Raw genomic sequence first — 144,179 nt, 5'->3', positions numbered from 1 at the left:
GTGTAGAGGCAACCTGCTTTACTCAGTCTGCTAAGTCAAATGCTCATCTCCTCTGTAAACCCCCTTACAGACATGCCCAGGAACAATGTTTTGATGGCTATCTATGCATCCCTTAGCCCAGTGAGGTTGACACACAAAATTAACCATCATAAAGGGAAGAACAAGCCAGCTAACGATATGGTTCTAAAACATCAAATAGGAATGGAGGTAGAAAAGACAAGGCACCCATCATAAGAATGTACTTCAACTCATAAGCACTAATTTGACAATGACAGAGCATAACATTTGGAATAAGTTAGTAGGAGACTGCCTATATTTATTCCTAAATAAAACAGGAAATAAGAAGGAGTATAATTAAAATGCCTAACGGAGGGAAAAGGAGGCTGTACTGCTTTTGCTGGAATCTAGTAGCATGAGTATTGAAACAGTAACACCGAGGACAGTGGACTGTTTGGGGACAATGGCAACATTCCCACAGCAGGCTGGTGATGTGCCTCTCCTGTATGATGGTGACAGTGTCTCTGTGGTCTTCTGCTTCCACTTTTTTTCTTCAACCAGGGATTGAACCCAGAAGTGCTTAACCACTGAGACACCACTGAGCCACATCCCCAGCCCTTTTCATGTTTTTTATTTTGAGACACAGTCTCACTAAGTTGCTTAGGGCCTTGCTAAGTTGCTGAGACCGGCTTTGAACTTGTGATCCTCCTGCCTCAGCCTCCAGAGCCACTGGGATCACAGGTGTGCAACCATCATGTCTGGTTCCTGCTTCTACTTTTGCCCCTAGAGAAACCATTACTCTACCTAGCAACCCAAAAATTTTTTTGAAAATATAAATCTTTTGATTAGATTACTGCTCTGTTTCCAAATCTTCCCCGAGGGCTTCTAAGTAGATTTAAAACAAAATCAAACTCTTTGCCATGACCTAAAAGGTCATGATCTGGCCTCTGATGGCTCCTCTGGCCTCATCTTGCACATCGCCTGGCTCCCAGTTCTGGAACAGGCCAGCTCAATGCCGTGCACGGCAGGGCGACTCCCTGCAGCTGCCTTCCCAGCATCCTAGTGTCAGCTCAAATAGCAAAGCCTAGAAGAGGCCTTCCTCAGCTGCCCACCCATGCCAACTCTCCACCCCATGCTCTATCTAGTCCTTTCTTCATCTCTTTTAAAGCACTTTAACACTGGACAAAAACACCTTACAAGTTTGTGTATCTACTTCTCATCTGACTCCCCCACCAGCAGGTGGGCCTTCGGAGGGAAGGAACTTGTTCGCTAATGAAGCTCAGGGACAACGGTGGAGCTGACATGGAGAAGAGTCTTTTGAATAAATAAGTAAATAAATATTTCACTCTCTTTACTACCCCCATTGCCACCCTGCCTTTGGGGAGTTTGAGATTCAGAGCTCAAAGCAGAAGTTTTCTGAAGCCAACCTGATCTTCTGTCTTTCTTGAAGACCTTACCAAGTCAAGGGACAGATACTGTGGACCCAGAGGACCCACAGGGTGAGGGCCTGGCTTTTGGGAGGATTGGGGCAGGATTTCTTCCAGCAGTGGGAGATCTGTAGGTTGGTGAGTGACAGGCACTTGGAGATCTCTGAGGACATGAAGGGGAGAGAGTCTCATGGTGGGTTCAGGGAGGCAGAGAGTGCCTGAGAGTCCTGTGGAGGCACAGAAGTGCAGAGTTCAAGCTGCCAGCACTCACCAGTCCCTCAGGTCAGATGTATGCAATGGGAAACCCAGAGGTAGGGGAGCTGGAATAATAACTGAGATGGAGTTTCCTGGAAGCCTGATAGAATAGGGTTTACGGTTGGACTTCATTTGATTTTCTTTTTTAAGTAATGAAATGATGGGACATTTCAGACACATCTGAGTTTAGAAAGCAGCATGAAATCAGCTGCTCCAATACCCACCATAGAAGCCACTACACAATGAGCCGCTTTCTTTTAGGTCTTAGGATGCCAGACTTGGCGTGAGTGCTTTTTATACTTTATGTCCCTGGAATCTGGATGAGGGAAGTGCTACTTATTTCCTCCTTCCTTCCTTCCTTCCCTCCCTCCCTCCCTCCCTCCCTCCCTCCCTTCCTTCCTTCCTTCCTTCCTTCCTTCCTTCCTTCCTTCCTTCCTATCAGATTTAGAAGGTGAGGCCCAAAGATACTTGGAAACTAGCTCCAGGTCCATCCAGGGTGGGTGGCAAAGCATGGGCTTTGCCAGCTCTGCACCACCCAAAAGAGGCTCCACTTTGTAAGTTGATCCCCTTGAGACCTGCATATCTACCCTTACCCACTCTGCATGTGAGGTTTATGATAAGCCCCTGATTAAAGGTCATTCCCCAGACCAGTTCTTTTGGCACCAATCTTGTCCTGCAACTGGACACATGCCAGGGCTGCTTGCTGATGGATGAGAACAAGTAGAGAGGTCTGCTGTCTGGGAGGAGCCAGGTGGGTATGCTCTCCTCTACAGTTGCGGGCTGGGGTAGTTTTCACCTGAAGAAGTTACAACTCATTCTCCCCTCTCAACTCAGCCTCCAACACCCACTGAAGGCTGCTAAAGGGACAGAGACACTTTTTTCTTGATCCCCCTACTGCATGACAGTAAGGGTCATTCTCTTGCCTCAAACACCAAAATATGTTCCTAGAATACCTACAGACAGGTAAAGTGACCAAATACCACACAGAAAAAGAAATCCTAATCAATTGCTCCCTCCTCGGGGGAACAGTAGCCTATTTGCAGTAGCTCATTTGCCTTCGGGGTCTTTCCATCTGCCCACCTCCTCCTATGTGTCCTTCCTGCGTTCCTGTTACCAGAGTTATTTCCCTGGCTGAGGAAGGGATGGGAAAATGAGTTCATCTGGGAGTATTTGTGATTTGATCTTTTTATCCTTGGCAAAGAGAGTGAGGGACAGTTTACAAAGAAGAGTCTGGAGAAGATTGTGTTCTAGGCAAAGCAATGACTCCAGAGTGAAGGTTGAGGCCGCCAAGGCAGGAACACAGCTGAGAGCCCCTCAGTTCACCACGAACTCTCTGGCTGGGGACTTAACCCTGAGGAAGCCCTGGCTGTTAATGGACTTTCAGTGTCCCAGGTTTCCTGAGCCTGACCAGCAGATCCTAGATGAAACTCCAAGGATGCTGTCTACACCCCACCCTCTCTCTGCCCACATATCCATGGTTCCTGCCCTCCATGTTTTCACTCCTGAGACCAGGCCTGCACCCAGGGCTGGTGTGGGGAGTGGGAGGTATGGCCTAGGACAGAGGAGGCAAACTCAGACATTTGGGATTTGCATGTTCTCCCCAGGTTGCTCAGATCTCCTCCTTTGAGAGATTGAGGAGGGGTGGGGGTATAATTGACTGAAAGCCCCTCTAGACCCTCTGTGGTGTTTGTGCCCTGGTCTTGCTTTCCAGAGCTAATAACTGAGCATGTGGTGCCCTCATGCAAGACTTCTCTAGCTATGGCTTGAGGACTCTCTCTTGGCCTGGTGAAAACCTTCTCAGAACTGCATTGCAGGCTGAGTCATTTCCCAACCAATCCTCTTCTCAGTGTTCTTAAACAGGTGTTGGTTCTGCAGAACAGTCTGAAGACTCCCTGAGCAATCCTGCTCCCTCCCTTATCTGCAGGAGAGTCTCTGGCCACCATCACGCCTGCTTCTCAGAGCACCCAAACTGGCAGTGCATGGAGATGACTGAAGAAAACAGAAGGATGGGGTTGGGGGACTACCTCACTCTCCACCAGGGAAGCAAAGGGGACACCTTGGTAGACTGTGGGTCACAGAGTCCCTGGCAGAAGGTGCCAGCCTAATTGCTGAAGCATCACTGGCGCTGGCCCACAGAGACATTCTGGTAGAAGGGAACAACAGCCTTGCAGGTGGGACAGTTCAAGCATTAGAAAGATACTGCAGGGAGGCTGTGTCTACAAGGCCAGCAGAGTCTGCTGGTTGTTGCTATATTGTCTTGAAGCCTTCTGGAGGGAGGAGAAACTGAGGGTCTTTCACAAACAGCTTTAAAAAAACAAAACAACAACAACAACAACAACAAAAGGCTAAGGCCAAGTGTAAGAGCCAGAGGGCTTATTTGGTAGTTTACCAAGAGGCCCTACCTCCTGTGGTGAAGAGCTTGCTTGGCGAGGAACAAATGAGAATTTGACTGCTAGTGCCACAGAGTCTCAGAGATTCAACTGCTCAGCCAAGACCAGTCTGACACACTTAGACCAAGACCTGGTTGGAAAACCCAGGCTCTGAAGTTTGGGTTGGGGACTTCTGGGTGGATAATCAGGACTCCTTAATATCTAAGAGGATGATACCTCCCCCCTCCCCACCCCATGAAGCGGCTCTGCACATCAGAGGCAGCCTCCCTCTTTCTGCATAAGAGCACTTCCCTATGCTGAATGACGCTGCAGGGGCCTCTCCCAACCACAGTGACATTTCGCTCGCCTCTCAGGAGCTACCATCATCTTTTAGCATCTAGGACTAAAGTCCTAGATATCCTAGACCTGATAAGGAAGAAAAGAGATGTGTAAGAACTAGCTGGCAGGTATTAATAGGGGCCAGAGAAGGCCCTTGGGGATTAGATTTGCCTATAACCTGAAGGAATGTTCTAGTATACACTTGCCACTATGTCGCTAGGTGCTCTCTATCAAGGACCCATCCACCTCTTTAGACAACAAGTTTAGGATATGAAATTGACTCTGGTCCAGAATCTGAGTGAAGAACTATGGCTTCTTTTGGGGGGTGATTGCCTTCACAATCACCTGCTTGTTCAAGGGACAAGCATGGAAGACTGAATAAGCAAGAATTCATGGCCTCAGAGCACTTTCTTGGGACATGGGATTTAACACTCTGGCAAAGGTCCCAGGAGTTGAGGCAGACCTGCTCCTTGGGTAGCTGTGGTAGGCAGCTTCCAAGATGGCCCCAGTGACCCTTGCAGTCTGATAACATGGCCCAGGGTAACCCCTTCCCAGTGAGTGTGGGCCCAACTTCTGTACTCACTTCTAATAACTAGGATACTGCAGAGGTAATATGATGCTATTTCTATGATTAGATTGGTTTAAAGTTTAGTGTTGCCACCAGCCACCAAGAAGTCCAGGCTGTCTGGCTAAAGAAACCAAGTGGACAAGGAAATCCTGGAGGCTGGGAGGCCACCGAAGAGCGGAGACATCCCAGCCAACATAGCTGCCAGCCATGGAAGTGACCCTTCTTGCAGTGGGCCTTCCAGCCCCAGTCCCTGAGCCAGAAATATCCAGATGAAAAGCTCCTGACCCGACCCACAGAAAATGTGGGATAAACTGTTTGTCATTTTAAGCTACCAGGTTTTAGGGAATTTGTTCCATAGCCATTGTCAGCAAACTCCGTAGCTTCTAATAGCCCCAAGAAATGGATGGTCCAAGCTGAGAAAAGGAAAAATGCCTTCTTTTTCCCTGAAAGATCATAGAGGAAGGAATAAAGAAGCTGGAGGAAGTGAGAATGTTGGGATGGATATATTATGTGAGGCCAGAGGGTCATGGTCCGTGTGTGAGCCCAGACACAGCACTGACCAAGCCATCAGGGACTAGGGGTCCAAGAGGTTCAGCAGTGGCTCTCCTCTGCAGGTCAGAGGGAGTCCCAGAGCTAGTCTCATTAATTCCCATGGGGATGACCCTCCATTCTGAAGTAACAAAGACCAGGTGCATTAATCATCAGAAGCCAGCTAGGATGACTTTTACTTATTGACTAAGGAGGCGGATGGGTCCTTAATAGAGAGGACCTAGCAACATAGTGGCAAGTATATACTAGAACATTCTCTCAGGTTTATCGTACTATAAGAAAGGGGGAATACCCAGATATGTAAAACACACCTGGATAGATTGATAGTAACATTGATGCAAGTTTGGAGGGACAGCTAAGAAAGCTTCACCTTTAGGGCATTGTGATGATTTTTTTTTTCCTTACTGGGGATTGAACCAGGGGTGCTTTACCACTGAGCTATATCCTAAGTCCTTTTTATTTATTTATTTTTATTTTTACATAGGGCCTTGCTAAGTTGTTTAGGGCCTTACTAAGTTGATGAGGCTTGCAATCCTCCTGCCTGAGTCAGGAGGCATGTACCACTGTCCCTGGCTAGGATGATTGTTGTAGCAAAGTCTTTTAGGATCAAGCAGATAGGCAGCCCAAAGGAGATGCTTAATATTCAAAACTTCCCTCTTTCCCTGCACAAAAAGCAAGAGTGAACAAGCAGGATACTGAAGACAATCACCCCCAAAAGAAGTCACAGTTCTTCACTCAGATTCTGGACCAGAGTTAATTTCAAATCCTGAACTTGTTGACTAAAGAGGTGGATGGGTCCTTGATAGAGAGCACCTAGCAACATAGTGGCAAGTGTATACTAGAACATTCCTTCAGGTTATACTCTAAGAAAGGGGAATACTCAGACATGTAAAACACACCTGGGTAGCTCGGTAGTAACATTGATGCTCAGACACCCAAAGCATCATCACATCCTCCTATTAAAGTGGGGGCTTATAGAGGTCAGGTTGTGAATGGAATCATGGCTAATGTCTTGTCCATGGTAAATTTACTGGATCTGGACAACTATCCAGTAACCATTTTCCCAGTCCATGAGTGGACTATTTGGATTGACAAATTGAGCAGCTGGCGTAGTTCCCACATTGGATCCTTGGCCTGTGGGTAGGAGCTTTGGTCAGGTAGAAACCTTTAAAGCTACCCCCTCCTCCTGGCCAGATGTAAATAAAAATATTACATCCTAGAGGGACAGAGACAATATTACCATTAAAAGCCTGAGGGACACAAGTCTGATGGTCTCTCTCGTATCTCCTTTGGACTTGCCAGACAGGTCCCTACAGAGACCAGATAGATTCTGAAGAGTGACTGGATAGATTCTGGAGAGGACCCTCATGAGGTTGCTTTCTGCCTACCAGAAAACATCCACCTTGAATAACCAAGAAGACAAAGTGACTCAGCTGTCTGGTGTAATGTGCATGATGGGCACATGCAACAAGTCACCTCGGCAGCAGAAAAAGAAGCCCCTAGATCTGTGGGCCAAACAACATAGATCACCACTTAGCATGGCTGGTCTAGCTACTGCTACCTTTGAATGTTCAACTGGGAAGCAACAAAGATCAAACCTGAGCCCATATAATGGGCTGTCTTGGGTTCCCATCACCACCTCAACCTTCCCCTCCATAAGCTCAATCCAGGAGGAGACCTGATGGCAGCCCTGGTGCTGGATGTGGATGGAGTAGATTGACAATGCCTCATGTATAACTAAAGTGTGTGGCCACTGGTTTGGTGAATGTGCTCTTTTATTTTAATTAGAAAAGAGAATCTGAAAGCTCCCTTTATTATAATACTGAATATTTATTTTCAGATTTGCCTCTATACTATTTTAACTCTTTTTCTGTGTCATAACAATTCAAAGAGCTCTGCACTCCCTGAAAGTCCCAGAGGACATCACACTGATGCATTCTATTGATGGCATCACGCTGGGCAGACAGAAAGAGCAAGAGGTGGCTAAACAGGGAAACTGGTGATGAGACAAGTGCACCCTTCAGGGAGGGAGAAGAAGGTTACAATGTTTCAGGGATTGCTACTGGTCAGGGGCAGGGGTGTCAAAATATCCTTCTATGGTAAAAGACACTTTGCTGAAAGCTCCAATGGAAATGCCTTATGATTTTAAGGCAGCCCAGATTCTAAAGCAAGATCATACCACCCACAGCAGATGAGTATGTGCTGTAGAAAAACAAGTCCTGATGGGTAACTGCCTTGGAAGAGAGACAGTTCATTTGATTATGGGTTGCAAACTGGTCATATGTCTGAAACTGCCTTGCATGAGCTGGGTTCTATTGAATCCAAGTTACAAAATTGGATGTACCCAATTGCACTACATCCTAAATTGGAAATGATACATTTGGGATTAGGCTGCATGAACAGGTAGCCTAGACTTCCAGAATACCTGTTACAGTGGTACTAGTGGCCCTCCCTGAATTTGTACCTGTGCCATGGTGGAGCTCCTTAAGACTAGCCAAACAAAGGAGGAGGAAGGAGCCCCAGCTTGGTTCATGGCTGGGCTAACCTGGTAGCAGGTACAAGACAATGGAGCATAATAGCTGCTTTGCAGCTGCATTCAGGAGAGCTTTAAATAGTGGATAGAGATGGAAAATCTACCCAATGAATGGAGCTGAAAGTGATGCATGGTGGTCATCTATTTTGTGTGAAAGGAAAAGTTGTTTAAGGTAAGAACATATAGACATTTATGGGCAGAGATCCAAGGACTATTCATCTGATTAGGGGCCTGGGAGATCAGAGACAAGGAGATCTGAGGCAAGAGGTGTGAATGGACAGATGGGAGTAGAAACAAAGTGAAAATATTTGTATCACATTTTAATTCCCACCAGAAAGTATCCACCATGGAAGAGGCACTGAATAACTAAGAAGACAAAGTAACTCAGCTGGCTCATATCATGTGGGTGATGGGCACATGCAACAAGTCACCTTGGTAGCAAAGAAAGAGGCCCCTAGATCTGTGGGCCAAACAACACAGATCACCACTTAGCTTGGCTGCTACTGCTACCTTTGAATGTTCAATGGAAGCAACAAAGATCAGCTCTGAGCCCATATAATGGGCTGTCCTGTGTCCCCATCACCATCAAATTTATATGTTGAAATCCATTACCACAGAGCCTTAGACTGTACCACGTTTGTAGATAGGGTCTTTAAAGAGGCAATTAGGTTTAAAAGACTCTATGAGGATGACCTGTGATCCATTGTGACTGGCACCCTTATGAGGATATTTGGACACAGACATGTACAGAGGAAAGACAATGTGAAGACACAGAGAGAAAACGGCTAACGACAAGCCAAGGAGGGAGGCCTTCCACAGATTCCTTCACGGCTCTCAGCAGGAACCAACCCTGTTGACAACTTTGCTCTTGGACTTTTAACTATAAAAACCATGAGACAATAAATTTCTATTGTTAAGTCAGCCAGTCTGTGGTATTTTCCAAATACTGCAGCCCTAAGAAGCTAATTTAACCCCTGACATGGCATTGTTCCTGAAGGAGAATAACTTGACTACTTGGTGGCAAGTTAACTACATTGCGCTCTTTCTTTCTGGGAAGGGCCATTGGTTCATCCTTATATAGAGAGATCGTTTAATTTAGAGTATGGATTCGTCTTTGCTGCTGACAGAGTCTTAGCCAACACCACTATCCAGGGTCTTTTTAGAACAACTAGTCCATTGTTGTTATTCTATTCAACATTTCTGACTTGGGAAACCTTCATAGCAATGGAAGTGCAGGTGTAGATTTTTTAACATGGGATCAGCTGTTCACATTCATACAAAAGTATCCCCTCCCAATGCAGTGAGACTTACAGAGTGTTGGAATGGTCTTCTGTAAACATAGCTGAAGGGTGGGCGCCATGCATCAGGATCCATTATAGGAGTTAAATCCAAGATCTCAATATGAAACTGTCCTCAGTCAAATAAATACATCGGTCAGAAAACCAAGGTGTGGAAGTAAGAGTGACCCCCATTTACCATTACCCATGACCCACTGGTGAATTCTGTATTTCTTGTCCCCACAATTCTGGGCTCTGTGAGGTTGGAGGTCAATGGTTCTCACAAAGGGATACTTTTGCCAAGTCCAAATGGCATTGCAAAGTTTCCACTGACATACAGCTGTGGATGCTGCCGGGAACTTTGGATTTTTTATGTCTAAGAGCCAGTAAGCAAGAAGTGACCATCTTCGCAGAGTTAGTGAATTCCAATTAGCAAGAGAAGGTACGTCTGTGTTTTGGTTTGTATATGAAGTGTCCCCCCAAAGCTCCTGTGTTGATGTAGAAATGTTCAGAGGTGAAATGACTGGGTTAGGAGAGCTATAACCTCTTCGGTCCAACCTGTTTGGATGGACTGACTGGTAACTGTAGGCAGGTAGAATGTGGCCAGAGGAGGTGGACACTGGGGGTGTGCATATGCCCTGAAGCCCCTCCTTTCTCTCTCTGCTTTCTGTCTGCCATAAAAGGAGCAATGGTCTTCTCCCATGTCCTTCTGCCCTGATGTTTTGCCTCACCTTGGGCCCAGAGCGATGGACTCCAATGACCACGGACTAAACCTCTGGAACAGTGAGCCAAAACAAACTTTCCCTCTTCTAAGTTGTTCTTGTCAGGCATTTTGATCACAGTGATAAAAAGCGACCAACATTGGCTGCTGGTACATAATAAAGATGTGAAGTCATGCGAGTGGAACCCAGGTGACGTGTATACAGGTAGAGTGATCCCCGCTGAGACGGCTGAGGCTCAGCCTCTCAGGAATGAGGGTTTGAGTCACATCACCAGGTAAGCCACTGAGACCTACAGAGGTGAGAAGGGAAGGTGAGGAGAATTTCAAATGCATAGTGAGGAGGGAAAGGAAGAGAAACTCATGGAAACCACGGAGGAGCTGCTGTCTGAGCATTATGGAGAAGGAGAAGTAGACCTGTGGGCGTGAGGGATGGATTGTTTAAGCCATGTGGATACACCACTCAGAAGTCTCTTCAAGAAAGAACCTGCTGGGCTGGGGATGTGGCTCAAGCAGTAGCACACTCACCTGGCATGCGTGCGGCCCAGGTTTGATCCTCAGCACCACATACAAACAAAGATGTTGTGTCCACTGAGAACTAAAAAAAATAAATATTAAAAATTCTCTCTCTCTCTTTCTCTCTGCAGCATTTTTTATTTTATTTATTTATTTTTGCAGCACTGGGAATTGAAACCAGGACCTTGCACATGCTAGGCAAGTGCTCTACCATTGGGTTTACACACACACATACACACACACACACACACACACACATGCACACACGCACACACACACAGTTTCACTAAATTGGCCTCACACTTGCAATCCTCCTGCCTTGGTCTCCTGATTAGCTGGAATTACAGGTGTGTGCCACCACACCTGGCCAGTTGCTGCATCTTCACAATCCACTCAATGTTCATGCTAAGGCCACACTTTCCCCAAACTGCTCCCAAAGACTGGGCATGGCAGATGTAACAGAAACAGGCTATTCCAGGTCAGCATGGACCTCCTATGGGCAAGCTTAATGCTGGAGCTCGCTGTCGGTCTAGCCAATAGGTTCCTGGAACTGTGCTGCAGTCTGGAGCTCTTGCTACCCAACTCTCTCATTCTTTCTCTCTCTCCCTTCACAGATGTCATAACTTCCCTGCATTCTGAAGGCCCTCCCTGCCTTCTCCTGCTTCCTTTCTCCTCTATTTTTCATGGAGGTTATACCCAATAAGTCCCTGGTGCTTCTAATGCCATCTTGACATTACTTCCTGGAGGATATGAATTGACATGGAGCTGTCCTCATTAAAATGGACAAGGCCCCTGAACTTTGCACAACCTTGAAGGAAAGTATTGAGACATTGGGTCAGAGATTTCACTGCCTGAAAACCAAATGAGAACATTGAATTTTCTGCTGCTACTCTGGAAGGGACAGAGCACTCCAACACCAAAGAGCAGAGGTGTATACAGACCTTCTCAACTTCCGTTTTATTGTCATCCCACATTCTGGACCTCTAAATGAGGAGCATCCATGGGTTCAGTGCTTGGACACTTCCATTCCTTCTTTAACTTCTTGGTGGCTCATATGGAGTCTTGTAGCTTCAAATAGCATCAATATGCTGATGACTCTCAAATTTATATGCTAGATCATCAAGATGAAAAACTCTCCTGCTTCAAAGAACTCAATCAAAAGAGGGAAAAGAATCCATGGAATAGGAGAAAAATCTTTGTGACTCATATATCAGATATGAACTCTACAATTCAACAATACAAACACAAATAATCCAAATAAAAGGTGGCCAGAAAAAATCACAAAGCTATTTTTCCAGAGACACAAATAATCAATAAACACATGAAAAATGTTCAACATCATTAGTCATCAGAGAAATGCAAATCAAAACCACAGTGAGACACCACCACACACTCACTGGGAAGGCTGGAATAAAAAAGACAACAGCAAGGTTTGTTGACTATCTGGAGAAATTGGAACTCTCATGAATTGCTGGTGAGAATATAAAATGATGCAGCTGTTTTAGAAAACAATTTGGCAGTTCCTGAAAATGTTAAACATAGAGTTACCCTTATGACCCAGCATTCCACTCCTAAGTGGACCCAAGAGAATGGAAAACACACATTCATATAAAAACTTATGCATGAATATTCATAGCAGCATTATTCGTAACAGCCCAGAGTGAAAATGACCCAAAAGTCCATTGACTAATGAGTAGAACAAAATATGATGCAACCATACTTAGGAATATTATTCAGCCATAGAAAAGAAGGAAGCACTGATATTTGTGGGTGAACCTTGAGAATATTATACTCAGTGAAAGAAGTCAGAAACAAAAGGCCACATATAACAGATTCCATTTTTATGAAATGTCCATAAAGGGGCAATCAACAGAGAGAAAATAGGTTATTGGTTTCCAGGGCTTAAGAATGAGAGGACTTTGCAAGGACTGCTAATGGGTATGGGATTCCTTTTTAGGGTGATGAAAGTGTCCTTAAATTAGACAGTGGTGACATGGTACAATCCTATGAACATACAAAAATCTCCCGAGTTGTATATTTTAAAAGGGTAAAAATCTATGGTATGTGAATTTTGTCTCAATAAAACTTTTATTAAAAAGAAAGAAATCATAGGAATGAGAAAAAGCATTTCTATGTCAGTAAACCCTGCCCTCTCTCCCAAACTCCAGATGGGCATATCCAACTGGCTACTTGAAATTTTCACTCGGATGCTTAATAGGCATTTAAAACTAAACATGTCCCAAACTGAACTCCTTGATCTCAGCATCCCCCGCCCAAATTTGTTCCTCCTGTAGTTTTCCCATTTCAATAAATGTCAACTTTATGCTTCCAGTTGTTCAGGCCAAAAAAAAAAAAAAATTGGAACCATCCTTGACTCTTCTCTCTTAACACCCTACATCCAAACCCAGTGAGACCTGCTTTTCCTATGAGATATTTGCAGAATCTTTCTACTTCTCAGCCTTTCACTCTAACACTCTAGTCTAATCCACCATCATCTCCTGCCTGGATCCTGGAATTAGCCTCCTAACTGTTCTCCCTGCATCTACCATTGTCTTGCTATGGATTGAATTGTGTTCCCTAATGCATGTGTTGGAGCTCTAATCCACAGTCCCTCACAGTATGACTATATTTGGAGAGAGGATCTTTAAAGAGGTGATTAAGCTAAAATGAGCCCTTTAGGGTGAACCCTAGAGCCATCTGATTGGTTTCCTTACAAGAAGAGTAACTTGTACACAAAGAGAGAAACAGAGGAAAGACCGTACCAGGACACAGTGAGAAGGTGGTCATCAAAAAATAAGGAGAGGTGTCGGGAGCTGCCACCTAGGAGCTGAGCACCCCCTAGCTTTGAGTGATGGAAATGTGGAGATTGGCTTCCCCTAAATGGACCCCCATTTCTGCAGGAGGCAGAGGAGCACAGGTTTGGGAGTGGGCGTTACCCAATGGGAGTGGGCTGCTCCGTGTAACATTACCCCTCTGCCTTATATGGATAGAATGTTCTTTTGAGCAGCCTCCCCCAATAAAACCTGGGTATCTTGGCCTGTTCCCTCTCTTTCTTGCCTGCCTTGTCCCCTGTGTGGGAGCTGGGTAAGAGGAGCCATCACAGAACCCAAGAAAAAGGTATTTTCTCTGTCTGTGTGTGATTATTTCAAGCCAGCCCAGTTCACCTAGAGTAACCCTGACGAATTAGTCCTGTGTCGCAATAGAGAGGGGCTGGGGTGTAGCTCAGGGCTGGAGCTCTTGCCTAGCATGCCCAAGGCCCCAGGTTTGATCCCCAGCACTGCAGAAACAAAACCCCCCAAACAAACAACAGAAATCAAGGAGAGAGGCTTTAGAAGAAACCAGACCAGTCAACACCTTGATCTTGGAATTCCAGCCTCCAGAACTGTGAAACTATAAATTTCTGTTTAAGCCACCCAGTCTGTGGTATTTGATTGTGGAAACTTGGTAAACTAACACCCGCCGCCCCCCACCCCCACCACCACCCCACCCCCCACCCCCACCCCCCGGCCTGTTTTAAACAAAGCAGCCTGAGTGGTCTTTTGAAATCATGTGTCTGTGCTTAGCCACCCTGGCTCCTGTTCTCCTGGCCCGATCTCCTCCCATGTTGCACCTGCACAACTCTGAGGACATCAGGAGCTGCTCACCCCCTCCTCTACCTCCTTCCCTGTGCTCCATCCACCTGGATCTTTTGGAAGTTCTAGAGATGCCAGTTTCCCCATGCTTCCTGGCTTTGGCACGCACTGTCCTCCATACCGAAAGGACGAGTCTCCCAAATATTGGAAGGCTCACTCCTCACTCTACAGCTTACTTCTGAGTGTCACTCCCTAAGGGGACTTCCCTAATGGCCCTACCTCTCCCCTGGTCACTTTCCATGCCAGGGGATACTGTTCCATTTTTCTTTTGACATTAATCCTCACTTGACATATCATCATAGATTTCATTATTTCTTGCATGTTGTTTATCTTCTCCAACTGGAAAGTCAGCTCCAGGAGGACAGAGACTGAACTTTGTTCACAAAGCTGGATCCTTTTGCCTAGGGCAATGCCTGGCCTATGACAGAAGCTCAATACCTGGCGATTTTTAAAAAATAAAGTAAAAGATAAAGCAATTGCAGGTATTTGGGGCCACCTTTAAGACTGAGTACTTATTTTCTTGCTAAAAAGCTCAGGACCAAATTTATGTACTGTCTTGGTACACCAGGGAATTAATGCATCACCCTCTACCTGGTTCCATTGTTTTCTCTTTATTTTTCCTTTGTTTCTATACCTTTTATTCAGGTATAGCATATGCATTTTTGTTAGCTACCTTAATGTTTGAAATGTTATCAAAACAAATATTAAAGCCAGGTGTGATGGTGCATACCTGGAATCCCAGTGACTCGGGAGGCTGAGGTGGGAGGATGGAAAGTTCAAGGCCAGCCTGGAAAATTTAGCAAGACTGTCTCAAAATAAAAAGGATTAGAGATGTAGCTCAGTGGTAGTGCATACCTGGGTTTAATCCCCAGTACTGCAAATTAATTAATTAATTAACTAATTAATTAATAATGATTAATTAATTTAAAATAAATAAACAAATACAATTTTTTAAAGTGTGTCCAGTTTCTGGCCTTTTGGATGGCAGTTGGATCCCTTGCCATGGGGGTGGGAGAAAGAAACTGTGCATGTTCCCAGCCCGTCTTACTGAGTGGACATAGGTTTTTCTTGTCTCAGGAGTTTCTGGGAGAATTCTTCTGAAGGTCTACAAATTCTCCCAGGGATCATCAGCTGCAGAGGAAGAAAAGATTCTCTCTAGAAGACTTCATTGTCCAAGGGTATGGAAAAACAGAGCTCTGGGGACGGCCAATGCATCTTCTCAGCTATAATATATTGGGCCAAAGTTGAAGGGAGAGCTTTAAAATTTGCCTGCCCTGAAGGGCACAAGGGCAGTTTCTGGGTTAACTGCCTGGATGCCAGCAACAACTGGAACAGAGTGGCCATTGTGTGGCTGGTTGGGTCCCTAGAGAATGTCTCTGCCCCTGCTCTCCACGGGGGAGGAAGGCTCTGTGGGGCTGGCAGCAAAGCCTGCCTTGAACCACTTCACAGACAAGCAGGCGGTGCCTCTCTGCTCCCTCAGAGGTCACACCCTGCAGGCTGAGGCTGGGGCCCAGCACCCGACCTTTGGGATCCAAGTTTCTGGTCTCTTTGCTCACACGTTTACTGCCCCAGGACTTCTAGGGAGAAGGCAAAAGCCACACAAGTCCAGAAGCAGCTGCAGAAGCATCTTCTCCAGGAGGAGGTTGCTAACTATTACCAGTCCCTTTGCCAAAGAATTGTGTCATGTTTGCTCACACACTCCACTTCAACCCCAAGGCTGGGTCAGAGTCAAGGTGAGGAGCCCTGTGTTTTTCCATCACAATTTCTTGGCCTCAGACTCCACGTGGATTCAGATTACATCACTCTTCTACTTTCTTTGTTACTTTGTTTTTTGTTGAATGACACTTCTCTCCTTTGCTGAGAGAAGTCTAGTTAAATCAGGAATAAAAGATCAAGGGTCCACAAGTCCGAAATTCAGGCTCGATTGTTCCCGTGTCATGGCTTTCCAAGGCTCATGATGCATCGGAGTCATAAATGCAGCAGTTCTGAAGCTGGACCTGTGGTGAAGGTCACCTGTTGAAAGGTAGTCATCCACACTCTAGAGCTGTCAGTTTTGTGGGCCTGGAGTGGGGCCAAGGAACCTACATCTTAAGAACTGCCGAAGGTGATTCGATGCAGCCTGTCTGCAGATCACAATGTGCACAGTAAGTCCTTTGGTGCTGGTTAACAATAGAGACAGTCCCCAACTTACTATGATTTTACAATTTTTTTGACTTTCTAGGATGGCACAAAAGCAAGGTGCATTCAGTAGAAACTACTTCAAATTCTGATCTTTTTCAAGGCCATGGATAAGTGCTACAATATTCTCTTGGCCCTGAGCAGCAGCAGTGAGCCACAGTTCTTAGTCAGCCATGCAGTCGCAAAGGTAAACAACTGGCTCTACAGTGGCCTGTTTCTCAGTCATTGGTAGACTAGGTGCATTCAATGCGTTTTTTTTTTTTTTAAGTTGTATTCAGTGCATTTTGATGTAGGATATTTTCTACTTGTGCTGGGTTTATCAGGATGTAGCCCCCTCATAGGTGAAGGAAACATCTGGACAGGTGTTTAGGTCTGGCCATACACTCAGTAATTCAGAATTTGCAGCCCCGTGTGAGCTACAGTCCACAGAGGAACCTGGCACACAGCTAAATTTGGGAATCACTGCTGCAGAAATTATTTCATCCAGAAAAAATAAACCAAAATGTCTGCCTCTGAGTTCTGCATGGGCTCTCATCACTGCCTGAAAATCAAAGACACACGGGGCTGGCATTGAGACCTTGGGAAACACTTGCATGTGCCCTAGCAGCCAAGATCCTTAAACGGGTCTACAGAGATGGAAAGCATGATCATTGTGATTTTACACAGCTTTCATCTTGTTCCCTGGGTCTGATAGGAATCCCCAAGGTGAAAGTGGCTGTCTGGAGCATCCCACGTGGTTGGATGACAGTCCTGCTCTGAATTATTTGGATGTTAGTGGGGCAGTGGCAACAGCTGTATTTGCCACTCACCCAGGAGCCAGTGTGGCTGGCGTGCATCCTGAATGACTGCACACTGCCACCAGATGGACTGGTCTGTGCCAGGTACTGGGTTGCTGCAGCTGCCCGGGAGAGAGTGCTCTGTTGGCGGAGCTGTCTGCACCTGGACGCAATGGTGTAACCCACAGGAATCCTCGACTCGCTGGAGTGCTGTCAAGTCCTCTGTGGAAATCAGCAGCTTTGGTACTGAGAGATGGCTGATTCCACTGTGGGATCTGTGGTCAGACTTGCTTGTTGGAACCGGCTGCTTCTCAGGGGGGCCAGATGGCTTCGTTCTGAGTTTATGTTACAACTGAAGTTTCATTCAAACTAATGTAACCCATATTTCCCAGTCCTCAAAAAAACAAGTGGAAATCATGGGCCAGGCTCCAGCTGAAACTACTGATCTGATCTTCCAACTCCGCTGGGCACACTGGGTGCACACACCCTGGCTCCCTTTGACTCTTTCGACAAAAATTAACCAAATGCCAGACATGACCATAATAACTACCGTCATTAGTTCATAATATAGATCATAGTAACTAATGTTATTGATTGGTTGTGGCAGGTCAGGCGCCATACTAGACTTGGCACTGGCAACTTTTTCTTTGATAGTCACCAAACAGTACAGGTTAGAAAGTCCATTTTACAGACACAGAAAAGGATCCCTGAGGCAAAATAGCCTGTCTGAGGTCCCATAGCCAGGAGGTAGAGCAGCCTGCTGGCTGACCACCCATTTTAGGGGTGGGCTGAGCTGAAATACCCTTTCCTGCCACTCAGTGCATCTGCCTCATGCACCATTCTGTGAACACTGAACCTTATTCTGGCTATAAGGTCTTCCCCTACTGTCACCCTGCTCCTACACTACCCGACTCTCCCTCTGTCATCATGGATGCCTTGGAAGCCCATGAACATGACACCTCACTTCATGCTCCTTTATCTTACTCAGGAGCCCTGGCCCAGGGCTGAGCCCAGAGACTGCACAGGTTCCTGCAGAATGCCTTACCTCAGTGTTCTTGGGTGTTCTCAGGTAAAGGACCCGAAGAAGACAATGGGCATCCAAATGAGAGCTCTTCCATTTCACCTCCTGGCATAAGTGTGAGGAGATCAGATACCAACGTGGGTTTGCAGCCAGCCAATCATCAGGAAGGCGCTCCAGGCTAGAGAGCAGCGGTTCTGGAGCATAAGCCTGCAGCTCACTCAGCTTGGGTAGGGGTGGGAGGTCATTAAAACGAGATTACAGGGCCCACCTGGAGCTCCAACTCCATGCATAGTGTAGTAGGTGAGAATTCACTTTTCTAACAACTTCCCCAGGTGATGCTGATGCTACTGATGGGTGTCTTCATTTTAATAAACCTGGCTCTAGAGTTCTAACCCTAAAGTCATATCACTTTCCTCCTCTGCAAAAGAAAAGCGGCAGCCACTCCCCCCCACTTCACTCCGGCAAGTCTCTCAACTGTACCCCTCAGAGCTTTTGTAAGGGTCCATGGCTGAGTGTAGGGTGCCCCCTCGTGGCCTAAATGAAAAATTACCGGAACTGTAATGCCTTGACCCTTAACAAGCTTTGCCAAATATTCGATTTTACCTACCTGTCAAAACATCCAGGAAAACTTGAGACCTTCATCACTCGTCATATCTGGTACATGTGTAGAGGAGGAACCAAAAGACCATTCAATATGTGATGGGTCAAATTCTTGGCCCACAGATGTTCAAATACAGCAGAAATGATTCATTCTCATTCATGGCTTGGGAGTTTACCAGGTAAGAAGGTGTCTAGGAGAATAGTCCAAGCCAGATGCTCACTGAATTCTGCTAGAGAATATGCACTTGTAATATGTTAGAAGTAAATAATTTCAAAGCCCTTGAAGCACTATGTGACTAAGCAGGGACTTCAGAATGACTGAACTATGTCTGCTCCTCTGCAGCCCCCCACCACTCCCACACGGCCCCAACTGTCCTGTAATTAGAAAGCTGCATTATTAATTGGATATTGTGGCAAAATCACTCTAGAGCAAGTGTCACTGATTGATATGGTGCAAACAACCAGGCTCTCAGCTTTCAGCAGTTTTTATAATATTGTAGGATTTGCTGCCACCCACCACTCAGGCCAGGAGTTGGTAACTAGGAAACAGGATCAGCTAAGCAGCTTTCTCAGATTGCAGAGAGCACTAGAATCACCTGGAAGCTTTGTTAAAACAGATTTCTGAGCTCTACCCACAGAGATTCTGACTCAACAGGACTGGGTGGGGTTGGAGGATTTGCTCTTCTATTAACTTCCTGGCTGCTGCTGGATAGGGATGTCTCTTGTACCATCCATGTACAGGGCTTGATTACTCATCAGCCAAAATCTGTAAGCTATGCCTTTAATTCAGGCTGTCTCAACTTTATCACTATCGATATTTAGACCTGGTAATCTTTTTGTGCGTGGGTGTGGGGGGGTGAGCTTGTTTAGCAGCATTCCTGGCCTGGACCTACTAGAAGCCAGTAGCAGCCTCCTCTCCCCAGGTTTTGATAATCAAACATGTCTCAGCATAAGATGTCCTGGGAGGCAAACTGCCCCCAGTTGACAAGCACTGCTCTAAAAGGTAGGAATGTTTCCCTTTCCCATTTGGTAGACCGTGAATGCATCTACAAGTCTTGTCTTACCTAATCATACAGACTATCTTAGTCTATGTTGTGTTGCTATAACAAGATACCCAATGTTGGATATGTTACAAAGAAAAGAGATTTCTTTAGCTCACAGTTTCAGAGGTTGAAAGTCCAAGATTAGGTGGTCTCATCCGGTCTGCTGCTGGTGAGGGCTTTCTGACTGCCTCACTACATGGGGATGGTCTCACAGTGGGAGTACATGCAAAAGAGATCATCCAGCAAAAGAAGGAGTCAAGAGTGAGCTGCGAAAGCTGAACTTACCTTGTAACAACCCAATCTTGTGGTAACCAACCCGGTCCTGCAATACAAGCATGAAAATCTTCTGAGAGTGGCACTCCTATGATCTAATCACCTTTGAATAGGCCCCACTTCTTAAAAGCCTACCTCCCAACCCCCCACCACTTTGGAGATCAAGCCTTACATGAATTTTGATAGACACAGACCATATTCAAGCCATAGCACTGACATATAATAAATTGTCAGCTCTTTTGAGTTTTAATAGCAACAGAAAAAGTAGTTTACGTTTCTTGAGTACCTACCATGTGCAGATTACTCTGATTTTTTTTTTTTTTTGAGACAGGGACTTATTATGTTGTCCTAGTTGTCCTTGAACCTCTGGGTTTAAGTGAACCTCCTGCCTCAGCCTTCTGAATAGCTAGAACTACAGACATGCACCACCAATGTTTGCTAACATTTTAAAATATGTGATTGATTTTAAGAAATTTTTTATATTGGTGTTTGGATCTACTGAGCTACATCCCCAGCCCTTTTTATTTTTATTTTGAAGTAGAATGTTGCTAAATGCTGAGGCTGGCCTCAACTTTGCAATCCTCTTGCATTAGCCTCCTGAATTGCTGAGATAACAGGTGTGCACTGCCACGCCCCACTACATAATTGATATTTTAAAAAATATTGATTTTTCATTCTTGTTTTTGTGCTTGATGTGGGTTTTACCTTTGCAGCAGTACTTGATTCTCAGTAGACGCATTTCAAGTGCTGTAGAGTCATGGGTGCTCCTGGCTTCCACGTTGAGTAGGTCTAGACCCTAACTGGAGGCTCCGCTGTGCCCCAGATGCCTTCTGGCCTTCATGTGTCAAACAACATGGGGCAGTTTTACTTCAGCCTCCTTCGGTTTCTGGCTCCACTTCAGCTACTGTATCGGACATACACACCTATTCCTGTACCCTGCAGTCTGTCCTTGGAACAGTTCAACTTATTTTAAAATGAGGTCTACAGTTTTATAGAATCTGTCAAACAGCAGAACACCTCATCTGGGGGCCAGACTGTGTTGACTATTATCATCGTTTAGTTCCGAGAGCTTTTCCAGAGGCTGTTTTCCAACACAGCCTGTGTTTGTACATGCACAACAGAGATCTCTCATCCTATCAGATGCTAATTGCTGATGCGTGCATCAGTCCCACTCTCGGGCTCTGTGATCTGCCTCACAACATCCAGCAGTGTTCACTCGTGCTCGGGATTCTGCCTTTTCATCAACCTCTGTTGACATTTCTCTGTGTAGTTCCTCATGCTGTCCCTTATGAATGTCTCTGGTCACATAGGAACCATGTTTCTTCATTCAAATTTTACAAGCATAAAAACCAAGGTACACTTAAATACTAAGGTCAACTTATACTAGGAAAAAGTCATAATGAGAACTAATGCTTACGAAAGGGTTCCTATGAGCCATATGCATACATGCTTAGCACTGGACATGAATTATCTTGTTGTTTTCTTCTAATTAGGCAGGTGTTGTGACAACGGCCACGTTAGAGTGGGGCTAAGGAGGCACAGAGTTTGTGTAACTTGCCCAGGCCACCCCACCAACCAGCAACTGGTAGAGCTGGGAGCCCTGTGGAGATCTGTTTGGTGACTGAGTTGGTTCCCTAACTTCTACCCTTGATTTTTAGGAAGCATGATTTGGAAGGGTTGTTCTTGTTTCTGGGCTTGTCAGGACATGTTTCCATAGCCAGGACACCACAGACCTGATCTTGATTGGAAAGAAAAGAAAATAGGCCTTTGTACCCTTCGTGTCCTAGGAACTGCCTCTGACGCCAAGTGCTGGGGCTCTTGCCTTGGACAGGAGGCTGAACTCCCATCGGAGGCTCAGACCAAGGGGTCACCTCAGAACCCAGCAGAGCCCCGTGCCGAGAGCAAGGAGCAGAAGCGGATGGAGGAGTAGAAGGGGACATGCAAGCTGAATGTGAAGGTGATTCCTTCAGGAAGTCAGGCCTCAGAGCAGGAGAGAGGGTGGGAGGCAGGGCTCCAAGGAGGGTTGTTCTTTCTATTATTTTAATTTTAGTTGTAGATGGACACAATCCTTTTATTTTATTTGCTTATTTACTTTTATGAGGTGCTGAGGATCAAACGCAGTGCCTCTCACATGCGAGGCATGGGCGCTCTACCACTGCACCCACGGGGGTGGTTCTTTACCTGGTAATTTTGTTTTGTTAGAGACTTGAGCATGTGGTAATGCGGATGTGCAGAAAATTAGGAGCTGAAGATAGAGAAGAGTATGGGGAGAGGGTTGATGCTGATGAACCAGCCGGGGCCTGAAGAGTCAGGGCAGAGGAATATTTGAAGCCATGTTGGATTATAAAATCCCTAGAGTCAAGTGGCTAGGGAAATTATTTACGGTCAGCAACGTTTCTCCACCACTGGGCATAACTTTCTGTGCTTTTTAGTGAAGAAATATAAAATCCATGACATCAGAACATATATCCTACGGCAGCACCATATGTAAGTGACATGGTTTGAGACAAGGGACACTAAGTCTACCTCCATCGACAGCTGCCTGCCTCCGACCATTCCACCCCTTGGTAGACCTTCCTAAAGAGCCCTGACAAAAAGGTCAGAAGAGTCTTGAAATGAACACTTGTGTCCAGTGCAACATTATTCACCATGGCTGCATGGTGGAAGGGGCCCAAGTCCACCAGATGAGTGGACAAACACAGGTGGTACAGCCACACAGCGGACAAGTTATTTGGGGGCTTAAAAAGGAGGGACATTCTGGCCCATGCTACAACATGGATGACTCTTGAATCTTGAAGACACTAAGCTAAGCAAAATAATCCAGATACAGAAGGACAGATACTGCCTGATCCCCTTATCAGAAGCCCCTAGAGGAATCAAATTTATAACTGGTGGTTGCCAGGGACAGAGGGAACTCTGGACTGAGGAGTGAACTTCAGTTTGGGCTAATGAAAAAGAGTCCCAGAGATGGAGGATAGGGGTGGTTGCACAATCACGTGAATGCACTTCATGCCATTGAGTTGTACATTTTTAGCTCAATTCACCATAGCTAAACTATGAAAACAACCTAGATGCCCTTCAATAGATGAATGGATAAAGAAACGGTGGTATATATACACAATGAATTAAAAGAGAATGAAATGATGGCATTTGCAGGTAAATGGATGGAATTGGAGAATATCATGGTGAGCAAATTTAAGCTAATCCCCAAAAATGAAAGGCCAAATGTTCTCTCTGATAAGTAGATGCTGATCCATAATGGCAAGCCAGGAGGCATGGGGAAAATGGAGGAACTTTAACCAGGCAAAGGGGAAGGAGGGTAGAGAGGGGACGTGGGGGCAGGAAAGATGATGGAATGAGATGGACATCATTACCCTAGGGACATGTATGGCTGCACAAATGGTGTGACGCGACATGGTGTACAACCATAGAAATGTAAAGTTGTGCTGCAATTGTGTACAATGAATCAAAAGGCATTCTGCTGTCACATATACAGAGTTAAAATTAATTTAAAAAACTGTAGCTTTTGTTATGGATATGTCCCCCCTAACCAACCACCAAAAAAAATCGAGTCATTTAAAGGGGCCCCTTGATCACTCCTTCTCCCCCTTTTCTAGTCTGCCCAGTTTTGCTTTTCAGGCAAGGATGCTCCACCCAGAGCAGGACTTTAAAGAGCTGGGACCTATGGGGCTGGAGACCAGAGGGTCCTCAGGCTAGTACCCACCTCGTAGAGCTCTGAGTGCACCCCTTGGGAAAGGCAGGTGCCTTGCTACAGAGGAGACCACGGACACTGAGACACCTGGGCGAGCAGGCCCCTATCATCAGCCCCTGGGCCTGCTGGACGCCTCCTCCAGGACCTCCCCGCTCACCTGCTGGTGAGGGAGGTCCGGACACTGTGCTTCTGTTGTGGAGGGCAGGTGTGAGGGCCGCCCTGGGCTGGCCAAAGTGGCCTGTGCTTTCCTTAATTCTGCTGGCACCTCCGCTTCCTCCAGCCCTGAGGGAAGGAAGCCATTTTGGTGGCAGCAAACAGCGTTTTTAAACATGTCTCATTAATGGAAAAGACAGAATTGTTATACTAGTATGGGAAAACTCAGGAAGGCATAAATTACATTTTCATGCTCTCCAGCTTGAGTCCCAAGCTGAACAGATGCTATTTTTATCAAATACTTTCTATTCTCTGACATGCTTTGCCAACTTTCTATTATTAGACAAATCAGGGAAAGTCTGAGTTTGATGGCTCTCCCTCCCAGTTTGGCAGGAAGGGTGGTGGTTTGGGAGGAGACACGGTCCTATCCATAGAAGGAGAGAATGATAGGGAAATGACAGCCACCTGACAACTCACCTTGTTGCCAAAACCTCCGGAAAGGAGCTCTGTCTCCTTTGAAATGACATCCAGTCTGGCTTCACCCACCCAGATGGCATAGCTGTGGGACAGGAAAGAATATGTATTTTGGAGTGTTTACAGCATTGTCTCCCCGCCCCCATTTCCTGTGAAGGAGGATTTAGTCTTGGCCAGCTACATTTTGGAGTATTTCTTGTGCAGAATATGGGAACACGTGGGAAGGGATTCTGAATCCTGCAGTTTGCGGGTGGGAGGGCTTGAGGGCCCACCTAAGAAAAGGCAGGGAGTTACCTCCTAAAGCCAGCAGAATAGATCAGAAGGTGAGAGGGTGGGTGAGAGAGGCCAGAGCCAGGTTGTACTGAATTGGGGGAATTCAAGAACTAAATTAAGGGAAGTTGGAGTAGCTACTGGGCTGTCACGGGAAGGAGTTGGAAAAGAGACAAAAGAGGACTTTTCAGAAATGTGTCAGTGTTGTGAATGGAATCCACCCCCTTCCCTTTGGCATTTTTGAGAGATTTCAGTAAAGACATGAATTGGCTTTAAAACTATATTTTATGTGCAGAGCTGCTGTTTATTCAAGGCAGTGCAGGCTGCCAGGAGGCTAGAGTCTAATAGAAGGGAGTTCTGCCTTCACCCCACTTCTATCAGCAGACTATGGTCCAGAATTTTAAACTGGTATCCTGTGCTAAGTGTGGACCCCTGGGTGTGGGTGCATTTTGTTTGGCTAGTTGAGAGTTAATTTGATTTAACACTTACTGAAAATTGGGATTTCACATTTCAAAAGTCCATGTCTACATTTCCTTGGAAAACCTGGCAATGTGAGACCCTCATTTCCACAAAACAAATGCTGGCTCATGCTCTCTAGTTTAACCCCATCACCTTCCACTCCCATGAGGTGTGCATATGCATGTACACTTGGCCCATGTCCTGCATTTATATTTTCCACCATCTGATAATGGCAGACTAGATCATCCAGTTCTGTTCTCCTGGTGAGGACAATTATAAAAGCAGGGAAAAAAAATCTGTTGGAAAGCATCAAAGTTAAAAAGATAATGAAGAATCACAAATCCGGGTTTTGGAGAAAGATAGGTGTTTACTCAGGCAAGCCCAATAACTGGGCCTCTTTTCCCTTGTTGAAGAAGCAGAGAGGCTAAGCAACATGAGGGCAGTATAGCATGCCTATGGGGAAAAAATTCCAATGCCCACCAAAGGAGGGGGTACCTGTAACCCCCAATTTTAGGCAAAGGCTGATGAAGGACTATGCCTCAGGACTGGATAAATTGGAAGTAGTTGGAATTTTGCAGAGCTTCAGCCAAGATGCAATGAATTGAGTTTTCTTCAAATTAGATTAAGGTGATCCCGTATTGTTAGTATCCCTGGGTACCTCACAGAAGCAAATTTAAACACTCTCTGGAGGAACATAACAAAATCCTATTACATCCTTCACAATACGTCTACCAACAATTTTTCACATACAATTTTAGCACACATGAAAATAACCAGGCATATATGGAAATAAGACATGCAAGAGATTTAGTTGAAGCAACTACAATAGAAACAATCCCAGAGAACTCCAGTTCTGGAGTACACAGATACGACTTTAAAATAATTATGTTGGCTCTGGGTAATGAGATAAAAGGCAATATTTAAGCAACTGGCACTGACATAGACTTGTAGACCAATGGTATAGAATAGAGGACACAGAGACATATCCATATGAATATGGTTATGTCATACTAGACAAAGGTGACAAAAAATTCACTGGAGAAAAGATGGCTTATTGAACAAATGGTGCTGGCAAAACTGGAAATCCAAATGTAGCAAAATTAAACCTCTATCTCTCAGGCTGCACAAAAATCAAAGTGGATCAAAGACTTAGGCACTAGAACAGAGACCTTGAGCCTAATAGAAGAAAAAAACAAGTCCAAATCTTTACTATGTCTGCCTAGGATCTGCCTTCCTTAACAAGACCCCTAAAAAGCAACAAGTAAATCAAGAATCAATAAATGGGATGGATTCAAATTAAAAGGCTTCTTCTCAGCAAAGAAAACAATCAATTACGTGAGGAGAGAGCCTACAGATTGGGAAAAGATCTTTACCACATGCACCTCTGATAAAGCATTAATCTCTAGGATATATAAAGAACTAAAAAAACTTAGCACCAAAAAAACCCCACAAATAATACAATAAATGGGCTAAGGAACTGAACAGAAGAAGAAATACAACTGATCAACAAATATATGAAAAGGTGTTCAACATCTCTAGCAATTAGAGAAATGTAAATCAAAACTACTCTTAAGATTTCCTCTCACTCCTGTCAGAATGGCAATCATCAAGAATACAGGCAATAATAAATGTTGACAAGGATGTGGGGTAGAAGGTACACTCTTACATTGCTGGTGGGACTGCAAATTGGTGCAACCACTATGGAAAGCAGTATGGAAATTCCTCAGAAAACTGGGAATGGAACCACCATTTGACCCAGCTATCCCACTCCTTGGTTTATACCCAAAGTACTTAAAATCAGCATACTACAATAATGCAGCCACATCAGTGTTTATACCAGCTCAATTCACAATAGCTAAACTATGGAAGCAGCCTAGTTGTCCCTCAAAAGATGAATGGATAAAGAAAATGTGGTATATATACTCAATGGAATATTACTCAGCTTTAAAGAAGAGTGAAATTATGGCATTTGCTGGAAAATGGATGGAGTAGGAGAATATCCTGCTAAGCAAAATAAACCAATCCCCAAAAAAACAAAGTCTGAATGTTTCCTCTAATATGCGAATGCTAATTCACAATAAGGCAGGGGTGGGGGGCACTAGAGAAGAATAGCGTTACCTTAGATTAGGTAGAGGCTAGTGAAAGGAGGGGAGGGGAGGGAATGTGGGGATAGGAAAGATAGTAGAATGAAACAGACATTAATACTTTATGTATGTGTATGTGTGTGTGTGTGTGTGTGTGTGTGTGTAATATGACCAATATAATTCTACAACATGTACACTCAGAAAAATGAGAAATTATATCCCATCTATGTATCGTATATCAAAGTGCATAAATGCAGTCTATTGTCTTGTGTAACTAATTAAAACAAATTAAAAAATTTCAAAAAGAATGCATGAAGATTAAAAAGTTTAATTCACAAGGAAAATAACAACAACTATAAAACTTGTACTCATTTTATAAAGTAGTTCCAAAAATATAAAACTAACATTGACAAAATCTTAAGAAGAAATGAGTAAGGATATTGATTATTTGAACAAGATTGGCAAACTTGACTTAGTGGACATACCATTACACCTAACAATTACGTAAGTCATGTTCCCCAAATATTTATGATACACTACTTAAAATTCCCCACTTCATTTTATGTTAGGTATAGCCACGTGATTTGCTTTGATCAAAGAAATGTGAGCAGGGCAACTTCCAGTGTATTGGTAAATAGTTCTCCCATTTTCCTTCTTGAAAGCAGAGATCTGGAATTCCTTGGATCCAGGTCCTTGAGTGAGGATGATTTGGACCCAAGTTTCCCAGCCAATTTGCAAATGGACATGTCGATGTTGGCTTCAGAGAAATAAATCTTTGCTATTTTAAGTCACTCAGATTTGGGGATTATTTATAACCACTGTATGACCGAGTTTATCTTGACTAATACAGGTAGACAAAGAGAAGGACTGCTTCCCAAAGCAGAGAAGTGAGCTTGTTGTGAAAGAGTATGACATGCTGAAATTCTGGTGAAGTGAGAATGGGAAGAGGGGTGAAATGTAGAAAGCTATCCTGGAAGAGCTCATGAAGACTGGCTACGGGTATGTTTTGAAGATCCTTGGGTTTAATAATAAGCAATAGATGTTACTGTAGAAGTTGAAAACTCAAGAAATTGGTGACTATTTGGGGGCAGTAATGGAGAGGATGAATTGGGGTAGAATCTAATCAGTGTGGGGGAAGAAATTAGGTAAAGAGCTATTACCAATGGCTTGCCATTGTACCATAAATATATAACTATTCATCTGTTGATATTTAAGTTGTTTACACAATTACAAACATGCTTTGGCACCTTCCTTGTGAGTAATATCTATATATTTTACTATCTTCCTTCCTCAGGCAGCCAGACAACTTTTGCCATCATTCCAGTGGTGAGAATTCCAGGCAAGGTAATAGAGAAACACAACTAGAAATGCTATTTGAGGTCACAATTTTGTTTAGAGGCTGCTTGGTATGTCTCAATTATGCTCAGAATGGTGCCTCGAACATAGAAGGCACCGGGTAAGTATTTGTTCAATGAATGAGTGAATGAACCAACAAATGAGTGAATTCTCACCACTGTAGGTACTAATCAGGCTTGTCCTGCCCTCATCTGTAACAGGATTTCTTACCCTTGGCATTATTGACTTCTAGAGCCAAATAATTCTTTGAGGGGGGGACAGGGGAGGCTGTCCTGTGCATTGTAGAATGTTAAGTAGCCTCTCTGGCCTCACTTACTAAATGCTACTGGCACAATTCTAGTTACATAACTAAAAATGTCTCCGGAAACTGTCAAAGATCTCCTGGGAGAAAATCACTACTGGTTGAGAACTGTTTTAGTCAACTTTTGGTAACTGTTACCAAAATACCCAACAAGAACAATTTTGAGGAGGGAAAGTGTATTTGGGGATCAACGTTTCAGAGGTCTCAGTCCACAGATGGCTGACTCCATTTCTCGGGACCCACGGGAGACAGCACATCATGGGGGAAGGGCCCAGCAGAGGGACACTGCTCAGCTCATGGCAGGGTCAGGAAGCAGGATGTGGGGGTGATGGACCACAGGGAAGAACAATCCTTCTAGGGCATGCTCCAGTGACCCACCTTCTCCAACCATGCCTCACCTGCCTACAGTGACCATCCGGTTAATCCACTCAAACTAGGATGGGCTGATTAGGTTACAGTTATCATAATCTGATCATTTCACCTCTGACTATTCTTGCATTGACAGGAGATTTGGGGGTCACCTCATATCTAACATAACAAGGACCACTGATTTATAATATGGATTGACTTTGTGTAAGGTCAAAGTACCTTTTTGAAAGCAACTAATTCTAGAAACATTGATCCTTCTTCCCCTGAATCTCCCTATGTTAAAATGGCATTTCTTCCTAGGTTTTCTGTCTATTTATAAAGATTCTTGGATACCTTACTTTTGGTCTAGATTTCATTTCTCTAGGGCCACCTTACCTGACTTTACCTTGCATCTGGTAGATCACCATTACACATCGTTAATGCCCATTATGCATTTCCCAATCAACAAATATGCTTCTTTGGTGGTGCTTATCAAAGACCAATTTTTGGCCAGTTGTAATGGTACACACAGATGCATGAGAAGCGGAGGCAGAAAGATCACAAATTTGAGGCTGGTCTGGTCATCTTAGAGAGATCCTGTCTCAAAACAGAAAAAAAAAAAGGTGGGGGAAGGGAACTGGAGATGTAGCTAAGTGGTACAACACTTTTGGGTTCAATTCCTGGTACTGAAAAAAAAAAAAAGGTGCATTCTTATATTTATTTGAGTAATTATTGAATGAATCTATTTCTAACTATCAAAGAATTTGGCATGTAGCTTGTTAGGTTTTGCTCATATTTATTATCTCTAGTGTCCCAAACAAGGCTTAACACATAGTAGGTCCTCAATGTGTATTGAGTGCATGGATGGATGACAACCATTATCAGTCAGCAATACTCAACCCTAGGGCACAACAACCTTCAGGATTTTTTTTTTCTTTTGATGCTAGGGATTGAACCCAGGGGTGCTTAACCACTGAGCCACAACCCCAGCCCTGTTTTTTATTTTTTATTTTGGAAGGATTTCTCTAACTTGCTTAGGGCTTCACTAAATTGCCAAGGCTGGCTCTGAACTTGCAATCCTCCTGCCTCAACCTCCAGAGCTGCTGGTATTATAGGTATTTGCCACCACCCTGGCTAACCTTCATGAAAATTTGCTCTTGTGCCTTCTAAAACAATTGTGAAAAACAATGTTACTGGTATACACCTTTCAAACTTGATATGTTAATTTTCAGATTAAGTTTATGTGCTTTGAAGGTTATTACTTCCACCATATTTTAAATATCAGAATTTTAAAATTAAATTATGACATCATTCTTTAAGTACACCTATTATTCTGTTATTTTTATTCCAAGATTCTCTTTGATTTGCTCCACAATTATATCCTTTGACATTAAAGGTATGGAAGAAAAAGTTGTCAAATGAAAAAAATGCCTAATGAGTCATTAAAGAAAGTTGAATTAAACCATCAAAGGAAGCTTTCAGTTTGGGAACCTGGAGAATTTTACACCTGAGAAAAAGGTACCTTATGAAGATTTGCAGAACAACCAGGATGTATTTACTTTTATATACTAGGAGAAGAATTATTATTATTAACACAACCATGTTCTAAGGTAAACCAGTTTTAGGAAGGAGTATTCACAGAAACAGAGAACCTAAAAATTGATCCTCTAAAAAATCATTCTTGGTAAGGCTGAAGACCATTATCCTGGGGTAATGCAGCCCAACAGCCTGCAGAGGGCAGTGTTGGACAAGCTGTTGGGCTCATGGCTGGCTATCCCTCGGGCTGCAGAAAAGGCAATTTGGCTTGTATTCAGTGGGGGCCTTGCCTGGCCTCTCTAGTGTGTGTGTTTGCACAGTGAATTATTCATAGGAAATGCCTCCAATAAGAACGGAGGCTAGAGATCCTCCATTCACCTAAAATCAGGGCCGGGGGCTGTAAAAACCTTAATCTCTCTTTCCCTGTAAGAACTGAATTTAGAAAAGAAATCAAGGATTATAGTTATGGGTCTGAGTCAACCATAAAGTTTTTGGTTTTGAGTTTATTAAATGAAAGCAACAGAGAAATTTCAACACTTATAGGAAGCAGCAGAGCAAAGTGATCAAGAGCCCTAACTCTGTAGTCAGAGGGTCCAGAGCTCTGATCTCACTATAGGCTTTCCAAAGGTTAAATTCAGGGCCATTCCTAACCTCAGCTTTCCTGGTTGTCAGATAGCAACAATGCCACCTTCCTGGTAGGCTGCTGTGAGAATTAGAGACCAGACATGAAAAGTGCTCAGCATGTGAATGGCATTTAGCATGAGCTCAGTAATTACAGTGATGGTGGTAAAGATGATAATATGGAATTGGCATTTGGTCGGGCATGCCTGTTTCAGTTCTCCATTCGTGTCCAAAGAGGAAGAATCAAGAGGTGAAAAATCAAGCAATTTCAATGTTGTAAGTTTTATAAGCCTGGAGTTAGAAGCAGGAACACCAGGGGAGGAAAGCAGAAACTTAGAGTCCACCATCTTCCTCAACATAGCTTACACATGCCTTCCAGGGTTGCCCCAATGTTGATGAGAGGGTCTCTGAGACTAAAATAGGGTATATGATTACTTGACATGGTCACTAGCTCAGAAACACCCGCCTGCCTCTGGTAATGATTTTTTCCAATACATTTATCCCCTGTGAAACCTCAAAGGGTAGCAGTCAACTAGTTGGAGAAAAAATTGGTTAAGTTGCACAGATTGCTTATAGCAAGACCCTCACTCCTTCCTCTGCTTCGCATGGGGAAAAGGATCAGGGACTAGATCATGCCCAGAGAGGGGTATGGAGACGATTTGGATGAGATACTTGTCCTTTCACCTGGCAGCTGTCCAGCCCCCAAATAGCTCGTGTGCCCAGTCCAAAAATAAGATCACATGAGCGGGAGAGAGAGAAGTTCACGAGTGCTTGTCCTTGGGCTTCCTATGGGCACACCAGCTCAGCTGCGTGATAGTGCTCGGGACGCACTCCCTCCCCAAGCCCCCAAAGCCAGGAGGCCATCCTGCTATCAGGGAGGGTGCGTGGTGTGTGTCACTGAGCCCTTCTCTCAGGGCTTCTTGGAGCTCTACTCACACCAAAAAGGGAGCAAGGAGAGTGAGGACCAGCGAATCCAATAACTTCCAAGGGGATAAGGGCATCGCCTCCTTTCTTGAAGGACACTCCCTTCTGATGGTGATGGGAACTCCCTTCCTCCTACAGCGGCCTGCCTGCAGTACAGTGTGAATGCTGCAGCAGCGACCAGGCCCCCAGAAAGACAGCGCCCCAGAGCCCAGGCAAAGAGGTGAGTGCATCTGTTTCTGTAGGGCTGGGATTGCTACAGACTGTCACCTGGCTTCAGGCTTGTGCTCAGCACGAATGCTCTTCCCCATCCCCCACGCCTTCCTCCTCCCTTCCTGGGTCTGGGCCTGTGGCAGGCTTGAGGCTCTGTGATGATGCTGGTATAAAAGATTCTCTCCTGCAGAGGCCAATTGAGTCCCAGAAAGAACTAGGCAGGTCTAGTTCTTAGCGGGAAAGCAGGAAGTGATTCCTACCAAGAGAATTATCTTTGCTGAGATCCAAGAAGATGTGTACCAGGAAATCGTTAGACAAATCCCATGACAGTAGAGTTAATGCTTCATTTTAAAAAGCACTGCATGAAATAGGAAATAAAAGGATGCCAGCCTATTCTTTGTTATTAGGCAAAAAGGAAAAACAAAATGGGATCTGCAGAGCTCCCTCTCCCCATCTCTTCCTGACTCCTTGGAGCCCTGCAAAACATGCCTAACAGATCCGAGAACTCATTACCCTGGTTGAGAACAACGGGAATAAAATCAGGGGTCTGGGGAGAACTGCTCTGTAAGCAGAATCAAGGCACAAGGAGGTGGAACCAGTTTTGCAGCTCGGTCTCCCCTTCTGATGTTTCTGTACACCCAAGCACGTCACATGGATGTGTGCCTATTTAGGGATGTGTACTGAGGCCACTATTCTTTGTACCTGCGTACTGTTATCCTGGACACAGACTGTGTCTGGGCTGTGGACTACAAATATCCATGCTGAGAAGTCTGAGGGCAGCCTGGATTCTTTTAGTGACCATAGATTGAAATTCATTTGGAAGGGTCTTGGGCAAAAAGAGAAAAATTTTGTTTTCTCTTATGTAACTGAAAAGCCAAGGTTTTGGTATAGTAGGTCAGGTATGCAGGCAGTGGCCTCCTGAATCTGCCTTTCTCATCTCTTGGCCTTGTGACCACTATGTCATTCTGTTTCCAGGAGGACTTGCTTTGTGGTGGTAACATGACTGCCTGTAGCTCAGGCTCACACCCTCCTTGGAGGGCCATCCTGCAAGAACAGGTGCTTCTCATTCCCAAGGTTCCTACCCAGAGTTTCAGGATTGCTTCTCATAGATCCGGTGTGAGGACTGCACCATTGGGGGTGTTGTCACCCCCATCCAAAACCACATGCAGTCCCAGGAGGAGGGCTGGGGGTAGATGTAGGGTGGTCAAGGTCAGTGGTGGTCACTGTGTTGCTCTTTTTGCAATGGTCTAGACTGAGAGTCAAAGCTCCTCCAATGTAACTCCTCCTCCCTCTTTCACTCCACAAAAATGCATTTGTAACAGAAGGTTTCATAGGAAGGATAATTATGACTAGGACAGGTGATGAAAAGACCCCATGCCTGTCATTCCTAAAGGCCCTAAATACCAGGGAAGCCACAGATGCCAGGTTTGCCTAGCTCAGTCTCTAGCCACGCACCATACCCCAACCTGCCTGGGCCCCACACTGCCCATGCTCTCCTGGGTCTCCTTTACCCTTACCCATCCCTGCTCAGGTCTGTTTCCCCTGTACCGATGTGAAATCATCTTGCCTCGCAAGGACCAGCCTCCGTGCTGCTTCCCTTTGGGCCTTTGTCTGGCTCTTCCAGAATTTTCTGCTGTCTCTCCTCTTTGAACCTGAACCAGGTGTCAGGATTATTGTTTACTGTTTGCATGGTCTTTAAGAACTTCATGTTCTCCGTTTCTCTCCCAACTTGAATTTCACATTCATGGGAGAAAATTAAGTTTTGTCTCTAGTCTTGTCTGTGCTAGTTAACAAAGAGTAGGTGCCCAAGTAAGCGAGTCTAATTCAATTGGCCAATAGAGAATGAACCTCCCTAAATAGGAAGGATGGCTAGATTGCTTAGGCCCTAAATTCTGGCTTTAAAAGTAGTTTCATGACTGTGGCAGACATTGATTGAGTTCAGAATGCCCCTAGAGGTATCATCTCAGCACTCCTTCTGGCAACCCTACCAGGCAGGTACTCTTATTGTCCCATTTAGCAAACAGGGAAACTGAGTCTCAAATAAGGAAGTCACTGTCCTAGAACATATAGCTAGGAAGTGGGGACGCCGGGGTTAGAACACAGACAAGCCTATCATCTCATTTCCTATTCCAGTCATCATTTACTTGCTAATTAGTCAGATTTCCTGCTGCAGAGGGGTGGGCTGCAGTGATTGTTCAGATGGCCTGAGGAAGCTCAGCTGTTTCTCTGACCCTTCTGCCACCTGGCCTTTCAGTGCCTCTATGGGGGGGAGGTTTTTATTAGATTCTACCCAGGGGTGAGAGTACAGGCCCCTGCCCCAGAGCCATCAAAGGGTCAAGGGTCAGGGATTTCACAAAAGGAGGTGCCTCTGGAGCTCTGTAGAGAGCCAGGTGCTTTTTAATTAGTGGGAAAACGTTGGTTGGAGCAGGCTTTAGAATGTGAACTTGCTCCTCTGGCCACCAGTCACAAGGCATGAACCTGCACTTTCCCCTGCCCCTGACTAGGGTGACCAAGCTGGGGACTTTGCCTCAAAGGCAGCTGACAGGATTTGGATGGCAACAAAATTCTGATCTCAAAGGAAACCAAAATATTGAGGAAACATGTTTATTATACCCACTATGCCCTTACATTACAAGCCACAGGCCTCTGGCTATGTTGGCAAAACCTTGGTCTGAGCGCAGGCTGTGAATTGGACATGCACAAGCCTGTTCATATGAGTTAGTGTCTTCAAAAGAGCAGATCCTATTTGATTTACGTCATTTTATTTATCTTCACAACATCCTGTGAGAGGGCTAAAGAACTGGTGTTCTCACCTGCCTTGCCTCTATTGATGGCACATCCGAGGCAGTGAGACTGAGCACGTCTTGAGACTGTACCCCAGGTCCCAGACTGGGAATGGAAGTTTTCCGAGGTCTTTAGGATCCAGGTCTGCTGGCTTCTCCATGAGGTTAAGATAGGTGATAAGTAAATAAATAAACACACATATATGTGTATATGTATTACATAACATCATATGTCATGTGTTACATATATCATATATGCAATATACACACTTATATATTATATATCATACATTATGTGTATATGTATATATACGTTATACCTACATATATGTATATAAATTATATCTATATAAAATATATACATATAATCCTTAAGATAAAAATCACAAGAGAAATGAAAACTTGTTTATACAAAGTCTATGTTCATACAAAGACTTGCCATGAACATTCACAACAGATTTGTGTGTGTGTGCATGTGTGTGTGTTACTAGGGATTGAACTCAGGGGCACTCTACCAGCCCTTTTTCTCATCTTTTATTTTGAGACAGAATCTCCCCATGTTGCCAGGTTGACCTTGAATTTGGATTCTCCTGCCTCAGCTTTCAGAATAGTTGGAATTACAGTTGTGGATTATTGTACCCGAGAATAGCAGCATTATTGAAATAACCAGACGGAGGGAACAGTGCAAATATACACTAGCTGATGAATGGATCAATAAAATGTGTTGCATTCATACAATGAAATATTTAGCAATAAAAAGAAAACAAATTTTGATATGCTACAACATAGGTAAAACTTGAAGACATTATGCTAAGGGGAAAAGTTCATATTGTATGGTTCTGTTTATAGGAAACGGTCAGAACAGGAAAATCTATAAAAAGTAGCTTAGTGGTTGCCTGAATCTGAAAGGAAGCAGGAATGGGGAATGACTATTCACGGGTTTAGGGGTTCTTTGGGGGTGACAAAAATATTCTGAAATGATAGTGATGAGGGTTACCCAGCTTTGTGAAAATACCCAGTTTGTCCACTTTAAATGGATGAGAAATATGATATGTGATTTATAACTCAATATAGTTGTTTAAAAAACATCTCAATCCAAGCTGGGCTGGGTGGGCTTGGTGGTGCATGCCTGTAATCTCAGTGATTTGGGAGGCTCAGTCAAGGGGATTGTAAGTCCGAGGCCAGCCTCAGCAATGTAGGAAGGGCTACAGATGTAGCTCAGTGGTAAGTACCCCTGGGTTCAATCCCCAGTACCAAAAAAAAAAAAAAAAAAAATCCCAAACCACTGCTAGTGGAATCATGAACTTAGTAACAATTTTGCTGAAGGATGTAGTCCTACCCTGTCTGCTCTGATAAGCTCACGTCTTGCTCCATAGAGCCTGGCCACAGACCACTCACATAATTCCAGTGGAAAGACAATAGATGGAACAGATGGCGCCATAGGTTTCTCCCTGGAGGCTCAACCAAGAAGACCCCACTCCCTTTTGTAAAGGTCATTATAAATTTTATGGAATCAATCTCATTCTATTTTCACTTCTGGGTTTCAAATCATGCTGCAAAAAGTATTCCCCATTCTAAGGTGATAAATCTCATTAATGTTTTCCTCTAAGATCATTCTTCTTATAGTTAATCCTCCGATTAAATCAGGGATTTAAATAACCAATGGGATCCAGACTGGTTTTGTTTGTTTTGCCAATAGCAAGCCAGTTATTAAATCAGGAGTTGGGGCATCTTCTAACTTCCTGAAATTAAACGTAAAAACGTGTGTGAGAGTGTGTGGATGTGTGGACGTGTGTGCGCGGCATGTGTACCCACATTTATTTTCCTGGGGAATAGGGTTGTAGATCTTGTCAGATGTTCGAGGGATTTTGTGACTTGGAAAGACCACTGGGTTTTATCCATTTCACAACCTGGTGGGGTCCAGGTACTGTATGTGGTTAGAATGTTCCAGTGCACTGAGGCTGAATCTGAAACCAGATTTATAATGCTGAGCCGTGGCAGGGGTGGCCTGTCTGACTCCTCCTGGGGAGGTCCTCTGTCACATTCCACAGGAGCAGCACCATCTTTTGGCTTCACCACCTGCTGAGGCAGGGGACAAAGAGTGACTGTCACTGGCTCCTCTTGGGCCTATAAAGCTTTAGAGTTTTAATATCCAGCTGACAAATCCAAGGAGCAGATTAACCATATTATCTGACAAGACTCAGGACTTTCCTGTCACAGAAAATGTTGCTATAAAGAAGTGGCACAGCCTCATGTGCAGGCCTTGCACAAAGAGGTACAGGCGATGCCCACAGTGTGCCGGGCATTGTCCAGACTGGTGGCTCTCCAAGCACTGTCACCGCACCAGCAACTGGAGAACTTGTTAGAAAGGCAAATTCTAACGTGATGGGTCCATCCCAGACCTACCGAATTAGAAACCCAGCAATCTCTATTTTTTTATAATTAGTTAATTAATTTTAATTAGGTATATGTGACAGCAGAATGCCTTTTGATTCATTGAACACAATTGGAGCACAACTTTTCATTTCTCTGATTGTACACGATGTAGCATGGCATCATATGTACAGTCATACATGTACTTGGGTAATGATGTCCATCTCATTCCACCATCTTTCCTGCCCGCATGCCCCCTCCCCACCCCTTCCACCCCTTTGCCCAATCAAAGTTTCTCCATTTTCCCCATGACCCCCCTACCCCCATTATGGATCAGCATCCACTTATCAGAGAGAATATTCGGCCTTTGGTTTTTGGGGATTGGCTTACTCCATGCTAAACAATCTCTATTTTAACAACCCTCAAGGTGAGTCTAGTGCACATCCAGGTTTGTGAAACACTTGGTGTACAACAGCAAAGAGATAAAGTCCCCGCTCTCATGGAGTTTCAGTATGCATGGCAGGGGTGATTAAAAAAAAAACATTTTATGAATGTTACAATTTTCAGATATTTATAAGTTCTGTGAAAAAAAAAAAAAAGAAAGCAGGTGGATGTGGAGGACAGTGAGGAGGGGTGAGTTTAGAATAGGTGGTCAGGCAGGAGATGGTCTGAGCTGAGACCAGAAGGACAAGAAAAAGCCAGCCATGCAAGGAATCTAGCAGCAGAAAATAAATGTGTACATTCCAGGTAGAGGAAACAGATAGCAAATGCAAAGGCCCTGGGGTATGACCAAGCTTGGCTCATAGAAGGAGCAATGTCACTAGAGCACAGTGAGCAAAGGATAATGCATAGGGAGTAAACTTGGAGAGGCTTGAACTTAGTGTTCAAGCTTAGTTCTTGCTGTCAGTGCAAGGGAAAGGCATTGGACAGTTTTGAACAAAGAAGGATGTAATGTAATTTACCTTTTCCCAATGAACTTCTAGAATGAACTATAAAAGCTAAGGGCAGAAGCGGGAGGCAAGTTAGGGGGCTGTTGAAGTAATTCAGGCAAGAAATACTGACGCTTGAATGGACTGATTTGCAAAGATCTATTATTAAGTGAAAAAAAATGATGCAGTGCATTGTACACAGTAAACTATTTTTAAACACAGACACACACACACACACACACACACACACACACACACACCACACACACACACCCATTTCCCCTGAAAAGACCCCCCCACCCTCACACAAAATTAATAGTGGTTATTTTGGGGGAAGAAGAGGGTTACTGAGGATCATGTTGTACTTCTCTGTACATTAAGCATTTTTATCATGTACGTGAAGTTTTCCTTTTATTTAAGAATAAAATAGAATACGCAATGAGTGTTCAACATCAGGGAGAAGCAGCCCACGTCCCATGGGTAGGCCCCTTTCCGAGCATCTTGCCTGGACGTTGGTGGAGATCTGGCTGACAAACTGGGGCAAAGTCCCATTCTTGGGTTACTGTAGGACTGGGACAAGGCGTCTCTGTTCTTGAGAGCCACTGGACCCAGTTTCTGTCCTGCGGCTCTGGTGCTGGGTCAGGTCTCCTTGGACAATGACTGCCATTTCCCGTCCACGTCTGCAGCATTTCCCAGGGCCCTCCATCCTCTTGGCAGCTGGCGCACCAGGATGCCAGGATGCCTTTCATTTAACTGCCTGATTGGACATAAACAGAAGGAAATGCTCTGTTGGGGAAAGAGAGTGGCGTGCAGCATCTGATTTCTCCTGTCAGCTGATTAGGATTTGTTGTGCCTGAACAAGGTTGAATGAGATTAGGAAGAAAACACACTGGGCCTGGTGTGCGTTTCACAGAATGGCATCATTTCTGTAAACAGGAGGAATGAAGGGGGAAATTGTAAAGCAAATATCCAATGTCAGTCTGAAGATTCAAGGACAACTCTGTTGTCATGCATGACTGAAAAGCACAACAACAACAAAAAGACTCAAGGACAAGTTGCCCGGCTATGTTATGCCAGGAGAGGAAGAAAACATCGGGGCCATTCTGAACCCTGCTCTGTCTACCCATCACGCTCTGCTCCTGCTTTCATGTCGGTGAAGTTAAAAAGCAAGGGTTTTAGGTCTGATTTTTCAGAGGCTCTGCAATGTCCCTTTCTTCCTTTGTCACCCTTCTAAAGCTCTCACGAAAGGTTTGGAGCTACTTTGTGTAATAGTTACTGCCTAGGTGCTCCATGTCCAGTCTTTTTCTTGGGATGTGGAAGCAGACCTCTCCTCCAGTACCAGTCCCCCTGGTTCAGATGGCGTGACCCTGGCAAGCCCACATCTCGACGTAGAAACATCCCGGGATGGTGCAGCCAATTTGGAAAGCAGTATGGAGATTTCTCGGAAAGCTGGGAATGGAACCACCATTTGACCCAGCTATTCCCCTTCTCGGTCTATTCCCTAAAGCCCTAACAAGAGCATGCTACAGGGACACTGCCACATCGATGTTCATAGCAGCTCAATTCACGATAGCAAGACTGTGGAACCAGCCTAGATGCCCTTCAATAGATGAATGGATAAAAAAAATGTGGCATTTATACACAATGGAGTATTACTCTGCATTAAAAAATGACAAAATCATAGAATTTGGAGGGAAATGGATGGCATTAGAGCAGATTATGCTAAGTGAAGCCAGTCAATCTTTAAAAAACAAATACCAAATGACTCCTTTGATATAAGGGGTGTAAACAAGGACAGGGTAGGGACGAAGAGCTTGAGAAGAAGATTTACATTAAACAGGGATGAGAGGTGGGAGGGAAAGGGAGTGAGAAGGGAAATTGCATGGAAATGGAAGGCGATCCTCAGGGTTATACAAAATGTCATATAAGAGGAAAGGAGGGGTAAGACAAGAGAATACAAATGGAAGAAATGATTTACAGTAGAAGGGGTAGAGAGAGAAAAGGGGAGGGGAGGGGAGGGGAGGGGAGGGGGGATAGTAGACAATAGGACAGACAGCAGAATACATCAGACACTAGAAAGGCAATATGTCAATCAATGGAAGGGTAACTGATGTGATACAGCAATTTGTATACGGGGTAAAAGCGGGAGTTCATAATCCACTTGAATCAAACCGTGTAATATGATGTATTAAGAACTATGTAATGTTATGAACGACCAATAAAAAAATGTATTTAAATAATCAAATAATAAAGTAACATAAAATAGATTAAAAAAAAAAAAAGAAAAGAAACATCCCGGGATTTTTGTTTGTTCCTGAATCCATTATTTTCTTTGTCTCTCTGCAGTGGTAGTTTGGTTCTTATATTTGGTTTTATCATAGCAGAAATAGCCTTTAAAGTAGTATAAGAGCTTTGAGGGAAGATATGCCCTCTGTAACTTATGCTGTATAGGATCTAGTATACTGTGGCTACTTAATTAGTGGCTTTCACAGCTATTATTTCCACAAACTATTTCCTGGCTCAGAGATGAAGGGTTATTCCGACACCAGACTTTTCTACTAGGTAATCTCAGAGTCCCTCCCTACTCTAAATAACAGTGGGGCTAAAAGCATCCACATTATCATGTCTTAGGACTTAAGGAAAAAAAAAACTTCAATGTATATTACTTAAGAGATAAATCTAGATCCTTGACACAGAAGTTGAAATAAATATTGAAATTGAGGGATGTTAAAATGAAATTTTAAGAAATTTCAACATTGAGAGAAATTATATTACAGTAAATATGTTAAGAAACTGAGGAATCCTTATTTACCACTATTTGGATCATGACATTGCTGAATACCCAACAAATAGTAGAGACTGATATGTGTGTTAGTAGCCAGGATTACATTTGCCTAAAAACTGTGTGTGTGTATGTGTGTGTGTGTGTGTGCACGCGCATGCACACGCGCTAAATAGTGTTTCACAACTGCATATAATAGAGAAATAAACTAAAATAATGATTTTGCTTTGTATCCTCAAACACCTGGACACATGCAATTGTCAAAATGATCCTGTGAGTTGGCAGAAATGATACAAGTCTTACTGATATCCCCTAGGAAAGGGTGAATTTGGAGCCCTGGGCTAAGTTGCCTAGGAAAGACCAATGACATCTGAAGTAGGGAGACCTGGTTTTGGTCACAGTGGGGACTTTAATTGGGATTGCAACCCAATCTTTTGGGTCTGCATCTTTTTTTTAAATAGAAGTCTCTTTTTTCCCTTTGTGGTATTGGGGGTTGGACCCAGGGCCTTGCACATGGTAGGCAAGCCCTCTACCACTGAGCTGTATCTCCATCTCTTTTTAAAATTTGAGAGAGGGTCTCTCTTGAGGCTGGCCTCCAGCTTGGAGTCCTCTTGAGCCTTCTGAGTAGCTGGGAGCAGAGGTGTGGCCCCAAGCTCAACAGAGAGGTCTTTCGTCGCCTCATCAAAATTCCACAAATTGGTGTTATAATCTGGGCTCTTGTTTCCAAAGCTGGACAACTCTTGTATCTTACTCATCAGGCTGCTGAACTGTTCCTTTCTCAGAGACATAGATGCCACCCAAACATCTTCTGATATCCTTGTCTTATTTTGTGGCTTGTTGAATCAGGACAGCCGAATTTGATACAAGTTCACTGTCATTTCCTTCAAGGATTCTCAATCTTCTGGGCTTTAGAGACGAAAGAAGCAGCACCTGGGCTTCACTTGAACTCTGTGGAGGTATTTTTAACCCAAGACATTTTGGATTTCAACAAAAGACCCATGGTCCTGAGTGAGGACGTTGATGGGGCAGTGCACACACACATAGACCTCATCTTGTAGAAAGTGGTGTGAACTCCTGGTCAGGTCCTGTAGATGACTGCGGAGGGTGGGAATGGGAGCCAGGGCCTTCTCCTATTTCCCCACCACCCCTGAGCACAGGGCCTCTTCTTGGAGGGAGACTAGTTTCTATGCTGATGTGATGAAGTAGGGTTCCTGAAGTTCCATTCAGAGTGATGTGGACATTTTTGGGAATATCCACAGTCTGATTGCTAGAATGGTCTTCATTCTCCCAGCAGATGTGGCAAAGAAAGAATGCCTCTCTGAACTCCAGATTGTTAGGGCATTCTCTCACTTCCAACACTGCTATTTCATGTAGCTAAAAGGAGTTAACATACTCGATGTAGCATAATCATTCTCCAAAATTTAGAAGACAACTGTCCAAAGCATTTTTATCTATACTTGAGAAGGTTCTTTGGAATCTTGCAAATTCTCAGGAAGATTATTATGTTTTAAAGCAAATTATCAGTTTCCTTTGAGTATGTGGAAATGATAGTTCGCAAAGGTTCCAGCTAATAGGGTTTGGAAAAATCAATTTTTTTTCAGTCCAGTTTTGGAGATCCATGATCAGAGTCGTGTAATATCTGAGCCTCTGACCCCTGAGCTCCCTGAGGCCCCTCTCTTCTGAAGGCCCCTGAGTGGGCCCCCAGATACTCTGTGCAGAAAATACTCTCCACCTCCACCTTCCCTGCACCCAAGCAGCTGTCCTAGGATGGAGATTAGAGAGCTCATTTTCAGCTGCAGCAGGTCAATCTGTCTCTATCTGAATTATCCATGGTCACGCACACACACACACACACACACACACACACTCACACCCCACTCAAGTCTCCCAGGCTCAACCATCTGTGTGATGAAAAGGGATTCTTCACCAATTATAGGGAACTATTAATCATGTTTCCATTTGGTTTCTTCAAAGACACCCCTTCATCCATATCCTTTCTGTTCACCTTCATTCCCACCTTCTGGCCAAATAGTATTTGTATAGACTCCTTCCTTCCTTCCTTCCTTCCTTCCTTCCTTCCTTCCTTCCTTCCTTCCTTCCTTCCTCCCTTCCTATCCTGGCATCAAGAGGTATAGAGACGATGTTCAAGGCCCATAGAAGGAATCCTCACCTGACACTGGGCTCACCTGGGGCTTCACCTAGTCCAATAGGGATAGCCTTGCACGATGGTGAGGAATGATAGAAATATCCCCTCTGCAGCCCCTCCCCAGTCCTAATCTGGACAGCCATCGCCTTGATAGGCTTTACAGGGTACTTTTTCTAGGGCTTAGCTCTGGGAAGGGCATAGACAGACACTGCCACACAGAGACACACCTACACCCTGTTCGAGGATGCCAGATGACAGAACAGAAAAGGGCTCCCTTTCATCCCGCAGGCCTCTGGTTCCAGAGGAGTGTCTCTGAGCCACGACCTGCTGTTTCCGTGGTGACTGAGGCTTCAAAATAAACAGGAATCTGGTCAGACGGGCCAGTAGTCCATTCAGCTCAGGCATTTGCCCCAAGACAAACCATGTTAAAATAACAGCCGGTGTAGTTGCTGCCACTGTCTGCCATCTCTGCCTCTCTCTGTGGGCCAGAGCCTGTGTGTTCCTGGGCCTGTTGCCAGCTGCCCGGAGTTGGGGGTGCTGAGAGCTATGTGTGCATTGCTGTAGGCGGACTGGGTCTGGGTGGTGGTCGACAGGCAGGTCCCCTCTGCTGATAAACAAGGGCCAGAGACAGACTTAGAGACTGATATTCCCAGCCCCCTGCCCCTTGCCCTCCCCCCACCCTCCGCTTCCCACACAGCCCTCTGGGACTGGTGGCCCGCTCTGCGGCATGGCGTCTGGAGGCAGGCCAGCAACCTGATGTGCATGCCATGGCCCGTCCCTCTCCCCACACAGAGCTACAGTAGCCCAGAGGTTCAGAGAGCCGGCTTGGGACTGCTGGAGAAGCAGCTGCCGCAAGGTGACAGTGACAGACATAGAGCAGAGGACACCAAGTGGATTCTGTTTCCCCGCCAGGAGCGAGGACAGCCTTCAGCCTACGAGCTCTTTGGGTAAGAATCAGGGAGTTTCCTCTGGGGAGACTAGTTTCTATCCAGAGCTGAGGTTGTATGTGTGGAGGTTGTATATGGGGTGTGTATGTGTGTGTGTATATGTGTGTGTGTGTGTGTGTGTGTGTGTATGTGTGTCCCTTGGTGTAAGTCTAAGGACACTTGGAGAAGAAGATAAAAAGAGAAAAGTTAGGCAGAAAAGTGTTCAGAGCAGATAGTGCTGGAGCCAGCACTCCTGCAAGTGAACCTCAAGAAGCTCCGCTCCGGCTGGGCAGGAATCATGGTGCAGACTGCTCAGGGGGAAGGTCTTGCTGATGCCACAGATATGTAAAAATAGCACTGACAATTTAGAGACTGCAAAAGTAATCATGCACCATGCTGCCCCATTATCTTCACGCCGCCCCCCAGTGCCAGCCCCAGCACCAGAGGGGCCAGGAATGTTCTCATTTACTAAGTGCTATTTGCAGTCCTGCGGTTCAGCGGAAGCTGAGAGTGGTACTGCAGGGCGTCTGACTGACATTATATTGCTGTGTCACACTCTCCTGGAGAGCCTGGAAATTCAGCCGCAAGGGGCGACCTGTCAACACGGTGAGCAGCTTAGATTTTATCATCCTCCTGCTATAAAAATCAGGCTGAAATGTAGGATTCTCTGAGGGTGTGAGCTTGATACTTTGAAGGGCAGTATTCTGGGTTATTTCTTACTCTACCTTCTGGTCATCTTCGGCTATCACCATCCTTATCTCAGAACCCCTCCCATAGGCACCAGTAGCAAAGAGGCCAGAATGGCTGATCCCTGGGCACATTCTCTGTCACCCGGGCAATCTCCACCCACCTGGCATTTATATGGCCAAAAGTATGCAGCGCTTCTAGACAGGAGCTCTTGAGGAATTCAGACTCCAGTGCTAGGATGGGAATTTCAGGTATTTTATCAAGTACCATTTTTCAGAGACCTCACCCCCCATCTCAGGTCCGAGAGCTCACTGTGTCTCAGCAGAACTCAGGCACTCTGTGCTTTCTCTTCATCCACCTCCCCATCTCCTCCTTCCAGCACTTTCCCTTTAATTCTCCCCGGGCTCTAGAGGGAGGACATGAGCATCCAGCAGAAAGCAAGCCAGGCTGCCTCCTGGTGACTCTACCTGAGGAAGAGCCAGCCCAACAGTGGCAAAGGCTTTAAAAGAATGGATCTTGCTTTGGGAGGTGGTATCCGGGGAAGGGTTGACCAGCTGCTTTGTCTGTGTGAATAAGTGTGGATTTTGGTGGAGCCTCTGATTCACAGCCACAAATCTCTTTTCCCTTTGTTTTCTTTGTATTGGTCACTGAGGACTTCCTAGGAAAGTCCCCTCTTAAGAATGTGTCTCTGAGGTCAAGATCACCAGTTCACTGCTAAGGGCAGCTGGCTGAAGATGCAGGGAGACTTTCTTTTGTCGCCCTTGTCTTTTTTTTTTTTTTTTTAGTGTGACTAAATGAGTTTGCAAATGAAGTACTTAATCAAAAGCAAAGGTATTATCAAAAAGTGAAGCAGGAAAACAATAAGTAAACCTTCTCCTAAATCTGGTGTTTATATATTCCTGACCTGGTTTCAAAAATAAGAAAGCAGGATCTGATCCAGTGATGTGTCTTAGGGGTGTGTAGCACTTTCAGGGAGATGGTGAGTGGACATCCACAAACTGCATCTATACTTGTGTAGGGATGTCCAGTCCTGGGAGAGACAGTGTGGCAGTCTCTCTGCAGGAATGCAATGTGTGGACCCTGAATAAGCTATACATGGATCATGAACTGTCACTGTGCCAGCTGCCAGGAGCTAGGTATTGTGCAGAGTGGAGGCACACCCGCTTCCACCTCATTAAACAGGCTTTGCTTGGCTGATGCAGTACCCATTGGTTTGGGCTGCAGGGAAAATATTCTGTAGCCACTCATGCCATAGACATGACATACCCTGCTTTATGTAAAGCTAATGTCTACACATTATATAAACAGATAAACAGTGGGTATTTTTCCTTATGGAAGGATTCCCTAAGCAACAATTGTTCATTAAGTACCCACAGGGTGTTTCATTTCAGATGTGATTGGATTCAGCCCCAATCAACCACAGAATAGGGAGGGAACCTACAGGCTGGGCAGGTACAGAGGTGAGTTGGGCTGTTAGTTGTTCAACTCAGTTGGAAGGTAAGTAAAGGAACCCAAGGTACACAGCAAGAGCAGGCTTCTGGGCCAATGGCCTAGAGAGAGAGAAAGGAGAAGGAGGGAATAGCCATTGTTTTAACACCTGAATCATACTATGGTAGAGAAGCTGTATAACAATGGTGGCTGAGTACCTGGATTCTGCAGCCAGGCTGCCTCGGGTCCAAATTCTTACTCTGCCTCTTATGAGTTCTGTGCCTTGTGAAGAGGAATGATGAAGTTCCAATCTTAATATTTTTAATTTTAATTTTTTTTTTTTTTTTTGGTGCTGGGAATGGAACCCAGGGCCCTGTAGTGCTAGACAAGCATACACCACTGAGCTACCTTCCCAGCCCCAACCTTGAAAAGATGAAAGGAGTAACAACCTTAGTACTGTGCCTGGATTACAGGGAGTGCCATGTGAGTGTTTACTGTTAACATTATTAAAAGATGAGCTCTGAAGAGGCTGCCCACAAGTCCATTTGTTCCAGAGGCCCAAGCGATACCCTACAATTGACCGTGAGTGCCGCCTTTTGGCAGCACTGAGGCACTTTGGCCTTGGCATGGGGTTTTGTTTGCCTCTATGAGCATCAGAAACAGAAGAGCTTCTGTCCTGGTTCCGGCATTGCTTGTCCTCCCTATGTCCGGGAACTGGGCTAGACTTTAGTGTACCCACTCACTGGATTCTTGAAACAACCCTGTGGAATAGGGGCTGTTACAGACACAGGAATTGAAGTTCAGTGGGTGGGTCATTTGCTTGTGGTCCCACAGCTACCAGGTAGCAGAGCCGAGCGAGCTTCACACCAGGTTTTTCCAGATTGCTGTACTCCTTACAGGGTGGAGGGGTGGGGGTGCTTCATTTGTTTTGGGGGGTATGGGAAGTGTCTTGAGAGGCAGGTGGAATTTGGTAACAGGAATTCAGCAAGAGGTGATATTGAAAGACCCTAGAAAATAGGCCAGGAATTGTTAACTGCCTAGAGGTGGCAGGACCCTTTCTTGGGCCACGGGCAGAATCTCATTATTGAAGACCTACACTCTTTGGGAACAAGATATGAATGCTGGCATGGAGGGACGAGGTGGGTCTCTGGTTTTGCTGAAGCAGGCAGAGGATGGTGCCCAAGAACAAAAGAAATGCAGTCTGATGACAGAGACACAGGCACAGCCAGCAAAACTGGGCCAGGTCTCCCTCCCCGACTCAAGCTTAAGGTCAGAGGTCATCTTGAGTTAAGTCTGAGGTTAGCATTGGGTGACCCTAGTTGTGGGAAGAGGAGAAATGGATAATCAAAAACTAAATGTCTGACCACAGTAACGTTTAATTATATAAAAGATGTGATCCCTCTAAAAGGTACATTTAAAGTGTAACTTACAGAGATTTGGTTTATGCCTAATTGCTCAAGGTTAGCTCTCTGGCTTTGTCCGAGGAATGCTGGTGATGCAAACAGGTGTGAGGGGCGTGCACCTGGCACCAGGGTGGTGTGGATGTGCAGGATTACTCATGGGCATGACTCATCCCTGCTCCTCCAGGAACCATAGTCTGGTCCAGGGGTTTTCAAACTTTAACGTGCATAAGAATCACAGAGGAACTTGTTAAAAATTCAGGTTGCTGAGTCGTTGGGGCAGTAGTGATTCAGTGGGTCCATGAGGGGACCCAGATTCTAAATTTCCTGGATGGGGCCCAGGTGATTCTGTGCCACAGGGAATATGGTGGCATTATCTTGCTGTCTCCTTGGTCCATAGATCGCAATAGAAGAAGCTCACAATTAGAGAAGGTCTGGCTGTTGCTCTGACTCCCTTCTGTATTACTAGTAAGGTAACGCAGGGTTTTGGGGCCAGAATTAGTGGCACTTAGCTTCTTCTTTGTCATTACTTCTTGAATTACCTGACTGGACCTCTACCTATTCTAGAAATGACAAGCACACACTTTCTGTATATTGAGTTATTCTGTCCTAGGCACACTGCTAGGCCCTCCACTATGCTAATCTCTCATTAATTCTCCACAGCAATCCCATATATTAGACACAATTATTAGTCACATTTTGCAAGTAGGGGGGAAGCCCTCATTGCCCGAAAGTGGCTCAGCCGGGATTTGAATTCAGGACTAGCAGTTACCAGAGCCCAAACTCACATATAATCTCTTCAGAAGAGTCTATGTTCCTTTGCTTCCCTATTTTTATTTTATTCAATGAGTCAAAGTGGTTTGGGGAAATGGGAAGGTGGAGGTAGACTTTATGGGTTAAATTCATATGCTCAAATATACCCTTAGCCCTCAGTACCCAAGACTGGGACCTTATTTAGAGATAGGTTCTTTTCACAGATAATCAAATTAAAAGTGAGATCATTAGATGGTGCCCCTAATCTACAATGGCTGGTGTCCTTATGAAAAGGGAAACTTTGGACACATGTATAGAGGGAAGATGACGAGAACTAGGAAGAAGACGGCTACCTATAAGCCAAGGAGAGTCCTGGAACATTCCCCCACAGCCTTTGGAAGGAACCAAACCAGCAGAAACCTTAACCTTGGACTTCCAGCAATCTAATTGAAGGTCAAAATATTATGTCAAGTTATAGCAATTGAAAAAAAAACTCAAGAGTAGCTTTCAGATGACTTTCATGGTATTTTCGGGAGCTACAGTTGGCTCAAGGATCAGGAAAGAAAGACTGAATTAGAAAGAAGAGGGAGGAAGCAACGGGAAGTAAAGAAAAAGGGAGGCAGGAGGAGAAAGAGATGGAGTGGGGACAGGATGGGCACATGAAGGCCAATGATGACCACTGCAGATTCATCCAGCTCACTCAAGGGAACCTCCTGAGTGTCAGGGAGAGTGCCCGGGCTGCAACACAGTCCCCACCACCATGAATATTAAAGAATAGATGGAGGTACAGACATCAATCAAGCAGTGACTCCAAGGTGGTCTGCAAAGCATATGGCAGAGGTCCTGACCCAATCGAGGAAGCAAGGGATCTGAGAAGGTTATGAGGAGGAAGGATGCTGAGGTTGAGATCTGAGGGACTGGGAGGTGTCAGTTAGGGAAAGCAGAATGTTTCTGGTTGGGGAAGAGCATGTGGGAAGTCCACATGGTATGAGGAAGCATGGCATTGCCCAGTGCCTGGAGGAGAGGTCAATGTGGGTAGATGGGAGCCCGGGGGCCAGGCAGGGTCAGACCACATGACCCTGTGGAGGATTTAGGCCCTTTAATTGTAAGCTATAGAAAGTCTGAGGAGGAAGTGATCTTACACAGGGCAAAAATTTCATTAAATAAAAACATCTTGGGCTAGAGATGCTGATGACCACGGTTGGCGGTGGGCCAGCCCTGAAGCAAGACATCAGGCTCCTTGGTTTCACAGACCCGGGGTTGGCTGCATGGGCATTAGAGAGCGGAGTTCTAGGCCACTTCCTACATAGTGTCCAGCCATGGTTGTCACCTAACAGTGTGTGTTCTAGGTGTATACATGGCCCTATTGAGAAGGCTCTAAAAAGGGACAGTTTTTTTTCCTATTGGGGAGGCTAATTATTGAGTGTGGCAGCTGGACCAGACTCATACTACTGTGCACGCGGCTGGGCACCCTTCTTCAGCATCATTTGCAGGATACAGAGGTCTGATGAACGCAGGCTCGGCTCTGCCTGCCTGTGCTTTGCCTGCAGGAAGCCAGGTATGCAGCAAACTATGGGGGACGGCGGTGGTGAGGCCAGGAAGCCCAGGCAGAGCCCCCAAGGACATTGGGAGAGAAGTGGTTCTAGAAAGGATCTGAAAGGGGCTGAGGGTGCTGACAAGAGAAGTTCCAAAGCCAAATTCTGCCTCATTTATAATTTCACACAAAATGTAGCCATCGAGGCCTGTGCTGGGAACAGGGAGATCCCAGCCCAGCCAGGTGCCTGAGCTCCTTGCCCACCTTGCCCACCGTTCCCATCCTTGGGAAATCTCTCAAGTGCCCCATATGTAAGTCCCTATGTAACAAAAGTCCTGCTGTGGAAAACTCACACCAGCCTTTACCACAGGCCTTGCCTGGATCAAAAATATTCCCTTCATTTGGATTTGAGCAGAGGGACTGGATTTGGCTAAGCAAGAAGAATCCCTGGAGCACACTTTGGTATACACTCAAGAGTGCCCACTCCATCCCCCTAGCTTCCCTTTGTTCTCTGCTGTTCCATGCCCTTTCCTGCCTCTGAGACTTCGCCATGGCCGTTCCACCTGCCTGGAAGACGCCCCCAGGTCTCGTCACAGCAGACCTCTTTTCCATTCTCAGTGCTCACGGTGCTTGTCCACTCCTCCAAGACACTTCCTCGGTACTCCCCATTCTGTCTCTTTCCTTCATGGTGCTTATCCCAGTTGATAGTTACTCTTCAGTTCTTCTTCTTTTTCCTATTTTGTTGATTTCTTTTATAAACACATATTAATTACCCAGGCTAACGGGTTTCACTGTGACGTTTCCATACACACATACATCATGCCCCATCAGGCCCACCCTTCCCTGTTTCCTTTCTTATCCTCCCCCCATCTCCCCCTTGCCCCAGGTCCCTTCAAGTCATCTTTTTTCTTTCTATTTCCCACATATGAGAGAGAACATGCTATACTTGCTTTCTGTGTCTAGCTTATTTCTCTTGACATGATGCTCTTCAGTTTCATCTGTTTTCCTGCAAATGGCAAGCATGATTTTGTTCTGCTTTATGGCTAAATCATAATCCAATATATGCATGTCACATTTTCGTTTCCATACCTAGGTATGGGGAAAGTGTCATGATAAACGAGGTATGCAGTTATCTCTATTGCATGCTGTCTTTGATTCCTTCAGGCATGTACCTAGGGGTGCTATAGCTGGATCATATGGTTTTTATTTATTTATTTATCTATTTTTGAAGACCCTTCATACTGTCCTCCATAGCCACTATGCTAATTTACATTCCCACCCATAGTGTATAAGCGTTTTTTTTCTCCACATCCTCTCCAGCATTTGTTGTTATTATTTTTTTTATGATAGCCATTCTGACTGGGGTGAGATGGAATCTTATTGTAGTTTGGATTGGCACTTGATAGCTAAAGATATTGAGTATTTTTTCATATATTTATGAGCCATTGTATTTGTTCTTTTGAGAAGTGTCTGTTCAGATCATTCACCTATTTTGATTGGATTAGTTTCTTTTGTTGTTGAGTTTTTTCCACGTTCTTTTTATATTCTGGATATCAATTCTCCGTCAGATGAATACTGGTGAAGTCTTTCTCCATTCTGTAGTCTGTCTGTCTCTTCCCTCTATTGATTGTTTTCTTTGCTGTGCAGAAGCCTTTTAATGTAATCTAATCCCATCTGTCAATTCTTGCTTTTATTTCCTGAGCTACTGAAGTTCTTTTCAGGAAATTGTTCTCACCAGTTTTTTAAAAGAGTTGCTATTGCCTTTTCTCCCTTATGTAAGCCTCAGAAGGACTGGAACTAGACCTTGCCTGTCTTGTTCCTTGCTATAGATATTACTATGAGCCAAGCCACATAGTAAAGGCTCAGTAAATATCAGTCCAGTGAATGAGAGAATCGTTACATCTTGGGATGAGAAAGCCAAGACCTGGGGCAGCAATGGGACCTCCTGGCCTCTGTTGGTCCTTCTGAGGACCCTGGCCCTTCTGGGAGTGAAGTCGGGAAGTTTGCACCAGGGGCCCCTCACAGTTCTCCAAGCCCCATGCTCTGTGTTCCTGCCCTGGCTTAGCTGACTTGGTGTTATCTCTGGAAATAATCTACCCTCATGGTATTATTCACACTCAGAAATGAATAACTTCTTTGGCTGATGTGCATCAGAGGCAAGCAAGGGATGCCAGGCCCCCAGAAGGAAGGCATTGATCCAGCACATCCTGGCCTTTGTGCCCTGGAGGCAGCGGGAGGGAGCAGCTCACCTCTGCCTCCCCCTGGTTAACCAGGGTCTGCCAAGTCCTGCCCAGGACCTTTAGGGGTAGAAAGGACGTCTAGCAAGTGCACTTCTTTCTGTCCTTCCTCAGAATCTATGTCAGCTTCTGACACCGCTGTGGAGAGAGGGAGGGCTGCAGAAATGTGACCTGCGGTCACACAGCAAGCCCAGGACCCAGAGGAGGGCGCATCCCCTGCTCAGGAGTGCAGGTGGGTGGCCCAGGCTTCTTGGAGTTGGCTGCATCACCTTAGTGACAGGTGGTGTTATAGAAGCCAAATAGTCTTCCTTAAGTGTGATCTTTTTTCAGTGTTTGAAGTAATAATGGGGACATTTCTAAATGACAGAGATGCAGGTCAGCTTCAGAATGGCATCTTTCAAAGGAAGTTTTCTTCCCAAGGGTGACACTTCCATGCAGTTGGTCACACAAAACTCATGGCCATTCTCCCAGGCTGGTCCCGGGATCTTTGCTGAGGGCTGGCTGGGCAGACCCTAAGTTCCTGGCTTGAGAGAACAAGAATTCTTCTGACAGTTTCACTTCTGACCCATCTCTCTCCTTGCCTTTCCATTATTTCAGAAACAGCCTGTGGAGTTTTGGTAGCGTAGTATAGTGGTCAAGAGTAGAGACTCTTGGGTAGGACTTGTTTGGGTTCAAATTCTGGATCTGACATTGAAGAACAGTGTGACCATGGAAAAGTTACCCAGCTTCTCGGTTTCTATAAAATAGACATAATAATAGTACCTACATCCTAGCACTTGTTGATAGGAATATGTGAATTAACTCAGGTAAAGTCCAGAGTACCTTTCAGTGCTATGTCAATGTTAGCTGTTCCTATATCATAGGGTTGGTATAGGAATATAGAGAATTGGGCTGGGGCTGTAGCTCAGTGGTAGAGTGCTTGCCTAGCAGGTGTGAGCCCTGGGTTTGATCCTCAGCACCACAAAAAAATAAATAAATAAGTAAAGATATTATGTCCATCTACAACTAAAAACATATTTTTAAAAAAAGAATGTAGAGAATTAACACATTAAGCACCCAAATGTTTTAGTACACAGTGCGGAGTGTTTAGTATTTACTCAGTAAAATTTGAATTGTTATTGTTATTGACAAACTTTACCATCTGGCTAAGGTTTTTGGAAGTCTTCCTATAAATGTATGGTCCTGGTAGAGGGTGTGAAGGTCACCTACTACCCTGCTGTTCCCCAGGAGCCTTTATTTTGTCTCAGGGGAGGATTATCATCTTGTGATTTTCAGCACTTAAAACCCTTATGATGGGAACCTAGAACCCACCAAGAGAGCAACAGTCCCTTAAAAGGTTGAAGTCCCCCACACATGGCAGGCTGCTTTTCTGGCAGTTTCAAACCAGAGATGCTTCCAACAAACCATTAAAGAGGAGTCAGCTTTTACCCCTTTTGCTTAGCACACATGTAGACTTTGGGATTCCTACCCTCAGTACATGGACTGCTTGAAAATTTGGCTCAGGAGCCCCTGATGCTGGACTTTGAGTTGAAATCATCTGAAAGCTGACTGCAGGGATTGGGAAGATGGCCTGTTACACGTGGCCAATTACACAGCCACTCTGCGTCCAGCTGCGCCTGATGCACTGACCTCCCTTGCCAAGTGACCTGGGCTAGGGAACTGGTCCTCTTTCAGTTTCAGATTCCTTCTCCACAGAGCTCCTCTGGGGATGGTCCTGGAGGTTGAGTTAGGGGTGATGTGTAAAGCCCACGGCATGGCTGTCTCTCTTGCTAATTCCCTTCTCGCCCTTTGTGGGCCCCCTGACTGTCTCAGATCTTCGAAGGGAAAAACCCAGTGGTGATCAATGTTGTAGAGGGTTGTGAATATTCCCTCGCACCAGGTGACCATGAGCACATCAGTTGGCTTGTGGAAGCAGCACAGACAGATGGATTCTGGGATGGGGTCCAGGTTGCGGTCTGGAGGAGGGGGTGCTGGCAGCCCCCACACCCCGCTTAGCCCATCTTTTTGCTCCAGCGAGCCAAGCCTGGAATATGAATTTGTAACCTACTGCTCTTCTGGGATGTGAGACACCTCCCCAAGGCCTAAAGATTGATATTCTCCTCTAAAGGAAGTGGACCCTGCCTCTCCCACTCTGACCCTTCCTAATGCTTCCCCACCTCCCACCAAGGCTTGAAGGGTTTAATACGCAGCTGGTTCAGGGTGGATCCAGATGCTTGCTGTGCAAGGGGGAGAAGCGTTTCCAAGGCAACGTCGAGTTGTTTCTGGAGACCCATTGACCCTTCCCTCCCTGCCTCGCGCTGCCCCCAGGACTGAGCCAAGCCTTTGGAGGGTGGCTTCACCTTGGGATAGCTGGCTGGAACCCTACTATGGTGGGAGGTTCGGATCCCACGCTGGATGGGCCCTGGGGGAGGTCAGCTGGAGGATGAGTCAAGAAAGGCCTCCTCGCCTCTGGGTTACCTCCAGGCCTCTCCCTCTTCTCCCTGCACAGAGTCCAGTGGGGACTGGGGAGGCCCCCCGTTCTAGGAGTTGTCTCTGAAAAACTCTAACCGCATCTTGCTCAAGGATGGAAGTATGACCTGAGTTGGCTACTTTAACATCTTCTCATGCATGGCAGCTCAAGAGAGAGACTTCTGATGACTAACTGGGAGCTGTACATTCATCAGACTCTACGGCAGCCCAAAGTCAGTATTTTCCTGGAGTCAAGATCCTTTTCTTCCTGGCCAGTCCCACATCCTGCTGGACCTGCGTTGGTCAGCTCATGTTTCTCATTATCTCTCCCCGATCCTCTTTAAAGGCTTCTCATTCCATCTGGGGGTTTTATTTTTAACTTGCACCATAATGCTAGGGCTGAGCAGGACAGACTGCCTACGTCCACAGGAAACAGGGCCACTTGGAATGCTGGCCCCATTTGGGGGGCTCCTCCCTCTCTCCCTCTACCTCTTTTACTTTCACATTTATTGAGCAACTCCATGAGAGTCCTGCACTGGGGATACAAAAAAAAGGACAGATTTGGTCCCTGCTTTTGAGGAGGTCACCTTCTGACAGGGCAGGGTTAGGACACAGAGCATCCTTACATAAATGGAGCAGGGCAACCCAGAAATAAATGGAAATAGAAATTGTGGAAGTCAAAAAGGTCAACTGGATGAAGAGACCAAGCAAGGCCTGGTACAGCAGAGGCTCTAGCCAGGGGGTGGAGAGGGGAAGCCTCTCTGAGGAGGTGCCAGAAAAGCAGAGACCAGAAGAATGGGGGGCACCAAGCATGTGGGGAGCAGGGTGGAGACTTCCTCAGGGAGGGAAGAACGTGTGGTAAGGCCCTGACATGGGCAAGAGCATGGCATGTTCTAGAATGCAACAGAATGCCGGAACTGGAAGCCCAGGGGCCAAAGGGACAGTGGTGAAGATAAGCTGGGGAGGGCTCAGCGGCCAGGTGATGCCGGACCCTGAAGTCTCGAGAAGAGTTTGGGGCTTCGTTCTGAGTGCAGTGGAAAGCCACAGAGCGAGGTGGGGACAGGTGGTGGTGGACATTTTAAGATCCTCACTAGGTTCCTGAAAGGAGAACTGACTCAGAGGCGGGTGGGAGGGGAGGCAGGGATGTGAGTTAGGTGGCTACTGAGGCAGGCAGGAAAGAAGTGATGGCAGCCTGGGCAGGGCCACTGCATGCAGGCTGGCTCTCTGGGAATTAGCTCCTTCCAGAGAGCTCAGAGAACTCTGTTCCACAGTCGTCACCCAGCCTGAGACCCCCAGGTCCCCTGTTGCAGGGCTGGCCAGGATGAGCTGTCGGGGTTACACAGCCCATTGCCGATAACGGGCCGTGTTTAGTAGATTCCAAACACAGTGAAGAAGCTCTTTGTCCAACACCTGCCCCTCTGATTGTCCTGAAAGGTGGGTAATTACTCTTCTCTCTTTACACCATGGTAACTCTCTCTCTGTCCTTGACATCTTTGGCTCAGATTTGAGACCAAATGGGTCAAACCAATTATTTTTGAGCAATCGTTGCTTTGATGGAGTGATCTCACTGTCTACAACTCAGGGGTGATATGGATGCCCAAATGCCATGAGCAGTGGTCCCTGCTCTCCAGGGAAAACACACTGTGTTATTGCTCTTCAGAAGGAAGCGTACGGAATATAAAGGAGAAATACAACATAAAAAATTGGCAGAAAATAATAGTAGTTGTTATTTGCTGTGCTTTGCAGGCCTCTGCTTATATTAACTCATTTAATCTTCAAAAAGATCAAGGACATAGGTACCACTCTTAATTGTTTCAAGGATGATGGAGCTGATTGACGGAAGGGAGGCAGGGGAGAGTCAGGGTCTGGAAGCTGATGGACTCCTAACTATAAAACAGGCTCTATGCTGCCTGGTTTGGTCACTACTATGTTTTTAAAATTGCATGGAAAAAGACCTGGAGGAGGGTGTCCAAATGCTGGCAGAGCAGGGATATGAGCAACTTTGTTGTCTTTTTCATTTTCTTTTTTTATTGTTTTGAATACACAGTGCCTGGTACAGAGTAGATGCTCGGGATCCTCTTGTTTAATGAAATTGCTGAGCTAATGAATACAAGTTATTTAAAATTATTTTGGGGTTGTTAAAGTAAGTGGAAAGTAAATTTTAAAAAAGGAAAAGTTTATCCATTATCCAGAGATAATCACTATTAAAATACTGAGAATAATGATTCAGACATTTCCAGGTTTTTCCTTTTATTTCTGTCTGTGTCTGCCTGTCTCTCATTATCCATCTACCTACCTACCTATCTTCCTAGTGATTTGTATGTATATATGTGTGTATATTCTAAAATATTGTACACCATATTGTACTTCAACATACTTTTTTCACTTAACAATATATCACAATCATTTCCCATTCTATTTAATATTCTTTGTTTTCTGCTTGTTTTTTGTTCATTCTAATTAGTTATACTTGACAATATAATGCACTTTGACACATCATACATAAATGGAGTACAACCTGGTTGTACATAATGTAGAATCACACCAGTCATGTAGTCATATATGCACATAAGGTAATAATATCCAATTCATTCCACTATCTTTCCTATCTTCATTTAATATTCTTTTAAAATATAATTTTTAATGGCAGCAGTGAATTTCTCTATAATTTATTTAATGAGCCCATATTATTAGATATTCAATTTGTGGTCATAATTATTAATAACACGATATTAAACCTCCTTCCAAAACACTTTTGCATAGCAACCATCTTAGTATGTTTGGGCTGCTATAACAAAATACTATAAACTTACAGTGTTATAAATAACAAATATATATATATTTTTTTTCAAAATATATATATTTTTAATTAGCCCATTATATTTATACATAGTAGTTGGGCTCATTTTGACAAAATTATACATGCAAGGAAAATTATAAATTATACATCCCCCCCTTTCCTCCTCTCTTCCTTCCTGCTCTTCTCCTTTCTCTACTCTATTGAGCTTCTTTTTGCTTACTTATTTATTCATTTTTGGTTGGAGATACACACACACACACACACACACACGATAGCTGAAATTCCCTTTGGTACATTTATATTAAAAAACCATATCACATGATTTTATTGAATTCATTCCATATTTCCTCCCTTTTCCCATCCTCCCTCCCTCCCTCCCTCTAACAAATGTACTTCTCAAGGTTCTGGGTTGGGAAGTCCTGATGGAGGACCCAGTAGACTCAGCGTCTGGTGTGGGCGTTTCCTGGAAGCCATTTTTTCCTTGTGACCCTACATAGCGGGGAAGTGGGGAGGAATCTCTCTCTCTGAGGCCTCTTTTATAAGGTTACTAACCCCACTCAAGTGACCTAATCACTCCTCAAAGCCCCCCCCCCACCCATTAATACCATCGTCTTGGGGGTTAGAGTTTCAACATATGAATTTTCTAAGCCCCAAACAATCAGATCATAGCAGTTACAGTGCTATTAAAAAGGGGGTAAAAAAAACCACTTTACACATTCAAATAAAAAAGGGAGAAGATGCTTCTTTTTAGGGCCCTTTGGGGTAGACCAACTGGCATGTTTCTTGCTTCTGACCTTCAGAATCACTTCAAGTTGAGATGTCATTTAAAACTCTCCCCATTTTCTCAGTGCTGGTCATTACTCACCCCTCAAGTATGACTTTGTTGTAATTTCACCACAGTAGGAATAATTCAGGAAAAATCCCAGTTGTGACTAAAATGTGGGTCCTGAAGTTAGACAACCAGGTCTAAATGCCAATCCCAGCCCTCATCAGCGTGTGCCCACAGGCATGTTCATTTTCCTGAGCCTCAGTGTCCCCATGTATACATGTATACCTCAGAGGATTCAATGAGGTAAAATGGTCAAGGTTCTCCTGAGCACTGTGCCCAGCAGGAGACAGAGGCTCAGAAAATGTTTATTGTGAAGATGGAGGAAACATTTTCTCACCAGTTTAACACTTTGGAAAACTTCTTCCCATCCTACTCTGCAAGAGCCCAGGAAAATGAATTGTTAAATCACTCAAAATACTCTCTGACTCTATTATTCTTTTTCCTTCATTTTTTGCGGGGAGGATGGGGGTAGGGGATGGGGTGCATGTCAAAGTCTAAAACATTAAAGACAATTAACTTTCTTTTTTTCTTCCCTACCAAGAACCATGTTGATCGGGTTAGAGATAGATTGAAATAATTCTGTTGTTCACAGCTGCAAAAGGAATGTAGCCTTTCTTTTCATTGGGCCAGCTGCATTTTATAACTGTCTATCCTCAAGTAAAAACAAAGCAGCAAAGCAACAACTCAAAAAAGGACTCTCCAGATCAACCCAAAATTGCTCTCCGTTTTATAAAACAATTCAGAAAATGTCTAACCTCTAAAAGGCAGACCACAGAAAGAACTGATCCAATTCATATGCTGTATATCATTTGTTAATGCAGGCACACTAGAGACACATAGTAGGTGCTCCTCGGACTATGTTGGGTGTATATCTTGACTATATGTTTCCTTATGAGCAATAGATTGTTGAGGGTTGACACAAATACTGCCAGAGCCTCTTGGGAGGATCAGAAGATGATGAATGATTAAATGAACAGATGCTTTTTGAGTTTAGAAACTGAGTGTTGAGAAACTTTTCCCTCCTAATTCATGACTCTTGGAATATGATTGTGATCCTGATGGAACTGTGTAGGATTTCTCTAAACCACCATCCTAGGCAGCAGCACATTGATAAAGCATTTCAGATGGCCAGGCCAAGTTTTTTTCACTTCTCTCTAAACATGAGAAATGTTCAGAAGTCTCTCTCTCTCTCTCTCTCTCTCTCTCTCTCTCTCTCTCTCTCTCTCTCTATCTCTCTCTGTGTGTGTGTGTGTGTGTGTGTGTGTGTGTGTGTGTTATGGTATGGTGTGTTCTCAATACCAAAGAGGCCCCAGTGATCACAGTTAACATATTTGTAGGCAACCTAGCATTGGGCACATGCCCTGTTGGCGCTGGTCAGGTGCCTTCTGTGCATGAGAACTATGCTGTGGGAGAGTCAGGGATAGATGTGTTCTCTGCTCTCATATTGCAGTATGCAGAGGAAGAGAGGAGACAACTTGATTGGATGGGGGATGAGGTAATTGCTAGGCAAGCACCACACTGTGGGTGCTTCCGGGAAGGAGGGAGGCCTCTTACTGGCAAGACCAGGGAAAGCTTTGCAAGGGAGTTTTTGCTTTCAACAGAGCCTTGAAGGATGAGAAGGGTTTTAATTAGCAGAAAATGGAGAAGGGCCTTTCAGGTGGGGGAACAGCAAGAGCCAACACATGAAGGTGTGGAAGTTCTTGGTGTGTGGCAGGGAGGAGCCCAGAGAGCTGGGAGGTAGATGGATACAGTGGGAAGTGAGGCCTTTCAGACTGGGTTTGGGTCCACTTAAATGTTTAGGCAAGGATCTGGAGTCTTAAAATGTGGGAAGTGGGAAGCAAGGGAAGGTCTCTGAACCAAGAAAGACCTCAGTAACAGTGTACAAAACACACTGGGATAGCACCTCTAGGAGACAGGAGACCAATCTGAGGCTTCATTCTCTATTTTTAACCTCTTTGCAGTTTTGAACAGTGTGGCCCAGCCCCAGTACCCCCTCGGATGCTGGAATCCTGTGCTCTATGACTCCCCTCCTGGCTCTGCCTCTACTTGACAGGCTTCTGTGGCTTCTCTGAGATAACTGGCTGCGCTGGGAGTATCTGGGAATGTGGGGTTGTCACAGGCAAATGGGGAACCCAAGGTCCGAACCTCAGTTCTTGTGTCCTAATGAAAGAAAACCTGGATTGTTTTATAAAGGCTCAGAAAGGTGAACTGACTTTCTGAATTTTAATCCAGGAGTCAGACACAAAAAGTCAAGCAAGAGAATTTTACTAGACGTGAAAGTAAGGCTCAAGCAAAGAAAGAACAGTCCAGGGGGAGGGGGAGTCATCCCCAACTACAGAATGGCAAAGGAAACAAGGCTACTTCCAGATTTATTACTGCTTGATATTTACCAGGAGACCTGGGGTCCGCCTTCTGCCATCCTCACCAATCAGTTGTCTAGCTCCTCCTTCATGACAGGCAGAAAGTTTTTGACTCTACTTGGTTTTCTCTGGAACTGTCATGGCCACCACCCCATTCAGGGGGTGTCTTCATCCACAAGTCAATTTTGTGTTAAAGTAGGTGCTGGGGTCAACAACCAGGAAAACTTCATCTTGGTGTACCTGTGCTCCTAATGACATTTCCCTTCTGAAATATGTTGAGAAACCTATGACCATAAATCCTAACTTGACAGTAATCTTAGTGGACCCTGTCAGGAGCTAGCCAATGATCTTTTCTTCTTGATGTATTTCCTAATTGGTTCCTTTTGTTTCCACGTGTTTATTCATGGGGTTAGTACACCTGTTATTCTACAAGTTACTTGATTATTCTTTAAAGGCAATCAAAGAAACTCAGTGACCCTGCTAGAAACTTGGTGACCCTGCTAAGTTATGGGTTCACATTCCACTGTTCATCACTACTACCTAACTGAGTGACTCCGGGGTGGCCGCCTCTGTCCACCTCTATCCAGGCTTCAGGCTGTTCTCCCTAAAAAACTCCTCTTTCTTCTCTGCTCCGGCTTTCCTGCATCTGCCACACATGTGGCTTCTCTCCAGACCCCCATTCACTGCCTGCCAGGCAGCCATCTGCAGATGCTGGCTCTTACTCACTTGCCACATGCCCCACAGCCTGGTGTGTTTGGTCTGCTGAAGGGGCTTCTCCCTCTGCTCAGCCAACAGATCTCCATTCACTCCTCCAGCCCACCCCACCAAGCATGTCTGACTATCCAAATCCTCTCCATCCTCCTCTTCAGGTGACTATAGAGCCATTCTCTCCCTCAACTCTTGGGGTTCAAGTTTTGGCTCTTTTCTCTATTTTAGTTCAACCACTGTTGAGCATCAGGGGCTGTACTGGGGAACGAGGGTGAGGAAGCACTTGGCCCTGTCCTAGCTCGCAGCCTTGTAAAGAAGACAGACACTAAGTAAGGACTTGAAGACAGATTCACTTTTCAGAGATGGAAGTTCTGTGCTCCTTGTCCTCTGCTCTGCCCACCCCCACCAGTAACCAAAATTTCCCTATAAAATGTTTCCAGAAGCATTTTACCAAATTCCCATCTCAAAAAAATGCTCCTCTGGTTCCACGTTTATTTGCTTGCAGATAAGTCTGAACTCTTTGGAATGGCATCCTTTGGGGTCCTCCATGGGTTGATTCCAAACTAGCTTGCACTAACCCTGCACATTCCACAACCCCAGCTCCTGCTCAGTGGCATCAGCTACTCACTGGGGTTTGAACTGGCCTTTGTTCAAGCAGTTCCTGATTCTGTGCTGTTAGCTGAGATGTCCCATCTTCTATAGAATCCCTGTACTCTTTTTTCTCTCCTTAGTGCTCCTTTTTCTCTCCTTAGTCTCCTGAGCACTTAGCAAAGCCTATATGGTGTTTATGATTTAGCCTCTCACCCTCTGTCAAGGACAGAGAGCTTATCTTATTCCTCTTGAATCATCATAACAACAAAAATAATAGCTCAAATTATGAGATGCATTAGAATGAACTTTTTATTTATCTGTCAGGCAGCAGAGTGCTTCATTTGTATTATCTGCATAACAACCATGCAGGGTAGGTGCTGTCACTAGCCTGCTTTTATAGAAGAAGTAGCCGAGGCTTAGAAAGGTGAACTGACTCTGAATTTTAATGTGGAAGCCTCACTTTAAAGCCCACGACCTTACCATGACTTGCCCTTCATTCCTATTGTGGGGTCAGTTTCTTTGTTCATAGTGTCCTTAATGGGTTGGCTCCATGAAGGGAAGAGGGACAGGGAAGCCTAGGACAGTCTCTCGGAGGTCATGTAAAAGTCATGCTCACTGAGACATGACTAAAACAGACTCTTCAGAGGTCACACCTTCCTTTACACATCAACTAGGAAATGGAGGTGACAGTTTCCAAAGGAAAACTAAACATGTTTAACGGGTTTTGTGACAAAAGGATCAGATGGCAGTTTGTTGAGTCCAAATTGATTGAACCTGATCTGATTTGGGTGGTGACATACCCCATCACATGGCCCTGGTGGATGCAGGTGCCCAAAGCAAAAGACTTGCCCTTCACACAGCCATGGCTGCCTCTGCCCAAGCTGAGAGGGATATTTAACAAGGGACATCCTCTCCCTCCCTCCCGTGGACTGGACCTGTCTGCTTCCTTAGGGCAGAAGGGTTGTGTTCTCCAGGCGTCCATGCGGGCCCTGCTCATCTCAGAGAGGCCTGCCTTTGAGAGCAGGGGCAGGCGGGGAAGCTGGGTGGGGGGCTCTCAATGAGCACAGGAACCCTGTGGCCTCGCCAGTCAGCAGGAGCAGGGCCAGAGGGTTCGGTTGGGATGGGAAGGTCAGGAAAGGGAAAGGGTTGGTTGCTGAGAGACCTGTGCACAGGAACCAACAGGCCGGGATGCTTCCTCCTCTCCTCTCTGGGGCATGAACAGGAGAGCCTGTGGATGGGGGGGGGGGGCACAGCCCCAGAAAGCCTGGAGGACCTCAGTGCTCCCCAGAGCCCGTGACATCTGACATGCAGGACGTTGGTAGAAGGAGGACCATCTTCTCCTCTCTTCTCTTTTCCTTTCCCCATCAACCAGGAGGGACTAAGAGGTTGGTGGATGCTATGGTTTGAGTGTCTCATGTTGAAATTTAATCCTCATTTTAAGGTCTTCAGAGGTGGGACCAGATGGGACACTTAGGAGATGCCTGAGTCATGAGGGCCCCGTGGATTGTCATGGAATAATGGATTAATATGTTATTTCCAGAGTGGATCAGTTACAAATGCTACTCTGGCTCTGTCTCTGGCACACACCTCTCCTCTCTTGCCATGTGATGCCCTGCAGTGCCTCCAGACTCTGCAGAAAGTCCCCACCAGAAGGTGTTCACTAGATGTGGCCCCTGACCTTGGATCTCCCAACCTGTAGAACCATGAGCTGAATAAACCTTGATTCTTTTTAAACTACCAATTAGAGGTGCTCAGTTATAGCAACTCAATGTGGACTAAGACAGTGGCCTTTCCTTCCTTTATTTCTTGACTTGCCTCGAGTTTGGCTTGGCTTGTCTACAGCACAGACATCTTTACGTGCCACTTTGTCCTCCATATCCTGGCTCACATGCTGCATTTGGGGGGAGATGTTAGAAGATATACAGACAGGCGGAGGGACAGACCCATGAGGGATTAATGTTCGGAGTCTCGTCTAACACACTGTGCTTGCTACTCTCTGATTCAACAATGCCTCGCTGCTGCTGGATCTCAAGACATCTTACACCCCACCCTGGCCACTGCATTGCACTATGGACATAGCTATTTTTTTTTTAAAGAGAGAGTGAGTGGGGGGGGACAGAGAGAGAGAGAGAATTTTTTAACATTTATTTATTTTTTCTTTAGTTCTCGGCGGACACAACATCTTTGTTTGTATGTGGTGCTGAGGATCAAACCCGGGCCGCACGCACGCTAGGCGAGCGCGCTACCGCTTGAGCCACATCCCCAGCCCGACATAACTATTTTTAAAGGAGCAGAAACAAATTTTGAGGAGCTGGGACTTATTTGACTTGTTCTTTAGACCATTAGTCTTATTTTTATTCTTCTGCTCCCGCAGGATCATCCACAGACCTATGATGCTGCTACAGATCAATCTCATGCTATCAGGACTCTAGGTTGAATCTCCAGCTAAATTTAATTCAACAAACTCTGAGATTTTTTATCAGATGTCATAAATAGAGTAGCTCAAATGACAGCAGAACTCCACAGGGTCATCTAAGTTGCAGGTACAAGTCTGGGTTCCTGAGCCTCCTGGCACAGTGAGCCAGGCCAGGCACGAAGGGCACATTGAGTGTGCCGTGCTCCCCGGTCCCTGGAGGACTGAGAGTGGGAAACCTGTGGGCATCTGAGGGTTCTGGAGGCTCTGGGAGTGAGAGTTACCATTGTTATAAACACACAGCTTTACTAACAGTGAGGTAAAGCAGTTCCCCAACTAACGTGCCAAGAATGGTTCAAAGTCCTAAGGAGGGGGGGCACTGGCATATGGGAAGCCTGGCTCACAAAAGAGGAGGGCAGGCAGGTGGGCAGGTGGGCAGTGGGCTGAGGGGTGCAATGGGCGTCTGTGTCCTGGCTACCAGGGCAGACCATGAGACTGATTGCGGTTTCCAGTCCCCTTCCTGTTGAGAGCCTGAGATGGGTGCTTTGTGGTGGGGCCACCAGGTTCTTATAATAACTTTTATAATGTGTAGGATTATTTAATAATTTGTGTCCTCTGCCTCATTACTTAACAGTGCAATGGTGCACTGAGCACTTTATATAACCTTATCTCGTTTTATTCTCACAATCACCCTACGATGGGTTCAGATGATATTGTTATCCCTTGTTGTAAAGAAGAGGAAACTGAGGTTCAGAGAAGTGACAGTCTCTAGCTCAGTTCTCACAGAAAAGAAGTAGTGAAGTAGAGACTTGTCCTCAGCTGGGTTCCTCCAGGGCCCCAGCTTCTGCCCAGCCTGGAGAAAGAAGGAAACCTCCAGAAGTCAATAAGCCAAGACTCAAATACAGGTAGAATGACCACAGCACACCCCAACTACCACTGACTATCTGACCACTTCCATATTTTGTCCAAAGAACTCTCCACTGTAAGACATGCCATCATTTTGGGTAGCACTAAGAGAAAACTGGGCTAGATTTTAGAGATGTTAAAATACCAGCTATATGTGCATCCAAGTTTGATGGAATATTGCAGTGGCCACACTGGGCTAGGGGCTCTGCCTCCATGTGTCATTTCATCACAGTGGCCCTTCCCATTGCCCCTGCTTCTGCAAGGCAGGACACAGGACTCGGTGCCCATGGGAGGTCACAGAGCTTTGGAGCCCCAGAGCCTGTATCTGTCTTCAGCAACTTCCAAAGCCCAAATTCCTGTTCCTTGACGAGGAGGCCACGCTGCCTCTGAACAAGATGGGCCGTCTTTTGCCATTTGTTCCTTCTGATGGCAAACAAAAAACACATGGGGGATACCATGCTGCAGGGAGAAGGAGCACTTGCCTCACTGACCGGCACAGGCTCCTCTGTGCCTGGGCTTCGTGGCCTCTCAGGCTCCTGCTGGACGTTGGGCTGCAAGCCATCTACAGCGAAGTCAGGCGAGCCCTGCAGGACACCCAAGAGCTCTGTCCAGTCCTCCCCTGCTTCATCAGCCTCCTGTGTCCACGGTCTGTCTCCCACCCATCTCGCACTTTCCCCAAATTCCACTTGTGATCTGTGCCAGATTTTGTGGCCTCTTGTCTGACCTTGAACTTATTCCTCCCCCATCTTCCTTGCCTCCTCCCTTCTCTCCGAGCATCTTCACTGTCAACCGCGCCCTGCTTTCCTCAGGAGCAGGTTCATGCCTTAACCACTTCCCAGCCCTGTTCACACCTCCTTCTCGTGAAAGGCCTTCTAGAATCCCTGCATGTTCACATGGAAATAAAGGGCAAGAGAGAGGCGCCGTGAAGAGGCTGTGTGTGGGGAGAAAAGTCCACTGGACAAGTTCCCTTGCTCTCCTTGTGACCCCCGGGCCTCCACCATCTCTGTGGGCTGAGCAGGGCCAGGCGGGCCTCTGGGTTTCCAACCTGTGACGTCATCGTAGTCTTCTCGCCTCTGTCTCGCCCTCTTAGCATCCCCCGCCCCCCTCCCCAGTTTTCCACAGTGAAGAGGACAATTATATTCATTAAGTCTTCCCCGGCTCTTTAAGACTCCCTCCTTCTCTCCCCTCCCAGCCGCTGAGTCACCCTTTCCCCTCACACCTCTTCTCAAAGCCTTCCCCGACTGGAGATGAAGGATGGGACTTGGCACTTAACCTTCTTCTGCTTTTACTCTCCATGTCAACGAGAAATTAAAATCACAGTTTAGCCTCCTAACCAACGAGATCATTCTATGGGGTGATTTTCTTTTTTCTGAATGACCTTCCTCTTACCCATCCTTGGCCCCTTAGAAACTTCCTTCTTTGTCTTCACATGACTGTCTCAATGCAGCCTAACTTTCCAACAAAACCCTACCAAGAGGAACTTTATTTTTTATTTTTATTTATTTTTTAAAGAGGGACGTTAAAACAACTTGCAAGCTGGGTGGCACAGGCCTATAACCCCAGCTCCTCTGGAGGCTGAGGCGGGAGGATCATGAGTTTGAAGCTAGTCTGGGTAACACAGAGACCCAACCTCAAAAATAAAAATAAAACAATGAAACCATCCAATTCCAATATATGCAAACCTTTATTAAATATTAAATATTATTTGCTTTCAGTGTTTGATTGAATTGTGAAACCTGCTCGTGTGGGTTTCCTTGTTCCAGGTTCTCCCAGGGCTCAGTTATGTCTGCCTCTTTCCCGCACTCCACACACCAAGGAGGCTACAGAAAATATGTGCTGAATGAATGAATGACGTGCAGTTGTCACTGGGACTGTGTCCACTTAAGATGTGAGCTCTGTGAAGCCATCCACTCCACAGAGACTAATGGAGACCCTGCTACGTCAGGTCCTGGGTTAAGCGTGATGGACATGACAGAATCAAACAGACACATGCTCTTGGAGTCCACCTTATAACAGAAAATGACCACTTAAAATTATTATATTGGGGTACTGGGGTTGTGGCTCAGCAGTAGAGTGCTCGCCTAGTATGTGTGAGGTGCTGGGTTCAATTCTCAGCACCACATAAAAATAAATAATAAAATAAAGGTGTTCAACTACAACCAAAAATTTTTTTAAAAAATGTTTAAAAATTATTATGTTAGTGCCTACATAATAATGGGACTCTAATAAATGTGCTAGAATAAGTCTCAAAATGACAGAAAGTTGAATTCATGTTTGTTCTAGGAAAGCTAAGAAACTGGGACAGAGAGAATGAGAGAATTGATGAGGGCTTTATTGAGATATAATTCATATATATCAACTCATATAATTCATATATCAACTCACCCAATTAAAGTATACAATCCAATAGCTTTTGGATGTCCACAGGGTTCTACAACTATTGCGCTATTTAATTTCAGGATGTTTTCAGTGTTTTACTAAAAAACTACTTGTTTTTTTTACAAGGTCAGGAAGTAGCTCAGTGGTGAGTGCTTGTCTACTGTGCGTGAGGCCCTGGGCTCCATCCCCAGAGCCACAAAAAGTAACGCAAAACAACCTTTTAAAAAGTTATATTCTATTTCTCTTCTTTCCCGTCTCTATGGATTTGCCTATTCTGGACATTTCATATACGTGGAATGTATATGAAAACATGGAGTCATATAAAATATGGTCTTTTGTGACTGGCTTCTTTCACATGAAATTTTCAGGATTCATCATGTTATGTTCATTCTTTTTATGGCTAATATTCCACTGTATGAATGTACCACATTTCTTTATCCATTCATCATTCAATGGGCATTTGGGTTTTTTCTACTTTTGAGCTACTATGAGTAATTGAATGAACATGAGTAGACTACTTTTTATATGCTTTCATTTCTCCTGGGTATATACTTAGGTATGAGATTGTTGGGTCATTTGGTTAACTCTGCTTCACCATTTGAAGTGTTTTCCAAAAGTGATCACCATTTTGCCAGCCACATGTGAACAATTTCTTCATATTCTTGACAATATTTATTATTGTCTACCTTTTCCATTAAACCCATCATGATGAGTACAACATGACTTTGTGCTTTGGCCTTGCATTTTCTTGGTGGCTAAAGACGTTGAGCATCTTCCCATGTGGAGATGAGAACGTCTGTACCCTTTGTGAGGCAGCTACTGGGTCCACAGCACAGCGCCTGCCTGCTGCTGTAGGTGCTCAGCGGAAAGGAACACAACTAAGAATGAGCGAAGGAATATGCCTTGGAGGACGTCAGCTCTGACAGCCTCAACCTGTAAGGGGACAGTCGTAGGAGGGAAATGTTTTGCAAACATGAAACAATGCATTTTCACTCCTCTCCTCCCATCCCACTGCTTATACACCATGTTCCATTTGGGCTTTCCCGCTCAGAGGCTGTAGCCAGAGAAGGAAAAGGGGAGCACAGAATAAAGAAGAGTTGGACTCAACTGCCAAGATCTGTGGAGAGACTTGCAAAATGGCTTGTGCTCCCAACTCACATAGCGAGGGCGCGGCTCGGCAGAGAGTCAGCGGAGCTCCCACTACTGTGGGGGTGGGGTGTGAGGTTCAGTCTTAAAGATCGGGTTAGAAAAGAAGGTATGATAAGTGTGTGTTGGGGGGGTGGTGGGGGGTGAGGGGCCTTTGGCTTTAGAAACATCCTGATGCACTGAGGGGAGAACGTGGAGACGAGGCGGCTCTCAACGCAGGGCTGCAACGCCAGGGTTGGGAGGGTGACGGGCGCGATGGATGGCGAGTGGGTGTGCTTTGATGCCGTTCCCACATGATGAGATGCTGAGATATGAGCCAGAGGCTGCTGTGGGGTGACCCTACAGTGGGGTCCGGGCAAACCTTCTGGGTGGGGAAGCCAAGGCTCATGGCCAGCAAGAGCTGGTCAGCCTGGGAGCGGCCCTGGGCCAGGACAGACCAGCAGTCCCAAGTTGAGTCATAAAGGACAAAGGGGTGGGCAGAACACAGCAGGCAAAGCACTCATGCCAGAGAGCGTGGGCCCCTAGAGGACCCTGTGCAGGAGCATCTTGGTTCTTCTCTTCCAGGAAGAGGTTGGGTGCCTCCCCACAACTCCTCCTGCAGCCAAGGTCAGGGGGCCACTGAGGCTGGAGCATTTCCTAACAGGACCATTTAAATCTTCCATGGGATAAGAACAAAGATGTTTCCAGCTACCTAGCAGATGAGGTCTTGTGGGGAAGCCCCCACTACAGAAAAACTAGGGGAAACCATGGCCATGTCGTGTGAGGAAGATTTTTGTGGCACTTCCCAGGGTCCGGTCCTATGGCGGCCCCATACAGGGCTGGTGACACAGGGACGAGGTCCCATCAGCATTGCTGTCTATAGCTATTTTCAGGGACTTCTCTGGAATCAAGAAGTATGTAGGCAGAGAGTCAATAAAAAATAGTCGTCCAAAGAGCAAGTCCTTTGTCATCTTTGGCTGCAATCCTTTCAGAAACATTTGGAAGCATTCGGATGGGCCAAGCTAAAGAAATGGCACTCCTCTAACAGTGGCACCCCCCGGCTTTTGAACCTTTACTTTGTTGCAGGTGTTGTGCTGACTCTTGACATGTGTCCTTGAATCCTCCAGCAGCTCTCTGAAAATAGAAACTGTTGTCATTCATGTTTCATGAAGAAACTGGGGGCTTGTGGAGGTCTCCCAGGATCTTGTGCACACATGGAAGGGCCTGCATGTCTGCACCCAGGGGTGCTACCTAGAAGACCGCACTACAGTGTGGTCCCACGAGGGCAGGGACCATGACTATCATTCACAAAGACATTTATGAGGCATGACCCATCATATAAGCTGTTTGTTGCCTCTCTAGTGAATAAAGTTCGTAATCAGATCATACAGAGCTCGATGCCAAGCTAAGAAATTGAGCTTGGTATGTGGGCTATGAGAAATAATGGAGGAAATTCGATCAAGGGCAAGACGTGGTCAGATCTGAGGTTTGGGAGGATACGGCGGAAGATGCTGTGGAGAGAGTAAGAAGAATAAACTGCAGAGAGAAAAAGTAGAATCAATTTCCCCATGGATAAAGATTGAGAATTTTTTTATTAGAGTTAATGATTGATGAAAGGGAAGGAAAATTTGATATTTGACATTGATGAAAGGGAAGGAAAATTTGATATTTAGGTCCAATCATGAGAAGATGCATGTAAGTAGTGAGGGAAACAGAATACGACCAAGTCTTTCAGCTTGGTTTACTTGAAAACATTACACTGTCTTCTCAGGGGCAATGGAAGTAGGAATGCATGGATTCTACCTTGGGACGCATCTGCAGAATGTTCCGGAAGGTTTCTTTCAGATGGTGGGAGCTACAAATCAGCAGATCAGAGCAGAGGTATAGGACAGGATTTGGGAGATGTGGTGGACTCTCAAGCAGACCAGGACACCTAGAGAGAACACCATTAAAAGAGACCACCTAGGACAGGCCCCTGAAGGATGCCATACTTCAAAGGGTGACTACTATTGTTTAGATCTGGATGTCCTCCAAAGATTCATGTGTGGTAGTCTTGGTCCCCACTGCAGCAAGGTTCAGAGGTGTGGCTTTGGGGAAGTAATTGGGTCCTGAGGGCTCTGACCTCCTGAGTGTATTAACCCATTGATAGCTATATGGACCCTGGGGAGATGGTAGAAACTGGAGGTTACTGGGCACAGTTGAGGAAGTAGGTCCTGGGAGTATGCCCTGAAAGGTATTTCTTGTCCGGAGTCCCTTTCCTTCTCTCTCCCTTCTTCCTGGCCACCATGAACTGAACAGTCTTCCTCTGCCACACCCTTCTGCCCTGTCTCATCTCAGGCCAAAAGCAATGGAGAGAGACAGCCAACTCTGGGCTGAAACCTATGAAAATGTGAACCAAAATAAATCTTTCTTTCTCTAAGTTGTTTTTTCCCAGGTACTTGTTACAATTTGAAAAGCTGACTAAAACAGTGGCTAAAGGAAGAGAAATCAGTACTGGGCACTAAGCAAGTTCAGATACAGAGAAAGAAGACCCAGAAACTAGAGAGGGGAGCATTATCTAGAGTAGGATGAAAAGTCCTAGTGCCCTTTGGGGTTGGAGAGTCTATAAGAGAGTGGTAGAGATCCAGTCTCAGGTTGACCCTCGATCCAGCTGGGAAGGATAATGGGTGAAAGGGGCCAGGGATTGTGAGGGTTAAAGAGAAACCAGAGAACAGGAGTTTTAGATGATATCTTCCAATTGGTAAAATCAAGTCAATTAAGGACAATATTCAAGGGCTAGAGATGTAATAGTGTAGTGTTGATGCTTTCTAGTGTGCGGCCCGGTGTTCAATCCCCAGCACTGCAGAAAGACGAAAACAACAACATCCACAATGGACCACATATTCTCAGGACATTGCAACCCAGGTACAGGAGGAGATCATTCATCTGCTTTTCTAAAGTGGGTTTCGAGGGAGGAATAGGCTGGAAGAGAGCCCCAGAGGGCTGGGGGTGCCATCTTCCTTTAGTAAGCTCAGCTGTGCAAAGAAGCTGAGGGGCGACAGGGCCACCGGGTAGATAGGAAGGTGCATTCATCTGCTCTTCATGGCTCTGACCAAAATACCTGACAGGAACAACTTCGAGTTGCAAAAGTTTATTTGGAGCTCACAGTTTCAGAGATGTAGTCCACAGCTGCCTCCACTGCTCTGGGCCCAGGGCCATGGCGGAACATCATGGTGGCAGAGAACACCTGGAAGAGAGCAAAGCTGTTCAGCTCCTGGCAGCCAGAAACAGAAAGAGAGAGAGATCCGGGAGAGTTGGGAACAAAATATAAGCCCAGAGGCACCCGCAGTGACCTCCTTCCTCCAACCGTGCCCTGCCTACACTTTCTACCCAGCATGGTAGTTCTTTCAAATTATTAATACATCAGATGAACTCGTCCATGGATTAGGTTTCAGCTTGTGTAATCCAATTGTTTCACCTCTGAACATTACTGAGTTTACTAACATGGGCTTTTGTGGGACATCTCCTATCCACACCAAACAGAAGGACTTTCAGGTGGAAGGAAGTGATTCAATTTGGGGGGCAAAGGGAAAGGTTCAGTGAACAGCATTCTTTCCCTCTTTTTAGGGAGTTTTAAAGTTTTTTTTTTTTAATTAGAAAAATTCCTACAGTAACAGAATAGAATGTGATTTCTCATCCACCCCAGTCCTTTCCCAGAAGTGATCAATTCCTCAGGTTCCTATCTATGTGTACCCATACATATGTGATTTTAAAAAATTATGGGGTACTCAGGGCTGGGGTTGAAGCTCAGTGGTAAAGCCGTCACCTAGCACATGTGGGGCACTGAGTTTGATTCTCAGCACTGCATATAAGTAAATTTAAAAAAAATAAAGGTCCATCAACAACTAAAAATATATTTTTAAAAAAGTTGTGAAATGATTCTATGTCTATTGTTCTATGGCTTTCTTTTTCTCCACTCAAAAATGCACATAAATGTCTATCTCTCCTTTTTTATAGTTGCTTGATATGACTTGGCTGTCTGATTTATTTTATTGCTCTATTATTGATATGACAATATTTCCAAATTTTTGCTATTGCAAACAGCACTGCAGTGAATCTCACACATAGATCTTTGGGCATTTGTGTGAGTTCTTTTGTAGGACAAATTCTTAGTACTGGACTGCCAGTTGCAGGGTTGGCACATAAGTGTGCTGGTTCCTGGAAGGGCCTCTTGATTTATTTGTTCTCTCAGGGCTAGGAATTACAAGCACAAGGAAGAAGACATTTCCAACGGAGCTTGTAAATTGAAAACAAGACTTTAACATATTCCAACTTGATGAATATACAGCTTTCTTTTTAATCAAGATGCTACAGGTAATTGTATTGATGCATAAGTAACTCTTATTCACCTGATGAATATAGACCAAATATAAATCACTTTCAAAGAGATAACATTACACTCTGCCCTTCTTGGTTTGATTTTTATGACCTTCTATACCTAGAGTCAATATTTGAAGAAGATTCTCATTCCTGAGGGCACATTTACACTGTTAAGATTTAACCCGAGGGAAATTTGTCCACAGATTTCAAGGAGATCAAAGGTTGATGTCCATTAACATTTTTAAAGACATGATTATATTCCTGGGACTCGGTATTTAGTATGTGAAATTATCAGATAGTTTTTTGGTGCAGAGTAGGTAAAACCCTATCTTCTTCCGGTAGAAACCACAAAAACATTCAGGAAAAACCAAGATGAAGCATAAACCACTTCTTGGTGGGGTCCCTCTGATTTGGGGGCAGCACGCTTGGCTCAGAGTGCCCTCTACTGGCCTCAGGCACCACTGCACCAGCCTGTATCTGGCGTAATTTCCAAAGTTTGGAAAGCAACGCTAGCTCTCTAACGCTGACATAAATGAAATCTTTGACTATCTTTTGCTGTAGCCACTGTAACCCCAAGATGTCCTCTTTCAATAGTCGTGCTATATTTTCATGTTATTCATGGCTCTGCTTTCCCTTTAGGAATAATTCCTTGGTGACCACAGTGGTTTTTTTCTTAATGCCCTTTCTTAGATATGAGTTAAGCTACTGGGGTATCACCTACATTCATTAACTATTGGAAATAAGATTCATAATTTTGGATAAGCAGGAACTAGATCTAGAAGCAAACAATTCAGTGTCATCACCCACTGTGTCTGAGCTAAGCATGGCCAAGATTGAGGTCTTCTGTCCACTCTGGAAAGCTGTCAGAACCTCCTTAGGGCAGCCACGTCTTTCCTGTATTCATTTAGCAATATTTGCCAAGTACTACTATGTGCCAGGGAGTGTACCAGGAGCAGGTCTTAGTGGTGGACAAGATGAGAACAGTTACGCTTTCGTCATTACGTGTGATAACTAGGTAGTATTTTTATTGCAAAATGCTTGGAAACTTAGGAGCATCATAATGGTTTTACTGGAGCCTCAATGATGTTCTTTCAAATTACCTGTTAATCTCTTCTGTGCAGCAGGACTACTAAATTTAACTAGGCTCATCCTCTCGCTCAGAAATGGCTTCTAACATCTTAAAAGGAACCATTCAATCCTCCAAGGAACATGCTCATGATCTGTTATGATAGGGAGGAGGAGGCAGCATGAAAGAAAACCATTTTTCCAAATAACTGTTTTCCTTGGAGCTTGGGTGGGCAGAGCTGAGGCCAGGCCCTGTTTGGATATGGGAACCTGTGGTTACCTGGCGCTATCTTCATAAACCCTGCTGGGTGAGCAGCAGGCCCGTGACCCCCTGCTCGTCCCTCACCCTGCTGCTCCTCTGGGCAGAAGAGAAGCCCCCCTTTTGCTTTCTCTCTCTATTCAGGGCTCATCTGCCAGACAGAGGGATCAAACCCTGGAAAGGCCAGCCCCAAAGAGCGGGTGCTTCCTTTCAACCAGGCCACAATATTTATGGAGTAGAAGACAGCAGACGAAAGCACTGGCAGATGAGCCAGGCAATGTCATCCAAGAGATAAGGAAATGACGCAAGGCCAAAGGCTGGAAGGAACCAAATTCCATGCAGCATCCAGTGAGATTGCAATGGTTATTTATGCCCTAACTTTTACTAAACTTCAGATGAACTTGGGGGGACAGACATTATTTCTTCTTCATTTCTCCTGGATTTACAAGCACATATTATACTTCTTTGGGAAAGTCATGCATCCTTCTAATTTATTGTCCAAAGTCCAGTGAACGACCGCTAGTTCATTGTAAGTGAAGTTGGATTTTTAAAAGGCTGTTCTCTTTAAAATCATTCCTGATTTCCAAGATCCTGGTATTAATGGGTTTGTTTTTGTTGTTGTAGTTGCACTGGGGATTGAGCCCAGGGGTGCTCTATCACTGAACTACATCCTGAGTCCTTTTTATGGTTTATTTGGAGACAGGGTCTCAATAAGTTGCCCAGGCTGGACTTGAACTTGTGCTCCTCCTGCCTCAGTCTCCCCAGTCACTGGGATTACTTGTGTGGGCCCCTGTGCCCAGTGGGTTGTATTTTATGGGTTTGCTCCATGAAAAGTTCCAAAATTTCCAATCCTTTTCCCAAGTTACACTATTCAATTAAATCCAGTTCATTTAGTCCAACTCACCAAATATTTGTTGAGCTGAGCACTCTGTTTGAAGAAGACCTGGACACCACCCTTGGGAAATTCACAGGATGAGACAGATGATAAACAGCTCACTTCAGTCCAGAGTGGTGATCGCAAACGAGAAGGTTACACACACCACAGCACTTCCAAGCCTCTGCCCTCCTGGAGTTATGGTTTGGAGGGAGAGCCAGATGCTGATCAGAAAATTGCACAAATCAAAATAGAATTTAAACTCCAACCAGTGCTCTGGAGACAAGGAAGGTGGTGCCGTGGGTTAATGTGGCATCTGGCCTGGGTATGTGGGGAGAGAGGGGTCAGAAGAGCATCTTCAAAGAAGATCTGAAAGATGGTTTAGGGTGAACTCACTGTAGACTGGTGGAACCAAGGTCCAGGCACTGGAAGGTAGATGCAGAGGAACTGGAGCAGGAGGGCCATAGTGTATCCAAGGGACCAAAGCAACACTGGTATGGCTAGATCACAAGGCTGGCAAAGGAGAGCAAGTGGCCAGGCCATGAGGTCAGCAGGGTCAGACCCCCCCGTGGGAGTCTGGTTGACCTTGGCCTGCACTCCTGTGTGCTCATTTCCTCCTCTGTATAATGGGGGTCTGAACAACACCTGCCTGGTAGTCCCTGTCTGCAAAGCACACGGGACTATGCTGCTGGTGTCGGCTGCTGCTGTTGTCATTAAGATCCTTGTCATTCTCACCTGGGGACAAGGACCTGCCCAGCCAGGTTGAATGTTACTTTTTAACCATTCACACTGGCTCTGTGGGCACAGTCCTATGGAGGTCTCAGAAACCACAGAAATTAGCATAAACTCCTGTCAAGGCAACCACTGGCTTTCTGGAGACATTCTGAATGAATGACCGGTGGGGCTGCTGACCACAGGACTCAAAAACAACCACCAAGAGTTTATCCCAAAGACCCAGAAAAAAAAAAAAAAAAAAAAAAAAAAACAAGACGGAGGAAGGAGGCCTGAGCCTCCGGAGAGAAGGCCATCTATAAATGGAAAATTACACTGAAGCAAAACAAATCTTATTTGATGTGAACCCATTTTTGACTCTGTCTGGAAATGCAGGGCTGAAGGAAGTGGAGGGGACAGGGAGTGAGCCGAGGTGCCCAGGATGAGGCTGCCTGACCAGGCTGGCGCAGACACGTGTGTGTGTGTGCTGTGACGGGGCCATGACCAAGGGCCACAGCCGGCTGCCAAGGTGGCCACTCCTCTGGCCAGATGCGGGTGGACCCGGGCACTCCTGGGGTGTCTGTGCTGTGACACATGCCTGGGCAGCATGTGCTGACCGGCTGGCTGAGGGCAAGCAGGGCCCTAAAGAGGTATAGGAAACGTGGGAAGATGCATGAGGAACCCTGGGGCACTTCTATTCCCTCCAATGGGGCCATCGGTGTCATGGTCTCACAGGGCCATCGTAGCATAGACTGGGACAACCCAGCCAGGAAGTGCCATAAGTAACCCATCAGCACTCTTCAATTTTAATATTTTGAATTACAGATAGACAAAATACCTTTATTTTGTTTATTTATTTTTATGTGGTGCTGAGGATCAGACCTAGTGCCTCACACATGCTAGGCCAGTGCTCAACCACTGAGCCACAACCCCAGCCTCCAATCAGCACTCTCCAGAGCAGCTCAGAACGGCCAGACCCAAGGCTAGTGTTTCTATTTCTACAGCCCTTCCACGCTGGAGGTTATTTCTGAACATCTTCGTGTCTCATATTTCTCATGATAAGAGAACTGTGACCTTTCCATTTAAATGGCCTTCACACTCCCACCCAGCAGAGAGAGGGGCAGGGACTGAAGCCAGGAGGCAGGTAAGAAATGACAGTGACTGGGAACATGGCTGTAGTGATGCAGAGGGAAGAACAGGCCAGGTTGGGGATCTATTTTGAAGCTAGAACTAATGAACTCGCTGAGAAATGGATTAAGCTAGGTGAAGGAGAGGGAGAGAGAAAACTGATTTTATTTGGGGGGCTGAGGCACTGGGAATATTTATAAGATTTGAAATATTTAGGAAGGAACATCTGGGGAGTTGGAAAGAGGGAATCAACAGGTCTGTTTGGACCATAATAATTTTAAGATGAGCAGTGGACATCCAATGGAGATGTTCAGCAGGGGTGGGATGTAAGACCTGACCACATATGATTTTCCCAGGTTTACCCCTCTCGCCCATGGATTGAGATATGCTGGATTCCCAGTGGAATCTTCCAATTCTGGCTCTAAGTTTCCCCAACTCTGTACGTTGCCTAGGTGTGTCCTCTGCCCAGGGCACTTGCCAGTCTTGGCCTTTTGAGACCCTAATCATGACCCCTTCTTCCCAAATCTCCATCCTAAGTGATTTGTTCCTTGTGTCGGGGGGCTTATCTTGTTTGTGATGCTTGTCATATTTTCTTCACCCCAGGAGAGCTATTTCCATGCATTAACTCCTGTGCTGGCTGCTAAATTCCTGGAGTGCAGGGCTCACAACCACCTACCTATTTATGTATTTTATTTTTACAATATCTTGCATGGTATGCAGAAGTGTGCTCAGCACAGAGAAGACTACACATTAAATGTTGGATAAGGGAAGGATTGGGATATGATCTGAGATGACTGAAAGGCTAATCTAGTCCCAGGTAGTCAAAGGTGGAAGGTTTTCTAAACCCTAGAGGAACTGGTAGTGGCTGTGTGTGGTTCTTTGGTGTGGAACCACCGAGCACAGTGCTCAGTCTCAACTCACCTACTTCTCCCTGCATAATTCATGTGCTGACTACAGAAGCCTGTCTTTAGAAAGTCGGTAGTGTATGTTCTTTCCTAAGGGGGGGGAAAAAAAACTTCATATGCAGTGTTTTCATTGTCACTCTGTCACCCCACCATCAGGTTTTATAAGCCTGGACTTTGGGCCCTTTGCTTTCTGTGGATTCAGGCATTTGTGCTAGAGCACTGGATCCTGGTGTTGAGCCCCATTTGTTTTAGATCGATGCCCAACCTATAAGGCTGCATTAAGATTGGGTTGATTTATTCTAACACACATTTTGCTTCATGGGGTATCAGATCACGGATGCGGAAGTGCGGAAGAAATAATGACAGGGTCAGGGCTGGGGTGGTGGCTCAGTGGTGGAGCGCTTGCCTAGCACATGTGAGGCACTGGGTTTGATCCTCAGCACCACATAGAAATAAATAAAGGTATTGTGTCCACCTACATCTAAAAAAAATAAATTAAAAAATAAAAACGACGACAGGGTCAGATATCAGGTGGGGGAGTCTTGGTAAGCAAGCTGACAGACAAAGTGAATGGAGACAATTAGAAATGAATAGTGACCATCCAGGGGGCTGGGGTGTGACCTGAGCTCAGGAGAGCGGGAGAGGCAAAAGAAGATTCCTGGACCAAGTAAGGGTTGGAGGCTAAGTGAAACGAACAAAGAAAGGAAAACATAAAGGGTGGGTTATAATGGGGGTTACTGAAGGCAGAGAGAAAAGAGCAGAGTCCATAACTGCAGTGTTGCTTATTGAGTGTTGGAAATGTGCCAGGCACTGGGATAAGGGCTTTGTGCAAATTGTCTTGTTTACTTGTCCTGATGACCATGCAGTAGGTATTATTATTTTACTCATTTTACAACGAGGAACTTGGGGATCAGAGAGATTAAGCAAATTTCTCAGCGTCACAGAACTGGTAACTCTAAGAATTTGGGATTTTTGACCCAGTTCTGTTGAATGCCAGAGACCAGGTTCTGCATCTTCGGATATCGATGGATTCAGGGTCAGTCCTTCCACCAGGCCTGCTGCAGGCCGAAGAATGAAATGTCTCAGGACACCTCAAAGATCAAGGGTGATGAGCTAAGTTGGAAGTGCAGCTCAGAAGCCCAGCTCTGAGTGAGCTGCTTGCCAGGGCGTGAGTGCTCAGGGCAGAGGCACTCTTCCATCACCAGGGAATACTCACCCCATTGTGTCGGGCCCCACCTAAATGTTTTTATATTGTCTGCCCTTTGCCATGAGTAATGCCACTTTCCATTTTAAGCGGGAGCTCCAGGAGATGACTGCATGAGAAGCCAGGATTTAACACTAACCTCTGCCTGGGGGATCACTCACCCACTTGTGGCCAACAGCACGGAATGCTGCTAAAAGAGCTTCTTCCCTGCCCGATCTTAAAGGAAATCTGGTTTCCTCCCCGGGATCCCAGTAGGAGCTGAGCCAGGATATCAGAAAGCTGGCTAGTTCGCTGGTTTTCCACAGGAAACTACTGTCTTGCTCTGGTCCCCTGGTGTGTGCTAAGGTCTTGACTTGTTTGTTCATTTGGCACTTGTTGAGGGCTTGCTGTGTGCCAGGCAGTCTGCTCTGCGGTGGAGATCCTGCCCAGGACGACACAGCCTTAGTTCTTGTCCTCACGAAGCTAACAGTCTAGGGGAACAAGCAGACACTAATAATAACATGTCACAAACAATAAATAAACGATATGAAATGGAAACCCAGGGAGTGTTGGGAACCACCAGCCAGAGGACTTAGGCCACACAGGTAGGAAGGCCAAGGAGGAGCTGGCTGGGTTTCTTCTTCACTGTAAGCAACTGAAACGGACTCCTGAAAATTAGAGAATGCCATGTGGCTCGCAGAGTCACTGGGAAGGTCTGGTGGCCACAAATCACTCAGCATGAATGATGTGTGTGTGTGTGTGTGTGTGTGTGTGTGCGCGCGCGCGCGCGTGTGTCTGTCTGTGTGGGGAGTGAGGGGGAGATAGGTGGAGTGGGTAACTCTCAAACATGTGGGGTGTGGCTTCAGATGCTGTGCAAAGAGGATGACAAATGTCCAGAACAGCAGGTAGAAATTGGGAAGGTGGGGAGGAGAATGCTGTCTCAGGATGACGTAAGACCTTCTGAGTCAGAGTAGCCAAGAGGAACAGCTTATAGAGAGCTCGGGATTACTGAGGCCAGCCAGCCCTGGTGCAGCAGGCTCCTGGGGCTTCTTGGGAGTGAAATTCACTACTCCACCAAAGGCTTTGCCACCTCTGCAGGAGACCAGCCAGGTAAGCAGGAACTTCTTCCTTTTTTTTCTCCTGGGGCCAAAGGAGAGTCTCACTACACATCTGGAGATGACAGGGCCCAGGTAAATCAGAGAAATGTCCTTCACGTGCTGATTAGAAACGATGACTGCTGGGGACATGTCAGCCGGATGGTGATAAGAGCTAGCCTTTCAGGCTTTGCTACTACCATGAGCTCATGTGGGGCATTTCATCTCTTCCTCATCATAAGCCTGTCAGTTTACAGATGAGCAGACTGAGGCACAAAGATGTTAAGTGACTTGGCTGCAGTCCTGTGGTCAGCAAACCGTGGTTAGCAATGTAAATCTGCTTTACTGTAATGAGGAGCCTATCGACAGACAGGACAGGGCGAGGGTCAGATGAAGAAAAATGGTCACTGAGAGGGCGAAAACACTCTTTTCTACACTGAGTTCATAAAAGGGGATCGAAGCCTTATCCTTAGCTGTCCCCTCTCTCATGGGTACCATTGGAATCTTAAGGACAGTTGTTGTTGTCTACTGAGAAATTCCAAATCTTATCTGAGGGGAAAAGCCTTGTTTTCCTTAAGAAAGCCTTGTAAAAGCAGTGAATTAAAGTATTAACTCCTAGACTACAGCAAGGAGTATATGTAGCATTTTAAAATTTATTATTTAAATAAAACTTCTCTGATTATATAAAAATACATGCTCTTCATAAAATATTAGAAAATAAAAAGAAGAAAACAAAAAACAAATTTAAGCTTACCATCCAACGATGGTAATTGTCATATCTTGGAGGGTGTATGGTAGTCCTTATGGTGTGTGTGTGCGTGTGCGTGTGTGTGTGTGTAATTTTTAGTCTCTTTTCCTGATGCATATATGTTGATATTGCCTTTCAAAATCACAGTTCTTAGTATCTTAAATTGTTATTGTAACTGTTGAGTTCTTTTCTTTAAGGGAGAATTGTACTACAATATTTTAGTTTGCAAATCTACTAAATGCATCTCAATTAGTAGAATACATCGTGATATGGAAACAAACTGATCCATTTGAATGAGTGGACAGAAGCCATGGGGGCTTTCTGGGTGCCCTGGATACTGTGCGTGGGAAGGTGCATGTCGTTTAATTAGGATTTGGGAGTTTGTTTTTGTTTTGTTTTATTTTGGTACCAGGGATTGAACTCAGGAATGCTCAACCACTGAGCCACATCCCCAGCCCTTTTATTTATTATTTTGAGATAGGGTCTTGCTAAGTTGCCTAGGCCTTGCAAAATTGCTGAGGCTGGCTTTGAACTCATGATTCTCCTGCTTCAACCTCTTAAGTTGCTGGGATTACAGAAACTGCACTTGGCAGGATTTGGTTTTTCATTATTTATGAATACTTCTAGCTGGTAAGCATTGCCTGAAAGATGTGTAGCATGATTAACCTAATCAAGCAACCATTTATTTATTTATTAGGAGAGATTTATAACATAACCTATGATATGCATCACATTCAGTAATATTAGCTGACAAAAAGCAGAAGATGGGTGTCTAGGGCTAAGCTCCAAATGGAATGTCCATTGTGATCCCTTTTCCCCTTCCCTGGCTTAGGGGACCCCACCTCTTCCCACAGCCCAGCCAAAGGCAGTGCAGGCAGGGATTCCATGCGGCCTTCCTAAGCCATTCCAAGCACCTCCTCGTGGAGCCCACGTGCCCAGGCCAACACAAAGCCAGGTCTGTTCCCCCACTGCTGCTGCTGTCAATTCTTGGCATAACTGTGTGCCACCTACCTTCTGTCCTTTTTCCAAGCCATTAAGACAAAGTCCTCCAGATCAGAAGTCCTGTGTGTTCCTTCTTTGTAGCCCAGACATCTGTTTTATGTTGGGAGTTGAGGCCCATCCGGTGCTTGCAAGATGCAGCTGGATTTGCTGATGCAAACAAAGCTGCTGGGCTCTGAGTTTCCTGACCTTGAAATGGCCCCACAAACTATCCCCTCAGGCCTCCACAAGGACTTTGCCTCCAGTCCAAGGGAACCAGAAAATGAACTTGATTTCAGTTAATTAGGTACAGCCAACAAGGGACCAGAGCACCTGGCTCTTTCTTTCCTTCTCTGCCCGCTGGTAACCCTTCTCTCACCAGACCATTCCTTGTCCTGAAGTGAGATGTCACAGTCCAGGGCATCTTCTGGGGGACCCCAGGAAGCCGAGGGCTGACTGGCTCCTCTGACTCTGGTAGGTGCATGAACTTGTTCTTCCTAGAAAACAACTTCTGCTTTCCTCTGGCTTTTCTGTTTTGTTGTTCACATTTCACTGGATTTTCTTTTTACTTAAGAGAGTAAACATTTAAACAAATATCTATTTTAAAAGTCAATCATCTCCAATGCCACCTTTTGTTCTACTTTTTAACTCCATGAAATTAACAAGGTTCTTGTTACATATTCCATGGGCAAACAAAAGACGGATAGTAGTTTGCATGTCGAAAATACCTCCTAAACCTGGAAGTCACTTAATTTCTCAGGATCTCAGTTTTGTACCTGAGGAATGAGAACGGGAGTAACAGCATATACACTGTGGTCACTTTTACAATAGATTAAGCAAGAGATAAGCGAAGTACTTAAAAGAGTGCAAATAAATTAGATTTCATTAGCTATCTATGTTTTGTTTTAAAATTACATTTACTTTTACAGCAACCCTCTTGTCACAAGTGAGAACCAGTTTTATAACTTCAGTAGTGATCCATATTTCCATCTGAAATGAATTTCAGTTTAAATACTAATTAAACTTTCAAAATATTCATTAAATAATGAGAAAATACATTCTAGATGCCTCTGTCTAGATTATTCAGGACAAAACATTCTGCATATGGAGAAAATAAACTCTCTTAAAAACATAGAAAGAAATAGCATAGAAAACATAAGAAGATAAGAAAATCCAAACAAACCCCAAATCACCCAACTAACCAAATAGCAAAAATCTCAGAGCAGACCTGGACATTCACAGCCTTGAGTAGCAGGGACAAAGCAAGATAAGTCGCAATGGCATCTTACCACCATCAAGACCCATAGAAATATAGGCAATTAATCCCCATTGCACCCCAACTTTTTTTTGCTCCCTACAACTTCCTTTTATTATCCTGGCCAACCCCTAGTGGCAAATTTTGAAGCATTCCACGTTCTTGGTTGGATGAACCACCTAGTGTGGTTCAAAATTATCTTTTCCTTCCCTCACGTCAAAACTCTCTCTTTTTGTAAAAGGTCTGTCTCCAAAGTAATAGCCAGATATCCTCATTTTTTTGAGGATATGAGCATCAATTAATATTCACTGAGCACCTAAAAGTGTATGGCCAGAGGGCATGTCTACAGCGGTTCAGCTGTGCCCAGACCCAATCCCTGCCCTTGAGGACTTGAAGGGTCATCAGGGAGCCCGAGCAGAGGATGCAAATAACTCTAATTGCAGGGTAGAATGTAGAGGCTGCCACAAACAGCTACAGCCAACATGCACAGGATGCCATGGAGGAAATGGATTTGGGCTTCGTAGGGATCAGGACAGGTTCAGGATGGAGGCAGCACTGGTCCCTGAGAAGCATTTGTCCTATAAAAAGATTATGTTAACTCTTGCAGCCCCCTGCAACCTGTGGGTCATCCTGAATGCCTTGCCCACTCTAGGGTAACAGCTGTTGTTTCTTCCAGCTCCTTCCCCATGAGGATCACAAAACCTCCTCCCCTGACTGACACAGGCTTAGATGCATATGGCCTGCACCAGCCCCTGATCCCACCTTGGCAAACTCCTGTTCACCCTCAAAGGCCCCAGCTCAAATGTCCTTGGAGAGCCCCACCCTTCTTTTTGACCACTTCCAGCTACTGGTGCAGTGTCCTCCTCCAGCCACCCCTCATTTCAAAGGAGATAGGGTCATTTTGAACCATTTCAGTTTTTCTCTTTCTTTCTTTCTTTCTTTCTTTCTTTCTTTTTTTCTTTCTTTCTCTTTCTTTCTTTCTTTCAACAGGGTGTCCCTAAGTTAACTGAGGCTGACCCCAAACTTGGATCCTCCTGCCTCAGTTTCCCAAGAAGTTAGGATTCTTGCCACCTTACCTGGTCATTCCAGATTTTCATACTCAACTGTTTGCTTTCTAAAATGTAATATCTCATTGGGTGAAGTGATGCATACCTATAATCCTAGCTACTCTGTTTCAAAATAAAAAATAAAAAGGGCTGGGGATATAGCTCAGTGGTAGAGCAACAATGGAATCAATCCTCAGTACTGGAAAAAAAAAGAGAGAGAAAATGAAAAGAAAGAAAAAGAAAAAAAAAGAGTAATAGGAATAAAAAGACAGCAAAAGCAGGAAGCTGGCTTTTATTATTTGCCCCTGTGCTCTCAGAGCCTGTTCAATGATAGCATTTAATAAATTTTTTTGAGTTAATTAATTAGTGATTATTATTATTATCTAGTTAAATCTTGTCTCTTCCCCAACCTTTTCATCTCTCGGTTAGGCCAGTTTGGTTTTGTGGGACCTGGGAGGGTGTCAGTGACTTCAAAAAATAAATAGAATTAATTGCATATTGATTCAATTAGTCAAAAATATTCACACTTTGGTTCAGTAAGATAATTGGAAAATTAGTATATTTGATGGGGCCTTGGTTCAGGAGGGGACCTGAGCCAGCATGTGTCTTTTCAGCAAAATTGATGTGCTACATGGGATGGGGTAGAATATCATTCCTCTCTGCCATAATCTTTTCTTTCAGTGAATATGTTTTTTTTCTTAGCTTTATTAAAGTATAATTGACAAAAATATTAAATTTATTCATGGTATACATTATGAAATGACTTTCTCAGTCAACCTAATTAATGTACCCCTAACCTCACATGGTTATTATGTGTGTATATGGTGAGGACTTTGAAGATCTACTTTGTTAGCAATTTTCAAATATATGATACATTATTATCAACTATGACAACCATGCTATACAATAGACCTGCAGAATTGATTCTTTCTAACTGAAATTATACCCTTGATTAACATCTTTCCATTTCCACTCCCCAGCCCCAGGCCCTGGCAACTACCATTCTACACAATTCTATGAAGTTTGGCTCTTTTAGATTCCATATGTGAGCTCATGTGGTACTTGCCTTTCCATCTCTGGCTTTTCCACTTAGTATAATGTCCTCTATATTCATCCGTGCTATCGCAAACGACAGGATTTCCTTCTTTTTAAGGCTGCATAGTGTTCTACAGTTTTCTTGACCGATACATTTTCTTGACTGATTCCTCCATCAGTGAATACCTAGGTTGATTCCTTATCTGGGCTATTGTGAATAATGCTGTAGTAAACATGAGAGCCAGATATCCATTCAAGATACCGACTTCAATTCCCTTGGATATATATCCAGTAGTAGGATAGCTGGATTGTAGAGTAGTTCTCTTCTTGTTTGTAAAAACTCCATTTTATTTTCCAAAATGATTGAACTAGATTACCTTCTGAGCCACAGTGTACAAAGGCTCCCTTTTCTCCAGACCTTTATCAGCACTTGATATTTTTTTTTAATTTTAGTTGTAAATGGATACAGTACCTTTTTATGTATTTATTTTTATGTGGTGCTGAGGATCAAGCCCAGTGCTTCACATCTGTGAGGCAAGTGCTCGGCCACTGAGTTACAGCCCCAGCCCAGCACTCATTATTTTTTTTTTTTTGTCTTTTTAAAAAACATCTATTCTAACAAGTGGAGGTGGTATCTCATTGTGGTTTGAGTTTGCATTTCCCTGGTGACTAGTGATGTTGAACATTATTTCATAGACCTGTTGGTTCTCTGTATATCTTCTTTTTAGAATTGTCTCTTCAGGTTTTTTTGCCCATTTTTATTGACTTATTTGTTTTCTTACCACTGATTTGTTTGAGTTCCTTATACTTTTTGGATATTAACCTCTTATCAGTATATAGTTTGCGAATATTTTCCCCCATTCTGTGGGTTGTGTCTTCACTCTTTGGCTGTTTTTGTTTTTGTTTTCTTTTTTCTTTCTTTCTTGTTTTTTTTTTTTTCCCCCTGTACAGAAGCCTTTTTAGTTTGATACAATCTCATTTGTCTATTTTTGGTTTTTTTGTTGCCTATACTTTTGGGATTATATCCAAAAAAAAATCATTGCCTGCACCAATGTCAAGAAGCCTTTCTCCTGTGTTTTCGTCTAGTTATTTTATAGCCTCAGGCCTTACATGTAAGTTGTCAATTCATTTTGAGTTGCTCTTAGTCAGTGGTGTGAGTCAGCATATTTATTGAACACATCTCAGGCGCCCAGCCTGTGCTGAACACTGGGATAAGATACACGGGGGCTTTGTCCTGGGGGAGTAGAGCCTGGAAATGGGTGAGCAAACAGCATGAGGCCTGCTCTGAGGGAGAAATTTCCTGTCTCTCTGAGGCAATGGGAGAGATGACAGCACTGGTAGATGCCAGCCCAAGAGAAAACCAAGTTCAAAGACCCAGAGGTGAGAACAAGCTTGGGACATTTGAGATCTAGAAGTTTTCTTATTTGAGGTCACTAGTCCTCAAACCCTGGATTCAATACCAGGGAACCCCTTGGCCATTTGAGAAGAGCTTGGAGGAAGGGTGGGCCACCAGAGTGTAAGATTACAGAGAATAAAAGCTCTGTGGCTTTGCTCACCATTTGAGAATGGAATCAGAACAAAGTAGATTCTTTTTTTTTTTTTTTGGTACCAGTGATTGAAGCCAGGAGTTAACCACTGAGCAACATCCCAGCACCCACCCCCCTCATTTTTTGAAAGTTGCTGAGGCTAGCTTTGATCTTGCAATCCTCCTGCCTCAGCCTCCTGAGCTGCTGGTATTACAGGTGTGCACATGGCACCCTGCACAAAGAAGATTCCTAATGACCATTTATAAAGTGAATGAATGAATGAAGCCCACCAGGCAGTCTCAGCTATCTCCCCTGGCATCAGCAAAACGTACACAAGCCTAAGTCCAGAGGCATCTGGAAAGCCAGCTGTCCCATTCCTCCTCCCTGCCCCACCCCCACCAGGTTAAGCCACTCAGAAATGACACTGTCTTCTAGGCTTTGTAAATTATAGTAGCATGACTAGGAGATTCAGTTCTTGAGGACATGCTCATGCTGCTGATAGAGAGAGTTTGTCCAGTCACCGGTGGTGAGTCGAGGACAGGATGCCAAAGCATGGAGAGCAGCCCTGAGTGCCCAACCTGGCATGAGAGGCAGTGGGGGAACCCTGGCTCCCCAGCAACATGTGTCATCTACTGATTTGTCATGGTGCCTCATTTCCAAATTGGCTACTGAAGACCAATGAGCCCACAGTCCCAAAGTAGCACTACCCTGTGTGGGAATTCTATGTCTTGGTATTCGGTGGTACACTATTTAAATCCAAGTTTAGCTCATCTCCTGATTCAATGCACTGACTACATACTGCAGTCTCTCTTGGAGCAGGCTCCCAGGCCAATACTTCCAGGATATCTGAGCCATCACTCTGAACAGTGACACCACCTCTGGCTCATACCCACACATACCACTCCATTGAGGTCTGCAGCCTCCGACTTGGGCAATAGCAAGTACTTTCCCTTTTTCTGCCTCCTGTATTCCACTCAGCAGCCAGAGTGACATTCTTAAGATGCAAATCCAGGGATGTCACTCCATAGCCTGCATTGTTCAGTGGTTTCCCACAGTCCTTCAGCTCAATGCCTGCCAGGCTTAGGGTGATCCGGCTGTCAGCTTCCCCAGCCACAGCCTTCTCTCCTCAACCAGGATGCACTTTTCAGTTCCCCAAGTGAAACATGCTCTTTCTGGAATCAGGAATTTTGTGTACATCTTTATCTGCTACCTTTCTCTCTGACCACCCCTTCCTCCAGGATGTCCTCCCCTCTCCCAGGCATCTGTAGGTCACTTATTACCTGCCCCCCATGGTGCCCTGGACTTTGCCACTGTAACACTGAGTTCACGCCGAATCCCTTGCATAGGGCTCTTTCTGTTCACCCACCTTGCTGAGAAGATGCCTGTCTGCTTTCTTGCTTTCATGCCAGGAAAGCGACCTTCTCTATTCCACCATCTTGAAACACCTCTTGGGGCTCTTTCTTCCTCACTAGAATTCAAACTCCAAGGGGGCCTCTTTGCCTCTGCTTTCTTCTTTACTCCATTCCTCCTATCTGGCCCATACTAAGTTCTCATTAAATGTGTCAAGTGAATGAATGAATATTCAGATGGGTAAACAGTTGGGAGCAACTTTATCAAACCAAATAAGAAGCTGAGAGAAAACAAAACTTCATAGGACCTTACCCCCTAGCAATTCCCAGCCTTGTGACTTTCCTCACCCTGGAGGCATGAGTTCGACTTATTGCCTGTTTATGTGCTGTGATTAGGTCCCGGTTGATTCTTCAGAACCGTTTCTGGCTCAGCTCAGAGAAATCTGGGCCTCTCCACCAGGTACTGCCATAATCAGCAAAGCCAAGCCCCAGCAAGCCAAAGGCAGCCCAGATGCATTGGCTGCTGCTCCCACTTCCCTCACCTGTGGCTGCAGAGCAGGCTGAGAAGCAGCCTCCCTCATTTTGCCTCACCCTCTGTTTTTACTTGCTTCCCCCTAGTAGCAACAAACAATAATTCAGTAAAGGAAATATGAGTAATGGAAAGAAAGAGAAAAAATAAACATATCAAAATGGGCAGTGTTCCCCGGCTGTTGCTTTTAAAGAAAACAAGGAGAGTAGATTTGGAGATATTTCAGTGACCTCCCTAAAAGGAGGAAAATAATCAAGCTCGTCCCTCCCTTCTGGGCTGAAGTGCTTTCCTCTACCTTGGGACAGAAAAAGTTCCCCCAGACCTGGGGCTGACACACTCAGGTGTGCCTCAGGGTTCCCTATGGAGTCCTGTTAGACACACAGGTGCCCCAGCTCAGCCCAGCAGGTTGGAACCCCAGGGACAGGGACTCTGACATGATTCTTGCATGCAGGGGGCGTGAACTCAGGGTGCCAGTGCCACAGATTGTCCTGTGCCAAGGACACGAGAAGCAGCTCCAGTAGAAAGCTTCAGTCTACTCCTGGAGATTCCAACCACAGTGCTGAAAACCTTTTCAAATAAACCAGACTTGGGATGTGCAGGAAAATGAACGCTGATATATCACCTCTGGAGGAAGCAAAGGGGCATGTCTTGTTTATTTTGTTCACTTCCGTTGACACCGAACTCTACCTGTGTTAAGTACAACAGAAAGATGGCATTGGGCAAGACAGTGACGGTAACGCAAGTGTACTGAGACCTTAGTATGTGCTAGGTGTTTTGCATGCATTTTCTCATTTAATCCTCCTAATCACCCTGCAAGGTATTATTATCATTTTCATTCCATGGACAAGAAAAATGAGACCCAGGGAAATGAAGGAACTTGGCCAAAGCCACTCACTAACTTACTGCAGAACCAGACTGGAAGCCAGGTCTCCCCATTCTGAAATCTCTGGTCTAAACCATTATGGTCTGTCTCCCTGCCTTTCTGATGCTTATAATTAAATGGAAAAGGCATAAGAAAATCAAAAGGGAAAGTATAAATTATACAGTTCTATGCGGCAATGAGCAATCAGTCTGGGCACATCTGGTGAGTGATATCCAGTTCTGGTTCATTACCGAGCACTCTCTGTTGCAGAGTCTTAAAAGGAAAGGCTCTAACCAAAGTGGCTGTCTGCCCTCCTCCATAGAAGGGGAGAGTCAGCCTGTTTTTAGAAAAAGCCCAGCGGTCCCATTCCCCAGCATCACATGGAGGAGAGCAGGAGCTGTGTACATGTATTGAATTATCACACTGTACCCCTTGTAAGATAATGTGTCAATTGGAAAGAAAAAATAAGATAAGGAAAAAGAAGTAAGGATATGAGCTTCCAATAGATGTCAGAGAGGGGAAAGGAGGGCACTGCAGAGGAGGGTCAGGGAGTCTGGGGCAAAAGACGCCTTCAAACCTGCATCAACCAACGCTGTATCAGGCATTCTGCCCCCAGTGGCCTGGGCACACCTGACTTCCAGGGGCACAAATTAAGCCCATAACAGGTAGAAACTTCCTGAAATGTTTGAGTTAAAAACCTTATCAATTGGACATGATTTTCCCCAGGAATTTCATTTCCACAAATTCTCCCTTAGGAAAAAATAACATAATGCACAAAGATGACTCCAGCAATTTTGTTGATAATGGGAACAAATGGTGAACAAACCAAACGTCCAACAATCAAGGATTAGTTAACTCAGCGTAGCGTGTTGGTATACTGAAATCCCACACAGCCCCTTACAAATGAAGATGTGCACGTGCTTCATGAGGAAAACATTCCTAACATTTTGAGAAATTCAGACCATAAAAGAGCATCAATTACTAGGTGTGGTGTCGCATCCCTATAATCCCAGTGGCCCTGGAAGCTGAGGCAGGAGGATCATGAGTTCAAAGCCAGCCTCAGCCTAAGCAACTCAGTGAGACCCTGTCTATAAATAGAATACAAAAAAGGGCTGGGGATATGGCTCAGTGGTTGAGTGCTGCTGAGTTCAATCCCTGGTATAAAAAAAAAAAGAGCATCAATAATAATTAGATTCTCTATAATTGTTTTATAACAAATATATAAATGTACATTTATAATATAAACATATAACGTATGCATTTTTTCATTTTCTAAACTGCTTACATATTAAGAAAAAAGAGAAGTTAATGCTGGCATATATGATCATACACAGTCACGAAGGTGAGGTGTAGCTCAGTGGTACAGCATTTGCCTGGCACAGGGTCTTAGGTTCAATTCCCATCACAAGAAAAAAGAATGATCATACACAGTCTTTAGAAACTTTATGGTGATTTATCTATATTCCTAATTTTTCTAACACTCCCTCATATTTAAGAGTTCCTAAGTAGACTGGCATCCATATTGCTTACTTGTTGAAATAATAACAACAGTAAAGCAACAGACCTAAATACCAGTCCTTTGCTTCCCTAGTAAGGTGCAGGCACCCCAAGATACAGGAGAGATTGTGAACAGCACTAAGATAAGTCCAGAGAAACCCTGTTAGGGCTCCTTAAATCTTTATGGTTATTCAGGGAGACAGCTTTTGTGTGAGGACAATTATGTTTTCAGCCAAAGGAACTGCTGCCCTCTCTGTAGGCCAAAGGGCTCAGCGGGCGGGAGGAGGTGGGAGGCATCTGACCAGAAGCCAGTGACAGGGTCATCTTTTCATGGAGTTTATCTTTCTGACTGCCTTCTACTTACGGGAAGTTTTGGCAATTGCCCTAGAGAGGTGAAGCTTCCTTTAAAAGGGGAAATTAAAAGTAAATGAAATTGCTCATCGCTAATTTAAATAAAAGTTAGAAGTTAGAAATTTGTTAAGAAGGGAGTGATCAAAAGGATGAAGACAGCACACCTGAGACTTCAGTCTGAGGGACGGGATCACGGCCTCTAGAGGACAGGAAAGCCCTTCTGGAATATCAATGTGCATTAGAAGATCCCAGTAGTTCCTGAGGCCCTGATTTGAGTCCATCTTATCATTTTAATGTAAAAACAATAGCATGGGAATAAAAAATGAGCAGTTGGTTCAAGTGATAACTCAGCCAAAGGGAGACAATTTCAGAACAGGATTCTGAGTCTGTCCAGATAAATCCTGCTGGGATTTATCTGATTGGAGGCGGAGGAGCCTAAAAACAGATAAAATTTCTTTGCAATGTTTGCTCTAAGGAAAGAGGCCCTTCCGCAGGAAGAAACCCATCTATTTTTGTAAGAGCATTTCAAGTGGTTAGTGGACTTACTTCCTGTGGTTCCTAGGAATTCTGCAACAGGCTCTCAGGAGGATGTTGGTGATAGGGAACAGGGACTTGATGAGTGAGAATCAATAATTATCTCTATATTTGCTTCACTTTTTTCTATAAAAATAATCTAGGGGGAAAAAGGCTTGCTTTAGAAGAGCAAAGGTCATGACAACAGAGATCAGAATGGGACATGAACATGCCTGAGTGTGTGGCAGCGTCCTTAGGTCACAAATTTGCAATCTGAAAAATTCATTGATTCACTTATTCTTTCCCTCCCTCGTTCACTTAACACATATTTGATTCAGTCCTCTGTGCTGGCCCTTGTGTGAAGACTGGGAAGGAGCTGAATAAACATGTCTTTTGTAGCTCTCCAGAGGCTGACCGTCTAGAGGAGAAGAGACCAAACAGCCACTCATGTGGGTGGATATGCAATTAATCAATTAATTAACGAACAGTGGTTAGCCTTGGGAAGGAAGGACACAGGAGGCTCCAAAAGAGAATGGGGGGAGGTCAGGAAGCCCTCCAATGTGGAGGCCTGTCAGCCACCATCTGATAGGTGTCAGCCAGAGGCCACCCTCTGGGAAGGAAGCTGTAGGAAAGGGAACACACTGTAGGAAGTCAGCTGGAGAAGACTGCAGTGAGCTCAAGGATCCAGGAGTGAATGGGGTGACTGACATGGAGCAGGCAGCCATGAAGGTCTTGGAGACTGTGATAAGAATTTGGATTTTACTTTATAGAAATGAAAAGCTGTGGGCTGGGGAGATGGCTCAGTTGGTAGAGTGCTTGCCTCGCATGCACAAGGCCCTGAGTTTGATCCCCAGCACACACACACACAAAAGGAAAGCCATGGAAGGTTTCAAGCCAGGCAGTGACCAATCTGATATAGATTTAAAGAGTTCTCTCAGGCTCAGTGTATAAAAATGTCAGGAGGGAAAAACAGCATAAAGAGGTGGCGGGGAGCATGCTCTTTTAGAGGTAAGGCTGGAGGTGCTGGTGGACTGGAGTGGGGCTACTGGAGGGCTGGTAATAAGCGTGGACATTTGCTGAGCCTTGACTAGAGTCAAAGGGCTTGATTAATAGACCTTGGAGAAGTCAACCAGCTAACAGGGGTGGATGAGGGTGATGGGAGGCAAGCACTTGCTTCAAGCAAAAACTTCACTCCGTCATCACGCTGAGTAATAGCTTCATGTGATATTTTCCGAAATTCCACTGTAATGCAAAAATATCCATGGTGAACAAAATAAGAATAATAATATAATTATAATAATTTGAATTGTAATAACAATTTCTAAAAGACAGGATGAGTAACAGTGCTGAGTGATGACAATACAATGTGAGCAAACCAAGCCTGATATGGGCCCTTAGATTACATTTTTGTGTGTATACAGTTATGTAGCTTGAGAAAGAACAATAACTATGAATTATCATGAATGATATGAAAGAAACACATTTAGGGAAGGGATAGAAAACACGGAAGTGAGGGGGGCTTCTTAGACAGAGTGGGCCCCACACAGACTCAGGGAGGCAGATACCCTGCCTGTAAATGCTATGCATTCATAAAGATTTTTTTTTTTTTTTTGCAAATCAAACCCATCAAACTTCTACATAGCCTATGAAGGACAGTTTTGAAAAGCAACACCCATCTATGTGTTTATTTTCTATAATAACAGATCTATAGGAAATTTATGCCATTAAGAGTTCAAGAGTACACTATCATGAAACACTGGAGAATGTTCTGCCTTCTGTCCTCCTCACCCCATGAGACTATCTCAAGTTTTAGATTTATCAAATACCAAGAAGAGCCCCTTGCACCTGACCAAGCCAGGAGGAGCCAAGGAATGCAGGAGCTCTGGCTGACCAGAGGAATTATGTGCAAAAGATGGCACAGCTCAGAGAAGGGAAGAGAAGCCCCTCTCAGGCCTCTCCTTGCTTCTTGTTGCAACCTGTTTTCAAAGGCCCATAACTTCAAGTTTCTCCACTTTTCAAACCGCCCCACCCAACCCAGTGGGTCTTCTTTGATCTCTAAAACATGATAGGGGCCAGTGGACATTGAAGGAGATAAATGGCTTTGAAAGGTCAGATCCCAAAAAGAAATAAACAAGGAGGGAGATCATGGAGAGCTGAAGGGCTGGAAGCAAACCATGCTTTGAGCTACCTGCCAAGACCTGAAGTAATCTCTCCTAAGAGGCCTCATCTAACGATGAGTACGCTGTGCCGGTTGTCGGTACCTACCTACCCTCGCCATTTTTTTGAGAAATGGTGTCTTAACTGTCATAATGCATGCCTTCCTGGAGACACGGGAGGCTAGGGCTAGACTTATCTCTTGGGCCAGCTTCTTGGACACCAGATTTCAACTCACTTCCAAATGCATTCATTCCTTATCAAACACCAGTCATTTCCCAGGCCCTGTGGGGATGTTTTGCTCCATCTCCTTTCCATAAAACCCACCTGACTCCTGCCAATGGCTAGGCTGCGTGCAGACCCCTGTGTGGAAAGCAATGACACAGCCCAGAGAACTTGAATGCCTTTGGTGACACTGAAACAGGGAAAAGAGTGCATACGGGAAAATGGTCCCCTTTGTATTATTCATAGGGGATCAAGGAGAGTTGGCAAGAACAAGGAAACTCTAAAAATAGCCAAAGTCCTTAAAAAGAAAGAATGCAAAAAGGGAACAAGTTTTATACTGTCCTAAAACAGGCTCTGCAAAAGCTGAGCCCTGGAAGGCTGGCACCGGGGTCAGTGACTATTTTCTTCCTGCCCTTTGGCTGTGACACCCACTGAGTCCCTTTGCAAATCCGGGGCCCTGCTCTGCTGCCGGCTTCCTGCATGGTGCTGGATGCCTCTGCAGGATGTAGCTCTTGGGGGCCCAGCTGTGGCCTCCATGCCCCCTTTAGAGATCCAGAATAGACCATGACATGGGAAAGAGCTCTATGGGGTTTACATTCCTCCCTCGTATCCAAGCACCTTAAACACAAAGCTGCATGCCGGGATTGCCAACCATTCTTCCTGAGCCGCCTGGGTATCTATCATCTGTCTGACAAAAATGTGAGTTTGTCCTTTTCAATTTTTTTTTTTTTTTTTTTACTTTTTCAGTGAGCAAGAGTCCTTTGGAAATGAGGCAGACCAACAGAGGGGTGACATCATAAACTGATGTCTTGGGACTGAGGGTTTTGTTCTTGACTAAGCTGCAGATTTGCTTTGATAAGCTGTTCTGCCTCCATCACAGTTGTCTTGGCTGGGGGGCCCGGATGGGGGGTGTTCATGTAGCCGAAGGAGGAGGAATAGCAAATACAAAGTGAGAATAAAGTACCTAATGTTCTGTCCACACAATAGTCACCCAGAGAGGCTTTTTTGCTTCTAATATGCTTGTGAAACCTCCAATGCCTTAAAAATTCAAATAGTCAACCTAATAAGACACAGGCTCTAATTAACAGTTATAATACCTGGCATTTTCGCTTTGTTCTCTTCTTTCCTCGTGGCACCCTGACATTCCAGTACTCTTGTCTTCCTTTTTTATGATGGTGCTGGGGATGGAACCCAGGGCCTCACATGCTAAGCACATACTCTACCACTGAGCCACATCCCCAGCCTGGGGCTCCACCCCGAACAGCTTCATTTTACAGATAAGGCAATTGAGGAACCTGAAGGTTGAAGATTTGCCAGTCATGCAAGGAGTTCATGACATAGCAAAAACCAAAATCCAAGTCTGTGACTCTCAGCTAATGAGGCTTCTCAAGTTCAGAGCCCTTGGAGCCTCTTGAAATTGGACCTTTCATCCACTACCCTGTGTTTTCAGGCCACCCTGGATCCTTTATCAGCAATGGCAAACGGCTGCTCTGATGAGGGCCCAGCTGGTATCCCATGATGCTGGGTCACCTTCAGGAGGTACCAGAGTGACAACCAGGAAAGCACCCAAGGTGGCCACTGTACCACTGCGGAAGGGGAGAGTCTGTCAGAGGAGGCACTTCAAAGACCCCACTTCAGTGAAGGCAGATACCTCTTTCGGAACATCTCAAAGGCTACATGAGTTACAGATGCCGGTGGGGTAAAAAGAACAGAGAGGGTGAAGGATCTCTCAGCTCAATGACATTTATTCTCTTGTGCACAATGATACAGGGATTAAAATCAGGGAGTCCGGAATCAGAAAACCTCCCTTTAGGTCTGAGCTGTGACAGTTGTTCAGCTGTATGATCCTAGAAAAGTGACTGAGATTTCAACTCTCTAAGCCTCAGCCTCTTCAGCTGTAAAATGGAGGTGAGAAGGAGAATCCTTGCCAGGCGCGGTGGGGCTCCCCTATGATCCCAGCTCCTCAGAGGCTGAGGAGGATAGCAAGTTGGAGGCCAGCCTGGGCTCAAAATAAAAATTTTAAAAAGCTCTGGGAATGTGGCTCAGAGGCAGAGCACTTACCTGGCAGGCATAAGGCTCTGGGTTCAATCCCTAGCAACACACACACACACACACACACACACACGCAATGCCTTGAGTTCTTTTTAGGGTAGCTCTCTTTCCTCTTACTTTAACTTTCAGACATTAAAATAGGCTAGAGTAAGTGATTGCATAGAAAGTGTTACTCTATTCATTTACCTCCCAGCCAACCCTGCCCAAAAGCAAAGCCTTCCTGCTAGGTTGAATGGTGCACACCTGTAATCCCAATGACTCAGGAGGCTGAGGCAGGAGGATCACAAGCTTGTCCACAATGATTAATATGTTGAATGCAGCTTAGTGAGGCCCTAAACAACTTAATGAGACCCTGTTTCAAAATAAAGAAAATCTGGGTATGTGGCTCAGTGGAAAATCATTCCTGAGTTCAAACCCCAGTACGGGGGAAAAAAAAAGTACATAATGTGCTTAGGACCGTATCTGGTACATAGTACATGTTCAAGAAGTGGTTGCTATTGCATTATTTGTGGATGTGCTTGATTATTTATGTGTATGTCTAAAGTGGGCTATTGGGTAATATGTGATAAGAGCAAGTCTTCAGCAGTTCCAAACAGATAACAAATACATACTTCAAAACACTGAATTTGGAGAGATTGGAGAGATTACATTGTCTAGGTGAGGAGGGAAGGGGGAGAAAAAACAAACCAGTGAACAGACTATCTTCCTATGAGCTAGAAAGAGGACTGACTTAGAGAAGGAATGTCCTTGCTGGGCTGCTTCTGGAGACTGGAACTCATACAACACATTAAAAAGGTTTTTGGAGACACATCAATAAGAGAAGGTTAAAGGGAGGGGCGTGAAGCTGCAAGAACCCCTGTAGAATCACTTTGCTTTTGGCTCAAATCCCTGGGCTTTAATGCTTCAGTTTGCAGGAAGGATTTCCATTTAAGAAGTGTGCAGGTCCTCAGGATGGCCCCGAGCCGGCGGGATGCTCTGGCCCAGTGTGTACCATTAAAGCTCAGACAGAACTGGGGCCAGCAGAGCATGCCGCTGCACCAGGAAGCAATCTGGTTTTCCTCTCAGAGTGGAAGCTGTTTTCTGCAAGCACTTAAAAGAATCCCTGACCTCCAGTTGCAGGGTGCTCCCTGACAAGGATGTGTTTTGGGGTGGATCCGCTAAACTGCAGAGAATTAAAGATTTTGAATCCAGGGAAGAAACTCCAGATGGAGGCAATCCTTGGGCATGTGTGCACATGTGGGTACACACCTTACATTTCTCTAGTCTTCATTAAGAAGTGTGGGAGCCAACACTGGGAGTGGGCTGTTCAGCGATGCACCTAGATTAGACTAACAGCCCCCATTTTCTGCCACTTACACTTGGTCCAAAAATCTGTGTCTGTCTCTTCTGAAGCATGGCTTGATGAGTCAGATAGGCTAGACTGTGTCCTTCTTAAAGACAGAAACCCATTTCTACTACAATCCCTTATCTGAAAAACCTTGGACTAGATGTGTTTCAGAACCTAGAATTCTGAGAATTTTAGAAGTTAGTATTACTCATATATTACAAAATAACTCCAGTGGCATCTGGGACAGTAACTTGGAATCAAACTCAATTGTAATTTTGTACCAGATATAGAAACATTAAGACCAAGTGAGATAACTAAAGATGACATAGTCTCAGGACAGTTTGTGTCTGAGTTATGAAAGAACTTCGAGTGTTCAGAGCCTTTGAGACTTCAGAACTGGGGAAGAGAGATTTTTAAACCTTTTCCTCTTTCTTTCTTTGCTTTTTCTTTTTTTTGTTTAAATTTCCATGACACCTGAAACCTTCTCCCCTAGATAGCACTGAGTAGAAGTTATTGATATCTAAAGTATGATATCTTGATCTCTCTTGAATATTTGATTCTGGAAGACTGGGGAACGGTTTGTGCTCAGTGACTTGGAGATTTTTAGGATTGGAATGATCCTAAAGAACCAGAGAGAAGGACCATTAAATCCCTAGGTTCTCCGTCATCCTGGACAGAAAGACATGCACTTGTAAAAAAATATACTGAGTACTGAGGAGAGAGCGTCATTGCACACAGTGATGATAGAACTCCTAGCTTATCACTTAGAAAAAAGGACATTTTTCAAATATTACTTAAGTATTAGTAAATGTTACAGATCAAGTTTGTTCAGTTCTAAATCAATAGCACAGTTGATGATCAAAACTAACAAGAGGATACATGAAAGGTGATATGTGAATGGTGACAGTCAAGCTAACGCCTATTGAGCCTTATAGATTTTCAAGTGCTGGGTTCAGCATTTTGTAAACATCACCATTTAATACTTAGAAGGACTCTGTGCAGTACCTACTACCATGAAGCTTCATTTTACAGATGAGGAAACTGAGAAGAATAAGTCATTTACTAATGAGTTCCCCGCCAGGATTTAAATCCAAGGTTAGTACTATGCTGGTAATTCAGCTATCAAAGGAGAGAAAAAGAAAGGGGGGGAAGGCCCTGATTTCTAGCACTTGCCAATTTCTGTAATATAAATATTCTCATCGGAGCTGATTTGAAGCTACTGATGGTTTAACAGCCAGCAGCAAGATTCCTGAATGTGTAATAATTGGTTTGCAAAAACTTGTAGGAGCCATCTCCTGCACACCACTGTTAAGTCCATTCCATAGTGAAGTTCACAGTTTACAGTTAATTTTGGAAAATGAATTATAGTTCATGGAACAGAATTGATTTGAGGATAGCATGCTGTCCAGGCCAGTCAACCAAGGCCACACTCCTAGCCTCAGACCCCTTACATATCACTTGAGGGTAGAATAGGGCAAATACAGACAGCAAAGAACACAGTGTCTCTCTTAGTTCAAACATTCCCCGCCTGGTGTGGTGGTGCAACCCTGTAATCCCAGCGGCTCGGTAGGCTGAGACAGGAGGATCAAGAGTTCAAAGGCAGCCTCAGCAACTTAGCAAGTCTCTAAGCAACTCAGTAAGACTCTTTCTCTAAATAAAATACAAAAACAGACTAGAGATGTGGCTCAGTGGTTAAGCACCCCTGAGTTCAATCTCTGGTACCAAAAAAAAAAAAAAAAAAGAAAACAAATATTCCTTCACCAGAGGGTTTGAGAAGGGTCCCTGCCAGCCTGACAATGTTCCCTGGCAGAAATAACAAAAGCTGGAATATTTTTTTCAGGCCCTACAATTTTTGTTTATTTGGTTTTTGTTTGTTTGGTTGGTTTGGTTTGGTTTTGGTTGAACAAGTCAGATTTGGGACCAAAGGATCTGATCCTTTAACTTGTGAAATTCTTGATTTCTCTAGTATTTCCTTTGAAGAAGTAAGGAAATATTTGTTACAAATAGGAATAGAATTTAGGCCTGGCAGAAACCAAGGCAGGGTACTCCACTGTAAACTGAACCCAATTAAATCAAATGCTGGCTCTTGGTTTAGCTTCTCTGTCGATGTCAGTAGGATACTATGCTGGAGCCTCCTGAGAAAGGGCTGCCTTGATATTCAGTCAACAAGCTGCACCGGATACTAATACATCCAGGCATTTGCCAAAAGCTGGATACAGAAAGAAAAGGAAAAATTTCTTTCCCAGCATCTCAGACACTAATGAAGGAGACAGTCAAGAAGCAGAGTTAAATTACGTTCATCCACTCACTCAAAAAATATTTGTCTAGTGACCATCAGATGCCAGGCATTCTTCCAGGCACTGGGAACCATGGTGAGCCACGCAGAGTGGTTTCTACTATTATGGAACCGACAGTCCTGTCATGAAGGAGACATTAATTAATCACAGGAATGAGTCCATATTTAAAAACTGATGTAAACCCTCCGAAGAAATATTAAATGGTCCTGCGAGAACTGGAGGAACCTGACCCAGTTAAGGGAAGCCAGGAAAGGCTTTCTTGGGGAATTGGCAAGTGAACTAAGATCTGAAGAAAAATGAGCAGTAAACCCGGTGGGTGGAGCAGAGAGGAGGAGAGCAGAGCGCTCCGGACAGAGGGCAGAGTGGGGGCAAGTGTCCTAGGGTGAGAGGGAGCCAGTGCTTTCCAGGAAACAGAAGGCAGTTTGGAGAAGGAGTGTAATGTAAGGGGAAGAAGCCTGGGCTGGTCCTCCTGGAGGCCCACAGGCCAGCTCAAGGCTCTGGTCTTTACTACAGAGCAGCAGGAAGCCATGGAGAGGGGCTGAGGTGGGAAATACTGATGGCAATCACACCCAGTGCTGCCAGGAAGCAAAAGAAGTGCTGGGAGCCCAAGAGAATCAATCAGCTCATCTGAACTCTGTGTGTGTGTGTGTGTGTGTGTGTGTGTGTGTGTGGTGTGGAGGGAATGGGCAGAGGTCAGGTTGGGGGATGTGTCCAAAGAGGGCCTCTGGAGGAGGAACTATCTAGCTGAAGTTTTGGAGGGCGAGGATGACTTCGCCTGGAAGGGTGGGGGTAAGGAGAGAGATTACTGCTGGCAGCAGGAGGACGTGTGGGTCAAGGCCTGGGCAAGTGGGAGGGTGTGGGGGGACTGTGAGAAGAGGCCAGTAAGAGGATAGGTCACCAGGGTAGGCAGAGAGCAGAAGAGAAAGCCTCCTAGGTAGTAGTCTGGGCTTTATTCTGAAGGCAGTAGAGATCCACTGATCCAGTCAAAGATCTTCAACTGGGGAGCGATGACCAGATCCCTAGTTAGGAGGGTCACCAGCAGCAGGAAGGAGCAGTGCTGGAGAAGAGGGACCACTATAGCTTGCCGCAGCAGCCCAGAGACAGGAGGTGTGGCTCTGTTCTAAGGCAGCCCAGTGAGGAGGGAGAAGAGAGAGTGTTTTTAGGCGACATTAAAAAGGTAAAAGTGAGGGTGGGAGGGGACATGGGGGCAGGAAAGATGGTGGAATGAGATGGACATCATGACCCTAGGTGCATGTATAACTGCATATATGGTGTGACACTACATCATAACAACCAGAGGAATGAAAAGTTGGGCTGCAATTGTGTTCAAAGAATCAAAATGCATTCTGCTGTCCTATGTACCTAATTAAAATAAATAAATAAATATGTTTTTTAACATAAAAGTGAAAGGACCTTGTCACCAAATGGATGGTTGGAAGTGTTTTCTATTCAGAGAATTGTTAGAACGAAACTCACTCTTCTATTTGGGTTGCATCCTGCCTTAGGCAATTTTGGTAAATGTTCCACATGTCCTTGAGAAGAACTCTGTCCAATTCACTGTTGGGTACAGATTCCCTTAGATATTTTTCAACTAAACATCCTAGTTGTGTATTTCAGGATGTCTTCTACGTTCTCGTTGATATTCTATGTCTGTCTGCTCTACCATTTATGACAGAAATACATTAAAATCTTCCATCACCATTGTGGATTTGCTAATTTCTCTTTATATACTTGTCAACTTTTTGCCTTATATATTTTGAGACTGTGTCATTAGGTATACACAAACTTGGGATTTTTTTTTATCTTTCTGTTTAATGTTTCCACTTATCATTATGGAGTAATTCCTTTTACCCTTAATCATTCTTTTTGCCTTAGAATTATTTTTATCTGATATTAGTAGAGCCAATTTTAATTTTTTTTGCTAACCTTTGAAGGTCATCTTATTTATTTATTTAGTCATTCATTTATTTATTTTAAAACAAGGCTTTGCTATGTTGCCCAGGTTGATCCCAGACTCCTGGGCTCAAGTGATCCTCTTGCCTCAGCCTCCTGAGTAACTGGGAGTACAAGTGTAAACTATCATGCCCAGCTTAGTTTTTTATCATTTTACTTTCTACATTCTTATCTTTTAAATGTATCTCTTGTAATCAAAATGTGTATGGATTATTTTTTAAATCCAATAACTAGATAATTTAGTCCATTTACATTTATTGTTATTACAAATCTATTTGGGTTAATTCTTCCACCTAATTTTGAGCATTTTAAAAATTTTATCTTCTCTTTCTCTTTTTTCTTGACACTTCCATGAAGTTTTATTTATTTCCTACAAGTACTGGTTGGAATTAACGCATTCCATTTGTTTTCTTTTTACCCTTAACATTTTGTTTTTGTTTTATTGATACTGGGGATTGAACTCAGGGGCACTTAACCACTGAGCCACTTCACCAGCCCTTTTTTGTATTTTATTTAGAGACATGGTCTCACTGAGTTGCACAGGGCTTCGCTAAGTTGCTGAGGCTGGCTTTGAACTCACAATCCTCCTGCTTCAGCCTCCCAAACCACTGGGATTATAAGTGTGTGCCACCATGCCTGGCTTCTTTTGCCCTTAACATTTAATATGCATATTTGACTTAACAAAATCTGAAGTTAATTAGTATCTCTAAGGAATAGTTAAGGCTTTGGGTGATGCTATCCACAGAGAAAAGGAAGAAATAAGAACTTAGGATCAATTTGGAACCAAAGCTAATCCTGTTTTTTTATATGCTGGGTTTAAGGACATGATCATCTTAATTGTCACACACACATCTACTTTTGGAGGCTTTATATATTTTTCAAAATGCCCTGCTTTAAGGGTATTCTGTATTGCATAGGTAGTAAAGGGGATAAATAAATAAATGTCAATGTTTGCCTTTCCTTGATTTCTAGAACCATAAGACTTTCCTTCTAGTTTTGTCACCAGAGCCAAGCTGAGTACAAATTTGTCTCCTAGAAATATCAAGTTTAATAAATGTCATTGCAATAGCTGCTGATAAGCTGAGAACCAGTCTGAAAGAGGAACTGAATCCCCTCTTATACAATCATAGTTTACCTTTGTCTCCTGCTCCTCTCTGCAGTTTGTGGCCTAAATAATGGGAAGAGGGACTTAGCTTAAATTGGGGAGGGAATGAAAAATAACTTTCAGGATGGGGGATGTAGCTCAGTGGGACGGCAGGTGTCTAGCACTGCAAAAAGAAAAACAGAAAAATCCTCTATTTTCAAGCCCATTGAAAAATTATCTTAAATGAAGCATTTGATCACAAATGACCTAGACCACACCAGGCTTCAACTAGTTCAATATAACCAGTTACTGTTGTCTCCTATAGGTCAGATTACAATTTTAAACTTTCCCAAAGGGCTTTTGTGAATATTGTTCCTATTTAACCTGACCCCTCCGTGCATTAGGGAAGTGAGGGTTATTAGAGGAAACACCTTAGAAGGAGGGAGCCACTCCTCTTCCCAGCCACTTTGGGTGCGGGTAGGGTGGTGCAATGGTTGCTTACCATCCCACACTGTTATGTGACTGCTGTATTCCTGGGTAGGAGTGTCCACCTCGTGTCCTGTTTGAGTGTCCAAGTTCAGGGTCTCTTCCAGAGGCCACAGCTGACCAAGTGTGTCAGCCTCACACAGATGTTCTAGTAGACTCCATGCTCCTCTCACTTTGGTATCACTGATAAATCAAGAAAAATCACCTGGCTTTCCTAAAATCTCACCACTGTCCCAAATCTCCAAGGGCTGGACTTAGTGCATAATGATGACATAGAGTTCATTGGGCTTGATCTTCTCTATCTTCCAGCACAAACACAGATAATCCCCTCCCCTGACAGCCAATAAAAAGAAAATAGTAATGAGAAGCAGAGCTCATAAATTCCCATTATGCTTAATGCCTGATTTCACTTAGTTAATGGATTCATTTATTAGAGCAATTTGTGTAAATCCCCAAGGGCCTGCTAAGGTTGCTGCCTTCTGGTTTTATCATGTCATATACTTCCTTTATTCCTATCCTAAACAAATAGTGGATTGGCAGAGAACTTCAGACCAACCGCAGCTCAAAGGATAGGTGAATTGTAAATAAAGTTAAAAATAAGAGCTTTTCATGCCCCCTGGGGTTTTTGGCTGATGGCTAAATCCTCTTGCCCTGGCCTATCAGTTCCGTGTAGGCTCCAGGACTATGTTCTGTTTTCCAGGATTATAGGAGCCATCTGAAAAATACAGTCACCCCATGGCTCTGTATCTTATAGTGGGGAACAGGCAGAAAGCAGAGGGTGGCCTTGTTTAACTGCATGTTACACGATGGTCAGGAGGAAGGGAACCCTGAGGACCTGCTGGGCTTTGGCCAAAGTCGTTTAGCTGGTGAGATCTCTGCACTGATAAGCCTGGCCTATCCACACAGGTGAATGTGAGCCTTAGTGTCATCTTTGGCTAGAGCCGGTCCTCTAACACCAGCCAGCCTGCTGCTGCATCCTCTTCCCCCCGCCCCATGGAGTGGAGGCAAGAAGGCAAATGGAGTCAAATCCGTGCACAACACTTAGAAAACTACTTCATGGAGACTGTTCACTGGGGCTGGATCCTTAACATGCCGTTGTCCCACCATCAGGGAAAAAAGCAGACAGAAATCCCCACTGGAGGAGACCCAGAGACTACAAGAAACAAAAACTACCCTCCTGACTATTTTCACAGTTAAATGGCAACCACTAGAATATGATTGTTATCTCCTGTATACCAAATTAAGTAAATGACTTAGGAAATGCTTGGGGCAAAAAATGAAAAAAAATATCTATCTATCAATCTATCTATCTAAGTTGTATTTTAACAAGGGGTGGCATTGTGTAATGGAAATGTGATAGGTGAAGGGGACAGAAGGGGATCCCCAGGGCTGGGGCATGGCTCAGTGGCAGAGCATGCTTAGTATATGTGAGGCCCTGGATTCCATCCTTGGGGTGGGGGAGAGGGAAGAGAAGGGGTTCTAAAATTGAGCAGAGAGAGACTGAAACTGAAAGACTGGGTAGAGAGATAGTAAGGGAGCCTGAGATGGGCACGGAGAGACTAAGAGGCTTCAGATGACAGGGAGGGATTTGGAAGGGAGAGTGGAAATTTAGGAGAAGATTAGAATGTGCTATGCAAGGTCAACTCTGCTGCTGCCCTGTGAAACAGACACAAATAGAATTAATTTTCTCCCTGTCACCATGTTGTGTGAAGAGGATTGGACAGAGTTTCACCATATGTGAGGGGCCATTTGGGATGGTCTGACTTTAAATATAGTTCTTATGGTATGTGCAAAATTTGCTTTGGGGGTCTTTGGAGAGACCTCAAATAGCAGTTGAAACAGGGTTCAATGAATGACCCATGGTGGCTGCACATTAGGAGAAATATACCCAAACTAGCAGAGAAAACAAATGAAGGTTTCCAACATCAGTCCCAATTTAAATGTCACAAGGACAAATTATTCAGAGTGGTGCCTTGATCTATGATGGAATTGCTTTCTGTAAGAGCAACTCCAGGAGGCTGCTGCAGGAGCCGCTGAAGGTTCTGGGAGGCTGGGATGGAGGGAGGCCAGCAGGTCTTCCCTGGGCTTACAGTGCTCAGTGATCTGGCCTCCTCCTGGGAATGAGGAACTGCCTGAGTCCTGATTCAAGGTCATCAGGGGGCAAAAGCAGAGGCTGTTGGTGGAGAGAGACAACCTTTGGGTCAAAAATGAAAAGAACCTAATGACAAATTTAAGGAGGCGAATGTACCTGGCAGGCATGGGTAAACCCTGCTTCTGCCAATACTGCAGCCTCCGCGAAGACATTTAACCTGTTCTCGGTGATTAAGGACACATCAGGGTTGTGTGTTCAGACTCATTTTGGGTCTTAGCTCTATCTCTTCTAGCTGTTGACCTTGGGAAAGCCAGGTAACTTCTCTAAGCTTTGATTTCATTTTATAAAAGATAGGATATTAGCATCCATGTCAGAGGATCATGGTGATGTTAACAGGCGTTAACCTGTGGCTCAGAATATGTTGTCGGTGGTGATGGTTGCTATGATTATAAGACCACTTCACCCTTATAGCTGGCCCTTCTCCACTTAGAAGCAAACCCCCTACAGCAGCTCCTGATGTCTTTGACCTGTTTCTTTTCCAGCCTGTGTAGTCACTAGCCCTTCCATGGGGGAAATTCATGTTTTAAATATAACATTAATTGGCTTTGTTTTTTTTTTAATACTGTGGGGGTAATAATCCATGCATATTTATAATAATAAGTAAATTTGTATGCAGTGGTATGTACAACATTAGGAGATTTTAATGTGCAATATGGAAGTTTTGTGTGTGTGTGTGTGTGTGTGTGTGTGTGTGTTGCTGGGGATTGAACCCAGGGCCTTGGGCATTTGAGGCAGGCACTCTACCAACTGAACTATATCTCCAGCCCATTAGTTTTTGTATTATGTCTCATATTACAAAATAATCAGGATGAAGATGGCCTGGGACAGGGACAGACCCGACTTCTCTGTGTGCTGTGAGAATATATGAAAACTATGGAACAAGCAGTAACCAGGCACAGCCTTTGTAGTGATCTAGCTCATAAAATTTTCTTTGGTACAAGGCTTTCCCTTTAAAAACCACACTTGACCCCCTCCCTGCCTCCTTCCCTGGTCCTGGTTCTGTCCTCCTCACCAGCCCAGAATGATTCCTTCCCATTTTAACGCTTTGCTGTCTCTGCTGTCTTTCGCTCACAGGCCCCGAATGTCCCTGCCGTCTGTGCTCTCTGCTGCCATAAGCCAGGAGGCACCTAGTCTAAACAGTGTGAGGGTGGAGGGCAGAACCTCAGGCCTGGCCTCTCGGCTCTTGTGGGTTTCGGCCAGACCCAGGTGTTATTTTAGTGCAACTTCAGTGTTTAATTTGAGGATGTGTGTGGACCAGAAGGAGGGACCAAAACATGATTTTTTCCCCTTGGCTAAATGATTAAATTTCAAGTTCTAAAAAATGCACAGCTTGGTCCCAACCTACGTCCAGTTGCAAAGACAGAAGGGCTGTGAAACACCCTCCCAGGCCAGGGACCACCCTGCCTTAGCCAGCGGCCACCTCACAGGCCCGTCTTCTGTGGCCATCACCTGGCCAGTCTGTGGTCACTAGCTCACCAGGCGCCCTGAACTCTGAAGCAGTCCTTCTCTTCTTGAGTGTCTGCCGTGCCTTTACTGGAAGAATATTCTACAGATTTGTTTAATTTCTTACAGTCCTGAAGGTGTCACCAGCAGCTGCCACTGAGCCATGGCTGAAGGGGAAATCACAACCTTCACAGCCCTGACCGAGAAGTTCAATCTGCCTCCAGGGAACTACAAGAAGCCCAAACTGCTCTACTGTAGCAACGGAGGCCACTTCTTGAGGATCCTTCCTGATGGCACAGTGGATGGGACAAGAGACAGGAGTGACCAACACAGTAAGTAGCCATCCATATTGTACCCTCTTGCTTCTGGTCTTCTGCTGTCAAGGATGGGAAAGGGGGGAACTGAGCACTGGTACCCTCTTCTCCAAGGCTCTACTGGCAGGACACATTCAGAGGTGGGGGTACCATACCTGTGCAAAGAGCCCGGGTTTGGAAAAAGGGGAGTTGGGGGCTACTGCATATCTAAAGGTGAACTATTGCAAGTTTTTAAAGGGATTCTCTGCTGACCTAACACAACTGGCTGCCAATGTTCAATTGCTGGATGTTTCCTGAGTTTCTGTAACTAGTGAAAGATCTGGCCCCTGAGGCTGGCCCGGGGCTGGCTTGCTCCAGGATGGGAAGAGCCAGATGGGCAGGGACGGTAAATCCTGCACAAAGACCTGGGCTCGGTTTCAAGTGAATGGACTCTGCAGGTTATGCTTCCGCTGGGCTTGATTTGTGAAATCCTAGTGTATAACTGTAGCCTTACACATCATAAATTATGCAGCTCTCGCTCTGCACATCATGCAGATGTGGCTGTGGTAATCAGGAGGGGTAAAGTCATTCTCCAGATTCTATAGAAGCCGGAGAGGGAGCGCCGTCCAGCCAAAGGCTGACTGCCTCTTTCAGGTTTCCCGGCAGCCCGACTCTCCGAGGATGTTGATAGATGGAGGTATCACTTCAGGGAAAAGAATCTTCTTGACTAAGCATAGAGCTCTTCCTTCTGCCTCCGTACTTCTGGTGCTGGAGTGTAGGTGTGACTTCAGGGTTCTGGGTCCTACAGTGGTATCTGGAGATTCCCTGAGGACCACTGAAGCATTAGATGTCATAGAGAAGCTAAAAGTCAGATCTGGATCCTGCTTTGGGATCTGCAATCTCAAGAGTCAAACACGCTGCAAACCCAGAGAAGGGAAGTGTGGGTGAATTAAAGAGATGTCAGAGCACAGGCAGGAAGTCGGGTTCCATGAGACTGGCTTTAAAATGGAATGCAAAATGCTGCCTTGGAGGTGCTGGTTTACATATCGGGTAGTAAGCAGGCCATGCTCCAAAGGTTGCAGCCTGGCGTGCAAGGACCACTTAAGTGCTACCCGCTGTCTACCCCTGGGTGCACAGGTAACTGGCATGGATGCCAGCATTTATGGACCAGCTGGAATTGTCCCTTCCTTCCCACCCTCCACCCAGACCTGCAGAAGAGAAGCAGGAAGGCTAAGGTCAGGGCTTTGTTCTGGTGACTTTTATTTTTTCAAATGGACTTCCTGCATGCTTTATTCTCAGTGGAGAATAAGTACCAGAGTAATTCACAAGGAAAAAAAAATATATAGTACATTAAATACAAGCAGCATTTCCTGCAAGTAAATGGACTAAGATTGTAGTCCATTGTGTTGGGCATGATATACAATTTATTCATGTGATCAGCCCACACAAGAGGAAAACAAGCTTTAATTGACCCTGGCTTTAAATGTCTCTAGTAAGTCTTATCAGTTTTCTGAATCAATGGGGGAGGCTCTGATATCCAGAATGGGAGAGGAAGGGCAGCCTTGGTGACATGCTCCTTGGGGTAAAGCCAGCTCTTCTGGGAAACCTTGAATTGCAGGGTCATGAGAAGCTGTAAAAACATCATATGTCTTCGTTATTGTCATTCTGTCATTGACATTATAGACTGCACTCTGGGTACATAACATCAGGACAGCTTCTGAGGTCTGCTGTGGATTTGGCTGCCTGACTGAAGACATCAGGACCCTTGGGACTCAGCACAGCAGGCACAGGAGTGTGTCAGGTGTCTGCATCCAAGTGATGCTGCATTATTGGCCAGGTGAACTTGGGCAAGTCACTTAATCTTTCTGGTCTTATATTTCCCAACTATAAAATAAGAATACTAATGTTACCTGCCTAACAGGTTTCTTGGGGGAAGTTAAATGAGATGATATATTGAAAGCTCTTGCATAATGTCCCACCCAGAGTAAAAGTGCAGCAAATATTGATTAATACTGCTGTTATCATCATCAAAATTCCTACATATTCAATGCAGCATATGGAAATCCAGCACAATATTAAGGAACTTTCCTAGTGCCCTCTTTTCTATAATGCCACTGACCAGGAAGGGCAAGGGTCTAGTTTCAAGCTTTGATTCAGCGCCTCTCTGCCAATGTTCAGAGTAGTTATGTTGACCTATTATTTTCTTTCTCTGGAACTAAGAACAAGGGGACAAAAATCAGAGTGAGTAGGGTGTATGGGCAGAAATCCATCCCTGATCTATCAGTACAGAACTGGAAAATCCACATACTCTCTGTAGAGTCAGGGGCCCAGATTTAGGGTTGGAATACCCGTATTCCTGCTCTACCACTTCCAAACTAGACAAGAAACATTCTCTCCGTTTTGCATGAAGTGTTCTGCAAAATAAACTTAAAGTCACCTTAGCTGTATGCCTCTTCCAAACTCTAGAGTCCTCAGCTCTCTAATTTTGAGGAAAATATTTTACTGTCAGAGACTCAGTTTCTTACTGGTGGAATGGAAAATGGTAGCATTGCTCTGTGTCTTTCACAAGGCTGAAAATTAATAAGATCCTAGAACTGAGAGGAGTCCTCCTGGGCACCAATGGACTCCGAGTGTGGATCTGTCGCCCTCTTCTGCCCAGTGGTGGTACTGCCATGGTCCTTCTGCATCTCAAGGGTTATTCCGAAACAGGATCAGCCTTAGACAGGCATGGTGTGGATATCCCTGGATAACTGAGATCTGCATAGACTGGGGATTGATTCCTATTCCTTGACCATTAGTCTGAGTGTGAATAGACTGTTGTGACGGGTAGGCAGTCACACTCCAAGCCTTCCTTCAGAAAGAGCATTCCTAACAGACAGTCAGATATTTAAATAAATCTACATAAATAATTTCTTTCACATCTTATCCTTGTTCTCAACTAGTTGATCTGCCTTGGGCAAAGGTAGTTGTCAAAATTTGTCTTCCTACTACCCATAGCGGGGAGTAAATTCCCAAGTACCTTATTGTGGTACTTGGGTCCCCATCCCTCCCATCCTAACAGAGAATTGAGTAGAATGTGTCCACTGGTAGGAATTTCTGCACGTGGAGAAGATCACCTCTGTAGGTGGTGGGCAATCTATGCTGTGGACACTAGTTACCCTGCCACACCATCCATGCCAGGTACAACCAGGCGGGGAGAGCTGCAGCTTCTGGGGCCCATGGAGAGCAGTTTGTGAGAAGATTCCCGTTGGAGCCAGAGTTTTAACTCTGAGAGGAGGGTAGATGTGTCACCATGAGGAGGAGGATCCAGAAAGAGGTGAAGGGGCAGGGTAAGATGGTCAGTTCAGTTTTGGATATAGCACATTTGAGGGGTATGTCCCGGGGTGTTCCCTCCTTGCACCTATACCTCTCCACTCATTTGTGTGATCATTTGACAGTTTTCTTTCCCACTGGACTCCCTGAGAGCAAGGACTTTGTCTCTTAATGCTCAACCTTGCAATTTTTGTCTGGCCCATAGCCTGTCCCTTGGTATGCATCAATTTGATGAGTAACTGAATTGTATTGGTGGCAGATAAATTTGAGCTCAACAATAGATCCAATAATTACTCTCAAATACTGATTTCCACCAGGCATTGTGCTAGACTCATTTCTACCTAACTGTAACCCCATGAGTTTCCTAATAATAGTCACTCTGAAAACACTGAAGCTGACAGGGGGTGACCAGCTTCCAACAGGGGCAGCTTGGCTAACCAGTACTTTGCTTCCAGTACTAAGGTTCTTTCCACATTCCACCATTCCCTGCACACCAACCCCATCACAGTGGTTTCACTACTAAATAAGCACACAGAGTCATGTGGATCAGGTGGGTGGAGTACAGGCCCCCAAACTGCCATTTACTAGTTCTATGTCACTTTGGGGCAGTTATTTCTCTTCTATGTGCCTCAGTTTCCTCATTTTAAAAATAAGAAAGGCAGCCAGGCCTGGTGGCACATGCCTGTAATCCCACCGGCTCAGGAGGCTAGGCGGGAGGATCTCCAGTTCAAAGCCAGCCTCAGCAAAAGTGAGATGCTGAGCAACTCAGTGAGACCCTGTCTCTAAATAAAATATAAAATAGGGCTGGGGATGTGGCTCAGTGGTTGAGTGCCCCTGACTGAGTTCAATCCCTAGTACTTCCCCACCCACCAAAAAAGGGCAATACTATCTAACGCATAGGCAAAAGGGGATTTGAAATGTGACCATGTTTGTACAGTGCCAGGCGACCAGTGCTGAGACTGACAGGTCTCTTCCTCATCACTCCTGGGCTATCTGGGCCACCCCCATCTCAACATTCCATCTTTCGGGTCTGCCACATTAAGTGAATTCCATGCTTGCTCACAAAACCGAAGGTGACTTTTCATGCCAGCTTTTCTGGGACTACCTAGGTGGGAGCTCTGGAGGCCTGGCACAGAGGCTGAACATGCCCAGGGCCCTGTCCCTGTAAGCTCTGCCCTGTTGAACTTCTCTGGTCCAACTAGCCACTTGGCCAACAGGGGTGGAGGGTTGTGACTTCCTCCTCAATAGGAATAATAACTGCAGAATAATGATATTCTCCTGAGCATCCCCAGTCTGCAGCCTCGGGAGCCCATAGCCCCTGGCCTCCCCAAACACGTAAGAGGCTGCATGGGAAGAGGGATTACCGGCACCACTCACCACACAAATGGAAATGTTCTTGGAGCGAAGTGGATTCCAATCAAATATTTATAAATCCAGCCACATCCTAGAGGCCCCAGGGGGGTTTGCTGGTCAGAAGAATTCTACTTCGTAGCCCTTAATCCAGGCAGACGGCTCCTCAGTGAAATCCCTCCCTGACTATTGTTTGGGGGAATCCAGACTTCGGTCACCTGGTTTGATGTGACTCAAAGGCACTTTGTTCCCCACTAACTTGAGCCCTGAGTCAAGATGTCTTCCCAGGTGGCCACGGTGGGCAGAGCTGGCCCCATTGCCAGAGGTCAAAGAGAAGAGCCGATCTCCAGTGCACCACCCCCAACAGGGTGCCCCAAGCTTGGTCATAGGGAAATCAGGGCTTCCCTACCCCTTCTCCCTACCTGCATAGTCCTTATCTGATTATCAGCAGGGATTTTTCCAGATAAACTTTGAAATATAAATATGCTATCATATATATATGATATCAACCTCTAGACTAAATAAAAATTTCCAACCATCATCTTCAGTTATTAAAAGAGCACACACTTACATAAATTTAGAAAAATGTCTTTCTCCTATAGTCCGTGCCTGAGTGCACATGTGTATTCCAAACCACTGGAATCGGAATTTTTTCCCCCTCAAATCCACTTTCTTCCCCTTCTCTGTCTTTCTTTAATGTTCTGCGGAGCCCGACTTGTGGCTACGTTTTAATTATAAATGCCACTGACATAAAACAACCTCCCTGAGTTCTGAATGAGGCTGACTTCACTTTGGGTAAACACAGCAAAGGACGGGAAGTCTCCAGCCCAGAATAAGCCTCTCTGAGGCCTCTCCTTGGTTTAAAGGGCAGGCGGGCTGCACAAGCCGGGCCTCCTCTCCATGCTTTCCAGCACCCGTTGTAACCTTATCTTTAAAACTTCCTAAGGCAGGGTAGGGAGAGGCTGGGCTCAGAGATGGGGAGCAGTGACCAGGCTCCCCTCACATGGCAGGCTCCTGGCTCCTTCTCCTTCTTTCTATCCTTGGAGAGTTAGAGATCAGCACCTAACTGCCAACAAGCTACCACTAAGACGTGATGGAAGGCTCTGGGGGAGAAGAGGACAAACCAGGGCGACATGCTCGCCGTTTCTCAAACAGAAGGCAAGTGTCCTGCAGGGCTGGTATCCACTCAAAAGCCCCGGGCTCACTTTCAGGCAGATGCCTTTAGTATTCAGAGACCTGTGATGCGGTTTACACGATGAGCACAGGACAAGATATGAGCATGGTCCACAAAGGTGATTTTGAACATTTCAGATTATTTGACATTTATTTTTGATGACTACAACATCCCCAAACCAACTACTGTATTCCCCCAAAAAAGAATAAGATGGGCTGGGGGTGTAATTCAACTGTAGAACACATGCTTAGCATGAGCAAAACCCTGGGTTATGCACCAAAAAAAAGAAAGAAAGAAAAGAAAGAAAGAAAGAAAGAAAGAAAGAAAGAAAGAAAGAAAGAAAGAAAGAAAGAAAGAAAGAAAGAAAAAAGAAAAGAAAGAGAGAAGAAGAATTAGGATAAGGAGACTGAGTCAGGAGGATCACGAATTCCCAGCTAGCCTCAGAACCTTAGTGAGGACCTAAGCAATTTAGTGAGAACTTATCTCAAAATAAAATTTAAAAAAGGACTAGGGATATGGCTCAGTGGTAAAGCACCCCTAGGTTCAATTCCTGGTCCAAAAAACAAAAAAGAATTGTGGGAGATGGTAGCTCTTTGGTGAAAACTTTTTAATAAACACAAACCAATCTGCATAGCTCATGAATATTTATGTAGGGGAAAAAAAGTATGTTAGAAACAGACCAAAGATCCTCAAACACCAGTGCCCCATCTCTCAGAGGTAGCCTTAGATTATTTTTAAAGAAAGGGATGGAAGAGACATTTCCTCCATTCTCTCTGCAGTCCTAGTCCTTCTTCTCATCCTCCCCAGAGCAGCATTTGGTGTGTATCTAGTGCAGTTTTATGTGTCACTTCATATGAGCTATGCCCAGCGGTTCAAGTTATTATATCCTCCCACAGCTTGGGTTTTTGCTGTATGTTTTTTTCTGCTTTTCTTTGAATGAGAAAAAATGGGGGATGGGGAGAGAGACAGAGAGAGAGAGAGAGAGAGAGAGAGAGAGAGAGAGAGAGAGGAGGGAGAGAACTCTTACTGTTAATTTGTGAATTTTTGTTTGCTTTTGCTCAAAAACCAGCGGGGTCTGTTGTGTTGCCGTATCACATGTAGGTTCACGTGTCTGTTGTTGACGTGCGTAAGCCCTGGGTGCAGGGTCTGTGCCTAGCACTGAGCACAGTTCCCAGGAAGGTGCCAGGCCTGAGCAGCCCCCACCCCACCCTGCTGGTGGCCAGCCCCTCCCTCGCCCTGAGGCCCCTTTCTCAGGCTCTATCCTTCCTTGCTCTTTTTTAGCAGCAGCTGCAAGAGGATGCAGGTCTGGAAAAACTGGGATGAGGTCACACTGGAGAGCTGGACACCTAGTCAGCTGCATGAGCAGCGCGGCTGGGTGTTGCTCCTTCCTGCCGGCTCTGCTTGCAGAAGGATATATGTTGAGGAAACTCAGCCAGAAAGCAATCCAGTGAAAATGAGCTATGAAACTTGGACATCCTGGAGAAATAATATTTACAGAGGAAACTCTTGAATTGAACTCTCACAACGACCCTGGTGTTGGGGCGCATGGCTGAGGGCCAGTCACGTGCTAGGCAGGACTCGGCTCTTGTTGACGTCTGTGAGGCCATGACAGAACTCCACAGAAGGCAAATTCAACTCTACTCAGCCCCAAGGCCAGACACACAGGCAACAGAACAGAACACAGAAATGGAAATCCTTTTAAAAATCCTCCTTGAGATCCAAAAGGACCTGTCCCTTGGGATTTCTGTAGCTCTCCTAGCGTGTTTGTCGAAATACTTGCATAGATGGGTGGTGGGTAGAAAAAAGTCCCCAGCACTAGCCTCTCTCCATTCCATGGTTACCAATGGGGACCTGGAGGACCGCCCACCATCGTGATTATAAAGGGGTCCAACCTGGAGAGTGTGGCTGGATTTGGATCAGTCCATTCCATAATTGGAGCCCAAGAGGTTGTGTGAAAGAGAGGAAATCGCAGGATCCTTGGGAGACTCGAGCCTCATTCTGGCCATGGTGTCGCCTCTTCTTATAACTTGGAGTGCAAGCAGATGCTCTAGCCAAAGCTCCAGCTCGTCATCTGTCACCTGGAGTAGGGACCACCTCCTTCAGGGGAACTGGGTGAGGAGCAGATGAGGTCACATAAGCACAGAGGAGAGGATCACAGTTGGAGTGGCCTCTCTCCATGCATGAGCTCACTCAATCCTCATGACAGCAATGGTAATAGGACACAGGGACCAACAACCCACCCAGTGACCACACAACTAACACACAGCCCAATCAGAACTGGAGCCCACGTGCTGGACTCCAGAGCCCACGCTCTCTAACTGTCCACTGTACTATGACAGAAACTAGCGTGAGGCCTGACCCATGTAGGTGATCCATTATGGTTATCACCTTCCTTCAGGCTCAGTTAAACCTGCAGGATTATGCTGAGAAATCCAGAGAAAAATATATGTGAAGGTTCTCTGAAGGCCATAAAGTCCATTGAAAATAGAGGACTTTTTTTTGAAAAATGACTTTATTGAGATATAATTCACATACCATTATAATTCACCCATTTAAAATATATCATCCAGTGGTTTTTTTTTTCCTTACATTTTTTTCTTAATAGAGTTGGACAGCCATCGCCACCATCAATTTGAGAATATTTTCAAAAAGAAACCCCATGTCCCTTAACTGTAATTCCTCCATCTCCACTCCCACCCCTGTGGAGGCCCTGGCTACCACTAACCTGCTGCTATATTTATAGATTTGTTTCTTTGGGGCCTTCCGTTTTAATGGAATCATAAAGTACGTGGTTCTGCTGGTTGCTGTGGTATGTACCTGTGATTCCAGAGACTCGGGAGGCTAAGGCAGGAGGATTGCAAGTTGAAAGCAGACTCATCAATTTAATGAGGAGCTGTCTCAAAATGAAAAAATAAAAAGGGCTAGGGATGTTTTCCAGTGCTAGAGTGCCCCCATGGTTCAATTCCCAGTACAGGGGAAAGAAAAATATTTCCATTATACAGATAAGGAGGCTGAGGCCCAGAGAGGGGATGGAGCATAGCCATCTGGTTGGGGGTAGAGGCCTGCCTCGAGCCTTTTGACTCTCACCTTGATCCCATCTCACTTTGCATTGTTGGAATCACAGTTCAAAACTCACAGGTCACTGATGGGGGACCACCAGCAGCATCTCTGCCAACATTTGCCTGACACCATTCATTCAACAAGTGGATGCTGTCTGTCCCCCCATGTGCAGGACACTGCGAGAGGCCGAGGACACAAGCGGACACAGATCAGCCAAGACTCCTGCCCTTCCTCTAGGAATGTACCTTCTCTTGGAAAGGCAGAAACAAATGGATGAACCCCTAAATAATCAAATAATTGTATGTTAGGGTCCACAAAAGAAGCAAGCAAGGGCCTGAGAAAGAGCCATGTGGGGACTAGGGAAGTACCGGCACAGCAGGGGTAAGGTGAAAGGACCCACCATACAGAGCGCCACACAGCACTTCATTAGACACTTGGAGAAGGTGTCTCCAAGGAGGGGATATTTAGGTTGAGGCCCGGAGGAGGAGAGAAGCAATCTTGTGACTATCTAGAGGAAGAAGTTACCAGAGAGAGAGCTTAGTATGTGCAAAGATCCTGGGGCAAGAAAGAGCTTGGAGTGACTGAACAAGCAGGTGGTGTAACATGAGGCTGGAGAGAGCCGGGCCCAGATCCCAATGGAAGCTCTTTGGCTTCTTCTTTCATGACCACACTCTTAGAGTTAAATGAAGACAGGAGGACTTGTGGGAAAGACCAGAGGCTCCCAGTTCCCTTCCAGTGAATTCAATGAACTTCACTGACCACAGGCAGCTGGAAGGAGTCCCAAGTCTAGAGCAAAGGCTTCCAAGGATGAGAGAAGCATCCTTGGTACGTTTCCGGTCTTCGGTGGGAGTGATATAGCTGTGTATCTCCCTGGGGGTGAATCAGCTGAGGAAAATGGCAGGAAAGGAGAAAATAAGGGCCTATCAATAAGGAGGTGGTTAAATAACTATGGTACAGTCACATCGTGGAACATAATTCAGCCGGAAAAAAACAATGAACTGAACCTTTCAGTACTGCCATAGTTGTTAAGAAACCAACCAACCAACCCACCAACCCACCAACCAGTCGAATGTCATCGATTGTGTACAATAAAACAAGATGCATATTTGGCAAAATCCACGCGTATCGTCTGTCTACAAGGAGGGCTTCCTGCTGTTTCTGTCACCCCAGGATGACGAACTGCACAGGGAGGAAGGGCAGGATCTTCTTCATTGGCTAGATGGGAGGACGGAGGGAGGGGTAGCCGGGGACTCTCCGCTGTCTTTTCTGAGACTGTTTCCAAGTTTGAAACATGGGAATGGATTCTTTCCTATTCAAATAAATTAAATGAAAAAATAAAAACAAAGAAAGGGTCTAGACCTATGAGCCAAAGCCCTGTGCTCCAACCCTGCTGCCCCTCAGCCTAAGTCCAGCCCTAGAGGAGCCAGTTCCTGGTCTGGATTTTGTTCCTAGTTGTGTGGATGCTTTGTGATCATCTGGTGACCAAAGAAATTGTCCAGGAGGGTCCAGAATTAAACCCAATTCCCAAATGAGAACCCTCAAAGCCCCTGCCTTTGGAGGCACTCTGAGATGAACAAGCAAGAACGTCTTCATCACTTGGGTCCTGGACTGTGATTATGGACCCAGCACTGGGCGGGCACCTTGGAAGTGTCCCTGTGCAAAACCAGTTGAGCGGGCCTCAGTGTAACTCACGGCTGCTGCCCTCAGCCTCCAAGTTTCTCCACCTGGGCACCACGGACTCTGCCAGCTGAACAGTTCTTTGCTGGACAGCTGCCATGTGCATTATAAGACGTTTTGCAGGGTCCCTTGGTCCCTACCTACTAGAAACCAGGAGCACCCTCAAACCCCTCTGATTGTAACAATCCAACCCATCCCCAGACAATGCCTAGTGTCCTCCCTCCGTGGGACAAAATGGTCCCAGCTGAGAACCCCTGTTCTCACCACTGTATTTCTGAGCAACTGCTGCCCTCTAGATGGGAAGCTAGTGACTTCCCCTTGGTCTGGACACCAGATGGGTTGCCCCAGGGGTGGAGAAGTCGACTGAACTTCACTGTGGTTGGTCCCCTGCATTTCATAGCTGAAAGCCATCCTAACTCCTTGGGAAACTTTTCTGTCTGGAAAAAATAACAATTCCAGATTTTTTTTTTAAATAATAGAACAAGGGACTGGGGTTGTGGCTCAGCAGTAGAGCACTGGCCTAGCACGATCCTCTGCACCACAGTAAAAAAAAATAAAAGGTATTGTGTCTAACTACAACTAAGAAATAATAGAATAATAGAATAAATAATAGAAATAATAGAACAAAGCCAAGTGTGATGGTGCCCCCCTGTAATCCCAGCTGCACAGGAGACTGAGGCAGGAGGATCGCAGGTTCAAGGCTGGTCTGGGCAAGTTAGCAGGACCTTGTCTTTCAAACAACAACAACATCAAAAATCTGTCCACAAGAGTCACAGGCTGGTCAGCTCCACTGCACCCCAAGATTGATGGGATGGCAGAGCCAGGGAAGCAAATGCCATTCCCTCCTGATTATTTTCTTCCAGGAGACTGCAGGAGGGGGCAGGACACCCTGAAGGGCCCCACGGGGTTATTGTAACAAACAGGGTGGACAACCAGAGGAGCTAGCCATCATCCCTCCTCCTCTTAAGAACATAGTTCCCCATGCACAGCTTTCTCTGGATGGCAAAGAAAAAGGAACTGTATTTCTATGTTCTGATTAATGGGAGGCTCATCCTTGGGGTTCTACAAAACGAATGAGCAGAATTTTCCAGAACCGACTATCCTGGCCGCCGGGCCCTATCTGCACAAGTGTCACGTTGATCTACTTTTTCTTGTGTTATTTTTATTCCAGTTCAGCTGCAGCTCAGTGCGGAAAGCGTGGGGGAGGTGTATATAAAGAGTACCGAGACCGGCCAGTACTTGGCCATGGACACCGACGGGCTTTTATATGGCTCAGTAAGTATGAAACTGACGTGCCTCCAGACACGGCCCAGGTTTGAGGTTTCCAGAAATCTTGTTACACCAAGTGATGAAAACTCAAAAGCATCAATTAGTCTCTGTTTGTTATTTTTTCCAGTAGGATTCCCACCCTCTACCTTGCCTTATTTTAGGTATGAACATAAAAGAGTTTCTTGTGGTAGTCTCAAAATACTCAAGTGTATTATCCTACAGACAGAGAGGAAACATTGATTGATGTTTTGGTAGCTCATCAGACAGTCATTTCAGAATACCTACTCCTGCTTTATTCATTCAGTCCCAAAATGTTTTCTTGAGCACCTACTAAGTGCTATAGGCATGTCTCTTAATACTTTTACAAAAATTGTGAGCCCAGATGTTAGCAGTTTAAATGTCATGTATATAGGTTTGAAAAAGGGCCCCTTTTATTCTAGATAGATCACCTAAAAGAAAGAACATTTTAAGAACCTAATTGAACATCTATCAAATTGGCTTCTCTTGTGTCTCAGTGCCATCTTAGATACTGAGAGGTCCATAAAGAAGAATGAGCCACATCAAGAGGTGTAGGCTTTAGTTTCTTCGGTAACTAAAACCCTGCACAGCTACTTCTTCCCTCTGAGTAAATGCACTGTTCAGGTTTGACCCAGTGCGTCCTTCTGGTCTTTGTGAGAAAAGAATAGAAACACAGGCAACCTGATTTTGCCCCTCATTTTCCTCCACTAAAAGATTAAACTGGACAGAGAGTTGAAATGAATCATTGCAGAGTTTGCAATTATTTCCAGATTTCAACTATTCCTCCAGTTCCCTGATATCTGAAAACCAGGGTGTGACTGTGACTCATGACCCAGTTCAAACCACTTTCTTCCCTTTTATGAAGATGTCTCCAAAAAGGTAACCATAGTGCGAGTTTAGTCTGGGGCTTCCTTTGACTTGTACAAAATTGCCAAGCCTGAGCAGGGGCAAGAAAACCCTTTCTTGAAGCCTGGCTGCTAGTGCTAGATGGGAACAGAGTTCGTTTCATCACACCGCCCACTAGAGGTCAGGAGGAGGAATCATCACAGTAAGAGGTTGACTCGTAGGCAGTTTGCTGAAACAGGGAGCAACTGGGACAAGTTCAAGGGGTTTGAAGCGTAGACCTTGGCTGCTACATAGGAAGTAGTTTTTTCAACTACTAATAGAATCAATCAATCACCCAGTCTCAGACCCACAACTGAATCTCACGCCTCTGTCACTTTAAGTTACTTGCCCACTCAGAGCCCTGTCTAAAATGGAATGTAGGATAGTGACCACTTCACATGGGCTCAAGAGGGGTCAATGAGACCACACACACAACACATCCGCCAGGGTGAAGGGCACATTGGCACTACATTAACAGTAGCTATAAGACAAATAATCAGCTTGTGAATACCTTATCCTCTCTATGTCTTAGGTTATACATTACAGTTTTATGGCCTTTTCTCCTTTAAATCTTTTTTTTTTTTTTTTTTTTTTTGCAGTACTGGTGGTCTCCTTTCATTACACTCAGCTTTGCCCCATGAGCACACATCCCCAGCCCGTTTTATATTGAGTCAAGGTCTCACTAGGTTGTCGAAGCTAGACATGATTTTGTGATCTTCCTTCCTTAGCCTCCTGAGTAGCTGGGGATTATAGGTATGTGCCACTACACTGACCCCTTTAGTTTTGATACTTATTGTAAACTTCTTTTACTTATATAAAAATATTCAGGAAGAATCCAGTTTGCTTTAGGTTCCAGGCAGCCCCTCTCCCACTATCACCCTGGTTGTCACTGCTACTCACCTGAAATATGGGGAGGGTGGAAGGTACTGGAGATTGAACTCAGGGGCACTCAACCACTGAGCCACATCCCCAGCCCTATTTTGTATTTTATTTAGAGACAGGGTCTCACTGAGTTGCTTAGTGCCTCACTTTTGCTGAGGCTGACTTTGAACCTGTGATCCTCCAGCCTCAGCCTCCTGAGCTGCTGGGATTACAGGTATGCACCACCAAGCTTGACATTACACCTGAATTCTGACATTTTTCCCCATTTAAATTTTAAAGAAAATTCTCAAGTACCTCACAGCCCTGCCTCATGAACAAATTTTATTCAATCATCCTAATTCAAATATGTGCATGCACACGTGCGTGTGTGTATACAGAGAGGACATGTTTATTTTAAGTTTGAATGTCTGTATACCAAAATGTTAACACAGTTCTCTCTGGGCGTGGTAAGTGGATGTTTTTATAATATGGGGGTGCCTTCCTGTATTTTCCAAATCTTCGATGGTGAGTATGTCACCTGTGTAACTGGAAGAAAGGCATGCTAAATATAAAAAAGAAACAACCACAATCCTAGGTGTGTATCAACAAGTTGGCACTGTACCTCATGCATGGCAAGTGCTGAAAAGTCCCAGCTGGGGTCAGGGCACCTCTGGGTTGTCCTGCAGCTCAGCTTGTGACTCAGCCACTTGGTCTGTGTTGACTGAGCCGGTGTAGTAGAGACATCAGTTGGGAAACGTGGCCAGCCTCACCTGTATCATAGAAGGCAGGCCTTACGCCCACCGGGGGGGGGGGGGGGGGGGAGTCATGGCACTAACGTCCCTGAGAGGGTCAACAACCCACACAGTCCAGAACCTCCTGCGTCCTTCCATCCCGACACAGTGCATCAATGCTAATGTTCAGACCAAGTTCCTCCGGAGGCAGCCTAGCCAGCCAATTAGTATATTTATATTTCATCTTGTTCCAGAAGGGCTAAAGTGTCTCACCCAGCTCTCCTCTCACTATACTTCGGTGAATACGAAGCAGCATGCTTCCTGTTGCATACCTTTTTACTAATGAAAGCTAACTTTAGGGCTGAGGCTGTAGCTCAGCAGTAGAGCATGTGCCTAGCACACCCTGGGTTTAATTTCCAGCAAAAACAAACCAAAATACCAAATTAATTTGCTACCTAGCTGGTGAACACCGACCATCTGCAAGACTGGGGATAGACCCAAGGCCAACGAGATCTTATCTTCCCTCAGTGGGGCTTACAGTCTAATGGAACAACCAAGTCCACAAATAGAGAACAGTGAGCAAGACGACTGGAAACCACGAGAAAGGGAATCACCAACCACATGGGCACAGAGAGACTTTATACACCATGCAGCTTGAAAAAGGTGCCAAGTCAGATGTGTGATGTCATTGGAAAGAGAGCATCCAGCAGAAGGGCTTTGCTATCTCTGCTTTATATCTCAATAGAGTAAATGTGTTCTAAAATCTAGGCTAATAGAAGGTTCAAAGGCTGGCTTCCCCCACTCTCTTAACAGATAAATTATAAGTAAAATATCAGATGGTGGATACTTTTTAAGTACTTTGCTCTTTTTAATAATGTTGTGGTAGCTACTTAAGCTTAATGCATTTACCTCTGCACCGGACCCCACTCTAGTGATGTACCTGCCCACTCACACCTTGCCATAGGTACAAAGATTGCTTCCAGTTTGTTGCTATTATAGCCAATGCTTCAAAGAACATTCTTGAAAATATGATCTTATACTCGTTCAACTATCTGTAAATTCCTAGAAGGGAATTTCTGAGTCAAGGATAATGCATATCTTAAATTCTGATACCGCCAAATTGCTCTCATCTCACCAACAGTGAATGAAAGTGCAGGTTTTCCACACTCTCACCAATACTGATATGTAAATCTCTTTGGTCTTTACAGATAGGATAGCCAACAAATGATCATTTTTTAGCTTGCATTTTTCTTGCTAGTGATACTGAATGTGTTTTCATAGTTTTATTGCCCAATATTAGACCAGCAGATAAAACATGGCATTTATGATAATATCATAAATCTATATTTACAGAATCTTATCTATTGTACATAAAGAGATGTAGGGGAGGGTGTTCATCAGCTGTTAACAGCTGCCTTGGGCTGGAAGTGTAGCTCAGTCATAGAGCACTTGCTTAGCCTGAGTAATGCCTGTGGTTCCATCCCCAGGACTGTACAAAAATAAAATGAGTGAACACACAAAAGAACAAACAAACAAAAACATATCTAGTGGTGGGCTTTGGGTACTTTGTTGTTTTTTCTTTTTAAAATAAAGTTGTGGGTACAACCAGAGAAATGAAAAGTTGGGCTCCGCATTCTGCTGTCATGTATGACTAAGCAGAACAAATAAACAATAAATAAAATAAAATAAATAAAAATTTAAAAATCATTTGAGTTTTTCAACTCAAATTTTAAAACAACCAGAAATGTTATTGTGTAACAAAATATAGATGAGGCATTTCCAAAATTTAGTTTGTTGAGAGAAGTTGCAATTTTTTTCTTCCATATTTTGACTAGGATGTTTTAACAAACTTTTGTTTGAAAAGATCTCTTACAAATTCTTTACCTTTTTTAAATTTTAATCAAAATTTAAAAAAAGTTTTGTTTTGTTTTTTAAAACATTTTATTCTTGGGACTGGGGTTGTAGCTCAGTGGTAGATCACTTGCCTTTCGTGCGTGAGGCACTGGGTTTGAATCTCAGCACCACATAAAAATAAATAAACATATTAAATTTAAAAAACCATTTTATTCCTTTTTATGGGAAGCAAAAATAGTTATTTTCACTTAAAAAAAATTAAGTCCCAGTTTATGTTTTAATATGTTAGGGCAAATTTTGTACAAGCATTCACATCTGTAATAATACTGAAGTGAAATTCTCAGATATTGTTAGTGACAATCACCAGGATAGAAAGAAATATTAGTAGGTTTTCATTTATTTCAAGTCCAAACTTGAAAAACGCCACTGCCTCACGGTCTGGCTTCACGTTCTTCCACGATCACGTCTGTCGGCCTCCACAGAGACACAAGTCCCAGCCTGCCCTCAAGGTGCTTGGTCTAGCAGGTCTCCCCAGCAGAGACCCTAGGTCCTGAGGACAGCAGGCAGGAGGGGAGCTTAGAGTAATAGTGGATGCATATTGAAGACCCATCACATGCTGGGTACCCTTCAAAGTCCTCGTGAGCACCCTCTGAGATGGGCTCCCTCATTGTCCCAATTCTGAAGAAGATCCTGAGGCACCGAGCACTTCAATTACTGTCCCAAGGTTAAGCTGCTAGTGAAAGGAGGGATCCTTTAAAAGCCCTCGTTAACAGTTCTACCCTATGTTGGTTTTATCTTTGTAGCAGACCCCAAATGAGGAATGCTTATTCCTGGAAAGGCTGGAGGAAAACCATTACAACACGTACACATCCAAGAAGCATGCGGAGAAGAATTGGTTTGTTGGCCTCAAGAAGAACGGAAGCTGCAAGCGCGGTCCCCGGACTCACTATGGCCAGAAAGCGATCTTGTTTCTCCCACTGCCTGTCTCCTCTGATTAGAGAAATCTGTTCTGGGTGCTGACCACTCCAGAAGAGCCTTGAGGGGTCCTCACCTGATTGACCCCCAAATGTCCCCTTGATCATGGCTGCACTAACCCCCAGCCCACGGAGCCTGAATTTGTAAGCAATGCGCTTCTATATGCCAGTTCCCTTTTTTTCAGAGCCCTTTACCCTAGCTCAGTTTGGAACAGAGGGACCAAATTGCTTCCAGGGGTGGCTGGCTGGCCAGTCTGAGTCCAGGTTTGGAGGTTCAGTTGCCGCAGGGCACCTGTGGTAGGCTGAGCCTCTCAGTGCAAGGTGGGGCCAAATGAAGTGTGTTCCGGGGTTTGCCAAGTGGCCGTAGGTAACTGCAGAGCATTTCCTGCTGCTGAATAAACCCCAGCTGCCGGTCCCCCAAACATCTGGCCCAACCTGCCTCTTTTCCTTTCGGTAGCTCACAAATATTAGCAGAGAAGCAGATCGTGAGGTTTAGAGGAAGGCCATGATCCGTAATAGAAGCAGGGACAGAGAAGTCCTCCCTTGAGCACAGAAGGGATTTAAATTGGAAAGAGGGGATGCACTTGGGACATCAGAGAAGGATGGAATTTTTCAATGCAGGATAAATGAAGGAGGGGAGGCTCAGCCACAGGAAGGAACAAAGCCATAGCCTTAGGAATCAATACGTGCCCAAAAAGCCTCTGAGGTCAGGAGGAGCATGGGAAGTAGCTTCTTCATAAAAGCAAGGACATCAATGCTGGGAAGTTCATCTGGGTCTTGGTAGTGTGTTGGGAGTGAGGAGAAAGGAAGGGTGTCACTGGCTAAGGGGATGCTGCACTCTGAGAAGGACGATTTTAGAAGACAGGAAGAAAGAGAAAGTGACACCAGGACTTGTGCTTGGCCACCAGTAAGCAGGGCTTTGGAGTCCGCATGCAGTGCTTCCCCACTCTGATGTGCTTAGGGGTCAACTGGGAGCTGCTTTGAAGTAGTTTCTGGTTGGGTGGGGCTGGGAGCTTCTACATTGCCAAGAGGCTCCCAGGTCCTGCAGATGCTGCTGCCTTTCCCCAGTGCACTTGAAGGAGCAGATCAGGAAAAAAAAAAAAAAAATGTCATTAAAATAAAGGTGGCTCGAAGCCCTGACCCTCACCCACCTCTGCCTCACCTCGAAACATGCACTCCCCCCACACCCTTCCCTGAACATTCAGGCAACATTGACGATAGTTAGGCCTGTATCAAGGAAGGATTTTAAAGACCCAATGTTGGCAATATGCCCATTTAGAAGATATACAAAAGCCTACAAGAAAGTGTTAAACCCTCACACACAGCTTGCCCCAAGAGACCATTTCTGTTACCCTTCCTTGTATAAATATGCTTCCTGCTTAAAGTGAACTTGGCCCAAGTGGCTAGCATATTAGTAACACCATTCATCTCTGACATAGGATACCGATGCTGAGGCCTTTAATAAGCCATTTAAATTTACTGTGAGACTGTACGTTTTAATCACATTCTGAAATATATAGCTGGAAGGCAGTTAAACTGATTAGCATTCAGCCTTTGAGAATGGTAATAATAGGATACGATATATAAGGTACTCAGTTAACTAACACTTCACCATGTTTACTCATGAGATTTTTTTCTTTGTCTTCCACTGTGCTGTCCCACATTTTCTCTTGAAAATGGGGACTCTTAACCAATGAGATGATCGTTGTATATAAAAAACGGATGAGAGTGTTAGCTCACGTTTTACAACGAATCGCAGTAATTTTTAACTGAAGCATCATTTCTCACTCATTGAACTGTCATACTTAGGATGAAAGAAGAACGACAATTTGAAAGTTCAATGTGAGAGCGCATCTGAGGAACTAAGTTGGCATTATGGTTAATAATAGTGATCTGCTTTTGTACAGAAAAATGATTTCACAACTTTTTGTTTTTATAACTTGGATGATTCTATTTTATTTTAGTCAATCTTTGCAGGCAAGTTGGGGATAATGCATTGTGGCTTAACATCTCTTTTGTATGAAGATTTGGCCAGTAAAAGGCATCCAGAGAGGAAATCTAAGATATTTATGATGTTCCATATTTTTATTGTGTGAATCAAATTCAAGTATAACACTGGCCAAGAAAAACAAAATACCGTTGCTAACAGACGAGATGGAAGTTGGTGATTCCAGAGACCCAAAGCATTGAAGTAGATTGTGACTTAACAATCAGCCCAGGCATCATTTGCATATTTGCTCAATGGAGACCCTGTGCCTGTGTGCCAGGCACTGTACTGGGAACTGGGGTCCCTGGGGACTTTGTCTGTCTGGTTTGCTGCTGTATCCTCTCCCAGGGCATTATATTTATGATGAGAGATGCTGTGGATTCATTTCTTTCAATCAAGTGAAAAACATAGACTTTGCATGTTACTGCTGAGTAAATAGCAAGTCCCAGAAACCCAGGATTTGGAAGAATTGGCTCCTCCCAACATAAGACAAATCCCTAACAGAGTGACAGACAGCATAGCAAAGTGAATCTAACATTTTTAACTGTAGACCTGCGTCTGCTTCAGGGGGACTGCTTGCAAATTAGGAAGAGAGCCGGTGAGCTCTTGGCAGAAGGGAGTGGTGAGCAGTTCCCTGTGTGGTTTTGAGTGGGCGAACATTTCCATTGTGCCCTCTCTTCCTTCCGTGATTCTTGCCACCATCTGCCCATCCTGTGCCTCTCCCGTGCATCCATGTTCAGAATGACTGTCACAAAGGGTCCAACAATCTATTGTCAGGACCACAGAGGCTTCAGCAGGTTGGCAGTGAGGTGTGGGTGGAGGTGGCTCTCATCTCCTCCAGTGGCCAACAGGGTGGATATACAAGAACCAGATGGGTGTACCAGCTGCCACTGCAGAGGAGGCCCTTACTTTGTGCTGGAGGCAACAGAGCCCAGGTCCATAGCCTGGCAGAGTGTGCTACCTAAAACAGCCAGGCCCACGGCTGCAGAGCAGGTCAATGAGGACACCACCTGTCATTTCGCATCACACTCTGTCTCTCTCTCTCTCTCTTTTTATGGTATTACAGTTATGCCTTACAAGTAACAATAAATGTTCCATTAACTGGTGATTGTGTCTCTGAGTGTCTGAACGTCGTGGTGTCTTTTCTATCAAAAGACTTCTCTTGGCAAGCCTAGGGTGTGGACACTGTTTTGTACTTATCTTGCTCCCAGATATGAGACTTTAATGGCTGACAGGAAAAGCTGTAGCAGAAGCATTTTTTTGTTTTGTTTTGTTTAGAAATAGAAGGCTTTTGCTAGGGAAAGATATTCAGGAAATGTGTCCCCTCAGGAGCCAGGCTCCACTAATAACTCAGTTAAATCTTTTGCTTCGTAATATAAACCTTGTGAAATTGTGGTACTATCGCTGGGCTAACAGGCTTCTGCTTAGGCAAAGATATGGTAAACTGAAAAAAGAAAAAAAAAAGAACAACTTTAGAGCAATGTCAAAAAGCTGCATATCTTCATCCTAAAAGCCCACCAGCTTTTCAAAATTATCGTAAGTAAGGATGTTTCCTTATTTGAACCTCCAAATCTCATGATCTCTTGTTCTTGGAGACACAACATGGTCTAGCACAACATGGCTAATTAGATTATACACACACACACACACACACACACACACACACACACATGCACACCTGTACAAAAATACCTGGGCCGTGTATGCCCACTGTAGTAATTATATATCTTTCTTTTTCTTTTAAAGTTGCCTTGAGCAGTAATTTTTTCTATTTTTTGGAGCTTGCTCACAAAAAGAATTACATGTTCCATTCTAACCCAGCCACATACATATCCTTATATATACACAGCTGAAACAAGAAAAATTCATAAAACAGTATGAGACACACTTTTAATCTTTCTATGATATTCCACTAAAAATACTGATCCAATAGTTAAATTAGGTCCCAACATTATTTGGTCACAACCACAGTTTTAAAAAAGCAATTGTCCTCCTTCCCAAAGATGGAGAGACCCAATTAGGATCCTGTGTTGACTTCAGTGTTCTCACTGCACACCCACCCCAGTACCGGGAATGGAAGCCAGCACTAGCTGGACAAGAGCTTTACCTCTGATTTACGCCCCCAGTCTGACTTTAGTGTTTTCAATGGCATGATTTGTTCTTGAATAAATAAGACAAGGGACATCCTGTCACCCAGGCACCATCTGTTCTGAAGCTCAGCGGTTGTCTTAGCCTGGTTTGCCACTAATCAGGCAAAATGAATGCAACCATGCAGATTCCACGGCACCCACCCACAGCCGCCAGTGCTGGTCTAGCAGATTTCTGCTCTTGGAAGCCCTGGAGACTCTGGCCCACTCCCTTTTCCTTTGGAATGAATGCTCACCACTTTGGGTCTTGAGGTCATCCCCTCCTTAACTCCCACGGTCTTCCATTCACCCCTCCTGCCCTCCCCCCCAGGAGAGATGAAGCAGGAATCATAACCATTTCTAAGAAAGGTATAAAAAGACTGAGCCAGGAAAAGGCCATAAACCTAGGACCTCTGAGCATCCTCCCCAGCCACCAGCACTTTCTGGAAATTACCCTCTGGCCTCTCACCTACCCTCTAGGTAAAATGGAATACCACTCTAAGACCTCAGATACACGCCACTGCTGTTGGAAGGAAGCTTTTAAATTCCTGTTTTTTGCTGAACCAACTTTTAAAAAGTACTTCTGTTCCCTGGATGTTTGAGGGGGTAGGGTGGCTGAGAAGGGGCCTCATGGGGATGAACTTGACACCAAAGAGAAAACTACAAATGAAGTTATCACTTTTCATGTTTATGGGCTTGAGGGCCTGCTTATCATGGGGAAGGCAGGGTGGGCAATCTCAAGTCCTAAGCCCTAGCAGGTAGTTGTTATATTGCTAGTAAGGTAACAGCGGCACATCAAGCAAAAACGTGACTTCAACTGTAGTTTCACAAATTATAAAAATATATATATATTTTAGGGGTAATAGTGATACTGTAGGGATAATTAAGCCCAACAGAGCTGGGGGATCGTAGGTTTCCTATTTCAGAAGTAGTAGGATGACGTGTCTAACAACAGTTAAAATGAAATAATGGCTAGTAGAAGTGGCACCCCCACCCTCCTCATCCACTCCTAAAACACTCTCCACCACCAGAAAGAACCTCCCTTTGTCACTGTGCATAAAATTTACTCCCAAACCCAGTTAGAGAACCAGAGTCATGGGGATTTGACATCAGGTACTCCAGACCCCAAGATTTCTCCAACATTATCTCTGGTGTCAGGGGAAAAGTACTAAATGACTCTTGGAGTCTTTCTGCAACATTGGACTTACTTTGCAGTTGACATATTGACCATGACATCCTACACCGCTAGCTTTCCACCCTAGTTATAAAATTAAAAGGAGAAACGAGGTCACACACAGCTTGAAGCCAGAGGGTAGGTTTGCTGTATAAAATGCACATATTGTAGGCCCAGTTTTGGGGTCTTCTGATGAGTCTGAGAGGGTTTGTGATGTGGGGAGGAGGTATCTCCCAAACTGCTTCCTTCCCTCTTAGCTCTCACTGTCACACAGGCTAAATTTACACATTTGGCAGCTAAACATTGGTGTCTGTTTTATTACGTAAACAAGCAAAACCTCACCCTGTCCTTGATGTGCTTTTCTGTGGCCTTAATGAAGGGTTGGGCACTCTTGTTTGGAACTGCATTCAATTTAAGGATTTGGTTCCCTTGGCCAAAGTGTTTAGGGATGTAGATGTAGATGGGCAATTTGCGCAAATCATCACAGAAATATACCTCATTGAAAGTTTCACATTTCATGTTTTCCTGTCGTAGGGGGAAAAAAAGATGTATTTTAGTCTGACCCGGAGATACATAGAGTAAGATGTTAGATTGTCTTGCTGATATACCTTGGCCAGAAGTCTTTGTCCTCCAGAACAGGTCATAGGAATGTTACTGTAAACTAACCTCTTTTGTGTGGGCTGGAAAAAAAGGACCCTTCAGAGCCTGGGAATATCAACTATGTTAAGAGTTTAGTAATTTCCTGTGGAAATGAACAGAAACATCTATGGCGTTCTCAAAATAGAGCACCTGCATTAGCCATGGTGCTGCTGACCCCAGGACACAGTGCAGACTCTAGGACTGGCCAGGTTATTTCTGGTACAAAGCTGCAATCGTGGATGGGAGTTTGGAGGGAAATTTGCTTCTATCTCTTTGGTGTACTACAATGTGTCCTGTTATTTAACTGAGGTGAAGAAGAGAGATGGGCTTGAAGATCGCTTGAAAACATGCAACTCTCAAATATCTTGAACATCTGGGAAGAATTTGACAGGACAGAGGCCACCTAGTCCAGTGCTTCAAAACAAAGGGCAGCAATAAATTGAAAAATGAAGCATTTTGCTTCAGTTCCTCACTCACTCATCCAATCATTCATCATTCATTGTCTGCCACTCTATTAGTCAAAATTCATGCAGGAGATAGTAACCACAACGATGATTTGAACAGGGAAATTTTAATGGCTTGTAAAGGGGATTCACTACTAAGAGGGATAAAGAGATCTAAAAAAAAAAAAAAAAAAAAAGTGGAACAGCAGATGCAAGGAGCAGCTACCATCTGCAAGGCTGAGGAGAGTACTCCAGGAGGGGACAAACTTGAAAGAGGGTGAGATGCAGATTTAGTAAAGCTGAGGCTGTGACCCACCGGATGGCGAAGAATTTCCCTAAGGTGCTTCAGGGAGTTCTCCCCCAGAGTGATGGTGAAAGTCTCTAGGTGTAACTTCCTGGGGTGCTAGCAAAATCAACAGAGGTGTACTCCACTAGGTCTCCCACAGGAACGTACCCACTGGGCTCTGTGCCCTAGGAACAGGAGGAAATCACAAGAACCCCAAAGAAAAGCCCCTTCGTCTTACAGCGACCCGCCAGCGCCCTCTATTGACAAATCTTTCATTGCATCTGCTGGTATAGAAGAAATGTTTAAAGGGTCCAGTTCCAGTATCTCAAAACAAGACAAAGAAGAGTCGATGAGGAAAGAAAGCAATAGACAGTTAACTGGCATAACCATGCTTCACATACTTTACTACACACAGTATTTTAAAATGAGAAACTGTGATCCTTTCTCTTGGTTTTTACTTGTTTGTTCATTTTTTGGTACTGGGGATTGAATCCAGCTGTGGTCCTTTCTCTTAAAAATCTTACCATAAGTCAGGTATGACAGCTCACATTTGTAATCCAATGATTCAGTAGGCTGAAGCAGGAGAATCACAAGTTCAAGTCCAGACTGAGCAACTTACCAAGACCCTTTCTAAAAATCAAAAAAATAAAAAGGCAGGGAATGTAGCTCAGTGGTAGAGCATTTGCCTAGCACACGTGAGGTCCTGGGTTCAAAATCTATCCCCTCACTCAAGAGAAAAACAAAATGTTTATCATAGTAGTGGAAAAAAATCCCTAAATGAAAGTGTTAGGGTTCTGTTTTTTCTTTTCTTTTCTTTTCTTTCTTTCTTTTTTTTTTTTTTTGGCTTTGTTCCTTTTAAAGAATATAACAGTCTCTCTAAGTCCTCTGAGCCACTCGGATGAGTACCTTGTATGTTCATAGCACTGTCTTTACATATGACTATTCATTCATTAGTTTAAATCAACTTAAACCAACATAACATACATGTACAGAAGAAGGCAGTTTTGAAGCCAGACTGGAGAGTGGGAATCCCGGTTCTCCATTTACTGACATCAGAACTTTGGGCAAGCTACTTACTCTGTCTGTGCCTCCATCTCTTCTTGGGTAAATACAAACAGTATGAACCTCACAGTGTCATCAGGAGAATCTAATAAGAAGGAGACACGCAAGAACTGTAAAACACAACCTCTGGCATATGATAAGGATTCAGTAAACATTTGGTATTGTCTTTATAATATGTATAATCAAACATATTATAAAATAAGAAAGGGCTGAAAATGATCTTTTAAGACTCCCCATTTAGGAAAGAATGATTTCATGGGTCTATATTTAAAGAGATCTTACTCCATACAATCCACATGAAGAAGATATAAGAATCTTAGTTGACCCCAAGTTAATGAAGTCCAGATTACAGTAATTTTTCTACAGTAGTCTGACCTGGTCAGTGCACATCTAGGCCATTGTATCTGATTCTAGATGCTGCGTGGTAAGTGATGTTTTATAAATAAAAAAAAAAGTTAAGTGGAGAATAAAAGTAGTTAAGAAGAAGAGATAAAGATAAAAGCTCTCTTAAGATAGTTTGAGTACCTTTTGCTTTTCTTGCTATGGTATAGTTTAGTATTGGGGACTTAACAAGAAAGTGATTTGGGTTTAATAAAAGGGAAAAAATTAAAATAGCAAAGCCATTCCCATCACAGAAGGTACATCCACAGCCAATGACTGACACCTGCTACTCCTGGAGATGTTCAGTGATGTGTCACCCTATCTCCCTTCTTCTATGCCCTACCTGCAGGCAGACCCTAGCCTATAACACCTGCAGGGATGGCCCTGATGAAGAGAGCTGATGTCCCCAAGGGAGTCTCTTCTTGAAGTGGCCTACAAGGGTGTATAATTCTTTGGGCAGCTCTAAAGGCCATTCCAGGTTTAGAACTTCTCATGGAACCCACTGAAGCCCACACTGAGACGGCCTGAATTTCTCCCTCTGCCCTCTCCTGCTCCCTTCCTTTCCACAGGTCTTCTAAGAGCACTCTATAAACTCCCTGCCACTGATCTCCCTCTCAGAGTCTGCTTCTCAGGGACTCCAGTCTGTGACAGCACCCTTCTAGGATGCTATTGATACTACTTTGAGTAAGGTAATGGTAAAGATCCCTACAGCTCTGTGACTCTACAGAGTCTCTGGGCATCTGAAGGTGACTGGTTTAGGTCTACAAAGTTACAACTTGTCTCCTCTGTGGACAATATTTACTAAGGCCCAAATATGCATCAAGCCTGGTGGGTACAATGGTACACACACACACACACACACACACACACACACACACAAGAACAAAAATCACCTCTGGAGCTTACATTTTTGTGAAGGGAAACATACTGACGAATGCATTCTTTCCCAAATTTCAGTCATTTTCATTCTGTTTCCAAAATGTTTGCTACATATGCCTGTTTCTGGACCACAGTGCTCCTGATTCACATGGTTTGCATAGATGGATTCATAGTTTTATCTACTTTAGACCCATCTTAAGGTGGCCTAAAATGTTCACAAAATGTTGCTCATTACTACCAGTACTATGTAGACTTTTTAAAAAAAATGCACATTAAAATAAACACATAACTCATAATAAAACAAATATCCACATATCGATAAGCTGGCACACATACCTACACCACACTTCAGGAATTTTTATAAAAGATCACACAGAGAAACGTATAATTGCAACTGTCACAGGTACTTACAAAGGAGAAGTAGCAGGCATCCTGTGGGAGGGGGTTAAACTTGCTCAAGCGCTTCCCTGAGAAGTAACCTGACATCTGAAGGAAGAGCAGAGCTGACCAGGTCAAGAGGTATGGGCAGGACCTGTGAAGAACATTCCAGATAGAAGTAGCAGCATGTGCCAAATGCCTGTGACAGGAGAGAGCATATGCCAGGGAGGCTCAGTGTGGAAAGCAAGGGGGGCAGGAACAGAGTAGGACCTGAGGCCCACCAGAGAGGCAGATGCCAGAAACAGAAAAGTTGGGTGGACTGCATTCTCCAACATCTGTAGATAACCAAGTGGAAGTTACATATGCATAATCGTTCTCTCTCCACGCACAGCTGAATTATAACACTTCTCTAGTGCCTCTGCCAAAGAACACAAATAATCAGTATCAGCATGCATGTGTCTGGCCTGGGTTCAGATCTGAGAGCCTGTGAAATGTATTCCAGACCTGAAACTCTGGAGGCTGAGGTTACATTTGCTAAATATTTAGATCTTTCACTGAGGCTTTTATTCATTCCATCCAGCAGGTGGAGTACAGGAAAATGCTTCCCCCCGCCCCAATGAATTCCCTGGGACCCAGAAGGAAAATCAAGATTGGCCAGCATAGTCAAGGGTGTGAGTTAGCACAAGGGAACCGTGATTATGTATTGGCGTCTCATTCATCTGAAAACACGAAGGAATTAGCTTCTTACTGTTTTGCTTCCGGAGATTCTGAATTTGGTGTTTCTGCCCAAGTTTGGATAGCTACGATATTAATCAGTCCAAAAACAAATGATTAGCTTAAAAAGAATCACACAGCCAAACCTTACATTCTTCACAAGGGAGAAAAAGGCAACTGGAAAACTCTTCAGAGATGGTGCCAGTTTCAGAGCTCAGGAAGGAACTGGCTGTCTGGGGATGTCTTAATCTGGGTATGAAAATAAATAACATAAGAAGCTTATTTACACAGATCTAAAGAGAAAAACTCCACAGCCCATATTACCCTTCAGGAACTAGCTTCCTAAGGTCCTAGGGTAAAATAGTGACCCTACAGAAAGAACAAAGAAATCAAAAATACAGAAAATGAGTAGAAATGAGTAGAGATGGAAAAATTTTGGTACTCCAGATTCTGTAAGAAATGACTGATTCTTCGCAATAACCTCTATGAGTTGACCTCATTTGTTTTTCTAAAAGGATAGAGATCTGCTTTCCTGACAACCAAGCCAAAAAGAGAGTCCCTGAATCCCTCCTATGGGGGAGAGACTGTAACAGAGACCAGAGAATTATGAATTTAAAAAAAAAAAAGGATGCTATTGAGGGGCTTCAAAACTTAGCGGGAGAATGTGACATAAACAAATCATTTAAAAGCAACAAGAAAAGCACTAAAAGAAATATGTACAGGATGCTTTGGGAACACAGGGAGGAGGAAATAAAATCTTCCTGGGGGTGTTAGTAAAACTTCCCAGAGAAGCAACATTTGAGCTATGTCAGAACAGAGGAGCAGATATTATGATTTGAATGTCTGTGTGGCCCCGAAATGCACGCACATGTTGAAACCCAGTCATCATTGTGATGGGGTTGGGAGGTGACTAGGTGAAGTGGGCTCTATCCTCATGAAGGGGATCAGTGCCCTTATTTAAAAATAATAACAATAAAAAAATCAGAGACCCCAGAGACTGCTTTATCTTTTCCACCACGAGCAGACACATGAACACAGGTTCAAACAGCCAAGCTGTGGTCAGAAAAGTAGTCTATTTATTGGCCCAGAGATATGGCTGCCATGGACCCTGTATCCTGAGGAACAGAGGTCACTCTCCAAAGATTTATGATCATCATCTATCCTTAAGAAGATCTGGGCTACAAATTTATACTACCTGTCTGGTTGAGGAACCCCAGCCTTAGAAATAAACATAAGAAATGGCCCATGGTATTCCTGGGACACCAAGTCAAAGGAAACAGAACTCTCTCTGCAGATTCAACTTCCCAAATCAGGACACATGGTTTTTCCATGTTTATTGAATCTCTAATCCCTAGTTCATAATTCAAAACTTACTTGCAAAAAGTTGAATGAGACAGTCGGCAGACATGCCGAACAGCAATGCTAAATGTCCGTGAACTTCAGAGAGTGGAACCATCGGCGCTGATCGGGTGTCCTCACCATAGAATACGTGTCTATAAAATGATCAAATATGCTTTTCAAAGGGACGTGAAGAAATATAAAGGTTCTCACAAATCCAAGGCAAATTTAATTCAGAAAGGAGCCAAATAGAACTTCAAATGAAAAAGATACTGAAATTTAAAACCCAATGGGCGGAACTCCCAGAAATGGCAGATGATTAAAGTGGTCATGATAACAATGATAAAAAATAGGATAAAAACAATTTTAAAAACACACACACACACACAACTACTGAAAGACAGAAGCAGAAAGAATCTAATCTCAAAAACTGCCACAGGAAGAAGTAAGAATTTTGAGTTTCTGTCTTCCTGGCTTGAGGGTGATGCCCAACCCTCACAGCTACAACTGTGAAAAATAGCAGTGGAAAACCACAGTTTTACCAGCTGAAGGTGCCAGAGATCAGAGTTCAAGGCTGGGAAAAGTAGCTAGAAATCTACAGGAAAAGTACTGGCAGTAGAAAAACCACAGAAGGAGTATAAAACTGTGAGTATAAACTCTGCCCAAACCCTTGGCCAGAAACTAAACTACGCAGATGTGGTAGGAGACCCTAAGGGACGTGGTGAAAAAGTGGACAGAAACCAGAAAGAAATCTGCTCTTGAACAAAGCTGTGTGCAGTCACTGCCTTTTTAATTTTTTTTTTTAAACTGAGTAAATTTCTCAACTGTGCACAAGTCAGGTGGTGGAAAATTGAATCTTACAGGCCTGAAATGTTAGAGAGAGTGCTCAAAATCGGCCAAATAGCTAGAAAACAGGGAGAGGAAACCCCTAGAAGCAAGAAAATCACTAAGAGAGCAATTCGGTTTCTGTTGAAATCCTTGGCTAACCACCAAATGACAGAAACAGGGGAAACCCCCAAAGGGCCAGAAGAGAAGCACAGCAATGGGAAGCCATAGGAACAGAGAAATCAGCTACTGAGCCTCACAAGGTGACAAAGTTTGCAGGGGAGTCCAGACAAGTTAACTGCTTGCCAGGTCAAAACCCAACAAAGCTCAAAAGAATGCAACAGAATCTGGAGTTGCCAGAGTGGGTTATCTACAAGGCCCAACTTTCAACCAGAAATTCCTAGACAAGCACAGAAACATGAAAGTGGTCTCTATTCTCCCAGGAAAAGGCAGCCAATAGAAACTGACTCTGAGTGACTCCGGATGTTGAACTTCATGGGCAAAATCTTTGAAGCAGTTATTATAAGAATGTTCAAAAAAATTAAAGGAAATTATTATATCACATTCAATGAACAGCTAGGAACTCTCAGTGGAGAAATGAGAACTGAAAAACAAAACCACCACCACCAACAACAACAAATAAACAGAGCCAGGAAGATCTAGGTCTAAAAAATACGAAATTTAATTTAAATTTAAAAAGATCATGACACGGGCTCAACAAAAATTTGGGATGGTAAAACAAAGAATCAGTGAACCCGAAGACAGTGTAATGCCAGATTTCACACAACTGAAAGAATAAGAACTGAAGAGAAAGGAAGAGGACCTCAGGACCTGGCGGATAGATATCCAGATCTTCTAGATGTTGGTATACATGTCATTGGAATTCCAGAGGAAGAGGAGAAAGAAGAGGAAGAAAAGGTAACGGAAGAACTCTTTATTAAAAATTTCCCAAAGGGGCACAAGGAAACTTTTAAGGATGGTAGTGGGTGCTTTGAGCACAGAGGTGGTGTATACATTCATCAAAACTCACCTAGTTGTATACTATAAATGATGTATATCAATCAGTATCTAATACTCTGTTGTAAAAAATGATGAAATATGCTCATCTCCCCCATTAAAACATCCTAATGTATGAGTTCAATATTATATTGGCGATGTTTGCACTTCCCAATCTTTTATTTATTGTTTGCTTAGAGTATTTCCTTTAATTACATGTTAAGGGTAGGCTTGTTCCCATAAATACTCTTGGTTATCTTTGTTTGAAAATGTTTTTATTTCCCATTCATTGCTAAATATTTTTACCAGATATAGGATTCATGGTTGAGTTTTTTTGTTTTTTGTTTTTTTTTTTTAATTTGAGAAAAATGTGCTGTTTCTTTCCTCCATGGGTTCAGAGAAGTGAGGAGGTATGAGGGATTTTGATGTTGTTGTTTTGCTGGTGTTTGGATTATGTAGGGTAGAGGCCACCAAATGGTCCTTAGGCTAAGGGAACAGCTTTTCTTAGAACATTTTATTTTTGTCTGTGCCTGTCTTAGACTATCATAGATTGAATGGCTTAAACAATCAACACCAATTTCTCACAGTTTTGGAGGTTAAGGAATTCAAGAACAAGGTATCTGAAGGTCCAGTATCTGGTGACTCACTTGCTGATTTGCAGATGGCCAACTTCTTGCTGTGTCCTGCTTGGTGGAGAGGTAGGGAAAAGCAAGACCTCATGTCTCTTTATTCAAGGGCAATGATCCAATTCATGAGGATTCCAATCTCATGACTTAATTCCCTTACAAAGGCCCCATCTCTTAGGTGTTAGGATTCAATACATGAATTTTGGGTGACACAAACTGCCTTTCTACAGCTTCTATACTCTTTAGTTGGGAGATTTGGGAGATGATGAGGAAAATAAAGGAAATTTCCATTAAGCTTCTCCTCAGTCCCAAAGTCCCCAGTTGGCCAACTTCTTTCCACATTTCCAAGTCTTCCTAGGCTCCTTTATTGTGTCATGTCAGGGGTTTTTAAATTATAAGAAAGACAACCTGGGAAGATTGGGGCTCCTCCATTTTGGCTCAAACTCAAGATATAGAATTTTTCCAACACTATGATGGACATTTTCAAAACTGAAAGGATTTTACAGTAAAACCCATATACCAAAACCACCTAGATTTTATCACTGACATGCTACACTTGGGTTGGCCTGGTCCTGAACAGCTAAAGTCTGGAATGCAAAATGTCCTCTACAATACAGTAGGAAAAGTTTCCTGAAATCACGACGGTAATTCCAACAAAATGTTTGGAAGACAGTTTTTGTCTAGGCCTGTCTAAGTTTAGACTATCATAGACCGAGAGACTTGAAAATACAGGTGTATGACTTTATCATATAAAGTTACTAATGTGTGAAACTATTGTGTAAAGATGTATAAATTGGTAGTAAAACTACAAAGGAAAGCAAAAAAAAAATCTATCGCAAAAGTCATAATTGGCCAAATTATATTGTGCACATGTACAAATATGTAACAACAAAATCTCATCATTATGTACAACTATAATGCACCAACAAAAAAATGTGCAAAAATAATAAAAATAAAGTCATAATAGCAAAACCATGATGAAAAGACAGAGTATTGGCAGGGTTGCAAAGTACCTCTCCACCAAAAGCTTATTAGTTGCAAGGGAAAATTATTTCTGATTAGGAAGGAAGTACTAAGTGTTAGTACTTCTCAACTTGGGTGTTCGCTTTATAATAATGTTATATTGGACTGCATGTTCTAATTGGCTTTCTGTGTGTACTTCACATTTGTAATAGTATGAGAAATGAACATTCATGAATTGATAAAAAAAATTGATATTGGTAAATACTGAAGAGAATACAAATAGAAAAACATCATAGAGAATATCTTTAAAAGAACTGAAGGAAAGGGTGGTTCCCTGTACAGTGGCATTTATAGCAGCAGCAACACAACAATAGCAGCCAGGAGAGAGGAGATTCTGTCTTCAAAGGGCTGAGAGAAAATAATCCTTAACCGGCTGGTTCCCTGTGACCAACATCAAGTCATTTCTGAACTTCTGTTTTGAGCTTTCTTGTTACCTCTTCACTCCCAGTCCATCAAATATGTCCAGTCTCTTAGGCTTTGAAGGGATTTTATTTAAAGTCAACAGTGTTAATATGCTCAGGGTGTTAATGACATAAGACTGTGGACTGCCAGTGTTGACCTAAGCCATTTTTATTATATTACTAAACTATGCACAAATATATAAAACTAGGTCTAATGCTCATATGCTGATAATTCTCACACAATTATTAAGCCCAAAATGTATAAATAAAGGCATAGGACTTATTCATAGATCAAAAACAAAATGTCAATGAAATCCAAAATATTGACATAAATGTGACAGACTGTGCTATTCATCTGTTGATGGACACTTGGGTGGTTGCCACAGAATAATTGCTAAATTCTTAAAGACCAGAAGCATATCATGTAGTTGTGCATTTTCTTTTTTGCTGTGAGAGGCTAAGCATAGTCGCTCCGAATGATGAGCCTGAAATCAGAGGCTTTGTGAGTTATTGTTGTCCTGATTGTAATTTGTCCTTTTTAAGATAAGCTCATTTTAACTTCTGTTTCTGTTTGTTTTGTTTTGTTTTGCAAAGCTGGGATGAAACCCAGGACCTGCTAGGCCAGCGCTTTACTACTGAGCTGCATTCCTGGCCCTGTTTCACGATTTTAAAAGGTGAATTATTTTCATGAGGAACCTCAAAATACAATACCAAAAAGCTTCCATTCAAGGGAACCTGTTGATGAAGGGGGGACCATGAAGCAGGCTTGGCTGACTCTGCAAAGCCGGTTAGCATGAGTCTGGACCCCTTGATCCTCACACCTTGGGGTCTTCTCAGTCTACGTTGCAGTGGGACATCACCTGCTGTTCCCCTGATCCCCATATGAACACAAACCTAGGAACTGAAGGAGGGTGGCCAGACTGACACAATGATTCAGAATGAGTTCACAGTCCTTCTGAAAGCTGCACGCACGTGTGTCCACACACACACACACACACACACACACACACACCGCTTGCATATTTAACAACCTCATTTTTATCCTGAAAATGAAGAATTTTAAGGCAAGAGAATCACTTGGGGTAAGAATCTCAGATGGTGGAAGGCTCTGGCAAGCTGTTGATAAAAGGAAAGATATGTCACACTTTAGCGGCGGCAAAAAAATGATCATTAACACTCAAGCCAGGAATGGTGCATATTTGTAATCCCAGCTACTCCTGAGGCTCAGGAAGGAGGATCACAAGTTTGAGGCCAGCCTGGGCAATGTAGCAAGACCCTGTCTCAAATGATTTTATATATATTTTTTCCCTTAAACACACACACAAAAATAAATAAAAAAGAAAAATTGTGAGGTACTTATCAAAGCTCTCCAGGTCCAAACAAACCGTCACACCAGGCAGGGCCTGAGAAAGTACACACAGAGAGGCCGACAGTCTCCAAGCCCTTTACCACAAGTCTACTTTCCCAATAATCCACTGACTGCCTGCCTCCTTCAAGATGCTAAGGTAGCTAGAGAACAAAAAAACGATGGAATTCCTCAGATCCTTTAAGAATACAAAGAACGATGAATAGATTCAGAAAAAAATACTGGATTCTTAGAAACTAGACTCTTCCATCCCCTGTCATTTCAAATTAAAAAGTAGAGGTGGCAAAAGTGTTGGAAGCAGGAACCCAAACAAAAATTCATGTCAATGAGCCAGGCCTGGTGGCGCACACTTATAATCCCAGCAGCTCAGGAGGCTGAGGCAGGAGGCTTGCGAGTTCAAGACCAGCCTCAGCAACTTAGCAGGGCACTTAGCAACTCAGCAAGACCCTGTCTCTAATAAAATATTAAAAAAAAAAAAAGGTCTGAGGATTTGGCTCAGTGGTTAAGTACCCCCTGGGTTCAACCTCTAGTACCAAAAAAAAAAGAAATGAAGGTGCTGACACATGTTACAACCCTGGGTGAGCTTTGAAAACAGTATGTTAGGTAAAATAAGCTAGACATAAAAGATCAAATATTGTATGAATCAATTTATAAGCGATTACTTGAATGGATAAATTCACAGAGACAGGAAATAGATTAGAGGTTGCCGGGAGCTAAAGGGAAAGGATAATTATTGCTTAGTGGTTACACACAGTTTCTGTTTGGGCTGATGAAAAAGTTCAGGAAACATAAAATAGTGATGGTTGTACAACAAAGCAAATGAAATTAATACCATAGAATTGTACATTTAAAAATGGTTAAAGGAGCAAATTTGATGATATATATTATATATGAGATATAATGTATTACATATAATGTATTATATATAATTTATATATTGCATGTAATATATATAATAATTTCTCTCTATATATAATGTATTATATATCATATATATATAAATATATAATATGTAGCCACAATTATTTTTTTTGAATGAGGGACTCCACTAGAAACAGTCCAAGTGCCCTCCAATAGATGAACGAATCCGTACGTAAATTGTGGTACATTCATATGTTAGAATAAAATGAAACTAACCATGGATACATACAACAACTTTGATTAATTGCAAGGGTATTATGCTGAGTGAAAGAAGCTAGTCTCAAAATGACACCTACTGTGTGACTCTGTGTTTACCACATCCTCACAATGGAATAGAAAGCACATCAGTGGGGCGCTGGTGGGGAAGAGTAGAGTCAAAGTGGAGGCACAGGAGAGTTTTGGGGGCAGGACATGGAACCGTTCTGAACCCTGATTGAGGCGGTGGCTACGTGAATTTATGTAGATGTTAAAAGTCATAGAACTATTCATTGAAATTTTTCAAGTCAAGCTGTTTAAAAAAAAAAAAAAAGGAGGGGTAGGAGAAATGTCAACAATCGCTGTGACTGCTCCTGTCACCACTGATAACTGCTTCCTCTCTCAAGACCCTGATTTCCCCTGGAACCTCTATCTCTTAATATCGCTCAGAGAGCACTATCTGGAAACATTTCTCTTGTAATTATAACGAAGGGTGCACACTGCTGTTCTAGGAAGGGTCCTTTTCTTTGCACTTGTCCATCCATCTAAAGTGACGCTCTTTGCCTTTCTACACTTGATGCTTTTCCCGGAAAAAAAAAAAAAAAAACTTTTTTCACTTGGGAAAGAGAAATGTGGCTGGGTCCCAGGGATAACGTCCACAGAGGCCTGGGAAACGCCACAACACACATCCGTCATGCCGTGACAAGGAGTCCTCCTGAGGTACAACCTTGGGAAATGCATAGACTCACAGAGTGAGCCTCCTGGGTTGTTTAATGACAATGGCCTCTGGAAACCTTCAGGTGTATGACACTGAGGACCTGGAAGAAGCAGGTCCCACAAGAGCCCAAACAGGCTCTATGGAGCAAAACCCATGCACAAAGCTGCCAGAGACTCTGGATCACACCAATGGCCTGCAGGAGAAAAATAGTAAGAGAAATCTCCCAGCAAGCTCCTGTTTCTGGGGTAATTCATGCTGCACTGGTAGCTCTGGCCTCTGGAAGCCTCTGGAAGCCCTGGGACATTATTTATGGCAGCTACAGGCAGCTACAGTCCCTGGATGTGAGCTGGACAGACTTGGGAGAAAGCAGAGACTAAGTGCCCTGCTTTATCTCACCCCGTACTTCCTCACCTCTTGGTGCTGGGCGGGGGTGTCACCAGTGAAAGAGTATTTTACAAGCAAGCCATTCATCAGGACTCCTAATTAAAAAGTTGGAAGGCAGAACATTGGAGCTGCTTTTGCCATCTTCCGACACCTCATTAACCTCATCGCTGGTCTTCTGTTGAGGGCTGAGGCTCAGGGACTACTTGGTAGGATCCATCCTCGTGCTGGAGTAGAAAAAGAAACAGCACCACTCTGCCTAAACAAGGACCCCCCCCCCCATGTGACCAGGAGAGTTGCATCAGGTCACGAACCAAATGGGAAGGACGTGACAAGGGGCGAAGATGTTCTTAGCCTTTCCTGAAT

At 44.5% G+C, this 144,179-nt stretch overlaps 1 protein-coding gene and 1 non-coding gene across 4 annotated transcripts; both read left to right on the top strand.

Moving 5' to 3' along the window:
- Positions 1-32,169: 32,169 nt before the first annotated feature.
- Positions 32,170-128,020, top strand: Fgf1 (fibroblast growth factor 1). 3 transcript variants are annotated; one of them, XM_026384414.2, is made up of 5 exons: positions 32,170-32,529; positions 44,325-44,479; positions 107,626-107,828; positions 119,534-119,637; positions 124,784-128,020. In XM_026384414.2, exons 3-5 carry the CDS (start codon positions 107,660-107,662, stop codon positions 124,976-124,978), a joined length of 468 nt encoding a protein of 155 aa, XP_026240199.1. In that variant the 5' UTR covers positions 32,170-32,529; positions 44,325-44,479; positions 107,626-107,659; the 3' UTR covers positions 124,979-128,020. The 3 variants fall into 3 exon arrangements, with proteins under 3 accessions (XP_026240199.1, XP_026240200.1, XP_026240201.1); XM_026384415.2 differs by lacking the exon at positions 44,325-44,479; XM_026384416.2 differs by lacking the exons at positions 32,170-32,529; positions 44,325-44,479 and adding an exon at positions 44,987-45,064.
- Positions 96,826-96,956, top strand: LOC113179789 (small nucleolar RNA SNORA36 family). The gene has a single exon (XR_003300382.2). It is a non-coding gene; the product is annotated as a small nucleolar RNA SNORA36 family (small nucleolar RNA).
- Positions 128,021-144,179: the final 16,159 nt, after the last annotated feature.

The sequence above is a fragment of the Urocitellus parryii genome, chromosome 1 (assembly GCF_045843805.1).
Source record: "Urocitellus parryii isolate mUroPar1 chromosome 1, mUroPar1.hap1, whole genome shotgun sequence".
In the NCBI taxonomy this organism is placed as follows: domain Eukaryota; kingdom Metazoa; phylum Chordata; class Mammalia; order Rodentia; family Sciuridae; genus Urocitellus; species Urocitellus parryii.
Note: the sequence above shows the minus strand (reverse complement) of the source record. Positions and strands in the feature narration are given on the sequence as shown.

Bases quoted from the DNA above. Each gene is read 5' to 3' on its own strand.
- Fgf1 (XM_026384415.2), top strand. From the start codon at position 107,660: ATGGCTGAAGGGGAAATCACAACCTTCACAGCCCTGACCGAGAAGTTC. The intron at 107,829-119,533 runs GTAAGTAGCCAT...TTTTTATTCCAG, and splicing joins AGACAGGAGTGACCAACACA to TTCAGCTGCAGCTCAGTGCG. The intron at 119,638-124,783 runs GTAAGTATGAAA...TTATCTTTGTAG, and splicing joins ACGGGCTTTTATATGGCTCA to CAGACCCCAAATGAGGAATG.